The following is a 144,179-nucleotide window of genomic DNA, read 5'->3' on the forward strand; positions in this document are numbered from 1 at the left end:
ATCAGAATTGTGTTCTCAGTTCTAGACCCAAGCACAAATCTTTATTTTATTTTACAGATTTGTAGAGCGCATGGCTGCCCGTGAGCGTCCCAGCGCTAATAACAAGAACCTAGTGGGGGTGAGCCTCATGGGAAAAGCCATGTTTTGAGTGCTCTGCGAAATGAGAGAAGGTTGGGTTGGGCTCTGAGGTTTGTGGGAAGCGAGTTCCATAGTTTGGCCGCGTTGTATGAAAACAGTCGGCCGCCGGAGCGGGCTTTCCTTATCCTCGGTACAGAGACTAGGTTGCAGTTAGAGGATCGGAGCGTTCTTGAGGTGGTGTGTGGTGAGATAAGGTTTTGGAGTATAGGGGGGGCCTTGCTGTGCAGAATTTTGTAGGTCGTGCAGAGAGCCTTGAATTGTATTCTCTCCTGAATGGGGAGCCAGTGTAGGGCCTTCAAGGAGGGTTTGGCTGAGCAACGACGATGGGTTCCTGTCAGAATGCAGGCTGCAGCATTTTGGGCTGTTTGAAGTTTTGCCAGAACTTTTTTGGGGGCCCCCAGGTACAGGGCGTTGCCATAGTCCAGGCGGGATAGTACAAGGCCGTGGATAAGAAGTTTGCGGGACTGTTCCGGAAGCAGGGGTAAGATTTTTCTTGCTGATCTAAGGAGGCCGTGACATGTTCCAGCCGTTTTCCGCGCCTGGGCTGAGAAGTTGAGCTCTTCGTCTAACCAAATGCCAAGGCTCTTAATTTCTGGTTTAGGAACAGGGGGAGGACCCATGGCTGAAGGCCATATGGATATGGAGTGATATAGAGATTTGTTGCCCAAAATCATTATCTCCGTTTTATCGTTGTTTAGCTTGAGGTGGGAACTGTTCATCCATTTCTTTATTTTGATGAGACAGGTTTGGAGGTTGGGAAGGGAGTGGTCTTGCTGGCTTAAGGAGACCACCAGTTGAGTGTGTTCGGCATAGGTCAGTAGTTTAATTCCGAAGGAGGCGACGACTTTCTCGAGGGAGGACATATAAACATTAAAAAGGGTTGGGCTCAGAGATGAGCCCTGGGGGACCCGCAGCTGATGGCTGTGGGTCTGGACGTAAAGGTGCCCTGGGCCACCTGGAAGGATCTGTTTTTGAGGAAGGATTCTAACCAAGCCAAAGCCGTTCCTGCAATTCCAAGATGACTGAGTCTTTGGATCAGAATTGAGTGGTTGAGTGGCTGAATTTAGAAATAAGCAGACACAAGAAGTAGCAGATGTCTGTCTGTCCTACTTAGACTAGTTGGAGACCCTATGTGCTTTATACATGGCTGATGAAATACATTCCACTTTTGGCGGATGTCTGGCAGGCTATGGGAAAGATGTGATGAATCAACATACTTTGTAACAGAGGAACCCATAAATGTAAAGAGGCTCCATGAAGGTCAAAATAGCCTACTTTGGATAGAGTTGTTAGCTTGACATAAGCAAGAGAGTTCTGTGATAATGTAAGGAGTTTGGTGTAACTATACAACAAAAAGAGATAACGTTCATCATTTGTAGTTGAGAGAAAACCTAAATCATCCTTTTTCTGAAAAAACATCTAAATACTGATCAATGCACCATCTGAGCTCTCTCCACAGTGCTATTCCTATTTTAAACTTTAAATAAGGCCTACATTTGTTAAGATTTACATAAAGATTTCTTAAACCTGGCAGGTTTTAAATTACTGTCCTCTATTGTAAAGTGAAGGGTTCAATCCCAATACATCAAGTCTTTCCTTGGGTCCTGTATAGGTGCTCCACTCCCCTGCTTTTGTTGGTCAAGATGAACTGACAGGAGATCTGGTGTTAGAAATGAGTGTTGTGACCCATAAACCTAATTTAGATAGCAGTTTAGCTCCTAGAGGTACGCAACTTGCAACATTTACCCTCTATTGTGCAATGAATGGTGGCTTCAAATAGTGGTGAACAAAGCAAAACCAAAGGGGATGATGGGCGGAGTGTTGAACATTGCAAGCACTCACCCCCAGTCAACTGATCTGGGTTTAATCCATCATCATTCTTTAGCTCACTCTGCCACCCCAGTTTAGACATGGCCAAATGCAAATCAGTCTGACCCTGTGCCTCATGGGAACAGTCCAGCCGGAACTGCCAAGCCATGTCTTCCCTGGAACGGAAACAAGCATCCTGGGACCGGTTTCGGGTCCATAACCCTCATCAGCCAGCTATCATGAATCCAGTGCCACAGGGACTGGAGTTGGAATAGTAAATTAAATAATTCACTATCCAGCGCCTAAAAGCATTATGCATTGTAATGGACTGCGTGGTAAAAACCGCGTTGTAAAGGCATGCGATGTATAAGCATGCGTTGTAGTGACACCAATCCCCTAGAGGTACCAACTTGCAACATTTATCCTCTAATGTGCAATGAATGGTGGCCTCAAATAGTGGTGTCAATGCTGGCAATCCAGGATTGCCATCAGGTCTCAAGGTCTCCCCGGGTTGCAATGACAGAATTTAACTGAGGTGGTTAGAGACAGCTGGGGATCTAGGAAGTAGGTAATTGTGGCTGAATGGGGTAATGGAAGAGAAGAGTTATATTGCGTTGATGGGTGTAGACAGTGAAGTCATGTTGGCAGAGATGGTGACTGCACGGCTGTGTACAGCGATTCATACAGCACATCTTCTGGGACCACTTTATTCCATGGGCCTTGGTCTCCCATACCATGGCAGACTCTGGTTGGGTCTGTCAGAGAACAACAGAGGGGTATGGCTCACACCATTTGACACCCACCCACCCATATCTCCCATTTACTACTTGTGGGAAAACCAGTTTGGCTTCAGTGAGCATCCCTGAAGCCCAACAGTGTGGTGCTGACCTGCAGGAAATGGCAGCTAAAAATAAACATAGGGAATCATTTTTCATGCCATGCTCTGGCTTGCTGAGCAAAGGGCAAAGCTACAGGAAGGAAGATCCACGCAATATTCTGATTTCATTTGAAGCATCTCTGCTACACGTACTAAATGTTTTCCTTGATGATGTCAATCAAAGTGCTAATTAATTGGAAAGCAGCGGTTAAGGCAGTTAAGGAGAAACATGTGGGTTATCTGGTCAACTGCAGAAAATGGAATGCGGTGGGAAAAAGCACCACATTTGCACTATCAAGTGGTTCAAATCAGAGAGAGACTGAGTCCACCATACAAGATCTCAAAGCTATTAAAATCTGTGCAATAACTAGTATTGTCCAATGGGACATGAATGATGAAGCACTTGATAATATGAGAAGCATTGCTTAGAATGCTGGAACTCTTGTCATCGTCTGCAGAAAAATCGTTAGCCGTAGGGATGACAAAGTTGTTGAACAAGCTATTGGAGTCCAGAAGGCGAGACATTTTGCGTTGGCAGGAAGGCATGGAGACTTCCCTCGATATGTCTTCAAGACCGTAAAAGTAGTGGCAGGACAGTGAGGGTTCACTTGCAGTCTGCTAAGGCATGTAAAAGAGTGATGCTAGATACTGTTCACAGGAAAACGGTGCTCTCTGAGGGGCACTGTATCCTCATCTTCCTTGACTTGTGTCCTTGCACCTTGTCAAGAAATAAGCAGTTATTGTTTCTCAAAAATATCGCAACACCAGGATAGCAGAAGTCTCTGTATGCTTCCAAACAAAAGAGAAAATGTCACAAAATAAACAAAAGTATATTTTTTCATGGGTGGAGGTATTTGGGCTGTTCTTGCAAGGCTAGTAGAGTGTGAAGTCTGATTGGGGAAGCAAACTCTACTGGTGTTCTATGCATCCATCGAAGTGCGATAAGAGCATTGAACAGGCTGGTGGTAATCAAGGTTCAGTCTTACTCAAGGGTAAGGGCGCTGGATTTGAACTTGTTGATAGGCTATGTTGCCAAGTTTTCTTTCACTTTGACTCCGCTGTCCCCTTTCTTCCTCCTTAAGACTCCTTGTGGCTCTCTGAATGTTTAGTTGTTCAGATTTCACAAATGATACATGCAATAAAATAATTCAGTAGCAGTTTTGAGTAACAAAATATATTGTTTCATGCCTAAATGGTCCAGGGTAAAAATGAGAGAAACAAAAATAATTGTAAGTAATGTTTTAAGAAAAAAAAACGATACTACCTTGATTATGAAGTTCACAGAATACACCCATGTTTGTTGAAGTACAGTACAAAATTCAGAACATCTCCTTCAAAGGATTTTTCTATATCTTGTTTGCAGAAACTGCTTCTTTGTGTAGGCTGATTGGCAAGAGTTAATGATTGCCTAAGTGTGGAGTTTGGGATAATGTAAAAAAGAACATATTTAAGAATTCAGTTCTCCAGAACCTAAAGTGGGATGGATGCAGCGCATAGGATTGACTAAATGGGGGCTCTTAATGAAGCAAAAGCAAGACAATTAAAAAATCACAAGGGGGAAGTTACTTCTGGAGGTCAAATTTTGATCTGTAACTGATTCTCCTTTGTAGGTGCTGGCAAGAAGCAACATTGAAAGACAAATCCTCACCTGTGTTGTGGCTGCGACTTGTGGAGAGGAGTGTTGGCAATTTCTGAGAATGGGTTCAGTGACATATTATCAACACCACTAATATCGTGCTACAATAGTATTGAGACAAAAATATTGACCCTAAAAAGATTGATATCCTATACTTATAATGTAAATTGCAAATATTTAAAAAAATATCGAAGTCACTAATTTATTTGGCAAAAATTTAGGGCCCGATTTGGATGTCAGGCGTAAAGCCTCCGACCTTCGTTTGGGTGCTTTCGGCCCAACAGCCTCTGATCGTTATATTATGAGTTGTATTATGATGATGGCTGTTGGAAGAAAATCGCAGGGGGATTCAGTTTTCTTCTGATAAGCTCACAGAGCCTATCGGAAGGCGGAGCTAGCCTCTGCTTCACCGTCGGTATAACAATGTCGGTTTCTGACAGCTATTCTATGTTGGCCTATCTGACATTGAAAGGCTGTCGGTAAGCAACATTCAGGTCCCCTAGCAGGGCCCCCAGCCCCCCAACCTGCCGCTATGGGTGCAGGGATGTTCACAAACATCCATTTCACAAGGAAGCTTAAGTCCCGGGCCTTTTCTTCTAGCCACACAAGCTTCCACTGTAAAATAGGGGTTCGCAACCGCTCTATGGGCGGTCCCATCGTAATTCTGAGGTAGGAACCTCCCACTTAAGGTCAGGCAGATCCAGACCGATGCAGGCCCAACATCGTAATGCGCGCCATTGTTATATATATGACGTGATCAAGGGAGCTTGACTCCCGAAACGCGTTGATGTAACTCTGAATAAAGAAGCCTGAAATAATAATACCCTTCTTCAAATGCCGGATGATTTCCTTTTTTACAAGTGTGGATATCCTATTGTTGAATATATATATATATACATATTAATCCAAAGATCACCTCAGTGGGGTATCCCTCGTCCAGTGGGGGTGGCGCGCTGCCGGTGAGGTATCCGGTACTCAATATAAAGTTCAAAGCGGCGTTCCAAGCGTGCACTCAGGTACAGCAATAATCCACACTAGAAATGCAGGTCTGTCAAAAAGGTAGGGTTTATTCACGCCATAAGCCCTACGTGACGCGTTTCGCACTCCATGAGTGCTTGTTCACACCTATATATATATATATGTATGTAAACACAATACTGATGATGTCAAGCGCCAAATTCTCATTCCTGTCAGGAAAGCAACACCAGGAAATGGACCACCACACAGCAGATGCAGTATTCAGTGCTTTATTCTTCCACCAAAGCAGACATGACGCGTTTCGACAGGGAAATCCCTGTCTTGATCACATGACATGCCCCAACCCATCAAGTGGCGGTTGCCAGTAGGTATATATAGTTAGGACCTAGTTTCCATAGGAAATCCGCAACATTCTATTGGGAATAACTTAGGCACTGGTTGATGAATCTTCGCGAATTTCTCAAAGAAGATGGCCTGCTCCGCTCCTTTCCTGACAATTTTGGATGGATTCGTCAAGTGGGGGCTGAGAAAAAAGGGGGGTCCCAAAAACGTGTTTTCCCCATGTTATTTTCCATCGGATTATTAGACACGGCTACAGCCCGAACGGCTGAACGGAATTACACCAAATTTGGCAGAGAGGTAGAGTTTAGGTTCGCAGATCGCCCTTTTGCTGAAATGGTGTAAATCCCTCCAGTAGTTCCTGAGAAAACCAAAAGGAAAAAAAATTATATATCTGTAAGCGTGCACCGTACACGCACGGGTCCGCTTACCATACGCGAGCTGCATGCTGATTGGCTGCCAATGTCTGTCAACACTCCAAAACAGAAATTGTTTGCAGCCATATTGGGCCTCGGTAGACTGAGGCACAGGAAAGCAGAAAAACAAACGTGTAGAACTCAAAAAGGGGGCAGGGCAGAAGCACCCTGACCCCCTAGTCCTGTTCAGGGGGTCCCACAAGGACCCCCCAGTCCCCCCCGAATTAATATTTTTTTTTAAATCGCAGTGTGCGTGCACTGTATGCTTGCCTAAGTGGACGTACGCGTACGGTGCGTGTACGTACGCGTACGGTGCGCGTACCCCGTGATTTTCCCCCCCCAAAAAATATTTTTTTGGGGCCTTGGGGGGTCCTTGTGGGACCCCCTGAGCAGGCCTAGGGGGTCAGGGTGCTCCTACCCTGCCACCTTTGCGTGTTTTCCACCTTTGTTTCACTGCTTTCTTGTGCCTTGGTAATACCGAGGCACAAGATGACTGCTAGCACTTCCTGGTTTGGAGTGTTGACAGACAGTGGCAGCCATTCAGCATGCCTTCCCGAGAAAGCAGCATGCTCATTGGCTGTCAACACTTCTAACCAGGAAGTGTTGGCATCCATCTTGTGCTAGGTAGACAGAGGCACAAGAAAGCAGAAAAACAAACGTGTAGAAAAAAAGGGGCAGGGTAGAAGCACCCTGACCCCCTAGGCCTCCTCAGGGGGTCCCACAAGGACCCCCAAGGCCAAAAATGTGTTTTTTTTTAAACCTGGTATGTTTTTTTTAAAATGACCCCCCAGGGGGACCAAATTGCGGGGGCATAGTGATAAAGAAGTGTGGGGGGTACACAATCCCCCCCACACTGCCCCGGGGACCGCCGCCCTCCGCGGCAAAGCAAAAAGGTGTAAAAAAGGGTGTGGCCTCATTACACCTCTCTGCAATGCAGCCCACTGGCTTATACTGGAGGTTCCATGTGGTCTAGTTGGCCCCCAGGGACCCCAGTTTGCAAGGGGAATTAGTTCCCACTCTGCAAACACGCGAGGTGGTTGCGTTGCAGAGAGGTGTAAAAAAGGGTGTGGCCTTACTACACCTCTCTGCAACGAAGACCCTGGCGCATACTGGAGGTTTCAGGTGGGCTAGTTGGAGATTTCACAGCATCACTTTTAGGACGCTGTTGTGTCTTTATTTTGCACCTGCCTCACAGTAGGTGTAAGACTGACGCAGGCCCTTTCAATTAGGGCTTGCCCCATGTGAAAGGATGCATTGCTGGAAAATATTTTTTTAAATGGCATCAATTGAGATAGAATATACAAAAAAGAGAGACATATTTACAAGCTGCATGCACAATCTTTGATATAGTTGTGTGTTTATAAGGTAGACTTCTTTATAAATAGTTTTTTATGCTTAGATTCAATGCTGGTTTAGAAATTGTGTAATGGTTTCATTGGAGTTGTAAATATGCTCATTTTTATGAAGCACATTGTGCAACCTGTAGCATGGGTAGAAGGAGTGAATGTCTAGAGAGGGATAGGAATAGCAGATAGAAAACCATATGAAATGGTGGGAAGATGCATAAACACACAGCTATGTCAAAGATTGTGCACGCAGCTTGTAAATATGCAGGCAGACAAAGCAATCTTTGACATAGCTGTGTATTTATAAGGTAGTAGACTCTCACAGTGATAAGATCTCTCACAGCATTTCATATTCTTGTCTGAGTGCATATTTACAAGCTGTGTGCCCAATCTTTGACACAGCTGTGTATTTATAAGGTAGACTCTCACAATGTTAACATCGCTGACATTACATAAGGTAAGGTCATGAGCTTGCCCAATGTGAAAGGATGCATTGCTGGAAATGATTTTTTTTACTTCAATTTTTTACACTGTTTTTCCCTGTGGTGCGCTTGAGAGCCTCATTTATGAGACCATGCATCACTTTTACGCCGCCGGTGCGTCACTTTTTATGACACAGCAGTGGTGTAAAAATTGTACCTTGTTGAGTTATATTTACAAAGTGACGCATCTAGGTAGATGCGTCACTTTGTAAACCCCTGCGCCACATTATATGTGCGTCAACTGTAATGTATACAAAAGGGGTGTATTGACGCAAGAAAGGGTTGTAGAGGTGATGCAGTGAAATCTATGAGATTTGTGATAAGTGAGGCAAGCGCTATAAGGAAACAGAGGTGTGGGAATATCAAAGAAGAGTAGTGAGGTTATGGAAAATAGTATAGAGAAAAAAAATATTAAATTATACACCAAACTTAGTTTTATATTTTCATTTAAATTTATATCTGTGAAAGATAAAACAAAATAAGTTACAATATGTATAATATATATTTTACAATACAAGAGACAAAATAGGAGATTAACAAGGATAAGTGAGGATGAGTGAAGGGCAGGGAGGTTGATGAAAAAGGGAAAATAAAGAGAGGATAAAAGCAAGTAAGCTTGAGACAAATAAAGTGAAGGAGTGAGAATATAGAGCTATGAAGAAAAAAGTGACACAAATGAACTGAGTAAGAGAGCAAAGAAAGGTAAGGAAGGGAGTGTGGGTTATTTTTAGGGAGTAAGCATGACGGAAGAGGAGTGAGAGAGTGAGAGGATCCAGAGACTGAAGCTAAGAGACAGGCTGTGAGGGAAAAGGAGTGAGGATGTGAGAGGATAGAGGAAGTGAGAAAAGAAGTGAGTAAAGTATAAAAAGGTGAATGAGAGAAGGAGAATTATTGAGGTAACAAAGAAAGGAAACAAAGGGAAGGGAAGGAAGTAGAGTGACTGACAGCTGGAAATTGGTGGCTGGGAGAGAGGTAATGAGCAGTGAAGGAATGGTTAATTAGAATAAGTGTGGAAAATGGAATAAGGGAAGGGAGGTGAGGGAGAGTCAAAAAAGGCCAGTGAGGTTGAGTTAAAAAGAGTGATAGAGGGTGGAAATCGGTAAGTGAGCATAAGAGAATGGAAAAATAATATATATTTAAATAATAGAGATACAAAATCATTTCAACAACATGTTAACTGGTTTATTTTTGCTGTTCTCAGAATATATTGAATTTCACTTAAAACAGTGACTTCAAAAGTACTCATCATATAACAGCGGGCAAAAAAAACACAATCAAAATGATTGTGTTTAGAAAAAAACATTGAATAATTACTTAAATAATGTAAATTTTTAAAAACCATATCTAAACTCACTTTAAATCCATCCACTTTTCCACGAGGCCAAATAGTATATGGAAAGTCCTTTTCTATGTAAATTAGTCCTCTGTTTTCGTAATGTCTCATTTACCCAACTTTCTGAAAGAAAAGCTCCAACATCTTTCAACGTTATGAAACAAGAGTTTTACTTCCATCTCTAGCTTACATTTAATAAATAATTCCTATAATACTCACAGCACACTTTATATAATAAACATATACTATCTCTATGAGAACTACATGCTTTTTATTACCTTCATCACTCTCATTCAGAAAGTAATTTTGAAGAGCAAACTAAGTTATATTAACTGCTGCAATCTTCATAGCCAATTACCTTCCCTAAAATTTCGGTTGTAAGAACACTAGGTAAGAATTTAGTAGGTCAGAAGGCAAACGCTGTTTGAAAGTCAATTGAGTATCATTACAGAGCTTCCAACCTTTTTCACATTTCAAATAAGCTGTGTAATGTCCTGATGTTGTTGAAGGACCATCATGGTAAATAATTCCTGCAGTTGTAAAGGTTCTTCCTGAAATTGATAATTGAGAAGCCACAACATTTTAAATTAATGTTGTCAATTTAGTCCCATCAGGTCTACATCGTTGGAACATTAAAATAACATACTGTCCATATCTTATTAAAAATAAAGTTGATAGCATTTCAGATTTACATTGACTACAAACCATGTTTTGATTTGTTGCTCTAACTAGATTATTAAAAGACACTGATTTGCAGTCTGGTAAAGTCAAATATATAACTCTTTCAGTGTGTACTGTAGTACTACTTGAAAAGGAGCAATTGTCACAGTCATGTTGCCATTTATAAGAAAGGCCAAAAAGATTTTCTACATCTACTCCTTCATCTTGTAAAACAACAAGCATATTCATTAGAGATTCCTGACAATCTTGCTGAATATTCTGTGAAAATGGATTTAGACCAGAACATATGTCTAAAACCTTTCGAATTTCAGAAACACTTTGTATTTTTGTTCTATCACTGCTACATTTCCCAAACACAGAATTTAATAAACAACAAAGTGTTTGATCACAATTTTCAGCAATATGTTCTTTTACAGTTTGGAGAAAGAAAACAACATTAACCACTACATTAGACTAGCAGTTGACACCAGAACTATTTTCAAACTGAAATCCAACAACATCTTTAACTGAATCCTTTTCCTTTCTGTTTACAATTACTGTTTCATCTACTTTTTTTCCTTTTGCTACAACTTCAGTACAATTTTTCTCATTTCTTCTTTTTCGGCCTACCACACGCTTTTCAAACCAAGAATATTGGGGTAAATTTGGAGCATACTCTCTTCTTAACCTATTATATTCTTTTACACAATTCAGATCTGCATTAATCTTTGTCTCATCAAAATCAATCAAGTACAATCCAGATAAAGTTCTGACTCGAGATAAAGCAACATATGCCAAGCCCTCCTTGAACACAGAATTTCCAATATTCACCAAAGCAGTATCAACACTTAAACCTTGAGATTTATGAATAGTTACTGCATATGCTAAAGAAACAGGAAACAGTTTTCTGCGCACATATAAATCTTTCACTAGCAAAAAGCGAGCAGAACAACAAATGATTTTTTGTACTTCTTCAATATCATCAAATTTAATTTTTATAATTTCAATTCTATCTCTATTTCGGTAATTCACAAAATCTACAACATGACCCATTGTTCCATTTACTAAACCTCTTTCCACATGTAAATTACGTCGTAGAATTATACAACAATTTAAAGATGCATACAGAGTCTTTTCCATACCAGCAGTTTTAGATATTGTCTTCTCTAAAGAATTAAATTTTGTTTTCAACTTTTCTGACAAAATAATAGTGGCTCCTTCATGTTCTATTTTATCAAAAGCTTCCAGTTTCACAATCTCTTGATTTTCCAACTTTAACATTTTGGTGTTGAAGATTGAACATTCTTGCAGAGTTGGCATCAAGCATATGACAGATTTGTTTTCAGGAATTTTCTTAAAAATATTCTCTGGGAGAATATTTTCCTTTGGAAACAAATTTGAAATTAATCATGCATGTAAAGCTTTTTTGCCATGCTCAGTTACTCTTCCAATTCTTACATCTTGTAGAATATTTTTATAATTTTCATCCTTTGCCTGTCGCATATTTTGAAGTATTTCTGCATATTTGAAATTTAGCCATATGTTAACATTTCCAATGCTTCCTAAGCACTTCCTGGTATCTTCATGCGTAAGCATTTTAAACACTGGCTGTTTTCTTTTCATTGGAGTTAGTTGCAGTAAATATCCAAAAACAATGAAGTGTTTGCCTACAAATAACACATCATAGTCTGTTTTAAGAGTTTCTTGCATTCTTAAATGCACAAAAGCAAGCATTACATTTGATACCATGCTTACTTCGTCAATGATAAGAAGTTTCATTTTCTTTAGTACTCTTGGAACTTCACAACAAGCTTCTCCAGATAGCTTGTGGTATTGTAATTTGTTATCATGCTCCACTGGCAGCATCAATAAGCGGTGTAAAGTAATTCCTTTAATGTTGTGTGCTGCCAACCCAGTTGGAGCAGTAACAACACAAGAGAGCGATGACTCCGTTTTTTTCTGCAAATATGTTGCAATCACTTTAATCAGGAAACTTTTCTCAGTTCCTGCTTCTTCACTGACATATAGTCGGAAAGGCACAAATGATGTACATGAGCACTCTTTTTCTCATGTAATAAACCATGCTCAATTTGTTGTGTGACTTGGTCATATATTTGTCCCTGTTCAACGTTTAGTTCTTTTTCCAAATCAACTCCATCCTCCCGAGCTTGCTCCATGGCTCTTTCAACTTCATCCATGGCAGTGGCAGCTTCATTTTATATAATTGGTCTTCCTAGTGGATCCTGACTCAATGAAGCAGAACTCTGACTGTCTTGAGAACTGTCTCTAGCAATCTCTGCTGCAATTGTAGCTTCTTGCTGTATTTCCTCGTTCAACATTTGCAGATAACTTGAAAAAACAGGACATTCTATGGTATCTTTGGTTGCATTGAACGAATCTTCATAAGTAAGAAAATCTCCAAGTAGTTCCTCTTCTCTACGCCAAGGTTTAAAGAGTTGTAAAAGTGCTAAGTAATAAAATTCTCTTTTGTCTGGAGAATCGCAACTCAATTTTCGATGATTAATCAAATGACCTTTTCTTTGTTTTACTAAACAGCCTTCACATTCAATTACAGCATATACACCTTTATTGATGTCTTCTGTGACGTTCCTTTTAAAAGTGTAGGTTTGCAGAACTTCATAGAGACAAGTGTTCTCAAGGTGAGTACTTCTATTTGGATAGTATGTATCCAACATGTTTGTCTTCAAAATATCTGTACTGTCTGGTTCTTTCTCCGCCAAATACTCAATTTCTTGAACAGATTTCAAAACATCGGTTTCGTGTTGCAGCAAGACCTAGACTCACCCAAATGATGGTTCTAGATTTGGCATATAGACTTGCTGATGACAACCGATCACAACATTCATACGCTCTAATTTCTTGATGCGACAACATCTTTAAACTGTAACTGTATAATTTCTTGCTTAGACTCTTTTTATGTGAAATTTCCTCCCACATTTCCTTTAGTTCGGTTTTTTTCTGATTTTGTGATGTAAGACATCACATATCGAGCCACTGCAATTGAGTTGTCAGCCACATATTGAATATCCATGTTAGCATTCCACATGGACAAAATTACTGGGTTATAGTCATTTATGTATTTGGATTCCTCATTTCTTCTTAGGTTGTATGTATTTTTGGGTGATTTCCTTGTCACAGTATGTCGCAGAGAAGACATAAAATTGTTGACTTTTCCTTTCAATGTTACTGGACGTGGAAATGCAAAACGACATTTCGTGTAGAACTTGTCCTTGGATTTGTGTTTTCGACGACAGTATTTCCCACAACGATGGGTTTGAAAGCGTAAAACTTGCTGTCTTAAATTGTTTTCGTCTGTACTTTTCGGAACAGTACATGTAGAATACTGCTCAATGAAACTCATCACTTTCTCATCTGAATCTGTTCCAAATTTTGGTGCATCTTAATCCATAGCAGCATATGTATATGAGGAGCACCTTTTGCTTGATACTCCTTTCTCCAAAAGAAATCCAACACCTCTCCAAGAGGAGTATTTTTTTTTTGTAATAAAAGACATCATAGCTTCAAACCTATGATTGAAATACCTGCATACATTAACTGGATCCAAAGAGCACAGTTCTCCAGGTGTCTTGTATTCAATATTTTCAATGTTTTTATTTGCCTCTCGTAGAAATTCAAGTAAGTCTTCCCAAGCATACTCAGCACAGCTAAGAGTGAGGAACCATGTAGGAGTTCCTAAGTTTCTTAGCATACATTTCAATTCCCCATGACGACGGTACCAATACTCGTTAGTACCACGCTGACATGCCATGAGATTAATTAGCTGAGATTCCAAAACACTGTCTTGCAGTTTGACTTTATCCATAAAATCCCTTGCTGAAACATTATGTAGATGTGCTCCACTTTTCAGTATATGGTTTACTGCATAGGAAAGTCCAGACAAGTCACTCTCAAACAGTAGATAGAACAAATATGGAATGCATTGACGAAACCTTGGCTCTTCTGCATATAATCTTGAAGTCTGGTATTCAGATGCAGGAATTTGAACAGGTCGGTCGTCATATCGTCCACCTTCACCTGTTGGAAATAACTGTGGAAAACAACGAGCTTCCAAACTTTCTTCCCATACACTAATAGGACTTCCTTCGGCTTTTTTCATCTGAAACAAGTCAATAGCATTCCCCATTACTTCTTTGGAATGCAATGGATGAACACTATAATGTTCATAAATTTCTTCACTTCTAGAGACATCGACTTTTTCTATTTGCCCAGCAGAGCCATCAGTGTCCTCTTCTACAGTTGTTTCTTCTTCTCCCAGATACACATTTCTATAGTACTGATTATTTCTTACCAAATGTAATGTTGCCTTCTTGACTTTCCTAACATCCACTAATTCTTACCAGATTTTCTTACTTTTTGTCGGAACACCATTAACTAGAATAACCAGAGGTTCCTCTTCTACTTTTTCAACACGAATCGTATCAATATTTGTCTTAAAATCTAGAGGCAAATAAACAACTCTTCCCTTTAATCCTCTCTGTAAATCTGAAGGAGGCAATTTCCCAGTCTTAGGCTCCAAGCGAACAATAGCCTGAAAAGGATGCACACATTGAATCAGAATAGACTCATAGGTATTTAAATCCATCAATTCAGAAGGAATGTCTACCAACTCCAGATTATTATGAACAGCTCTAGCAGGCATTTTATTTTCATTTAATTTATTATAGCAATATGTACAAATACGTTGATCAGAGCCCAAATCAAAACAATTTTCAACCAACAAATAAGTAGCAAAATCCTTCCACTCATTATTATTTATCTTTTCGCTTTTTACATATAAATCAATTATTCTAGTCTGATGCTTATTATGAGTTTGTCGACAACAAACACAAGAAAAATTAGGCCTTTCACTTGAATTGACTTTAAACTTTATAATTTCATTTTCAAAATGTTCTGTACTTAAAATCTCTCCATTCTCTTCTACATTACCTTCTATTAGTGTATCAATTTCTGTACTGACCTCTTTTTCACCAAAGTAACAAGACTCAATTTCATCACAAATGTTTTTGACATCTAATTCAGTTCCATGCAAAAGAGCACTGTTTAACTGTTTTAGTTTAAGTGCTGGACTTTTTGCATAGTACAACCTTCTTACTAATTTCCTCACTTTATTATGATGCACTGCTAACATCCTAAAATGATGAAAAACATACTGACATACTTTTCTTGAAAGACAAGCCAATGAATGCCCTTGCAAACCCGTTTTTTCTCTCAGTCTACAAGGATCTAAGTCTTGTAAGATTTTCATTTTTTGTTTCACACTTTTCTTAGTATATGTCCGTAAGAAATTGCAAAACAAATCAATTGATTCCTGTCGAACACTACAAATTTTACTACAATTCCATGCATAAACTGGAGCCTTAGGACATCTCCCTAAAACTTTTTTTTTTCTAACACCTCTTCTGTATTTCGAGACACAATCTCTTCTTTTTCAACCGGACAACCATCCTTCACCTCATATGCTCGACCACTGGTGTCAACTGCATGCACGAAAATCATTATCTTGAAAGTAACTTTCTTCATTAAAATATGGCTCAGAACTTGAACTATGCTTCCATTCTCCAGAAAAAACATCACAAAAATTAGTTCGATTAATTACTCTCCTCCACTTACATTTTGATTTGAACACATTGATTATCTTATCAAGTGTACGAATTCTATTCATTACTAAACTAAATAATTTATTTTTCACTTTAAATGCTTTATCCACAATCTTAACTATGTTTTTTTTCTTGTAAAAAGCAGTCTTTTTTTTATACATTTTGATATTTTTTAATAAAATTAAAACAATTCTGTTGTAAAACATTCGTCTACTAATGTCAGAAAATTGTTTACTTCTTGTATTTCTTTGCAAGATATTGTCTCCTTGAACACATCTAACATTTTTAGAAGGATATCCTGTCTTTTTTTAAATTACAGGTGTTTCATTTTTCTTAGGTAAACAACTTTCTTTTGCTTGACATTTCAATAAGTTCCTCAGAAAATGTTTTCTTTGCTTACCAGGAGCATTTTTCTTTTTCTCTGAAGATTTTATTTTGGTTGCTTCTTGATTTTCTTTTTCCTTAGACCTTAATTTCCTTTTTTTTTTTATTTCTTTTTATTGAAAGATTTTGAATATTTTCCACCCTCTGGAGCAGAGAGGGGGCGTGGAACAAGTAAACAATAATACATAACCATGAAATAATCATACAATACATCTCCGTATTCCATAAGCAAAAAACTTATCCTTCAAAGAAAAATAATACATCAATCCCTATTGAGATGAACTCAATATCCTAAAACTTATATGTTGATATCAGTTATATACATTATATATACACAGATATTATTATTACTTATATACAGGTTATATACAGATACAAATTATATACATTTCCTATACCCGTCATCCTTCTTCCTTCCATTTCGTTATTGCCACCCATATTTTCAAACCTAGTTTCCTCGAATTTTTCCCCCTTCTTGAGTAGATTGCTCTTTCTAAATTATATATACTCAACAACCTGGCTAGCCATTGCTGAAATGATGGTACCATTTGATCTAACCATGCAGATGCAATGCATAGTCTATACACTGCCATAGCGATAAAGATGCAATATTTCCCTGCTTCATCTTCATTACTTCCATCTACCCCTAGTAAAATAGTCACAGGTGTTAAATTAGCAGCTAGTTTTAATGCCCTTTGTAAGAACATTTCTATCTCCTTAAGTAATATGGCTAAGCTTGGACATGTTGCAAACATATGAATAGCATCTGCATTTACACTCATACACCTAGGGCAATGTATACCAGTTGTCGCCCCCCATTGTGCTAATTTAGCAGGGGTATAATAAAGCCAGTACATGGTCTTGTATTGCTGTGCCTGTAGTGATGCAGAGCAAAGAATATTTATCCCTAAGTCTAATGAAACTTTAAAACATTCTTGTTCTATACCCAACTTCGTTGACCAAATTTCCCCCCATTTAGCCATGTCATCAGATCTATGTTCATTTAACTCTGCATAGAACCTTTTAATAGTGCAATCTACTCCAGTCTCTATTATTTCTAGTATATTATTTTTTTCAAATCCTCTCGTCCCCCCTCTTTTATTTTGTAGGAAACTTCTTACTTGTAAGTATTTAAAGAAATGACTTCTTGGCAAATTAAATTTTTTCTGTATTATTACAAATTGTTTCACCCCTTGTGTCCCCCAATTTTGTTACTCCTTTTCGGTACCACTCTGTGTATATTGAATCAAAAAATATATCTCCCGGAAATGCCATATTCTCATATATCCTCGTATATCTGTTGAATTTTCCCAAACCAAACTTTTTCATAAAAGCCTTCCATATATTATAAGCTCCCATCATAGTCTTAAAGCGTGTTCTTTTAAAATATGCCGTATCAAAGTTTTTCAAAAAAATATTTTTGGTTTCTTCACCCATTAAAATACCATATATTGCTAATGACCCCAAATGATCCTCTCCTTCTACTTCAGCTCCACCTATTAATCCCATCATATACTGCAAAGCAGCGGCCCAATAATAAAGCTTGACATCTGGTAATGCCCATCCTCCTCTTTCACGTGGGAGTGCCAGGAATCTCGCCGCCCTTCTAGTTTTACCTTTGGACCATATAAATTTGTTGATCATGTTCTCAATCTTTTTAAACCAAACATTGTCAAACCAAAGGGGGATTGTTCAGAAAAGGTACAAAAATTTTGGCATAATTAACATTTTTACGATGTTAACTCTTCCAACCAGAGTAAGATGGAGGTTGTTCAGTCTATCTAGCTCACCCCCTACTTTCTGTATAATAGGATCAATATTTAGTTCTACTATCTTTTCTAGATCTGAGGTTATAATTATTCCCAGATAAGTTCCCGTCAGCACCACCCGAGAATCCTGACATACAGCCTTGTTATTTTTTATGATTTGTGTTTTTCCAGTGTTCAAGGAGTACCCAGACACTTTCCCAAATTCTTTTGCCTCTTGTTCCACATATCTTATAGCCTCTGTGGGTGAAGATGTTATAACCGCCACGTCATCAGCGTATGCTAAAATCTTACACTCCCCCCTGAGTGTGACAATTGGGGAGATGTGCCTATTTAGCTCCAGTTTTCGAATTAAGGGATCTAAATATATAGCAAACAACAACGGGGAGCATGGACAACCCTGCCTCGTGCCCCTATCAATTTTTACTTTGTCCGTTAACCCCGCGTTAATTCTAATTGCCGCACTCGGGTCCTTATATAATGTCTTTATCGCTGTCAAAAAGCCGCTACCAAATCCTAGTTTTTCAGCATCCAGTAATAATACCGCAAATGGATCCCCGTTAGCCTCTGTCATATCCATAAGGGTAATTAATTTCCTTACATGGTGTGTAGTCCCCCGACCTGGTATAAAACCATGCTGAGTGGTAGTGACTAATGGTGTTATTACACTGGCAAATCTGATTGCCAGTGCCTTTGAATAAATCTTTGTGTCTGTGTTCATAAGAGTGATGGGTCTATATGACCCCGGATCAGTTGGTATTTTTCCTTTTTTAAGAATGACCACAATTTCAGCCTCAGACCAGGTATTCGGTATTGAACATCCCTTCTGTGCCTGTTTAAAAGTATAAAGCATGTCTCCTGCTAACTCCTCCCAGAACACCTTATAAAACTCTAACGGAATTTTATCTGGGTCAGCCGCCTTTCCTGATGGTAAACTCTTCATAGCTGCTTTTACTTCCTCTAGTTCTAACAAGGTATCAATCCTCTGCTTCTCTATTTCACCCAGCTGCCCCCCCTCATAGTAATTCAGGTACTCCATTATGTCTTCAGGATTTATTATTTGACTTTCAGAGTAAAGCTTTGTGTAAAAATTTCTGAAGGCTTCCCTTATTTGTTGTACATTAGTTACCATCATCCCTGAGGTATCTTTTATTGCTTTTATCTCACCAAAAGATACCTTCTGTCTGGTTCTGGCTGCTAGCATTTTGCCAACTCTTTCATTCAGCTCGTAACAGTTCTCTCTATTCACTGTGTATTGTTTGGCTGCCCTTTCTGCTATATATTCTTCTGCTGCCATTCTTATTTTTGCAAGTTTCATATATGCAGGATCCATTGGATCTCCATTATCAGTTTGGTATGTCCTATTTGTTAATTCCTCCTCCGCCAACAGTAGCTCCCTCTTTACCCGATCGCTTCTTTCTTTTTCCTCTTTCCTTTTTCTAGCCCCAAAGCTGATAGTCTCGCCCCTTACTCCGGCCTTAAAACAATCCCACACTATCCCTACCGATGCTGTATGTCTATTTATATTCAAAAATTCAACTATCCATTTCTTCATATGTTGGATGTATGCATCCTCCACAAGCAAGGCCCTTTCAAATGTCCACTCCGAAACCTTCATTAACACTTTCATACCCTTCAAAGTGACAATAAGAGGATTATGGTCCGAAAAAAGCCTTGGTATTCTTTCAATCTCTGCCCCATTGATGCGTTGGCTACTAATTAAAAAATAATCTAATCTCACACTTAATCTATGAGGCGCTGAGTAATATGTGTGACCATCTTGTCCTGGGTTAAGAGTATCCCATACATCAAGTAATCCATTATTCCTAGCTAGATTAGAGATTGCTTTAAAAACTCTTTTCTTCCTCCCTTTGTATTTAACTGGGGGTCCTAGCCCCAACCCCAATCCTCCTGCTCCATTGATGTTAAAATCACCACCTATCAATATAAAGGGAGCCCAAGTTGCCAACTCAATGTCAATTTCTTCGAAAATCTCTGGATCATCCCTTGTAGATCCATAAATAGACCCCAGAGTGACCCATGTTTCTCCAACCATACACTCTACTAGAGCCCATCTGCCCCACACATCCTCCCATTTTTTTCTAGTACTTATATCTCTTTGTTTTGCCATCACAGCAACCCCCCTATTCCTAGTACCCTGCCTAGAGTGTGCTATAACCGTAAGGCCTAACTGTTCTAGGAGCCTAATTTTCAGACACCTGTATATGGGTTTCCTGCAATATTAAAAAATCCAGTCTTAAGTTTTTGATCAAGACTGCTGCCTTCTGCCTTTTTGCCCTGTCATTAAGACCACATACATTCCATGTCATAATACGAGTACTCATCCTGGGTTTTTAACAAATATAACAAATATAACCATAGATTTAGTCATTTCAAGAATAAAGAAAATAACACACTTTGTTGCCACGGCTTTATACATCACAAATATTTCTTCCATTTTATTAGTCTTCTTATTCCATGCTGTTTCCTGTGTACTATACTTCCAAATTGCTCTGTGTTCCTTGCCCCCCCTGTGCCCCCCACCCTTAACCCCCACCCTGACTAACCCACCCCCCCTACAGGCAAATAGGTCTGAAGGACCTATATGTGACAGCTGTGTCTGTTTGGGTCCCGTACCCCCCGCCCCCCCCCACCCCTATTGTCTCCTGCCCATTGGCAAAAAAAAAATGTGCACTTGTTGATACCTTTCTACAAGTTATGTACAATAAAATACTATACTTATTCTGCTTCTACTTCCAGAGGCCATACCCTAAATCCTGCTATCTTTTGCCAATAAATCTACCACCAGTTCACTATTGGCATGTGCTTGAGATTGTGTGTGACTCTGCAAATTCCGTTCTTTGAGCCATGCCAAGAATTCGGCCGCCCTGATTTCAGAGTGGAAAATTTTGAATTGACCGTCTCTTACCACCTTCAGCCTACTAGGAAACATTAGGTATGCCTCACAACCAATTCTCTGAAACGGAGCTATTAGTTCCCGCAGTCTCCACCTACGCTCTACCGTTGTGTGGCAGAAGTCTGGTCTAGCGAAAAACTCTACCTCCTGCTATCTGCATTTTGTCTGTGGCCTTGCTTTAGCCATTATCTCTTCTCTCAGCAAATAGTTGCCCACATATATTAAGATTGCTCTGGGTTTATTTGAGCCATCCCCCTTCCTCTGTATGAATGGGAATCTGTGAGCACGTTGGATCTCTGACTCCCAATCCCAGCCTTTTATGTCTGGGAGTGCCCCCTTAAGGAGTTCTATTATGTAGGCTCTAATGTCCTTTCCCTCTCTTCCTTCCGGAATACCTAGGAGTCTGACATTATTCCTCCTCTGCCTGTTCTCGAAATCTTCGAGCTTCCATAACACATCACTATTAGTCTTTTCTTGATCTTGTCTAAATTCCTTCCAACCTTTCATTTCGTCTTCCAGAGTCCCAGTTCTACCTTCAACTTCCGTAAGCCTCCCTGCCAATTCTGTGCATGCCTTGCTTACTTTCCGAAGGGAGCTTTGTATTTTTTTACTTTCCTGTCTGGCTCTCTCACTCTCTGCCCTTGCCTCAGTTTGAATTTGTTTAAGCATTGAGAAAATCATTTCAAGCCCCTTAGATGAGTCTTGGCTTTGAGGTTGTGACTGATTATGGGTCTGACTATGGGTCTGGATCTGGGTCTGATTTTCAGATTGCCCTTGCCTAGTCCCCTCCTCATTCATCCGTAGAGAGCCCATGGTTTCATCTAGGGCTCCAACACCCTCTTTATACATCTGAGATGTGGCTGCATAATCCCAGTCTAGCCTTTTTGCAACATTAATAGCAGCTGGGCTTATAGATCCTTTTGCTCTTCTCCTTTTTTTAGTCAGGACTTTTGATTTACGTTTTACAGCTATATCTTGGATAGAAAGCTCTCCCGAGCCTGATGTGGAGGTAGCCCCTGTTTCTAGCCCTGACAGTGTCTGATCACTCCCCAAGTCTGCAGTAGAGGAATCCTCCGACTCACCCCCCCCCGACCGCCCCCACCTCTTCTCCTTCCTCTTCGCCCTCGTTGACAGAGAAAAAACATTCATCACTAGGGGAACCAGTTATAGCTATCAATGCCTTGGGGTCACTGTTAATCATACCCTTCATGTTATTATCACCATTGCTGACGCCTTCCCCATTACCACCTCCTTTTTCAGTCCCCCCCACATCAGAGTGTCTGCTTATACTGCCCTCATGATTATTGTCCCCTGTTACGGACAGATTGCAAACAGACAAATTATGGACATTGAGGCTACCTTGCCCCTCCCTTATTGCCTCAGTTAGTGCCTCTGTTAAAATCAGGATATTGTCTGCATCCACATTAGGAGGTAAAATGTTCTCCTCGGCATGATATACAACACTACTATCTTCCTTACTGCCAGCGCCCTTGTCATTAACAGCGGCCATACCGCCCTCTTTTATACACCTCCGCTTTTCCTGCTCCGAAAAGTTCTCTTCCCTCTCCAGAGATGAGGTTCCTTGTGATGGTTCAATGTCTCTACATGCCTTCTTACTCAAAGTTTTTGCGTTGTCAGTCTCTATTAAAGAACAAGATACCGGCAGACTACTATCAACCGCTTTCGTAAAGGAGCCATGGTCAGGGTCAGGTTCAGGTTCATGTTCTAAATTCCCAATTTCTACAATCTCTACAATTTCTGGCTGATCTACTGCTACAGCGGTGCCAGGCGCCAAAGAGTTGGTAGCAGAAACAGCAAAAAAAGCCTCTGACACTAACGGCTGTCTCAAGTTCCCCTGTTCTACTAGTTTTCCCTTATTACCTTTATTCGTCATGGCTGCCTTAGTTTTGTCTTTTTTCTTAGGTTTCTCCCCCACGGAGCTGCCAGCCTCCTTACTTCTTACTATACTCCTTCCATGCTCGGCAGGCTGCGGGTCCTCGAACTCCTCCTGGGTCCGTGTCAGCTTCTTTGTGCGAAGGTTAGCTGCCGGTGCGTCGGACTCACTCCACGCAGCTTTCTCCTCCCTCAAAGCTTTTGAAATCTTTGGCGCCATTGCACGCCAAGTTACAGACAGCGCTGTCACCGCTGAGCTCTGCTGCCGATATCGCCGCTGTTGCCGTAACCGCTGATACTGCTGTCTCCAAGAATCCGCCTTCACCATCAGCTGACGAGCATTGTCCAATGCCCGCGTCAGCACTGTGTCCGCCGCCGGGAAGGTTAGTGCCTCCGTCAATGCCTGCATAAACATCCACATCGGCCGACTTTCTCCTCGTTTCTTCTTCTTTTTCTTGAAGAACCGCCGCTACTGTTACCACCGCACAATGTAGATGTATCCGTTCCGATGTCTCCAGATTCCGCCGTACGATTATACCATTCTTCTGGTCAGGAGCCGGGGAGCGACAGGGAGCACGTCCTCTCCCTACAGACTGTCAGCGGCCATCTTGCCTCGCTGCTCGACACCCTTAGACCTTAATTTCCGTTTATAATTTTTATCTGCTCTGGTTTTAGAAGGCATGTTTTTGTTTGTTTGTATAGATGATTATAATCTGTGGAAAACAAAAAAATAACATATTATACACCACTACAAACATATTACATAGCAATTACAATAAGTAAACAATATAAACACTAGTATACAACAAAAGGCTCATTTACATTACATGTGCTTTGCTTTGTGTCAAAAACGATTTACTAATTAATATTACATCTTGTTTATAAATAGGTGGCCTGTTTTTGGCCTGTAGATACAGAGAAATAATTAGTGCAGAGACACACATAGTGCTTGTACAGACAGAGATGGTAGATTACATGTAATATCGTACACATGTGCCTCAGATCACACCAAATCTATTGCATTTTCAATGCTAGTTTACCTTGCTTTCATGAAGAAAGCAGTGACATGTGTCACACATTTGCCATAAATTTAGAATGTTAGCACTCTAGTTGCTCATTATTTCAAGCTTCACTCACAGTGTAATCTTAGACAGATTAATTGGATTTTAGATATAATGTACCATGTCTTTCACTGCCAACAGTATGTGTGACACTGAGGGCGAGATCTATTGCATTTTCAATGCTTGTTTACTTTGATTCCATCAAGAAAGCATTCAGATGTGTCACACATTTGCCATAAATTCTGAATGTTTGACATTAATGCTGGTCCATAGATAGTGTAAATGTTTCATTGGCATATTTACAAACCGCTTGCACAATGTTAGTTATAATTTACTAATTAATGTTATATCTTCTTTACATATAGGTGGCATGTTTTTGATCGTAGATACAGAGAAATAATTTGTGCAGAGACACACATTCTGCTTCCACAGACAGAGATGGTAGATTACATGTAATATCATGGACATCTGCCTAAAATCACACCAAAACTATTGCATGTTCAATGCTTGTTTACTTAGGTTCCATTCAGATGTGTAACACATTTGTAAAAAAATCTGAATGTTTTACATTAATGCTGGTCCAGAAATAGTGTAAAGGTTTCATTGGCATACTTACAAACCGCTTCCACAATGTTAAATATAATTTACTAATTAAAGTTATGTCTTGTTTATAGACAGGTTGTCTGTTTTTCGCCTGAAAATAATTTGAAATAATATGAGCAGAGACATATATACTGCTTGCAGACAAAGAAATGGTAGATTACATGTAATATGGTACACATGTGCCTAAGATCTTACCAAATCTATTGTATTTTCAATGCTTGTTTACTTTGAATCCATCAAGAAGGCATTCAGATGTGTCACACATTTGCCATATATTCTGAATGTTAGCACTCTAGTTGCTCATTATATCAAGCATCACTCACAGTGTGATTTTAAACAGATTAATAAGATTTTAGTTATAATGTACCATGTCTATCCCTGCCGACAGTATATGTGACTCTGCCTAACATTACAATAATGGGTGAATCAACTTTCAGTCACAGTGTGATCTTAGGCACATAATCAGAATGTTAGATATAATGTACCATGTCTGTCTCTGCCAACAGTATGTGTGACTCTGCTTAAGATCACAGTGATGGGTGAATCAAGCTTCAGTCACAGTGTGATCTTAGGCACATGATCAGAATGTTAGATATAATGTACCATGTCTGTCTCTACTGTCCAAAAACAGGCCACCTATCTATAAGCATATATATATATACCAGACTTTTTACCCAAAAACATTTTCCATACAAAATCGTTTTTAATACAAAGCACAACCCATTTAAATGACCACTCCAAAGCAAAGCAGAAACCAAATTAATTTCCAAAATTCATTTCCAATATACACCATACAAAAACACAATATGCTTCTAGACTCTCACAATGTTAACATCTCTCACAGCATTGGTGGGGAGATACATAAACACACAACTATGTCAAAGATTGCACACACAGCTTGTAAATATGTCACTCTTTTTTTGTATATTCTATCTCAATTTATGCCATTAAAAAAAAATTCCAGCAATGCATCCTTTCACATGGAGCAAACCCTGACTGAAAGGGCCTACGTCAGTTTTACACCTGCTGTGAGGCAGGTGCAAAATTTTGACACAACAGCATCATAAAAGTGACGCAGTGAAATCTCATAGATTTCACTGCATCATTTGTACAACCCTTCTTTGCGTCAATGCACCCCCTTTGCATACATTACACCTGATGCACGTATAATGTGGCACAGGGCTTTACAAAGTGATGCATCTACCTAGATGCGTCACTTTGTAAATATAACTCAACTAGGTGCAATTTTTACACCACTGCTGTGTCACAAAAAGTGACACACCAACAGCATAAAAGTGACGCATGGCCTCATAAATGAGGCCCTCAAGCACACCACAGGAAAAACAGTGTAAAAGATTGTAGTAAAAATAATAATTTCCAGCAATGCATCCTTTCACATGGGGCAAGCTCATGACCTTACCTTATGTAATGTGAGAGATGTTAACATTGAGAGCGTCTACCTTATAAATACACAGCTGTGTCAAAGATTGTGCACCCAGCTTGTAAATATGGACTCAGACAAGAATATGAAATGCTGTGAGAGATCTTATCACTGTGAGAGTCTACCTTATAAACACACAGTTATGTCAAAGATTGCTTTGCCTGCTTGCATATTTACAAGCTGCGTGCACAATCTTTGACATAGCTGTGTGTTTATGCATCTCCCCACCATTTCATATGGTTTTGTATCTGCTATTCCTATCCCTCTCTAGACATTCACTCCTTCTACCCATGCTACAGGTTGCACAATGTGCTTCATAAAAATGAGCATATTTACAACTCCAATGAAACCATTACACAATTTCTAAACCGGCATTGAATCCAAGCATAAAAAACAATTTATAAAAAAGTCTACCTTATAAACACACAACTATATTAAAAATTGTGCACGCAGCTTGTAAATATGTCTCTCTTTTTTTGTATATTCTATCTCAATTTATGCCATTTTAAAAAATATTTTCCAGCAATGCATCCTTTCACATGGGGCAAGCCCTAACTGAAAGGGTCTGCATCAGTCTTACACCTACTGTGAGGCAGGTGCAAAATAAAGACACAACAGCGTCCTAAAAGTGACGCAGTGAAATCTCATAAATTTCACTGAGTCACCTCTACGACCCTTCTTTGCGTCAATACGCCCCCTTTGCATGCATTACACCTGACGCATATATAATGTGGCACAGGGATTTACAAAGTGACGCATCTACCTAGATGCATCACTTTGTAAATATAACTCAACAAGGTGCAATTTCTACACCACTGCTGTGTCACAAAAAGTGACGCACCAGCGGGATAAAAGTTACGAATGGTTTCATAAATAGGGCCCTCAAGTGCACCACAGGAAAAAACAGTGTAAAAAATTGTAGTAAAAAAAATAATTTCCAGCAATGCATCCTTTCATATGGGGCAAGCTCATGACCTTACCTTATATAATGTGAGAGATGTTAACATTGTGAGAGTCTACCTTATAAATACACAGCTGTGTCAAAGATTGTGCACACAGCTTGTAAATATGCACTCAGACAAGAATATGAAAATCTGTGAGAGATCTTATCACTGTGAGAGTCTACCTTATAAATACACAGCTATGTCAAAGATTGCTTTGTCTGCCTGCATATTTACAAGCTGCGTGCACAATCTTTGACATAGCTGTGTGTTTATGCATCTTCCCACCATTTCATATGGTTTTCTATCTGCTATTCCTATCCCTCTCTAGACATTCACTCCTTCTACCTATGCTGCAAGTTGCACAATGTGCCTCATAAAAATGAGCATATTTACAATTCCAATGAAACCATTACACAATTTCTAAACCAGCATTGAATCCAAGCATAAAACACAATTTATAAAAAAAAGTCTACCATATAAACACACAACTATATCAAAGATTGCGCACGCAGCTTGTAAATATGTCTCTCTTTTTTTGTACATTCTATCTCAATTTATGCCATTTCAAAATATTTTCCAGCAATGCATCATTTCACATGGGGCAAGCCCTAACTGAAAAGGCCTGCGTCAGTCTTACACCTACTGTGAGGCAGGTGCAAAATAAAGACACAACAGCATCCTAAAAGTGACGCAGTGAAATCTCATAGATTTCACTGCATCATTTGTACAACCCTTCTTTGCGTCAATACGCCCCCTTTGCATACATTACACCTGACGCACATATAATGTGGCACAGGGCTTTACAAAGTGACGCATCTACCTAGATGCGTCACTTTGTAAATATACCTCAACAAGGTGCAATTTTTACACCACTGCTGTGCCACAAAAAGTGACACACCAGCAGCGTTTAAGTGACGCATGGTCTCATAAATGAAGCCCTCAAGCACACCACAGGGAAAAACAGTGTAAAATATTGTAGTAAAAAAAATAATTTCCAGCAATGCATCCTTTCACATGGGGCAAGCTCATGACCTTACCTTATGTAATGTGAGAGATGTTAACATTGTGAGAGTCTACCTTCTATATACACAGCTGTGTCAAAGATTGTGCACACAGCTTGTAAATATGCACTCAGACAAGAATATGAAATGCTGTGAGAGATCTTATCACTGTGAGAGTCTACCTTATAAACACACAGCTATGTCTAAGATTGCTTTGTCTGCCTGCAAATTTACAAGCTGCGTGCACAATCTTTGACATAGCTGTGTGTTTATAAGGTAGACTCTCACAATTTTAACATCTCTCACAGCATTTCATATTCTTGTCTGGGTACATATTTTATTTTTCTGCATGCATTTTCTGCTTCCATCCATGTCTAAAATTGCGCAAAAGTCTTGTACATATATTACTCTTTATCTTATATTACATCTCTTTTGATACCATTACTGAAACACTTTATGCATCTTCCCAACATTTCATATGGTTTTCTATCTGCTATTCCTATCCCTCTCCAGACATTCACTCCTTCTACCCACACTACAGGTTGCACAATGTGCTTAAAAAAAATTAGCATATTTACAACTCCAATGAAACATTACACAATTTCTAAACCAGCATTGAATTCAATTATAAAAAACAATTTATAAAGAAGACTACCTAATAAACACACAGCTATATTAAAGATTGCGCACGCAGCTTGTAAATATGTCTCTCTATTTTTGTATATTCTATCTCAATTTATGCCATTTAAAAAAATATTTTCCAGCAATGCATCCTTTCACATGGGGCAAGCCCTAACTGGAAACATATAATTCCTTAATTCACAGAGACACATACTATGATACTTGTAAAAAATCTTTAAACTCTCTATCTTTTTTAAAAGAATCATTACTCACATTTAAAAATGGTTTAGAAGATGTCAAACAGTCAGTCACAGTCAACAGAAATTCTTATACAGAAACTCTGAACAATGCTTCCTTCACTGGGAGCCTGTCAATAATGGCACAGATTCTTTCTGATTTCAGAGCCATATTCTTGCACATAGCCAATAAAAATTGTTCCCCCACAAATTCAAAACCAAACTGCACATTTTAATAGGTTGAAGATTTCAAGACTTTGAAACTCACATATCATTCACCCATCCCCCCAGTGCTCATTCACCAAGTAACCACTGTAACTCCCTCTAAAACCAGCACAGAGTTCACAAGTTCATTTTACTATGTTGCAAAAAAATCCATCAAGCCTGCTAGACCTCTCAATCTATTAGCTAATAAAATGCAATGTTTCTTTAAATGACTTTTTCTCAACCATTGAAATGACTTCTTTAAAAAAATAAAAACAGCATTCACCCTATTTTTCAGTGGAGATTTTTAACAAAGCTCCAATCATTTCTACTTATTCATCTGCACTGATTCTCAAACACTTTTTTATCATAATCAAACTGCCATTTCATTTCCACAACTCGTCTGACTAGAAGCACACCTACCTTCACACACCTACCTTCAAAATGAAAAGAATCTGGTTTGTGGGTCATAGCTATGTCCACTGGGTTCAAAAATATGCAACTAGCAGAGGTATTCACAATCTTGATTTACCAAATGTGAACATTGTATGGATTGGACAAAGAGGATTGAGGAGTCACCAATTGATACCATTGATAAATCCTTTATGCATTTACCACACCCTGACCTTATAATTGTGCACTGTGGTGGAAATGACTTGGGCACTTTGACTGGGGTAGGTCTGGAAATGCTTTTAAAGGACATCTTTGGGCAATAGATGTCACTTTTTCCAAAAACTGCCTTGGTATTTTCTAATATATGCCAAAGGCAAAAATGGAACTGGTCCAACCAATTTTGTCCACAGATTGAAAAAGCAAGGAAACATGTAAATACATCTGTTCTGCTTACCTCAGAGTCTATGCTATGGGTTCCATTTATCACAACAACTTACGTTACAACATGCAAGACATCTATAGGAGAGATGGTGTGCATTTTACAGATGAGGGGAATAGAGTTTTCCTCTTGAATATAAGACTCTGCATTGGTACCTACTTGTAGGTACAAAAAACACCCAATGAACACAGCAGATCTTTTCAGAGCTGACTTACCTCTAAACACTCTACATTATTTTATTACTCTATTTTTTTACACTGTTTTTCCCCGTGGTGCGCACAGGGGGCGCCGGAGAGCTTACCCGGGAATGGACCCAGCGCTTACCCTGCGTTTTTGTTTTTTTTAAACTAACGTTTTTTTGCCCTTCAGGGTCCTTCTAGGTCCCCCTCAGAAAACCTAGGGGGTCAGGGGGTGTCTACTCTGCCCCCTTTTAATTATATCCCCCTTTCTTTTTCACCTCTTGTGTCTCGATTCTACCGAGACACAAGATGGCGGACTCTCCGAACTGTTTAGAATGTTGACAGACTACCCCGCCAGCCAATCAGCATTCCGCTTGCACACTCCCGTAGCGCGCGGGGTGCGCTCCCCGGTACGCGTACCCGTGAGCGCTCGGAGCGCGCCTATAGATATATATGTGTTTTTGAAGTTCATTTTCATAAAAACCACTGGAGTAATTTTCACCAAACATAGCAAAGGCACATCTGCGTACCAGTCCCTACAATTTTGCCAAGTTTGGCGTAATTCCGTTTAACGGTTCAAGCTGTAGACTTGTCAGACCATCCTATGGAAATTAACACGTTTTGGGACCCCCCTTTTTTCTCAGCCCCCACTTCATGAATCCTCCCCGAAACATTCAGGGAAGAAGCGGAGCGCAGCGAGACCATTTTAAGAAAAATTACAGGCAGATCCCTCAATTGGTGCCAAAGTTATTCCCAATAGAATGTTCGGAATTTCCTATGGTAGCCAATCCTAACTATAACTACCTACTGGCGACCGCCAGTAGGATATATATATATATATATATATAACAGACATCATTTAAACAACGTCAATCTTGGCAAATGTGTTCACGGTTGAATTATAGCATATATTTTAAAAGGACATCAGTGTAAATATATGAAATGGGGATTAATCCTGTTAGAAGCTATTCAACTCAGTTAATGTGTACAACTCTGCCTTTGGTTTAAATCAAGTAGTTGATTCAACATTGATTTTATAAATGCATTTAAGCAGTTATTATAATTCTTTGGCATGACTCCGGGAGATCATAAGCTACATGGTAGTCTTTCTTTTCTGTCCATTCATCACGTGACTTGTAGTCCACGCAAACAAGGGGGTGTGCACATTGAGGTAAAAAATGCATAAAAAGTAACAGTGACGTAATTCTTGCTGAATGTGATCAAGGGCTCCTGAAGCCCGAAACGCGTCGTTGCAGGCTGCGTGGGAAACGCGAATAAACGTACATCTTGCCTGAATTGCTGTGGTGGTCTGAGTTCCTTATTCACCGGGAAACGGAAGTGGTGGGAATTGTTTGGCGCATATATATATATATATATATATATGAGCAAGAGGTAGGCTTACCTCGAAACGCGTAGGGGCTGTTTGTTTTGCCAAATAAACCTAAGCACTGAATATTGAACTTGGGCCTTGACTCTGGTGTTTCATGATAAGGATAATACGCCAGGAACGCTATATATATATATATATATATATATATATATATATATATATATATATATTCAATGAAAAAACCATAGGTTATAGACCATATATAGTTAGGAATTCGCATTTACAAAACCTTATTTTACTCGCACAAAACCATTGAAATTCCATATATAGTTAGTTGCACTAACTATATATCGCGCACCCGCAATCCACTGCTGATGATGTCACATATTACATCATTCATGACATGGTCAGTGACATCACTGATGACATCACTGATGACATCTCAAATGACATCACTGATGACATCACTGATGACAACATCCAGTGACTGTATGTTTCTGTAAAGTTAAAATATGTCTTACATATTGAAGAATGAGTGGATGTATAAGTGTCTGGATGAAGGATTTAGTAGGTGCATGACTGACTGTATGAGTGAGTGATTAAATGTGTCTCACTGAGTGCATGGGTTAGTGACTAAACTGTCTTAATTTGTGCATCATTATGTCTGTTGTTCTGTAAACTGTTGCATGTGTTGATAAGTAGCTATATGAGTAACTATATGGGTTATTGATTGATTGCCCAAGTATTTGTATGGGAGACTGAGTGTGTGTGTGGGTGGCTGGGAGGTGTATGACTCTGTGCATAGATGTGTGAGCAGTTGATTCACTAGATGTATGGTTTCAAAAGTGCATGTGGAAACAGCTGTATGGGAGGTTGACTGTGTGCATGAGTGTATTGGTGAGTGAATGGATATCTCAGTGCTACATGTCAAAGTAAGTACATATGTAAAACACAGTACATGGGAGAGTTGACATATATAAATAACTGTGCATAAGAGCCAGTGAATGTGTGAGTGGCTGTATGGATCATTGTGAACTTGTATCAGGGATTGTATAAGAGAGTAAATATGTGTTAGTATATGTTTGAATAAGTAAAGTTTGTATAACTGTATAGTTGAGGAAATGGAGGTGTGATTGATTCTTTGCATGACTGACTAGGTGTGTGAGTAACTCCATGGATGAGTGACAGTCTGTGAGTGTCTGTTTACACTGATTGTATCTAAGGTTATATTAGAGTCTGAAGAGGTTCATCGTATTATCACATGAATGATATCATCAGTGATGTGATCAGTAATGTCAAATGAGATGTCATCAGTGATGTCATCAGTGATGTCATTTGAGATGTCATCAGTGATGTCATTTGAGATGTCATCAGTGATGTCATCAGTGATGTCATTTGAGATGTCATCAGTGATGTCATCAGTGATGTCACTGACCATGTCATGAATGATGTAATATGTGACATCATCAGCAGTGGATTGCGGGTGCGCGATATATAGTTAGTGCAACTAACTATATATGGAATTTCAATGGTTTTGTGCGAGTAAAATAAGGTTTTGTAAATGCGAATTCCTAACTATATATGGTCTATAACCTATGGTTTTTTCATTGAATTTCAATGGTTTTTTAAATGCAAATTTCTAACTATATATGGTCTATAACCTATGGTTTTTTCAGTGAATTTCATTGGTTTTTTAAAAGCTAACATCTGTAGCTGTAAAATGTATTATTCTTTAAATCCCAAAATATATATAGATATTTATTGATAATTTTTTTTAAATATTTTTTTCTTCGCTTCTAGTTCGCGAACCGGGAAGCTTTCCGTTAGCTCATCTTGATGCCGCGATCTAGTCCGCGAACCGGTCAACGTTACGTTAGCGGAACAGTGACGCGTCGCGGAAGCGCGACATATCACGTTATCGCGTAATGCGTCTAATGACGCGTCGCGTTAGCGCTCCCGGAAGTGCTCCGGACCGCGTACCGGAAGCGATCTGGGACGCGGCGCGCGCCGCGTAACGTAAGCGGAACAGGTCATGTGACTTGTTTATCAAACTTCTCATTGGTTCATTTCACTTTTGGTTTCCAAATGATGTATGACTAGGTCATGTGACCTAAAAATAACACTTTTCATTGGCTCAGAACTTTTGTTTTCCCCAAATCATGTAAACCCCTCCTTATTTCCTCACTCTGACTTTCATCTTGGTGAGAGAAAGACCATTTATCTGAAGATCCACAATGGCTTCCATTCTTGCTGCAGCTGGTGCACCCCCACCACCACCTCCACCTCCTCATAAGAAGACAGGACCACCTAGTCAAATTCTGACTAACAGAGAGGAGGAAGATGAGGAAGAAGAAGAAGAGGAGAGAGAGGAACAACAATTTCTTGATGAGTTGCCCCGGGTTTCTAAACGAAAATCCAGTTTTATCTGGCAGTTTTTCACCATCCCTCCTGGAACAAAGAAAGTGAATGCAAAATATGCCACCTGCCTCATCTGTGACTACAGATTGTCGAGAGGCACAGAAAAGAAGTACAGTATGGGGAACTATACAATGCATCGTCACATGAGCAGGTGGCATCCCAATAACTACAGCCGGGCTGAATTAAGGGATCTTGTAGACAATCCGACGGCAACTCCTGTGGCAAGATCTACATCCACATTGTCTTTGACGGGAAGAGAGGCACAAGAGACTGTGCCCAACATCCAACCTAACTTCCAGCACATAAAGTTATCTTGTGTTTACTGTGGTGAAATGCTATCATATGGCAACATGAGTGTCAACCTCATGAACATTGCATATGAAAATCATAAATGCCCTAATGCACCCAAAAAGTAATTTTCTTTTTTTTGCTCCAGTTGAGCCGTTTTGAAAGCCTGTTTTTTGTTGTCTCCCCTCCATAAAAAAAACAAAAAAAACATAAAACAGTTCTAAAAATACAAAAAAATCAAAAAATGTTCAAAAAATAAAAAAAAAATATAAAACAACAAAAACAAAAAAAAACAGTTCTTTTCAGAACTACCTCCCCTTTCAAACAAAATTGCTAGAATGTTTATCACTCTGGCAAGCTCTATTTCTTTTGGTTCGCTTCAAGTTCGCTGACCGGTTCGCGAACTTTAAGCGAACTAAAAAAATATTTTTTTAAAAAAAAGAAGAGTTAGTATAAGGGAAGTAATCAGAGAATAATGTAAAAAGAAAGACAGCTAGAGAGAGTAAATGAGAGATAGTGTCAATGACATCATCAGCAGTGCATTGCGGGTAAAAAGAGTGGAAAACATTTACCTTATAATTCTTGTTACCTTTTTTAAATATTTTTTCATACTTTCAATCTGTAAAACAAAGAACAAACATTTCAAAAAATATTAAAACATGTATTTAAAAATTAGAAAAGACAAGGGAAAAGGTTAAAAAACAAACAGTTTTTCAACAACTTTGACATTTACAGAAGTCTCTGCTTCTCTACATCACCTACACAATCCTAAACATATATATTCAAAAGAAACTGTATCTTGATGTTGCTGAACTGAGGCCTATTTTGGAACATGATGTTTTTCTTGCACTGCTAATGTCTCACAATAGTGATGCAATAGCAGCGCAAAAAAGATGTAAAGCCATAATAAAATTGTGTCTAACATTGTAAATGATTGTTTTAGGATGCAAATAAGATGTGTGCTTTCAAGAGCTTTCTTTGAGGTGAGGCCTCTTTTTTTTATAAAAAAAAAAACACTACCCAGAAGTACAGCACTCTAAGCATTAAAATTGATATTTACAGAACTCAGCTTACCCATATGTACCACACATTTCTAAATGTATATCATAAGGACAAAAAGCATAACATTAATTATACATGTTAAATGGTTTATTTTTGCTGTTCTCAGAATGTATCAAATTTCACTTAAATCAGTGACTTGAAGGTATTCATCATGTAACAGCAGGGAAAAAAAAACACAATCAAAATGACTGTGTTTAAAAAACCCATACAACCTAAGAAATCTGTTTTCAAAACTTCTTAAAATTAACTTACTTTCAATGACGTCAAACGATCTCCTATAAACAGCATCCACTCTGTTGTGCTTTAAATATTTTCAGCCCGCCACTTTTCTGAAAGAAAACCTCCATCGATACGTGAAATATGTTACATAGAAAAAAAACTTCTCTCATTATATCACATGTTTCCACTAGGCCAAATCATGTTGCCGTGATTCGCAAGTCTTGTAATTCTTCCAATCAAATCCCGACATTTTCTATTTTCGCAACTTTCAAAAATAAAATATTTGAGATTATTTTCACAATCCTGGACTACTAATATCTTACTCTTCTTTGTCACTCATGTTCTCCTTTTCCTATGACACTGATACTGCTTACTATGAAGCAGACTTACTTCCATCAGGTTTATATAGTTGGATTTTTAATCGAGACAGCATTGCAGACTTACATTCCCTCTACTTAAAATTTTGGTTTTAAAAACACCAGGTAAGAATTTTTAAGGTCAAACGGCAATTTTTTTTTGAAAGTTACAACAGAATCATTACAGAATGACCAGCCGTTTCCAGACTTTAAGTAAGCTGTATAATGTCCTGATGTTGTTGATGGACCATCGTGATAGATAATTGCTACAGTAACAAAAGTCCTCCCTGATATTGACAGCTGAGAAGCCACAAAATGTTTTATTAAAGTTGACAATTTTGATCCATCAGGCCTACATCGTTGCATCATTAAAATGACATACTGGCCATATCTACGTATAAATAATGTTGACATCATATCACATTTACATTGGCTACACTCCATGTTGTGATCCGCTGCATTTACTAGCTTATTAAAGGACACTGATTTACTGTCTGGCAAAGTTAAATATATAAATCTTTCTGAGTCTACACTAGTAGTACTTGATACCATACAGTTCTCGCAGTCATGCTGCCATTGATAAGAAAGCCCAAACAGGTGATCTACATCTACACCCTCATCTTGCAATATATCAAGCATATACATTAAAAACTCCTGACAATCTTGCTGATTATTTTCAGAGAAGTCTGTTTGACCTGAACATTCATCTAACAGATAACGAACTTCAGACACACTTTCTACTTTTGTACGATCAGTGCTACATTTCTCTAACACAGAATTCAACAAGCAGCATAAACTTTGTTCTGAATTGAACACAATCTGTTCTTTTAAACTCTCTAGTGAAAAGAGAACATTAACAACGACATTTGCATAGCAGTTGACACCAGAACTGTTTTCAAATTGAAAACCAACAATCTCTTCAACAGTATCCACTTTCTTTCTGCTAACAACTTTCGGTTCATTCACTTTTAGTCTTTTTGCAACAACCTCCCTACTATTACTGCTATTTCTACGTTTCCGGCCTACCACACGTTTCTCAAACAAAGGATATTGAGGCAAATGTGGCGCATACTCTCTTCTTAACCTATTGTATTCCTTAACACAATCTAGATCCGCACAAATGTTTGTGACATCACAGTCAATCAAGTACAATCCCGATAAAGTTCTAACTCGTGACAATGCCACATATGCCATACCCTCCTTGAACACTGAACTGCCAATATTCACCAATGCACAGTCTACACTTAAACCTTGCGATTTATGGATTGTCACCGCATATGCTAAGCAAACAGGAAACTGTTTACGGCGAACATATAAGTCTTTAACAAGCAAAAACCTAGCAGAACAACGACCAATTTGCTGTACTTCCTCAATGCCATCAAATTTAATTCTTAAAAATTCTATTCCATCTCTATTTCTGTATTTCTCAAAATCAACAACATTACCCATTGATCCATTTACCAGACCTCTTTCTACATGTAAATTCCGTCTCAAAATGATTCGGCAATTTAAACACACATTCAGAGTCTTTTCAAAACCCGCTGTCTTAGATATAGTCTTCTCTAATGAATCCAATTTTGATTTCAAATTATCTGACAAAATAATTGTTGATCCCATATGCTCTAATTTGTCGATAGCTTCCAGTTTCACAATGTCTTGCTTTTCTAAATTCAACATTTTGTTGTTGAAGATGGCACATTCTGCAAGAGTTGGCATGAGACATATCCCGGATTTCTTCTCAGTAATTTTCTGAAAAATATTCTCAGGCACAATCTCTTGTTTGGGATACAAATTTGACAGTAACCGTGCATTTAAAGCTTCTTTCCCATGCTCGGTCACTTTTCCAATTCTAATATCTTGTAGAATATTCTTGTAATCTTCATCCTTTGCCTGACGCATATTTTGATGCAGTTCTGCATAATTGAAGTTTAACCATATATTGACGTTGCCAATGCTCCCTAGGCACTTCCTGGTATCTTCATGCGTGAGTATTTTGAACACAGGTTGACCTTTTACTGGTGTCAGCTGTAGAAGATCTCCGAAAACAATAATGTGTTTCCCACCAAATAAGACATCATATTCAGTTTTAAGTACTTCTTGCATTCTCAAATGCACAAAGGCAAGCATGACATTGGAAACCATGCTTACTTCGTCAATGATAAGTAGTTTCATTTTCCTCAAGACTCTTGAAACTTCACAGCAAGCATCTCCAGATAACTTGTTGTATTGTAATTTGTTGTCATGCTCCACCGGCAGCATCAATAGACGATGCAAAGTAATACCTTTAATATTATGTGCTGCCAGTCCAGTAGGAGCGGTCACAACACAAGACAGCGATGACTCAGTCCTTTCCTGCAAATAACAAGAGATTGCTTTAATGAGGAAACTTTTTCCAGTTCCCGCTTCTCCACTCACGTACAGTCGGACAGGCTTCAACGACGTACACGAGCACTCTTTCTTCTCATGACTTAATCCGTGCTCAATTTCCTTGGTAACTTCATCATATATTTTCCTCTGCTCAACGTTGAGTTGTTTTTCCAAGTCTTGTAAGTTAACTGAATCCTCCTGAGCATGTGCCATGGCTCTTTCTACTTCATTCATAGCAGTGGCAGCTTCATTTTCGATAATAGGTCCTCCAAGTGGATCTTGACTCAATGAAACAGAACTCTGACTGTCCTGAGAACTGTCTCTGGCAATCTCGGCTGCAATCGTTGCTTCCTGCTCAATTTCCAAAGTTAGCATTTCTTGATATTTAGAAAAAGCAGGACATTCTATGGACTCCTTGGCTGCATTGAAAGAGTCTTCGTAACAGAGGAAATCTCCAAGCAGTTCCTCTTCTGCACGCCAAGGCTTGAAAAGTTGTAAAAGTGCTAAATAGAAAAACTCCTTTTTTTCTGGAGATTCGCCACTTAATTTTCGATGGTTTACTAATTGGCATTTTCTTTGCTTGACCAGGCATCCCTCACTTCCAATTACAGCATACACTCCTTTCTCAATATCTTCTTTGATGTTCCTCTTGAATATATAATTTTGGAGAACCTCATATAGACAAACATTCTCAAGGTGACTGCTTCGATTTGGATAATATGTATCCAACATGTTGGTCTTCAAAATGTCGGTACTGTTTGGTTCCTTTTCTGCCAAATACTCAATTTCCCGAACAGGTTTTAGAACTCGATTTCGCGTTGCAGCAAGACCAAGACTCGCCCAAACGAGACTCCTGGATTTGGCATAGAGACTTGCTGAAGACAATCGATCAGAACATTCGTAAGCTCTGATTTCTCGATGCGACAACATCTTTAGACTGAAACTGTACAACTTCTTGCTGAGGCTCTTTTCATGGGAAATGTCCTCCCACATATCCTTCAGTTCGGTCTTTTCTTTTTTGGTGATGTAAGATGTCACATACCGAGCCACAGCCATACAGTTGTCAGCCACAAACTGTATATCCATGTTGGCATTCCACATGGACAAAATCACTGGGTTGTAGTCATTGATGTACTTGGACTCTTCATTCCTTTTCAAATTGTATGTATTCTTGGGTGATTTCCTCGTCACATTATGTCGCAGCGAAGACATCAAACTGTTCACTCTTCCTTTAGAAATCACCGGTCGTGGAAAGTTGAAACGACATTTGGTGTAGAACTTGTCCTTGTTTCTGAATTTACGACGACAGTACTTTCCACAACGATGGCTTTGGAAACGTAGAACTTGTTCTCTTAGACTTTTCTTCTCCGTTGCGTTTGGAACAGCACACGTAGAATACTGTTCGATGAAATTCATCACTAAGTCATCCGGATCTGTTCCAAATTTAGGTGCATCCTTGATCCACAGCAACATATGTATATGAGGGGCACCTCTTGCTTGATACTCCTTTCTCCAGAAGAAATCCAACACCTCTCCAAGAGGTGGATTCTTTTTATTTGTGATGAAAGACATCATAGCTTCAAATCTATGATTGAAGTACCTGCATACATTCACAGGATCCAAAGAACACAGTTCTCCAGGTGTCTTGAATTCAATGTTTTCAATATTTCCATTTGCCTCTCGTAGAAATTCAAGTAAGTCATCCCAGCCATACTCAGCACAGCTCAGAGTGAGGAACCATGTCGGAGTTCCTAAGTTCCTCAGCATACATTTTAAATCACCATGACGACGGTACCAGTACTCATTAGTACCACGCTGACACGCCATGAGATTAATTAAGTGAGAATCCAAAATACTGTCTTGGACATTGACTTTATGCATAAAGTCACTTGCCGAGATGTTTCGCATCTGTATACCACTTTTTAAGATGTGGTTCACTGCATATGAAAGTCCAGACAGATCGCTTTCAAACAGGAGATGAAACAAATAGGGAATACATTGCCGAAACCTAGGATCTTCTGCATACAATCGTAAAGTCCGGTATTCAGACGCAGGAATTTCACGAGGTCGCTCATCATATCTTCCTCCTTGACCTGTGGGAAATAGCTGTGGGAAACACCGAGCTTCCAAACTTTCCTCCCAAACACTAATGGGACTCCCTTTGGCTTGTTTCATTTGAAACAACTCAATAGCATTCCCCATGACTTCCTTGGAATGCAAAGGATGAACACTATAATGTTCATATATTTCTTCACTTTTAGAGGCCTCTACTTTCTCAATTTGGCCAGCACACAAATCGCTATCCTCTTCATCACTTACTTCCTCTTCTGCAACATATACATTCTTATAGTACTTATTATTTTTCTTCAAATACACTGTTGCCTTTTTGACTTTCCTAACATCCACTAAATCTTGCCATATTTTCTTATTCTTTGTCGGAACCCCATTAACCAAGATAACCAGAGGTTCCTCTTCCACTTTTTCTATTCCAATTGTGTTAATGTTTTTGTTCAAATCTAGAGGCAAATAAACAACTCTTCCCTTTAATCCTCTCTGTAAATCTGCTGGAGGCAACTTCCCTGTCTTTGGCTCCATTCTTACAATAGCCTGAAAGGGATGGATACTTTGAATCAAAATAGATTCATAAGTATTTAAATCCTTCAATTCAGAAGGAATCTCAACCAATTCCAGATTATTATGAACTGCCCTAGCAGGCATCTGGTTTTGGTTTAATTTATTACAACAATAAGTACACACACGTTGATCCGATCCCAAATCAAAATAATTTTCTACCATCAAGTATGTGGCTAAATCCTTCCATTCACTATTATTTTCCCTTTCACTTTTTGCATATAAATCCACTACCTTAGTCTGATTCTTATAATAAGTGCGTCGACAACATACACAAGTGAAATTAGGCCTCTCACTTGATTTCATCTGAAACGTGGCAATTTCCTTCTGAAAATTATCTGTACTGGAAACCTGTACATTATCTTCCACATTACCCTCTACTTCAGGGTCAATTTGAACATTCTCATCTTTACTACCAAAGTAACAAAACTCAATTTCTTCACAAATATTCTTCACATCTATTTCAGAACCATGCAAAAGAGCAGCACATAACTGTTTAAGCATAATTGCTGGACTCTTAGCATAATACAACATTCTCACTAATTTTCTCACTTTATTATGATGCACTGCTAGCATCCTGAAATGATGAAAAACACTCTGGCATACTCTCCTGGGAAGACAAGCCAGTGAATGACCACGCAAACCTGTCATTTGTCTCACTCTGCAAGGATCTAAATCTTGCAACAACTTCATTTTCTGCTTCAAACTTTTCTTATTAAATGTCCGTATAAAATCACAAAGCAAATTGATGGAAACCTGTCGCACACTGCAAATAGAACTACACTTCCAAATGTACACAGGACCCTTAGGACGTCTTCCTAAAACCTCATCACTTAGCGCCTCTTCTGTCTCTGTTGTCACAAGTTGTTCTTTTTCAACTGGACAACCATCCTTCACTTCATAAGCTCGACCACTGATGTCAACTGCATGCACCAAATCATTATCCTGAAAATAAGTCTCCTCATTAAAAAATGCCTCAGAACTTGAACTATGCATCCATTCTCCAGAAAAAACTTCACAAAAGTTAGTACGATTTACTACTCTCTTCCATCTACTTTTTGTTTTGAAATCAGAAATTACCTTGCTTAGTTTCCTAATTCTATTGATTACCAAAATAAACAACTTTCGCTTGATTTCAAAAGCATGATCAATAATTTTCTCTACATTTTTCTTCTTCCTATAAAATGCCGCTTTCTGTTGGCCTTTCTTTTTAATATTTTTCAATAAATTAACTAATATCCTATTACGGAACATTCGTTGTCGAATGTCCCTAAACTGTTGTTTCCTTCTACTATCATGCACAGAGTTATCTCTTCCTCTACCAGTAACATTTGTGATGGGTCTCTCCTTTCCATTTAAATTACTTTTCTTTTTGTAAACAGACACATTTTTTTGAGCAAAATTTTTTTTACTACATATATTTCTTAAGAATGATTTAGTGCTCTTACCCGGACCTTTCTTGGTGTTTTGATAAGTATTTGGGGAAGAGGACTGCTGCAATAAAACATCATCCTGCTGTCTTTGACGTTTTCTAGCCTTTCGTATTCGACTTCTGGAAGGCATTTTCCAAACTATGAAAGAATCTGCAGTTGAATCTGTGAAAAAATATAATATAAAATGTTATTAACCACTATTACCAAACAGTAAATAAATAACAGTCATCTAAAACTTAATGCCGTACTAATTATTTAACATAGCAAATATTTTCCACCAGCACTGCATCACAAAAATGACACTCAATGGTACAAAACAGGCATACAACACTCATAAATCACTCCCTAATATTTTAAATCATTAATTCAGGATGACGATAAGATGTAGCCTATCTAAAGGTTTGTTTAGGCCCAGATCTTTTGACTGGGGTGAATGTGTGTCATTGATCCACATTCAGTCCATCACCTGTTTTGTTTATTTGAGGTGAGGCCAACACATGGTTGCAGATAAGATTTTCACTGAAAAAAAACCAAGGTAAAAAAACATGTGAAGGCCTACCAATGAAGTAAATCATTAAATGAAAACCAATACATTTCTGGAAATATGCACTACTAGTGCTTCATAAGATGTTTTGGGTCATATTTATAAGTTATTTGAGTATCTAGTATGCTATTTTACATTCTTCATGGTGCAAATTTATTGTAAATACGCTCCCACCTGCGGTTGGCAAATTTAGATTTTGATTATGGGAGTTAGATAGGCATGTTAATAATTTCCCAAAAATGGTATATAACCCCAAACAACCTTTGTAGCAAATGCTCTTAGCCATGTTATCCACCTCCCATTGGATAACATGGCTAAGAAGTGCTTGCAAATGTGATAAAAAAAGGCCTGCAATGCATGAATATCGCAGAAAAATCAGCGATATTCATGCATTTTCCAGCAAATGCTCTTAGCCATGTTATCCACTTCCTATTAAATAACATGGCTAAGAACTGCTCAGGGCACCATGAGGAACGCTTTCCATTTAAAAAGGGAAAAATAACATCAAAGACACTAAAATGCCTTCTAAATATGACCCCAAACAACCTATGAAGCTCTAACAGTACATATCCTGAAATTTAATTGATTTCAAAATTCGTTTTTAAACACAGCATATAAATCAATTGTATACCTGCATTCATGAAGAAATGACTAAAAATGTCCTTGAGACACATGATTGTGTTTTCTGGAATGCCCTAGCACCATTTTTGGGACACTATTAACATGGCTACGTAACTCCCATAATCAAAATCTAAATTTGCCAAGCACAAGTGGGAGCGTATTTACAAGACACTTGCCCCATGAGGAACACTTTCCATTTAAAAAGGGAAAAATAACATCGCAGAAAAGTCAGCGATATTCATGCATTTTCCAGCAAATGCTCTTAGCCATGTTATCCACTTCCTATTAAATAACATGGCTAAGAACTGCTCAGGGCCCCATGAGGAACGCTTTCCATTTAAAAAGGGAAAAATAACATCAAAGACACTAAAATGCCTTCTAAATATGAACCCAAACAACCTATGAAGCAATGTGAAAAAAAACGGCCACAATCCATGAATATAGCAGAAAAATCAGCGATATTCATGCATTTTCCAGCAAATGCTCTTAGCCATGTTATCCACTTCCTATGAAATAACATGGCTAAGAACTGCTCAGGGCCCCATGAGGAACGCTTTCCATTTAAAAAGGGAAAAATAACATCAAAGACACTAAAATGCCTTCTAAATATGACCCCAAACAACCTATGAAGCTCTAACAGTACATATCCTGAAATTTAATTCATTTCAAAATTCTTTTTTAAACACAGCATATAAATCAATTGTATATCTGCATTCATGAAGAAATAACTAAAAATGTCCTTGAGACACATGAAAGTGTTTTCTGGAATGCCCTAGCACCATTTTTGGGACACTATTAACATGGCTAGGTAACTCCCATAATCAAAATCTAAATTTGCCAAGCACAAGTGGGAGCGTATTTACAAGACACTTGCCCCATGAGGAACACTTTCCATTTAAAAAGGGAAAAATAACATCGCAGAAAAGTCAGCGATATTCATGCATTTTCCAGCAAATGCTCTTAGCCATGTTATCCACTTCCTATTAAATAACATGGCTAAGAACTGCTCAGGGCCCCATGAGGAACGCTTTCCATTTAAAAAGGGAAAAATAACATCAAAGACACTAAAATGCCTTCTAAATATGAACCCAAACAACCTATGAAGCAATGTGAAAAAAAACGGCCACAATCCATGAATATAGCAGAAAAATCAGCGATATTCATGCATTTTCCAGCAAATGCTCTTAGCCATGTTATCCACTTCCTATGAAATAACATGGCTAAGAACTGCTCAGGGCCCCATGAGGAACGCTTTCCATTTAAAAAGGGAAAAATAACATCAAAGACACTAAAATGCCTTCTAAATAGGACCCCAAACAACCTATGAAGCTCTAACAGTACATATCCTGAAATTTAATTCATTTCAAAATTCGTTTTTAAACACAGCATATAAATCAATTGTATATCTGCATTCATGAAGAAATAACTAAAAATGTCCTTGAGACACATGAAAGTGTTTTCTGGAATGCCCTAGCACCATTTTTGGGACACTATTAACATGGCTAGGTAACTCCCATAATCAAAATCTAAATTTGCCAAGCACAAGTGGGAGCGTATTTACAAGACACTTGCCCCATGAGGAACACTTTACATTTTAAAAGGCGAACATAACATCTTAGACACTCAAATACCTTATAAATATGGCCCAAAACAACCTATGAAGCTCTAGCAGTAAATATCCAGAAATGTAATTGATTTCTGAAATCGTTTTTAAAAGCAACATATCTGTTTCAGCTTACATAACAGACCATGAAATGGCCTCCATGTATTACAATATCTTGTGTTACAGCATGCCAGAATGTTACACCAAATATGCAATTATAATTTCTCTATGAAACTAATTCTATTAGTATATAACTAGAGACAAAACCACATTTTAAAAACACAGCTTTCTTCATCATTTTCTCCTTAAATCATACTATTCTCTATCTAAATTAAATAAATCTTTTCTCACCTTAGCAAATATTTTTTGAGTTTTGAAAACAGTCTCAGAAATACACCAAATTGTCTTCAGCAGAAGAAAAAGGATGCACTCCAAAGGCTGCAGCTATTGAAAGCACAGAAATACAGATATTCTTTTCACATATCTCTCATATTAGCCAATCATACCTCTTCCCTCACTTTTTTCAAATCAAAACCCTTCCCCCCTCTGCCCTGTCTGCCTTGTTTCCATAGCAACCACCTCCTGGAAGACCTCTGATGTTTGCAAATTCACACAACAATGTTTCAATTGAACTCTGAACTCTCAGTGCACCTGCGTATCCAGTGCAATCTTTCATTAATTGTTTCTTCCTTGACCATTCAAATTACATCTTTCAAAGAACACATCCATGCACCCTAACTTTCTGTTTTCAGAAATGGAAATGCACCAATCACTGCTAATGAATCATTAGCATTGTAAATCCACAGTTTTTTTTCTTTAGAAACTCCTACTGTTTCAACTGCCCTTTCATTACCACACTTCATCTGACTGCAGAACAACCTTCTTCCACCATGTTTAACGTCTGGATTGTTGGACATAGTTACATCCACTGGGCTCAAAGGTATGCTGAGAGCAGAAATTTACACAACCTCAATTTACAAGATGTGGAAATTAACTGGTTGGGCCAAAGAGGATTAAAATGTCACCAATTGATACCATTGGTGAAAACCTTTATGCATTTGCCAAAACCTGACCTGTTAATAGTGCACTGTGGAGGTAATGATTTGGGCACTTTGACAGGGGTAGGTCTGGAAATGCTTTTAAAGGACACCTTGGAGCAATTAATGGCACTTTTTCCTCAAACTGCCTTGGTATATTCCAATATATGCCAAAGACAGAAATGGAGGTGGTCCAACCAATTTTGTCCACAAATTGAGAAAGCGAGGAAGCATGTAAACAAATCTGTTTCAGCTTACATGAGAGACCATGGAATGGGCTCTCTTTACAACAATAACTTGCGTTACTACATGCAAGATATCTACAGAGGAGATGGAGTTCACTTCTCAGATGAGGGCAACAGAATTTTCATTCTGAATTTAAGACTGTGCATTGGTACCTACTTATAAGTACCTAAATGTACCATAAACCCAAAAGCTCTTCTCAGAGCTACCCTACATCTGATCACTCACAATTATTATTTTTCTCTAACTTTTTTCACTAATTTTCCACAAAATTCGCTCCCCGGAGCGCTACCCGGTTCGCTAACCGAAAGCTAACCTCGCGGAATTTTTTAAAAAAAAGTTTTTTTTTCCGCACATATAAGCCTCCTCAGCCACGCTTAGAAAACCTAGGGGGTCAAGATAAGTCTACCATGACCCCTTCTACCCATTCTAAACATTATTTGCCCTCCATCTTGTATCTTAATGCGAACGAAACACAAAATGGTGGACTCCCGTGACGCTTAAGGTTCGCTAACCGGGCAGCTTCCCGGAAAGCGGTCCTAAAAAAAGGCGGGAAAGTAATTTACAGAAAAACGACTAGAGACACTCTCACCAAATATAGATTAGCTCATACTACATAACATTCCCTTCCATTCTCACAAATTTCATTGAAATTCCATTTAGCCATTTAGCCTGTAGACCTCTCCAAGTACCGTGAGGTAAATTACTTCACAAAACACATCTGAATTGTTGGAATTGACAACCAATGAAAATGTTACTTTCATTTTCTACTTTTATTACCTGACATTTAATTGGTTATATACCTGTATATATATAAAGGGAGAGAAGGAAACACAGCCATTTTGACTACTACTTCTTGTTGTACCTCCAATTTCAATAGCTTCAAAAAACTTCAACTTCTTTGTGAAGGTAAGTTATAATTTAATATATTGTGCACTATGACTTAATATAGTAGACTTTTTCTGCTAGATATACACTATCCCTCTGTAGTAGTAATGTATTTAGATAGACTTCTCTGTTATAGTTATCAATGGAGTAAGGCTTGTCTTGGTTAAATCACATACACTTTTTTATAGTCCTATTTCCACTCTCATACTATACACTGCCAAAAGATAAATTCACTGATAAAAACTGCCTATCTAAAATTAATCCCAACAGTGCCCTATCTCTACTAATATATATTTTTTTAATCCAAATTTCAGGCAAAATGGAAGGCGAGCAGCAAGTTTCATTTGAGATGGACCTGGAAGAGAGCAGCCAGGAATTAATAGAACCAATTGACATGGAATTTATGGATGAAAGCTTGGATAATGAACTGCTGCAATGTGTCCAAGCAGTAGATCTCCTCCTTGCAAATGAGGACATTTTGCAACCTCACAGATTGCAAACAATATTTCAAGAAAATAATGACATTTCAGACACTGAAATGTTAGAAAGTTTAATAAATTATGAAAAAGAATCAAAATAAAAAAAACACTTTAAAAAAAAAGAAAACAAAAAAAAACAAGAAAAACAACAAACAATTAACATACAGTATTAGAAAAGTCTTTCATTCTTTTATCCATAAAGTTCGCTGCCCAGAAAGCTATCCGGTTCGCGAACTTGGCGCTTACCACGCAAAAAAAAATTTTTTTTTTTGGACCCTCCTAGGCCCTTTTAAAACCTCCACATAAAACCTAGGGGGTCAACGAGGATCTACTATGCCCCCTTATGGTAATTTCCCCCTTTGTTTTGGCCTCCTCTTGTCTCTCGATCCTACCGAGAGACAAGATGGCGGCCGCTCCGGACTGTTTAGAATGTTGACAGACACCGGAGGGCCAATCAGCTTCGCATCGCAAAGTTCCGATACGCGAAAGGTTCGCTAACCGGATCGCTGCCCGGAGCGCTGTTACAGATATATATCTTGATTTAAACGTTAATTTCTCAAAATCCACTGAAGCACATATATTGAGACCTAGCAAAGGCACATCGGGCTAACAGTCCCTACAATTTTGCCAAGTTTCGTGCAAATCCATTCAGCCGTTCGGGCTAAAAGTGAGTCCAACCGCCCTATGGAAATTAACATGGAAAAACGCGTTTTGGGACCCCCCTTTTTTCTCGGCCCCCCCTCCACAAAACCCCCCCAAATTTTCAAGGGCTGCTCAGAAACAAAATGTGCCATTTTCCTGAAAATTTCAGCCAATTCCGTCCACAAACGCCAAAGTTATTAGGCATAGAATTTTCAGAAATCCCATAGGGAAAAAATCCTAACTATATATACCTACTGGCGACCGCCAGTAGGTAATATATATATATATATATATATATATATATATATTACCTACTGGCGGACGCCAGTAGGTAGTTATAGTTAGGATTTTTTTCAATGTAAAATCTCAAAATTCTATTGTGAATAACTTTGGCATCGGTTGACGAATCTGCCTGAATGTGATCAAGGGCTTCTGAAGCCCGAAACGCGTCGTTGCAGGCTGCGTGGGAAACGTGAATAAACGTACATCTTGCCTGAATTGCTGTGGTTGTCTGAATTCCTTCTTCGCCGGGAAACTGAAGTGGTGGGAATTGTTTGGCGCATACATATATATATATATATATATATTGATGTGATCAAGGTCACCGTGTAGTGACCGAAACGCTTCATGCTGGCGATTGCGTGTGAATAAACCACTTTGAATTTACTCTTCGCGCTGTGGAGTGGTCTGTACCTGTGGGTTTCGTTGATGCGGATTGGATTTCTGTCCATGTGCTGATGCAGCGGAGCAGGATTGTGAATTGGATATATATATATATATTCACTGAAAAAACCATAGGTTATAGACCATATATAGTTAGGGATTAGCATTTACAAAACCTTATTTTACTCGCACAAAACCATTGAAATTCGCATATATAGTTAGTTGCACTAACTATATATCGCGCACCCGCAATCCACTGCTGATCATGTCACATATTACATCATTCATGACATGGTCAGTGACATCACTGATGACATCTCAAATAACATCACTGATGACATCACTGATGACATCTCAAATGACATCACTGATGACATAACTGATGACATCTCAAATGACATCACTAATGACATGTCATTTGACATTACTGATCACATCATTGATGACATCATTCATGTGATAATACGATGAACCTCTTCAGACTCTAATATAACCTTAGATACACTCAGTGTAAACAGACACTCACAGACTGTCACTCATCCATGGAGTTACTCACACACCTAGTCAGTCATGCAAAGAATCAATCACACCTCCATTTCCTCAACTATACAGTTATACACACCTTACTTATTCAAACATATACTAACACATATTTACTCTCTTATACAATCCCTGATACAAGTTCACAATGATCCATACAGCCACTCACACATTCACTGGCTCTTATGCACAGATTTTTATATATGTCAACTCTCACATGTACTGTGTTTTACATATGTACTTACTTTGACATGTAGCACTGAGATATCCATTCACTCACCAATACACTCATGCACACAGTCAACCGCCCATACAGCTGTTTCCACATGCACTTTTGAACCCATACATCTAGTGAATCAACTGCTCACACATCTATGCACAGAGTCATACACCTCCCAGCCACCCACACACACACTCAGTCTCCCATACAAATACTTGGGCAACCAATCAATAACCCATATAGTTACTCATATAGCTACTGATCAACACATGCAGCAGTTTACAGAACAACAGACATAATGATGCACAAATTAAGACAGTTTAGTCATTAACCCATGCATTCAGTGAGACACATTTAATCACTCACTCATACAGTCAGTCATGCACCTACTAAATCCTTCATCCAGACACTTATACATCCACTCATTCTTCAATATGTAAGACATATTTTAACTTTACAGAAACATACAGTCACTGGATGTTGTCATCAGTGATGTCATCAGTGATGTCATTTGAGATGTCATCAGTGATGTCATCAGTGATGTCACTGACCATGTCATGAATGATGTAATATGTGACATGATCAGCAGTGGATTGCGGGTGCGCGATTTATAGTTAGTGCAACTAACTATATATGCAAATTTCAATGGTTTTGTGCGAGTAAAATAAGGTTTTGTAAATGCTGATCCCTAACTATATATGGTCTATAACCTATGGTTTTTTCAGTGAATTTTCAAGGTTTTGTAAATGCTAATCCCTAACTATATATGGTCTATAACCTATGGTTTTTTCAGTGAATTTCAATGTTTTTTTAATAGCAAATATCAAAAGCTGTAAAATGTATTCTTATTCTAATTCAAAAATATATTTTATATTTTTGTAATATATATTTTTTTTAATTCATTTTTTTATTATTTTTTTGTTTCGCTGCCGGTCCGCAAAACCGGGCAGCTTCCCGTTAGCTTCATTTTGTTCCGCGATCCGGTCCGCGAACCGTTAAACGTTCCGTTAGCGCAACTACCGCGTTAGAAATCAACATTGTGACGCGTCGCGTAAGCGCGACGTAACACGTTACCTCGTAATGCGTCTTATGACGTGCCGCGTTAGCACACCTGGAAGCGATCCGGGGCGCGGCGCGGAGCGCGTAACGTAAGCATAACAGGTCATGTGACTTGTTTATAAAACTTTTCATTGGTTCTTTTTACTTTTGGTTTCCTAATGATGGAAGGCTTGGTCATATGACCTAAAAATAACACTTTTCATTGGTTTAGAACATTTTTTTTTCCCAAATGATGAAAGCCCCACCTTTTTTTTTCTCACTCTGACTTGTAAAGCAAAGGACCCAGATGCATTTACAGTTTATCACTAACAATGTTCCAGGCTAATGTATTTTCCCGGGAAATTTACAACTGTCCTGCAAGTAAAATATTCCTATTTTGAGAAAAAGGGCGTTTCTTCGTCCCATGAGGGAGCTGTTGAGCAAAAGAGGCTCAGCCTGCTGTCTTAGTCGCTGATAGGCCTGAATATCGGATTCTTATCGATCACTTTATGTTGCAGGAGTGGAAAACACAACAGCCCTTGACCATTTATCTTTACAGCATTCCTGCGTATTATACCTTTTAACCGTCATGTAATCGGGCTGCTTTATTTCACTTGCCTTTTACTGATTCAAAAACAGTGGCTATTATTCAAAACGTTACCAATCTAGGTACTACTACCATGTTTTGTATTAAAAACCTTTATTGTGAAAATGTCAGGATACAAATACGGGCCTATAACCACGTGGGCCGGCCACGAAGCAAACTGGAATCGTATATGATGAGGGGACATTTACACTGTAGAAGAACGTAACGGGCGGGCCATTAGGTTGCAAGAACTAAGGTGTCTAACAGTTGCGGAATCGGTGGACGTAAATTTTATAATTAAAGTATGACAGGGCCAGTTACAATAAAATTATCTAGATATACATTTGCGGGCAAGTGTGGTAAATAAATATTTACCGTCGGAATTTCTATGCAGTAAAGTACAATAAAATAACTCAATCGGAAATAAGAGGCAAAATCCGTGATATCTGAGTTTCAAAGGGGTTTTATTCCATAAAATGGAATGGTTCGAACCAGGGATATCATGTTCCTTTCACCATCAAGGATCAGGAAGGGATAGCACATATTTTATTGACAGACTACATCAATTATAGTAAATCCATATGATGGAGAAGGATACAGAAGGCGTAACAGCTGAGAGAAACGAGATAAGAACACATGTGCGTAACAGAAAGGCGTGCACGAGGGCGTACACAGAGGTGTGTGCTAGAAACGTCAAATGAAAGTGTCACAAGTGGGTGGTAACATAGCGGAATCTTGCAGTGTCAGCAGAAATCTGTAGCAAGGATGCGCGCGCAGCAGCATGACGTGCGACTGACGTGAGGCTGGAGGGTGCAGGGGACTTGACATTTAACACTAGAGGAAAGAGACAGAAGTCTGGCATGTCAGATCGACTCGTTCCTAAATCATATCTGATATCTTGTGTTTGGGGAACTACACTATCTGGAAGGAAAAGGTCTCTTGGGCAGAGGCTACTCTATACTGACCTTTAATGCGTGCATATGTGACTACGTGTCTACGTGTAATGCGAGGGGCCATGGGCCTACCATGGTAACAGGAGCAATGAATTTCTTGCATGGAGACAGAGAGGCCGGGCCCTTTGCTCTGCCGCCGGGAAATGTTTATCTATTCTGCTAGACTGGAATGTGTTTTCGAGGAGCTGAACTCGGCTATACTGATAACTTGAATGCAAAGTACTGTCTTTGGCAGGCAAGCAGGCCGAGCCGGGCACCGCTTGCCACACAGGAAGTAGAACAGAGGTCAGGGATGCATCCCACGTTGCAGCTTTCAGGTAGAGAACAGAAAGGGCTCGATGGCTGAAATCAGGGCCTAGCTCTGCAGGGCTAGGAAAACGTGGAAGTGCACCATGAAAAGACGTTGGCAAGGCATACTTAGGAACCGAATTATCGATCCATTCATGGTGGATCTGAAAGAGGACATGTTAACGTTTGACGCAAATGTATATGCGTTCTCATAGCAGGTCGAGGAGGGAAGTTACATGCACTTTAAGCTCGTACATGGAGACGGTGGGGTTCACGTTAGGGGACACAATTGACCATAAAAATTCATATTACCTCATTCCCTCCTTGTCCCCTACGGACCCTTCATGATATATCAATCTTCATTAATCCATCTATTTGTTCATATAACATCATTTGCTCTTCCTTTTTCAGACGTATTTCAGAACGTGGACTTGGATGAGGAATACATGATGTGGCGCCTAAGCCGCAAATCGCTGGCCCACATTGCATACATAGGCAACAACTGAATACTATGAGAAGGGCTATTCCGAGGAAGGATAGGACTTTCCAACCCCAGGCTGATAACACGCTCCAGAACCAACCGGACCAAGTCCAGGTTCCTGGATTCTGGTGTATCTGACTTGCAATCTTATGGAGAAGCGTTATGGCTTTATATACTGACGGTGCGTTTTCTGGAATGAAAACACAGCAACTCGATCCGATGACTCTACAGGCTCCGCCCCTATCGGCCAGGATGACGTCAAGAACAAGACGATTTTGAAGGACAACAAGTCTCATAGCAGACTGTTCCTCTGTTAAGTTGCCTAGGGCGGAAGTAGTTTCATTTACCACTGCTTCAAGGGTTCTGGTTAAGTGACGTATTGATTTACTATTGAAGACAGCTCCTAAATAGGGAAAGAAACCTTTATTGAAATCTGTATATCGTTCCCATGCCGTTTCAGTATAGTCGACAATCGGGAGTTCTCTCTTGGGTCTATTAGGTACTAGCCGGGAGTTCTTATAATAGTCGGATGGAGCTAGAAAAACAGGTGGCAGAAGGAATGCAATATAACATGTCCCATCCCAATCTAGTGGCAAACGTATATAGGCTGTATGGCCACAGACGAAATAGGAATGACGGGTAGCTTTGAATGCAGACTTGCCTTTATCACTGAAATCGATCACAGTAGTACATTTACTATGACCTAGGGGTACTGAACCATTCTTTCTGACACATAATTCGCCTTTAACTGGTAACACGGACATAGAGGGTAAGTCTGGACCTGTATCGGATTGCACATTCAGAATCATGAGGTTAAGTGTATAATTACCTAATCCATTTACTTCATTTTCTAGATCGGTCCCTGTCCTTTGTGGAAGACCCTCCTTGTCAGGATGACATACTTTATGCAGGACTGTGTTCAGATTTCCCCCTACCCAATTGCCTTTGTAGATTACTGAATTAGAGTCTAAGGAATTAATTAAACTAAACCAGGCACCACAGGAACCATTATGTGTGAACGGATACGGGAAGAGGGGCAAGACTCCCTTGTATTTCTGATAGGGAGGAAGTCGGCCACATATCCAACAATTGGTAGCATTACTGGACTGATGGGAATGGTGTAACATACTGATAAAAGTATTGTTGCGCAGCGCAAGCCTGTAGGATAACTCGTGCGGGGGTAGTTCACTGAAAGTATGCTCGACAGTGCTATTTGGAAAGAGATGTGCATGTATGGAGATAGGGAAAAACATATGTAACAGTAAACTTGCAGCAATAATCGTAAGACTCAGAAAAAACATAATCAATAATGTCACAATACAGTGACTACGAAGAGATTTGTAATATTTTCGTTTCTTGAGCGGTTTCTGTCTATCTCTCTCTCTATTGGGGTCTAACGGGTACATGTCAGAAACTGTCTAACCTATTCACCTAGGGGAGGACTTAAACAGTTAAACTGTCTGACTTGCTAGACCTCAACTTTAAACGATATTCCTGCGGAGGAGTTTTCTCTACCAGGGGAAGTTTAGAGTCACTGGAATCTGGGCAGTCCTTAGAGGGGGAGGAAGAGTCAGTCTCTGGCGGCGATCCGTAAAGTTTTTTAACATGACTCATGTGGACCCATCCCTTGCGGCCCTCCAGCTTCACTGCCGTCCTTGTGGTCAATAAGACGAGCTTCGGCTCCTGCCAGCGGGGCTCCAGCGGACTTCTCCTGTCGAAGTTCCTAACAAAAACGTGGTCCCCTGGTACGATCTGGTGTGGCTTCACCTCGGTGTTGTCGGGAAAGGCTGCAGCCACCTGTGAACGACAAGATTGTAGTGCAGACATCAAGGAGGCAAGGTAATCTGTCAGCATATTACAGTCAACATCTGTTACTTTACGAGGTAGAGGCGTCCCCCACATATTCGGTGGCCTGCCAAAGACCACCTCGTACGGGGATAGCCCTGTTCTAGAGTGTGCAACCATCCTCATATAAAACAATGCAACTGGCAGGGCGACTATCCAGTCTACCCCTTTCTCGGCACAAATCTTAGCAAGACGTGTTTTCAGTGTCTGATTGTGGCGTTCCACGAGACCTGCTGCCTCGGGATGTCGGACGCAGTGGAACTTCCACTGATATCCTAACAGGAGTGATACCTGATTCATTAGCTCGGACGAGAATGGCTGGCCGTTATCTGAATACACGACACGAGGCAAACCGTACCGTGGGAAGAATTCACGAACCAACTGTTTGGCAGTGGTCGGAGCAGTGTAATCTGGGACTGGATATGCTTCTGTCCAACGGGAAAGTGCACATACAACTACAAGGACGTATTTGAATCCTCGACAACGTTCCATCTGGATATAATCCATCTGGAGGACTTCAAAAGGGTGATCGGGAGGATTGAATCCGCCTTGCTCTACAGGAATGCTTTTACCTGGGTTGAACTGACAACAGATCATGCAAGTACGCACTTTCTGTTTTGCTGCTGCTCGTAAATGTTTATTGTACCAGAGATTCTGTAGACTATCTAACATGGCTTTTTCTCCTAAGTGTGCTGGACTGTGTGCCGTGTTGATCATAACTTGAACCATAGAGTCGGGGAGAAACCATGTGGCTTTTCCCTTCGTCATCCATCCCTGATCTGTCTGGATCCCTCCTAGTTCAGTCCATTTCTTTATCTCGTCTGGTGTAGCATGTGTCTGTATGTCAATTACATCTAGTGCGGGATCCTTAACTGTCATGCAATGTGTCGGTGTCGGAACTATTGTCTTTGTCATATCAGCTGCACGTGTATGAGTCAGAGCTGTGTCTTTCGCAGTTCGATCAGCCAGGTCGTTACCCTGGGAAATAGAATCTGTAACTTTAGTATGTGCCTTGCATTTCATGATAGCTATGGCTGATGGCAAATGTATTGCTTTCAATAATTCTTGAATAAGGGGACCATGCTGGATTTTGGCTCCGTGAGAGGTCAAGAAACCTCTTTCCTGCCAGAGTACACCGAAGTCGTGTACAACTCCAAATGCGTATCGTGAATCTGTGTATATGTTAACATTCTTGTTCTTGCCTACTATACAGGCTCGGGTCAGAGCAATGAGCTCTGCAGCTTGAGCAGACAGTGTATCAATACGGTGTGTTTCTTTGACTTCAGTTTCAGTGGTCACTGCATACGCGGCCAATAATTCTCCTGTGCTTGTTCTCATACATGAACCATCTACGTAAAGTGTCAGGTCTGGGTTAGTCAGTGCGACATCTGTCAAGTCTCGTCGGGGCTTTGTTACTGCATTAATGATCTCTATACAGTCATGTGGAGCTGAATCTGTAATGTTCGAAGGTAACAATGTGGCAGGATTGAGTATACTACAACGTCTGATTTCTATGTGTGGCTGGAACAATGTCAATTCATAACCTGTCAGTCGTGCTATAGTCAAGTGTTGAGTCTGTGTTCGGTTTAAAAGAACTTCCACAGAGTGTGGAACCTGTACTGTCAGGGAATGTCCTAACACTTTAGAATCACTTTGTCGGATTGCTACGGCTGTTGCTGCAACTGATTTTAAGCACGCAGGCAGGGCCTGGGCTACTGGGTCTAATGTACTCGAAAAATAAGCACACGGCTTATGTGAACCTGCTTGGTCTAGTGTGAGGACAGATAATGCTGTACCATCACGTTCTGTAACAAAAAGTGTAAAAGGTTTGCTGTAACATGGTGTTGCTAAAACTGGTGCTTGACATAATGCTTTCTTTAATTCATCAAAAGCCTGTGTGTGTTCCTGAGTCCAAGGGAGGACAGTCGAAGTCGCTGCCTCCTGTGTTGTCAACTGTATCAGTGGTTTGGCTAGAAATGCGTACTTGGAGAATCCATTGTCTGCAGTAAGAGGTGAGGCCAATGAAAGCCCGCACTTCCTTTTGTGTCTTGGGTTGCGGTAAGTGTGCAATTAACTCAATGCGGTCAGGTGTTAGCTGTCTCCCCCTTTTGGACAGCAAGTGCCCAAGGTACACCACTTGCTGACCACAGAATTGTAACTTTGAAGGGGACACCTTGTGTCCCTTGTCAGCCAAAAAATGTAAAACCGTCAGTGATGCATATTCACATTCAGGTTCGCTTCGGGCGGTGATCAATAGATCATCGACATACTGCAGTAGAGCTGTGTTAACTGGCATGTGAATACTGTCAAGTTGTCTTTTCAATGCTTGGCTATAGATGCTGGGGCTTTCTGTGAATCCTTGAGGTGCACGTGCAAATTTGAAGCTACGGCCATTTAAACAGAATCCGAAGAGATATTGGCTTTCCGGATCAATGGGGACACTGAAGAAGGCGTTCTTGAGGTCGATTACAGTGAAGAACGTCGCCTCTGAATCAATAGCTGTCAATAAGGATGAGATGTCTGGGACCACAGGATACTGTGGTACAATGCATTTATTTAATTCTCGCAAATCGATCACCAACCGATAAACTGGTGGTGCATTCGGGTCAGTACGTTTAAGAATCGGAATGATAGGGGAATTACATAGATTGGAGTCGGTTTCTACAACCACTCCCTGTGCAATCAGCTCTTCAATGATTTTCAGCAAAGCCACTACAGCATCGGGTGGTAGCTTGTATTGTCGGATTCGGGGCAGTACAACTCCTGGCTTGAGTGTGACTCGGTATGGTGTAATGTGCATACAGCCTACATCAGTTGGGCCTTTCGCCCACAAATGTTCTGGTACATTTTTCAATCTGACATCAAAATCTCGTAATACATAGTGACCTTTAAAGTCATGCAAAAACAGTCTAACTCCTTCCGGAGAACAACATATTACTGCTCCTAGAGCTTTCAGTGTCTTCATACCTAACAAGTTTTCTGGACATGACTTCGTGAGCAATAAGTCTGTAGTACGCGACAATGGACCAACTGCTAGGGGAACAGGTTTCGATACTTCGTTAACAATAGGCTGTCCTGAAAATCCAAGGGAAACATTCTGTGAGCCTGAGAGGGGTGCCCCTGGAACCTCGTTGTGACTTATTGTTGTTCGACTTGCCCCTGTGTCAATTAAAAACTTTCTATCTTTTCCTAATACTTGACTATGTACATATGGACCCTCTTGATCTACCGGAACTTCAATGAGAGGCAAGCCAACCTCCCTCTCTAGGCTGTTTCATGAGTATCGTTGATAATCGGGATAATCAGATTGTGCATACTGGTACATCTGCTGTGAGACTTGCTGTGTCGCGGCAACGGGCTGTGCGTGTGGTACCGCTACTGTCTGTCCTGTCTGTTGAGGAGCAGGCTGTGACTGTACGTTCTGTGGAATATGTTGCTGAACCTGGGGTTGGACCTGGTCCTGTCTAGACTGACGTGGTCTTTCTTTAGTTTTTCCTGTCGCTATATTGTGTTTCAGAACCGTACATTCATTCACATAGTGACCTGGCTGTTTACAATAGTTGCATGTCCCTTTAACGGGAGCTGCCGTATTATTTGACTGTGTCATACCCTTTTTCTGACCGTCAGCTGGAACTGACTGAGCAACTAACATTTTCATTTTCGTATCTTTCATACGTCTCTGTTCGTGGTCTTGTTCTTCCCTAATTCTGTTCTGGTGATACTGTAACATTTGTAACATTTGGGACGGCGTATTTGCTTGCCATGTACTTTCTACTTTCAAAACACGGTTCTTAACTTGAGGCAGGGAATTCTCGACTAATTTTGATACAAAAAGATGTGGGTATGACTCGCTACTTGTTTTCAGACCACTGTTAATAATAAAACATTTCTCGAATCGAGAGTAAAAATTACTAGTGTCTTCATCGTGTTTCTGTTTACAGGCTGAGATTGCATCCCAGTCTTCCTTCTTGGTCGCTAACAGTCTAGGCAAAACCTGTACTAATAAACCTGGTAATGCTTTAGCTTTATCCCCAAGGCCCAAACCTGCGGTACGTCCATTTTCTTCAACTTCTAATGCAGCCCAATCAATCTTTGCGTCACCCACCTCCCATTCTTTCTCCTTTAGTTTCTCGTAAATTCCAGCAGGCAACAGTACTTTTAACATTTTCATAATATCTGTATACGTGTAATCGCCCATGAGTAACATATCTTTAATTTCTCGGTGAAAACCTGCAGGGTCTTTATCATGACAAGGCACTATTTTCTTCATTTCCAATAATTCCATTTTAGTGATGGGTGTGTATACGAATACGCGTTCTAGTGTGTTATCGTCTTTTCTGACCGGGTGTACTTCCCGTAAGGGATTTTGTCTGTCAAAATAAAACATTTTTCTTACTGGGGGTGGTGTAGCTAACGTAAACTGGGGTTTCAGGAAAGCACTATACTTGTGTCTATGTTCTAGAATCTCTTTAATTAAGTCAGTACCTAGGCCTCTCCATCTATTAGAGAGCAGTTCTACTAGTATATCCGGCAAGGGACCTGGATCAGAATGTTGGCCTTTAAACAACGTCATGAGATGCTGAATCATGTATATACCAGCTAATTTTTGTTCATCAGGGGAAAGGTTCAAAAACGTCTGTGCTACTGCATCGTCCTTATAAATACTTGAATTATCAGCCCATTGTACTGCGGACCGGGCTAGTTCTCGTTCATCCATGGAATTGAGTACATGGTACCCCATTCGATTCTGCAGTATCTTATCGGTAGCCTGAAACATATGTTCAGGAGTACTCGGATTCGACATGGCAGCGTGAAAAAGTCTCTTGCTTTCTGGCGTATCGGACGTATTGTATTATTAAAGGGTCTACCATTTCCTACATATGCTATCATGTCTCTGGCTGGTAATTGCAAAGTTTCTGCCGTGGTCTCTGGTTGTTCGTCCTCCTCCGGGTATTCATTCTTGTCTGTATCTATTTCTCTTTCAGGCTTTCTTCTTTCATGTATTTGTACTACTGCTTTTCGGATTCTTTTGTACATGTTCTCTATACTACTCTGTTTATCATGCTTTCCGTCTGCTATATTCTGACCCCATTTGTTAAGTGCATTCATCTCTTCCTTATCTACACCAGGCCTATCTTGATCTCTTATCAAGCAGTTTATAAAAAAGCGTAATATCATACCTTGAGTGTCAACTTTCTGGTATGCCATGACCTCGCCAATACTTTCAGGACCTTCCCCCGTTTGGACAAAATGATATATTCTGTCTAGATGTTCAATCATTCCTGGTAGTAACATTAAATAGTTTGCAACTCGTCGTAGACGTACTGATGCTAACATCATTCTGTCGTCTTTACCGGGTACTGGATCATATCTACAGTCTGTGAGAGGCTCTTTAAGTATGTCGTAACTCGCTGTTTGAGGTGTACGTTGCTTTGCTAAATCCCTATGTCAGTCGGTGTGTTGGTGGTGGCTTTCGAAAACCTCCTGTCGCACCTCCTGAGGTGCCAGGCCCAAAAGGATTTAGTGGATTATTGCCGGGGAGAACGAGAGGGGAAGTGATAATAGGTGCGGGAAGTGCTGGGGGAACCGGCACAGGAGCGGGAGGAGGTGGAGTTTGTTGTTGCGGAAATGGGGGTAGATGATCATGAGGTGGAAGACGGTCAGCAGGTGCAGGTGGTACGGGTACATGGGCATGTGCAGTAGTATATGTAGGAGCTACATCGTCTAAATAGGAAGAAAGAAAGATGTCTGCTGCGGTCTTGTGACGTAATTTAGTCGGAACCAATGGAGCGGGCAGATCTTTTGGTATTTCAGGGGTGGCCTTAGGTAAACCCTCGGCCAAAAGAGGATACATACCATTCATAAGAGTATTTCGTTGTCTGTCCACTTGTTCTGCTTTAACTCGTATACCTTCCTCAACTAATTCATTTTCTCTGGCTTTATCTGAATCTCCTCTATGTTTCTCTACTTGTCTGAGTTCTTTCTCGGTGCGTCTATGCGATTCTTTGCGCCACAATTCTATGGCATCTTTCTGTGATTGTCTGGCTTTCTTTTTCCATAGCGCTTCTTCTACTCTCAAGATGCAATCTGCATCCCATGTCCCTGTAACGGGCCATCTATATCTCTTGTCTAGGTTCTTGGTATAATCGGCCCATAAATCTAGATATAATATGGCATCTAAGCCATGTTTATGGTACATAAAATTTCCGGGAGTGTCCCTAGGCGGGACAGGAATTGATTCCTCTAGTATCCCTTTCCTAGTTCCTATCTGTCTTAGTTTAGAAAACATTGGCATCTTGATACCTGATACTTGATACTTACTTGACCCTGAACACACTTTTGACACAGAATCACGGTAATGAATATCAAACAGTCACTCACACCACGACATTAATCACATAGAAACATTTCGAACACATATTAACTATACTTGAATACTTGAATTCTAAAACGAAAACATAAAATCGGACTCTTGAATACTTGATATACTGCTAAACAGTACAGATACACTGCTAAAACAGTGCAGACCGGGTCTGCGTACCCAAACCCGTCTTTACCGGATACATAGTAATGCACCCGTCTAGATGCGTCCCCAGCAACGGTACTCACCGGGTAGCACGGAACGGAAGGCCTCGGAAAACTCGTCTGGACTGGACCGGACTGAACTCGACTCGACTCGGGACTCGTGACGTCACTGGCACGTCGATACTGGTGGGCCTCGAAACACCTCGGATCTTGCGCTCTTGGCTGGGCTCTGGTCGGGATCCTCCGCACTCCTTACCGCCTCGTCTGGGTGTCGATCGCAGTCTCAGTCACCTCCGTTGGCCAGAGGGAGATACAGGAAATCCTGCGGGTATGCGTAATTGTCCGTCTTGACTGTGGCAGGGGGCTAGGCTTGCAACGCACCACCGGCGCGTAAGGTGGGGTAGGAGTCCCTGTTCGGGCGCCAAATTAATGTGGTAAATAAATATTTACTGTCGGAATTTCTATGCAGTAAAGTACAATAAAATAACTCAATCGGAAATAAGAGGCAAAATCCGTGATATCTGAGTTTCAAAGGGGTTTTATTCCATAAAATGGAATGGTTCGAACCAGGGATATCATGTTCCTTTCACCATCAAGGATCAGGAAGGGATAGCACATATTTTATTGACAGACTACATCATTTATAGTAAATCCATATGATGGAGAAGGATACAGAAGGCGTAACAGCTGAGAGAAACGAGATAAGAACACATGTGCGTAACAGAAAGGCGTGCACAAGGGCGTACACAGAGGTGTGTGCTAGAAACGTCACATGAAAGTGTCACAAGTGGGTGGTAACATAGCGGAATCTTGCAGTGTCAGCAGAAATCTGTAGCAAGGATGCGCGCGCAGCAGCATGACGTGCGACTGACGTGAGGCTGGAGGGTGCTTGACATTTAACACTAGAGGAAAGAGACAGAAGTCTGGCATGTCAGATCGACTCGTTCCTAAATCATATCTGATATCTTGTGTTTGGGGAACTACACTATCTGGAAGGAAAAGGTCTCTTGGGCAGAGGCTACTCTATACTGACCTTTAATGCGTGCATATGTGACTACGTGTCTACGTGTAATGCGAGGGGCCATGGGCCTACCATGGTAACAGGAGCAATGAATTTCTTGCATGGAGACAGAGAGGCCGGGCCCTTTGCTCTGCAGCCGGGAAATGTTTATCTATTCTGCTAGACTGGAATGTGTTTTCGAGGAGCTGAACTCGGCTATACTGATAACTTGAATGCAAAGTACTGTCTTTGGCAGGCAAGCAGGCCGAGCCGGGCACCGCTTGCCACACAGGAAGTAGAACAGAGGTCAGGGATGCATCCCACGTTGCAGCTTTCAGGTAGAGAACAGAAAGGGCTCGATGGTTGAAATCAGGGCCTAGCTCTGCAGGGCTAGGAAAACGTGGAAGTGCACCATGAAAAGACGTTGGCAAGGCATACTTAGGAACCGAATTATCGATCCATTCATGGTGGATCTGAAAGAGGACATGTTAACGTTTGACGCAAATGTATATGCGTTCTCATAGCAGGTCGAGGAGGGAAGTTACATGCACTCTAAGCTCGTACATGGAGACGGTGGGGTTCACGTTAGGGGACACAATTGACCATAAAAATTCATATTACCTCACAAGTACCATGGGTGACGTTAATTCGAACTTTCAATAGTACAGTAATCAATAACACATCAGAACTTAATATCAATAGGGATGTCCAAATGTTCAATCAGTACTCGTCCCCGCCCGCCATGTGCTTCAAAACTGCATACGTATCTCGTGATATCAAGGCTGGGCAACCAGTACACAACAAGGAGTTGCGAGTCCCATTTATATCGGCGCCATTTTGGGCGAGGCCGGGCAGGTCCAGGATATAGTCAAAATGTCTCCACCAACCAGCGGTCGGACCAGAACCCCTTTCGGCAGCCAAAAAAGGTTCCGTTAAATGACAACAGAAGAGATAGGCAACAAGAACCATTAGTCAAAAGAGGGGAGGGCAAGTTCTTCCCTACCGGGTCACGTTGGGGCTCCACCGGAACTGATCGAATTGGTAGTCTACAGTGTTTCTGGATGTTTCAGACTGAAGCTGGCGTCAGCATGAGAGCACCACCATCTCGTGGCTCCGTCGTGGCCATTCCGCAAGCAATCATGGCAGCCGCTCCCCACCGGAAACCTGCGGGAGTCGGGGGCCCCGGTGACTTTTGTAGAATCTTCAAGGCTGAGGGGACACTTTCGGGAATGGAATGGGGCCCATGCCCTAGCAGGCAAGCGTCCGAGTTCCAAGGTGTCCCAGGGCCATTTTAGTGGACCAGGCCCAAATCCGAAGAGCCGGCCGCCATTTTGAGAGTACTGTGGCAGCCGCATATCGCTGCACCGCAAGAGTGGGCGCAACTCAGCTGGATGGCGGGTGAGGCACTGTGCCGCAAGAGCGGGCGCAACTCAGCTGGATGGCGGGTGAGGCACTGTGCCGCAAGAGCGGGCGCAACGCAGCTGGATGGCGGGTGAGGCACTGTGCCGCAAGAGCGGACGCAACTCAGCTGGATGGCGGGTGAGGCACTGTGCCGCAAGAGCGGGCGCAACTCAGCAGGGCTAGGTGACAGCCTGGGACCGGCCTGGACAATCCGACACAGAGGAAGAGGAGTGTCAGAGGGTGCGGTAGTGAATAGGGTGAAAGGGAGGTGTCGGGCGGGCACGGGGTGTGATTCTCAGGGAAGAGCAGTGCAGATGGGGGGAGGTTTATGGCCCATGCATGAGAGAGAGAGCGGGGTGACCAGTGCGTGGGGGAGATGCTTGCGAGGGTGGGGAGCCGTGCTGAGGATCGGCGGCGTGCAGAGAGTGGGTCTGGTCAAGGCATCTAAAATGGCTGCCGTGCACGACAAAAGTGTGGCATTGGAAAAAAGGCAAGATGGCGCAGACAATGTTTATCAATACGGATTGATTTTCCACAGAGAGAACGGGGGTGGTCAGAGGGGGGGGTGTTCGTAGCGCCAGGGAGACGTGCTGGAGACCGGCGAGGGGCAGAGGGGCCATAGTGCTTTCAAAATGGCTGCTGCTTGCTAGAGCGTACGTGCCTGAGTGGGGACAAGGTGGCGCCGATTATGTTGACATCGCAAACCAGATTTTAACACTTAGACATGAAAGTGAAAACTGCACCATTGTTCCCCCCCCCCCGACTGACACCCTCCTTTGCCTCAGCTTGGATCATCATTTGCTAAAGTGTTCGAAGACCCCACCGTGAGTATAAGCACAACCGGGGCCTTACTGCACACCCTGAGAAAAACTACGCAGCAAGACAATCTCTACCTTCTCTCTTTTCCATGTTCCAACGCTTTGAAATGAACAATATATTTACTCGCAGTGACAAAATGGCGGTCAACACTTCCTGATTTCCTTCGAATCGAACGTTAACAGACGTCACGCAGCAAAAAAAAAATGTTGCTCACACGTAGCCGCTGGAAGACATGTATCAACATATATGAGCCTCCTCAGCCACCCTCAGAAAACCTAGGGGGTCAGGATACGTCTCCCGTGCCCCCTTATACCCATTTCCCACATTGTTTTTCCTCCATCTTGTGATTTAATTAAAACGAAACACAAAATGGCGAACTCCCGTTATGCTACTGGTGAGCGACCCGGTCCGCGAACCGGGAAGCGCTTCTACCGCGAAAAATCTAATTTTTTTTATTTGCCCCACGGGACCCTTTAATAACCCCAACATCATTCCTAGGGGGTCAAGAGGGGTCTACCTTGCCCCCTTTCATTAAATTCCCCCTTCGTTTTTCTCCTCCTCTTGTCTCTCGATCCTACAGAGAGACAAGATGGCGGCCGGTCCGGACTGTTTAGAATGTTGACAGACACCGGAGAGCCAATCAGCTTCGCTTCGCAAAGTTCCGTTACGCGTCAGGTACGCTAACCGGAGCGCTAACCGAAGAGCTGTCACAGATATATCTGCTTTTTAAAACGTTAATTTCTCAAAATCCTCTGGAGCACATACATTGAGACATAGCAAAGGCACGTCGGGCAAACCATATCTACAATTTTGCCAAGTTTCGTGTAAATCCATTCAGCCGTTCGAGCTAAAAGTGAGTCCAACCGCCCTATGGAAAACTCAATGTTAAAAACCCGTTTTGGGACCCCACTTTTTTCTCTGCCCCCCCTTGACGAAACCCCCCCTAATTTTCAGGGGCTGCTCAGAAACAGAATGTGGCATTTTCCTGAAAATTTCAGCCAATTCCGTCCACAAACGCCAAAGTTATTCGACATAGAATTTTCAAAAATCCCATAGGAAAAAAATCCTAACTATAACTACCTACTGGCGACCGCCAGTAGGTAATATATATATATATATATATATATATATATATATATATATATATATATATATATATATATATATTACCTACTGGCGGTCGCCAGTAGGTAGTTATAGTTAGGATTTTTTTCAATGCAAAATCTCAAAATTCTATTGTGAATAACTTTGGCGTCGGTTGACGAATCTGCCTGAAAAATTCCTCAAATTTGCCTCGCGGAGCTCCGGTCCTTCCCTGAAAGTTTAGGGGGGATTCGTCAAGCAGGGGCCGAGATAAAAGGGGGGCCCCAAAACGTGTTTTCCCATGTTAATTTCCATAGGGCGGTCGAACTCACTTTTAGCCCGAACGGCTGAATGGATTTGCACCAAACTTGGCAAAATTGTAGGGACTGGTAGCTTGATGTGCCTTTGCTATGTCTCAAGATATGTGCTCCAGTGGTTTTTACGAAAATTAACTTTGAAAAAATATATATTGGGCTATATTGGGCTATATATATGTTAGAGCCCAAATGTAGCCCAATGTAGCGCAATGTAGCCCAAAGATGGCCACCAGAGACAAAAAAACAAATGTAGCCCAAATTACAGGCAGATGTAGCCCAACTAAAGCCCAATGACAGAATGTCCCAGAGTGTTCTAAAGAACAACTAGAACGCTAACAGTCTTACTTATGACAAAAGTATGGCACAGCCTTTTTGAGGCCACTTGGGATGGAAAAAAACTCCCATACAATGTGCTGCTTTGGCCTATATGGGGTATTGTCTTCTGGCAGGAATGTCCTCCTCCCCTCCTCCTCCTGCTCCTCTTCTTCATCTCCACCAATGCCAGAAACTGGTCCCCGGAAGCTTGTTTCCTTTCCAGTATAAGAATTGGCTTGGTAGTTTGTTCTGCCCTGTTCCCATGATGCACTGGGCCAGGGACAGACTAATTGGCATGTAGCCAGGTTCTGAGCTGGGATGGTGCAGTGAGCTAAAAAACGGTGATGGATCAAGCCCTGATCTGTTGACTGGGTACAAGTGTTCTGCTTAATTCAGATACTCTGTCCATCACCACCCCCTTTTCTGAATCGTTTTGTCCACCATAAGCGTGGAACAGTATGCTCAGACATGAGTCCCTTGCTCACTGCACCATCAGGATTCAAGCAAGCCGGGCCGAAGACGGCTGTAATGCCAGAAACCGGTCCCCGGAAGCTTGTTTCCTTTCCAGTAAAAGAATTGGCTTGGTAGTTTGGTCTGCCCTGTTCCCATGATGCACTGGGCCAGGGACAGACTAATTTGCATGTAGCCAGGTTCTGAGCTGGGATGGTGCAGTGAGCTAAAAAACAGTGATGGATCAAGCCCTGATCTGTTGACTGGGTAGGAGTGTTCTGCTTAATTCAGATACTCTGTCCATCACCACCCCCTTTTCTGAATCGTTTTGTCCACCATAAGCGTGGAAGGGTATGCTCAGACATGAGTCCCTTGCTCACTGCACCATCAGGATTCAAGCAAGCCGGGCCGAAGACGGCTTTTAATGCCAGAAACCGGTCCCCGGAAGCTTGTTTCCTTTCCAGTATAAGAATTGGCTTGGTAGTTTGGTCTGCCCTGTTCCCATGATGCACTGGGCCAGGGACAGACTAATTTGCATGTAGCCAGGTTCTGAGCTTGGATGGTGCAGTGAGCTAAAAAACGGTGATGGATCAAGCCCTGATCTGTTGACTGGGTACGAGTGTTCTGCCTAATTCAGATACTCTGTCCATCACCACCCTCTTTGCTGAATCATTTTTTGTTTGTTTAAACTCAGTATGTTTATTTAAAAATTACCCCCCAGGGGGACCACATTGTGGGGGCATAGTGATAAAGAAGTGTCGGGGTGCCCAATCCCCCCACACTGCCCCAGGGACCGCTGCCCTCCGGGGCAAAGTAACGCAGCCCCTTGGCGCATACTGGTGGCTCCTGGTAGGCTAGTTGCCTCCCAGGGACCCCCAGTATGCAAGGGGAATTAGTTCTCCCTCTGCAAACACGCCCGGGGGCTGCGTTGCAGAGAGGTTTAAGAAGGGGCATAGCCTCATTACACCTCTCTGCAATGCAGCCCCCTGGCGCATACTGGAGGTTCCAGGTGGGTTTGTTGGCCCCCAGGGACCCCCAGTATGCAAGGGGAATTAGTTCTCCCTCTGCAAATGCGCCCGGGGGCTGCATTGCCGAGAGGTGTAAAAAAGGGTGTGGCCTCATTACACTTCTCTGCAATGCAGCCCCCTAGCGCATACTGGAGGTTCCAGGTGGGCTAGTTGGCCCCCAGGCCCCCCCCAGGGACAACCAATAGGCACTCATTCACGGAGGCGGAGCCTTGCAAAACTTATCAAGGCGTTCCCCATCATGACTGCCATTTCAGCTTTTTGCCCGTGAACAAGAACACTCCGTTGTTTGAAACGCGTAGGGCTTTATCTCTGAAGGAATCATCCTGCTGGGTGCTACGCTGCTTTTGTCCTGCATTAAAGGCTATTAACTTTCTGTTGTGGCTCCTCACATGGACGTTCTTTTGTGATGGATTAAATGCGGCCATGTTCGGCCGCGAGGAAGCCCGCTGCTTATCCTAGGCAGATCCAGTGCTTGCCATTTCTGAGCGCAATGGAGCAGAAAGGCCATTTTTGGGATCACGAACTAATGCAGGTTTGCACAAACGGAATTCACCTTCACCCACTGGGGTTTGTAATGTGGAACACTGGTTTGATTCTGGCGGTACCCACAGGGGGGGGGAGATGGTAAACTACAGGCTCCAGCATGCCCTTAGGCACTCATTCACGGAGGCGGAGCCTCGCAATACTTATCAAGGCGTTCCCCATCATGACTGCCATTTCAGCTTTTTGCCTGTGAACAAGAACACTCCGTTGTTCGAAACGCGTAGGACTTTATCTTTGAAGGAATCATCCTACTGGTTGCTACGCTGCTTTTGTTCTGCATTAAAGGCCGTTAACTTTCTGTTGTGGCTCCTCACATGGACGTTCTTTTGTGATGGATTAAATGCGTCCATGTCCGGCCGCAAGGAAGCCTGCTGCTTATCCTAGGCAGATCCAGCGCTTGCCATTTCTGAGCGCAGTGGAGCAGAAAGGCCGTTTTTGGGATCACGAACTACTGCAGCTTTGCACAAACGGAAGTCACCTTCACCCACTGGGGTTTGTTATGTGGAACACTGGTTTGATTCTGGCGGAACCCACAGGGGGAGAAGATGGTGAACTACAGGCTCCAGCATGCCCTTAGGCACTCATTCACGGAGGCAGAGCCTCGCAATACTTATCAAGGCGTTCCCCATCATGACTGCCATTTCAGCTTTTTGCCCGTGAACAAGAACACTCCGTTGTTCGAAACACGTAGGGCTTTATCTTTGAAGGAATCATCCTGCTGGTTGCTACGCTGCTTTTGTCCTGCATTAAAGACTGTTAACTTTCTGTTGTGGCTCCTCACATGGACGTTCTTTTGTGATGGATATATATATATATATATATATATATCAAACACACAAGTTGCCCCACTGAGAGAAGCTTCCACACTTCATTTTGTTTGTTTCCATATTTATTGTAGCTTGCAAACAGAGTTTCAAAAGTGCACGCAGCAGTCTGTGCCATACGCGTTTCAGGATGTGAGATCCCTTCGTCAGTGGCCGGTGATGGAAGCAAGCAGAAACGGAATTGGTAATGCCTCAAATAATTTGTAAAGTCCTGCCCATAGGGCGTGGTTCTTGCACGGCATTCTGGACTGTGTTGTCCTCTCAAGTGAGTCCGTTTCCTTTAATGCCCCCAATTATTTCACAAATGAAAGTCCAAGTGGCGCTGTGGGCAAACAATTAAAACTGTCTGTTTCTGCTTTGTTGCTGCAATAAACGAACCTGTTGCTCGGCAGCATTGTGTCTCCTCAGCTAACGCCCCTCTGGCGCTAGCATGGACCCGTTTTCACACAGTGAGCTTCTCTCAAAGCAGCTGGGCGCAGCTGCTAAATCATCAAACACACAAGTTGCCCCACTGAGAGAAGCTTCCACACTTCATTTTGTTCGTTTCCATATTTATTGTAGCTTGCAAACAGAGTTTCAAAAGTGCACGCAGCAGTCTGTGCCATACGCGTTTCAGGATGTGAGATCCCTTCGTCAGTGGCCGGTGATGGAAGCAAGCAGAAACGGAATTGGTAACGCCTCAAATAATTTGTAAAGACCTGCCCATAGGGCGTGGTTCTTGCACAGCATTCTGGACTGTGTAGTCCTCTCAAGTGAGTCCGTTTCCTTTAATGCCCCCAAATATTTCACAAATGAAAGTCCAAGTGGCGCTGTGGGCAAACAATTAAAACTGTCTGTTTCTGCTTTGTTGCTGCAATAAACGAACCTGTTGCTGGGCAGCATCGTGTCTCCTCAGCTAACGCCCCTCTGGCGCTAGCATGGACCTGTTTTCACACAGTGAGCTTCTCTCAAAGCAGCTGGGCGCAGCTGCTAAATCATCAAACACACAAGTTGCCCCACTGAGAGAAGCTTCCACACTTCATTTTGTTCGTTTCCATATTTATTGTAGCTTGCAAACAGAGTTTCAAAAGTGCACGCAGCAGTCTGTGCCATACGCGTTTCAGGATGTGAGATCCCTTCGTCAGAGGCCGGTGATGGAAGCAAGCAGAAACGGAATTGGTAACGCCTCAAATAATTTGTAAAGTCCTGCCCATAGGGCGTGGTTCTTGCACGGCATTCTGGACTGTGTAGTCCTCTCAAGTGAGTCCGTTTCCTTTAATGCCCCCAATTATTTCACAAATGAAAGTCCAAGTGGCGCTGTGGGCAAACAATTAAAACTGTCTGTTTCTGCTTTGTTGCTGCAATAAACGAACCTGTTGCTGGGCAGCATCGTGTCTCCTCAGCTAACGCCCCTCTGGCGCTAGCATGGACCCGTTTTCACACAGTGAGCTTCTCTCAAAGCAGCTGGGCGCAGCTGCTAAATCATCAAACACACAAGTTGCCCCACTGAGAGAAGCTTCCACACTTCATTTTGTTCGTTTCCATATTTATTGTAGCTTGCAAACAGAGTTTCAAAAGTGCACGCAGCAGTCTGTGCCATACGCGTTTCAGGATGTGAGATCCCTTCGTCAGTGGCCGGTGATGGAAGCAAGCAGAAACGGAATTGGTAACGCCTCAAATAATTTGTAAAGTCCTGCCCATAGGGCGGGGTTCTTGCACGGCATTCTGGACTGTGTAGTCCTCTCAAGTGAGTCCGTTTCCTTTAATGCCCCCAATTATTTCACAAATGAAAGTCCAAGTGGCGCTGTGGGCAAACAATTAAAACTGTCTGTTTCTGCTTTGTTGCTGCAATAAACGAACCTGTTGCTGGGCAGCATCGTGTCTCCTCAGCTAACGCCCCTCTGGCGCTAGCATGGACCCGTTTTCACACAGTGAGCTTCTCTCAAAGCAGCTGGGCGCAGCTGCTAAATCATCAAACACACAAGTTGCCCCACTGAGAGAAGCTTCCACACTTCATTTTGTTCGTTTCCATATTTATTGTAGCTTGCAAACAGAGTTTCAAAAGTGCACGCAGCAGTCTGTGCCATACGCATTTCAGGATGTGAGATCCCTTCGTCAGTGGCCGGTGATGGAAGCAAGCAGAAACGGAATTGGTAACGCCTCAAATAATTTGTAAAGTCCTGCCCATAGGGCATGGTTCTTGCACGGCATTCTGGACTGTGTAGTCCTCTCAAGTGAGTCCGTTTCCTTTAATGCCCCCAATTATTTCACAAATGAAAGTCCAAGTGGCGCTGTGGGCAAACAATTAAAACTGTCTGTTTCTGCTTTGTTGCTGCAATAAACGAACCTGTTGCTGGGCAGCATCGTGTCTCCTCAGCTAACGCCCCTCTGGCGCTAGCATGGACCCGTTTTCACACAGTGAGCTTCTCTCAAAGCAGCTGGGCGCAGCTGCTAAATCATCAAACACACAAGTTGCCCCACTGAGAGAAGCTTCCACACTTCATTTTGTTCGTTTCCATATTTATTGTAGCTTGCAAACAGAGTTTCAAAAGTGCACGCAGCAGTCTGTGCCATACGCATTTCAGGATGTGAGATCCCTTCGTCAGTGGCCGGTGATGGAAGCAAGCAGAAACGGAATTGGTAACGCCTCAAATAATTTGTAAAGTCCTGCCCATAGGGCGTGGTTCTTGCACGGCATTCTGGACTGTGTAGTCCTCTCAAGTGAGTCCGTTTCCTTTAATGCCCCCAATTATTTCACAAATGAAAGACCAAGTGGCGCTGTGGGCAAACAATTCAAACTGTCTGTTTCTGCTTTGTTGCTGCAATAAACGAACCTGTTGCTGGGCAGCATCGTGTCTCCTCAGCTAACGCCCCTCTGGCGCTAGCATGGACCCGTTTTCACACAGTGAGCTTCTCTCAAAGCAGCTGGGCGCAGCTGCTAAATCATCAAACACACAAGTTGCCCCACTGAGAGAAGCTTCCACACTTCATTTTGTTCGTTTCCATATTTATTGTAGCTTGCAAACAGAGTTTCAAAAGTGCACGCAGCAGTCTTGCCATACGCGTTTCAGGATGTGAGATCCCTTCGTCAGTGGCCGGTGATGGAAGCAAGCAGAAACGGAATTGGTAACGCCTCAAATAATTTGTAAAGTCCTGCCCATAGGGCGTTGTTCTTGCACGGCATTCTGGACTGTGTAGTCCTCTCAAGTGAGTCCGTTTCCTTTAATGCCCCCAATTATTTCACAAATGAAAGTCCAAGTGGCGCTGTGGGCAAACAATTAAAACTATCTGTTTCTGCTTTGTTGCTGCAATAAACGAACCTGTTGCTGGGCAGCATCGTGTCTCCTCAGCTAACGCCCCTCTGGCGCTAGCATGGACCCGTTTTCACACAGTGAGCTTCTCTCAAAGCAGCTGGGCGCAGCTGCTAAATCATCAAACACACAAGTTGCCCCACTGAGAGAAGCTTCCACACTTCATTTTGTTTGTTTCCATATTTATTGTAGCTTGCAAACAGAGTTTCAAAAGTGCACGCAGCAGTCTGTGCCATACGCGTTTCAGGATGTGAGATCCCTTCGTCAGTGGCCGGTGATGGAAGCAAGCAGAAACGGAATTGGTAACGCCTCAAATAATTTGTAAAGTCCTGCCCATAGGGCGTGGTTCTTGCACGGCATTCTGAACTGTGTAGTCCTCTCAAGTGAGTCCGTTTCCTTTAATGCCCCCAATTATTTCACAAATGAAAGTCCAAGTGGCGCTGTGGGCAAACAATTAAAACTGTCTGTTTCTGCTTTGTTGCTGCAATAAACGAACCTGTTGCTGGGCAGCATCGTGTCTCCTCAGCTAACGCCCCTCTGGAGCTAGCATGGACCCGTTTTCACACAGTGAGCTTCTCTCAAAGCAGCTGGGCGCAGCTGCTAAATCATCAAACACACAAGTTGCCCCACTGAGAGAAGCTTCCACACTTCATTTTGTTTGTTTCCATATTTATTGTAGCTTGCAAACAGAGTTTCAAAAGTGCACGCAGGAGTCTGTGCCATACGCGTTTCAGGATGTGAGATCCCTTCGTCTGTGGCCGGTGATGGAAGCAAGCAGAAACGGAATTGGTAACGCCTCAAATAATTTGTAAAGTCCTGCCCATAGGGCGTGGTTCTTGCACGGCATTCTGGACTGTGTAGTCCTCTCAAGTGAGTCCGTTTCCTTTAATGCCCCCAATTATTTCACAAATGAAAGTCCAAGTGGCGCTGTGGGCAAACAATTAAAACTGTCTGTTTCTGCTTTGTTGCTGCAATAAACAAACCTGTTGCTGGGCAGCATCGTGTCTCCTCAGCTAACGCCCCTCTGGCACTAGCATGGACCCGTTTTCACACAGTGAGCTTCTCTCAAAGCAGCTGGGCGCAGCTGCTAAATCATCAAACACACAAGTTGCCCCACTGAGAGAAGCTTCCACACTTCATTTTGTTTGTTTCCATATTTATTGTAGCTTGCAAACAGAGTTTCAAAAGTGCACGCAGCAGTCTGTGCCATACGCGTTTCAGGATGTGAGATCCCTTCGTCAGTGGCCGGTGATGGAAGCAAGCAGAAACGGAATTGGTAACGCCTCAAATAATTTGTAAAGTCCTGCCCATAGGGCGTGGTTCTTGCACGGCATTCTGGACTGTGTAGTCCTCTCAAGTGAGTCCGTTTCCTTTAATGCCCCCAATTATTTCACAAATGAAAGTCCAAGTGGCGCTGTGGGCAAACAATTAAAACTGTCTGTTTCTGCTTTGTTGCTGCAATAAACAAACCTGTTGCTGGGCAGCATCGTGTCTCCTCTGCTAACGCCCCTCTGGCGCTAGCATGGACCCGTTTTCACACAGTGAGCTTCTCTCAAAGCAGCTGGGCGCAGCTGCTAAATCATCAAACACACAAGTTGCCCCACTGAGAGAAGCTTCCACACTTCATTTTGTTCGTTTCCATATTTATTGTAGCTTGCAAACAGAGTTCCAAAGTGCACGCAGCAGTCTGTGCCATACGCGTTTCAGGATGTGAGATCCCTTCGTCAGTGGCCGGTGATGGAAGCAAGCAGAAACGGAATTGGTAACGCCTCAAATAATTTGTAAAGTCCTGCCCATAGGGCGTGGTTCTTGCACGGCATTCTGGACTGTGTAGTCCTCTCAAGTGAGTCCGTTTCCTTTAATGCCCCCAATTATTTCACAAATGAAAGTCCAAGTGGCGCTGTGGGCAAACAATTAAAACTGTCTGTTTCTGCTTTGTTGCTGCAATAAACGAACCTGTTGCTGGGCAGCATCGTGTCTCCTCAGCTAACGCCCCTCTGGCGCTAGCATGGACCCGTTTTCACACAGTGAGCTTCTCTCAAAGCAGCTGGGCGCAGCTGCTAAATCATCAAACACACAAGTTGCCCCACTGAGAGAAGCTTCCACACTTCATTTTGTTCGTTTCCATATTTATTGTAGCTTGCAAACAGAGTTTCAAAAGTGCACGCAGCAGTCTGTGCCATACGCATTTCAGGATGTGAGATCCCTTCGTCAGTGGCCGGTGATGGAAGCAAGCAGAAACGGAATTGGTAACGCCTCAAATAATTTGTAAAGTCCTGCCCATAGGGCGTGGTTCTTGCACGGCATTCTGGACTGTGTAGTCCTCTCAAGTGAGTCCGTTTCCTTTAATGCCCCCAATTATTTCACAAATGAAAGTCCAAGTGGCGCTGTGGGCAAACAATTAAAACTGTCTGTTTCTGCTTTGTTGCTGCAATAAACGAACCTGTTGCTGGGCAGCATCGTGTCTCCTCAGCTAACGCCCCTCTGGCGCTAGCATGGACCCGTTTTCACACAGTGAGCTTCTCTCAAAGCAGCTGGGCGCAGCTGCTAAATCATCAAACACACAAGTTGCCCCACTGAGAGAAGCTTCCACACTTCATTTTGTTCGTTTCCATATTTATTGTAGCTTGCAAACAGAGTTTCAAAAGTGCACGCAGCAGTCTTGCCATACGCGTTTCAGGATGTGAGATCCCTTCGTCAGTGGCCGGTGATGGAAGCAAGCAGAAACGGAATTGGTAACGCCTCAAATAATTTGTTAAGTCCTGCCCATAGGGCGTTGTTCTTGCACGGCATTCTGGACTGTGTAGTCCTCTCAAGTGAGTCCGTTTCCTTTAATGCCCCCAATTATTTCACAAATGAAAGTCCAAGTGGCGCTGTGGGCAAACAATTAAAACTATCTGTTTCTGCTTTGTTGCTGCAATAAACGAACCTGTTGCTGGGCAGCATCGTGTCTCCTCAGCTAACGCCCCTCTGGCGCTAGCATGGACCCGTTTTCACACAGTGAGCTTCTCTCAAAGCAGCTGGGCGCAGCTGCTAAATCATCAAACACACAAGTTGCCCCACTGAGAGAAGCTTCCACACTTCATTTTGTTTGTTTCCATATTTATTGTAGCTTGCAAACAGAGTTTCAAAAGTGCACGCAGCAGTCTGTGCCATACGCGTTTCAGGATGTGAGATCCCTTCGTCAGTGGCCGGTGATGGAAGCAAGCAGAAACGGAATTGGTAACGCCTCAAATAATTTGTAAAGTCCTGCCCATAGGGCGTGGTTCTTGCACGGCATTCTGAACTGTGTAGTCCTCTCAAGTGAGTCCGTTTCCTTTAATGCCCCCAATTATTTCACAAATGAAAGTCCAAGTGGCGCTGTGGGCAAACAATTAAAACTGTCTGTTTCTGATTTGTTGCTGCAATAAACGAACCTGTTGCTGGGCAGCATCGTGTCTCCTCAGCTAACGCCCCTCTGGAGCTAGCATGGACCCGTTTTCACACAGTGAGCTTCTCTCAAAGCAGCTGGGCGCAGCTGCTAAATCATCAAACACACAAGTTGCCCCACTGAGAGAAGCTTCCACACTTCATTTTGTTTGTTTCCATATTTATTGTAGCTTGCAAACAGAGTTTCAAAAGTGCACGCAGGAGTCTGTGCCATACGCGTTTCAGGATGTGAGATCCCTTCGTCAGTGGCCGGTGATGGAAGCAAGCAGAAACGGAATTGGTAACGCCTCAAATAATTTGTAAAGTCCTGCCCATAGGGCGTGGGTCTTGCACGGCATTCTGGACTGTGTAGTCCTCTCAAGTGAGTCCGTTTCCTTTAATGCCCCCAATTATTTCACAAATGAAAGTCCAAGTGGCGCTGTGGGCAAACAATTCAAACTGTCTGTTTCTGCTTTGTTGCTGCAATAAACGAACCTGTTGCTGGGCAGCATCGTGTCTCCTCAGCTAACGCCCCTCTGGCGCTAGCATGGACCCGTTTTCACACAGTGAGCTTCTCTCAAAGCAGCTGGGCGCAGCTGCTAAATCATCAAACACACAAGTTGCCCCACTGAGAGAAGCTTCCACACTTCATTTTGTTCGTTTCCATATTTATTGTAGCTTGCAAACAGAGTTTCAAAAGTGCACGCAGCAGTCTGTGCCATACGCGTTTCAGGATGTGAGATCCCTTCGTCAGTGGACGGTGATGGAAGCAAGCAGAAACGGAATTGGTAACGCCTCAAATAATTTGTAAAGTCCTGCCCATAGGGCGTGGTTCTTGCACGGCATTCTGGACTGTGTAGTCCTCTCAAGTGAGTCCGTTTCCTTTAATGCCCCCAATTATTTCACAAATGAAAGTCCAAGTGGCGCTGTGGGCAAACAATTAAAACTGTCTGTTTCTGCTTTGTTGCTGCAATAAACGAACCTGTTGCTGGGCAGCATCATGTCTCCTCAGCTAACGCCCCTCTGGCGCTAGCATGGACCCGTTTTCACTCAGTGAGCTTCTCTCAAAGCAGCTGGGCGCAGCTGTTAAATCATCAAACACACAAGTTGCCCCACTGAGAGAAGCTTCCACACTTCATTTTGTTTGTTTCCATATTTATTGTAGCTTGCAAACAGAGTTTCAAAAGTGCACGCAGCAGTCTGTGCCATACGCGTTTCAGGATGTGAGATCCCTTCGTCAGTGGCCGGTGATGGAAGCAAGCAGAAACGGAATTGGTACCGCCTCAAATAATTTGTAAAGTCCTGCCCATTCAAAAATTATTTGAGGCGTTACCAATTCCGTTTCCGCTTGCTTCCATCACCGGCCACTGACGAAGGGATCTCACATCCTGAAACGCGTATGGCACAGACTGCTGCGTGCACTTTTGAAACTCTGTTTGCAAGCTACAATAAATATGGAAACAAACAAAATGAAGTGTGGAAGCTTCTCTCAGTGGGGCAACTTGTGTGTTTGATGATTTAGCAGCTGCGCCCAGCTGCTTTGAGAGAAGCTCACTGTGTGAAAACGGGTCCATGCTAGCGCCAGAGGGGCGTTAGCTGAGGAGACACGATGCTGCCCAGCAACAGGTTCGTTTATTGCAGCAACAAAGCAGAAACAGATAGTTTTAATTGTTTGCCCACAGCGCCACTTGGACTTTCATTTGTGAAATAATTGGGGGCATTAAAGGAAACGGACTCACTTGAGAGGACTACACAGTCCAGAATGCCGTGCAAGAACAACGCCCTATGGGCAGGACTTTACAAATTATTTGAGGCGTTACCAATTCCGTTTCTGCTTGCTTCCATCACCGGCCACTGACGAAGGGATCTCACATCCTGAAACGCGTATGGCAAGACTGCTGCGTGCACTTTTGAAACTCTGTTTGCAAGCTACAATAAATATGGAAACAAACAAAATGAAGTGTGGAAGCTTCTCTCAGTGGGGCAACTTGTGTGTTTGATGATTTAGCAGCTGCGCCCAGCTGCTTTGAGAGAAGCTCACTGTGTGAAAACGGGTCCATGCTAGCGCCAGAGGGGCGTTAGCTGAGGAGACACGATGCTGCCCAGCAACGGGTTCGTTTATTGCAGCAACAAAGCAGAAACAGACAGTTTTATTTGTTTGCCCACAGCGCCACTTGGACTTTCATTTGTGAAATAATTGGGGGCATTAAAGGAAACTGACTCACTTGAGAGGACTACACAGTCCAGAATGCCGTGCAAGAACCATGCCCTATGGGCAGGACTTTACAAATTATTTGAGGCGTTACCAATTCCGTTTCTGCTTGCTTCCATCACCGGCCACTGACGAAGGGATCTCACATCCTGAAACGCGTATGGCACAGACTGCTGCGTGCACTTTTGAAACTCTGTTTGCAAGCTACAATAAATATGGAAACGAACAAAATGAAGTGTGGAAGCTTCTCTCAGTGGGGCAACTTGTGTGTTTGATGATTTAGCAGCTGCGCCCAGCTGCTTTGAGAGAAGCTCACTGTGTGAAAACGGGTCCATGCTAGCGCCAGAGGGGCGTTAGCTGAGGAGACACGATGCTGCCCAGCAACAGGTTCGTTTATTGCAGCAACAAAGCAGAAACAGACAGTTTTAATTGTTTGCCCACAGCGCCACTTGGACTTTCATTTGTGAAATAATTGGGGGCATTAAAGGAAACGGACTCACTTGAGAGGACTACACAGTCCAGAATGAGGTGCAAGAACAACGCCCTATGGGCAGGACTTTACAAATTATTTGAGGCGTTACCAATTCCGTTTCTGCTTGCTTCCATCACCGGCCACTGACGAAGGGATCTCACATCCTGAAACGCGTATGGCACAGACTGCTGCGTGCACTTTTGAAACTCTGTTTGCAAGCTACAATAAATATGGAAACGAACAAAATGAAGTGTGGAAGCTTCTCTCAGTGGGGCAACTTGTGTGTTTGATGATTTAGCAGCCGCGCCCAGCTGCTTTGAGAGAAGCTCACTGTGTGAAAACGGGTCCATGCTAGCGCCAGAGGGGCGTTAGCTGAGGAGACACGATGCTGCCCAGCAACAGGTTTGTTTATTGCAGCAACAAAGCAGAAACAGACAGTTTTAATTGTTTGCCCACAGCGCCACTTGGACTTTCATTTGTGAAATAATTGGGGGCATTAAAGGAAACGGACTCACTTGAGAGGACTACACAGTCCAGAATGAGGTGCAAGAACAACGCCCTATGGGCAGGACTTTACAAATTATTTGAGGCGTTACCAATTCCGTTTCTGCTTGCTTCCATCACCGGCCACTGACGAAGGGATCTCACATCCTGAAACGCGTATGGCACAGACTGCTGCGTGCACTTTTGAAACTCTGTTTGCAAGCTACAATAAATATGGAAACGAACAAAATGAAGTGTGGAAGCTTCTCTCAGTGGGGCAACTTGGGTGTTTGATGATTTAGCAGCTGCACACAGCTGCTTTGAGAGAAGCTCACTGTGTGAAAACGGGTCCATGCTAGCGCCAGAGGGGCGTTAGCTGAGGAGACACGATGCTGCCCAGCAACAGGTTCGTTTATTGCAGCAACAAAGCAGAAACAGACAGTTTTAATTGTTTGCCCACAGCGCCACTTGGACTTTCATTTGTGAAATAATTGGGGGCATTAAAGGAAACGGACTCACTTGAGAGGACTACATAGTCCAGAATGCCGTGCAAGAACCACGCCCTATGGGCAGGACTTTACAAATTATTTGAGGCGTTACCAATTCTGTTTCTGCTTGCTTCCATCACCGGCCACTGACGAAGGGATCTCACATCCTGAAACGCGTATGGCACAGACTGCTGCGTGCACTTTTGAAACTCTGTTTGCAAGCTACAATAAATATGGAAACAAACAAAATGAAGTGTGGAAGCTTCTCTCAGTGGGGCACCTTGTGTGTTTGATGATTTAGCAGCTGCGCCCAGCTGCATGGAGAGAAGCTCACTGTGTGAAAACGGGTCCATGCTAGCGCCAGAGGGGCGTTAGCTGAGGAGACACGATGCTGCCCAGCAACAGGTTCGTTTATTGCAGCAACAAAGCAGAAACAGACAGTTTTAATTTTTTTGCCCACAGCGCCACTTGGACTTTCATTTGTGAAATAATTGGGGGCATTAAAGGAAACTGACTCACTTGAGAGGACTACACAGTCCAGAATGCCGTGCAAGAACCACGCCCTATGGGCAGGACTTTACAAATTATTTGAGGCATTACCAATTCCGTTTCTGCTTGCTTCCATCACCGGCCACTGACGAAGGGATCTCACATCCTGAAACGCGTATGGCACAGACTGCTGCGTGCACTTTTGAAACTCTGTTTGCAAGCTACAATAAATATGGAAACGAACAAAATGAAGTGTGGAAGCTTCTCTCGGTGGGGCAACTTGTGTGTTTGATGATTTAGCAGCCGCGCCCAGCTGCTTTGAGAGAAGCTCACTGTGTGAAAACGGGTCCATGCTAGCGCCAGAGGGGCGTTAGCTGAGGAGACACGATGCTGCCCAGCAACAGGTTCGTTTATTGCAGCAACAAAGCAGAAACAGACAGTTTTAATTGTTTGCCCACAGCGCCACTTGGACTTTCATTTGTGAAATAATTGGGGGCATTAAAGGAAACGGACTCACTTGAGAGGACTACACAGTCCAGAATGAGGTGCAAGAACAACGCCCTATGGGCAGGACTTTACAAATTATTTGAGGCGTTACCAATTCCGTTTCTGCTTGCTTCCATCACCGGCCACTGACGAAGGGATCTCACATCCTGAAACGCGTATGGCACAGACTGCTGCGTGCACTTTTGAAACTCTGTTTGCAAGCTACAATAAATATGGAAACGAACAAAATGAAGTGTGGAAGCTTCTCTCAGTGGGGCAACTTGGGTGTTTGATGATTTAGCAGCTGCACCCAGCTGCTTTGAGAGAAGCTCACTGTGTGAAAACGGGTCCATGCTAGCGCCAGAGGGGCGTTAGCTGAGGAGACACGATGCTGCCCAGCAGCAGGTTCGTTTATTGCAGCAACAAAGCAGAAACAGACAGTTTTAATTGTTTGCCCACAGCGCCACTTGGACTTTCATTTGTGAAATAATTGGGGGCATTAAAGGAAACGGACTCACTTGAGAGGACTACACAGTCCAGAATGCCGTGCAAGAACCACGCCCTATGGGCAGGACTTTACAAATTATTTGAGGCGTTACCAATTCCGTTTCTGCTTGCTTCCATCACCGGCCACTGACGAAGGGATCTCACATCCTGAAACGCGTATGGCACAGACTGCTGCGTGCACTTTTGAAACTCTGTTTGCAAGCTACAATAAATATGGAAACAAACAAAATGAAGTGTGGAAGCTTCTCTCAGTGGGGCACCTTGTGTGTTTGATGATTTAGCAGCTGCGCCCAGCTGCATGGAGAGAAGCTCACTGTGTGAAAACGGGTCCATGCTAGCGCCAGAGGGGCGTTAGCTGAGGAGACACGATGCTGCCCAGCAACAGGTTCGTTTATTGCAGCAACAAAGCAGAAACAGACAGTTTTAATTTTTTTGCCCACAGCGCCACTTGGACTTTCATTTGTGAAATAATTGGGGGCATTAAAGGAAACTGACTCACTTGAGAGGACTACACAGTCCAGAATGCCGTGCAAGAACCACGCCCTATGGGCAGGACTTTACAAATTATTTGAGGCATTACCAATTCCGTTTCTGCTTGCTTCCATCACCGGCCACTGACGAAGGGATCTCACATCCTGAAACGCGTATGGCACAGACTGCTGCGTGCACTTTTGAAACTCTGTTTGCAAGCTACAATAAATATGGAAACGAACAAAATGAAGTGTGGAAGCTTCTCTCAGTGGGGCAACTTGTGTGTTTGATGATTTAGCAGCTGCGCCCAGCTGCTTTGAGAGAAGCTCACTGTGTGAAAACGGGTCCATGCTAGCGCCAGAGGGGCGTTAGCTGAGGAGACACGATGCTGCCCAGCAACAGGTTCGTTTATTGCAGCAACAAAGCAGAAACAGATAGTTTTAATTGTTTGCCCACAGCGCCACTTGGACTTTCATTTGTGAAATAATTGGGGGCATTAAAGGAAACAGACTCACTTGAGAGGACTACACAGTCCAGAATGCCGTGCAAGAACAACGCCCTATGGGCAGGACTTTACAAATTATTTGAGGCGTTACCAATTCCGTTTCTGCTTGCTTCCATCACCGGCCACTGACGAAGGGATCTCACATCCTGAAACGCGTATGGCAAGACTGCTGCGTGCACTTTTGAAACTCTGTTTGCAAGCTACAATAAATATGGAAACGAACAAAATGAAGTGTGGAAGCTTCTCTCAGTGGGGCAACTTGTGTGTTTGATGATTTAGCAGCTGCGCCCAGCTGCTTTGAGAGAAGCTCACTGTGTGAAAACGGGTCCATGCTAGCGCCAGAGGGGCGTTAGCTGAGGAGACACGATGCTGCCCAGCAACAGGTTCGTTTATTGCAGCAACAAAGCAGAAACAGACAGTTTTAATTGTTTGCCCACAGCGCCACTTGGACTTTCATTTGTGAAATAATTGGGGGCATTAAAGGAAACGGACTCACTTGAGAGGACTACACAGTCCAGAATGCCGTGCAAGAACCACGCCCTATGGGCAGGACTTTACAAATTATTTGAGGCGTTACCAATTCCGTTTCTGCTTGCTTCCATCACCGGCCAGTGACGAAGGGATCTCACATCCTGAAATGCGTATGGCACAGACTGCTGCGTGCACTTTTGAAACTCTGTTTGCAAGCTACAATAAATATGGAAACGAACAAAATGAAGTGTGGAAGCTTCTCTCAGTGGGGCAACTTGTGTGTTTGATGATTTAGCAGCTGCGCCCAGCTGCTTTGAGAGAAGCTCACTGTGTGAAAACGGGTCCATGCTAGCGCCAGAGGGGCGTTAGCTGAGGAGACACGATGCTGCCCAGCAACAGGTTCGTTTATTGCAGCAACAAAGCAGAAACAGACAGTTTTAATTGTTTGCCCACAGCGCCACTTGGACTTTCATTTGTGAAATAATTGGGGGCATTAAAGGAAACGGACTCACTTGAGAGGACTACACAGTCCAGAATGCCGTGCAAGAACCACGCCCTATGGGCAGGACTTTACAAATTATTTGAGGCGTTACCAATTCCGTTTCTGCTTGCTTCCATCACCGGCCACTGACGAAGGGATCTCACATCCTGAAACGCGTATGGCACAGACTGCTGCGTGCACTTTTGAAACTCTGTTTGCAAGCTACAATAAATATGGAAACAAACAAAATGAAGTGTGGAAGCTTCTCTCAGTGGGGCAACTTGTGTGTTTGATGATTTAGCAGCTGCGCCCAGCTGCTTTGAGAGAAGCTCACTGTGTGAAAACGGGTCCATGCTAGCGCCAGAGGGGCGTTAGCTGAGGAGACACGATGCTGCCCAGCAACAGGTTCGTTTATTGCAGCAACAAAGCAGAAACAGATAGTTTTAATTGTTTGCCCACAGCGCCACTTGGACTTTCATTTGTGAAATAATTGGGGGCATTAAAGGAAACGGACTCACTTGAGAGGACTACACAGTCCAGAATGCCGTGCAAGAACAACGCCCTATGGGCAGGACTTTACAAATTATTTGAGGCGTTACCAATTCCGTTTCTGCTTGCTTCCATCACCGGCCACTGACCAAGGGATCTCACATCCTGAAACGCGTATGGCAAGACTGCTGCGTGCACTTTTGAAACTCTGTTTGCAAGCTACAATAAATATGGAAACGAACAAAATGAAGTGTGGAAGCTTCTCTCAGTGGGGCAACTTGTCTGTTTGATGATTTAGCAGCTGCGCCCAGCTGCTTTGAGAGAAGCTCACTGTGTGAAAACGGGTCCATGCTAGCGCCAGAGGGGCGTTAGCTGAGGAGACACGATGCTGCCCAGCAACGGGTTCGTTTATTGCAGCAACAAAGCAGAAACAGACAGTTTTATTTGTTTGCCCACAGCGCCACTTGGACTTTCATTTGTGAAATAATTGGGGGCATTAAAGGAAACGGACTCACTTGAGAGGACTACACAGTCCAGAATGCCGTGCAAGAACCACGCCCTATGGGCAGGACTTTACAAATTATTTGAGGCGTTACCAATTCCGTTTCTGCTTGCTTCCATCACCGGCCACTGACGAAGGGATCTCACATCCTGAAACGCGTATGGCACAGACTGCTGCGTGCACTTTTGAAACTCTGTTTGCAAGCTACAATAAATATGGAAACGAACAAAATGAAGTGTGGAAGCTTCTCTCAGTGGGGCAACTTGTGTGTTTGATGATTTAGCAGCTGCGCCCAGCTGCTTTGAGAGAAGCTCACTGTGTGAAAACGGGTCCATGCTAGCGCCAGAGGGGCGTTAGCTGAGGAGACACGATGCTGCCCAGCAACAGGTTCGTTTATTGCAGCAACAAAGCAGAAACAGACAGTTTTAATTGTTTGCCCACAGCGCCACTTGGACTTTCATTTGTGAAATAATTGGGGGCATTAAAGGAAACGGACTCACTTGAGAGGACTACACAGTCCAGAATGAGGTGCAAGAACTACGCCCTATGGGCAGGACTTTACAAATTATTTGAGGCGTTACCAATTCCGTTTCTGCTTGCTTCCATCACCGGCCACTGACGAAGGGATCTCACATCCTGAAACGCGTATGGCACAGACTGCTGCGTGCACTTTTGAAACTCTGTTTGCAAGCTACAATAAATATGGAAACGAACAAAATGAAGTGTGGAAGCTTCTCTAAGTGGGGCAACTTGGGTGTTTGATGATTTAGCAGCTGCACCCAGCTGCTTTGAGAGAAGCTCACTGTGTGAAAACGGGTCCATGCTAGCGCCAGAGGGGCGTTAGCTGAGGAGACACGATGCTGCCCAGCAACAGGTTCGTTTATTGCAGCAACAAAGCAGAAACAGACAGTTTTAATTGTTTGCCCACAGCGCCACTTGGACTTTCATTTGTGAAATAATTGGGGGCATTAAAGGAAACGGACTCACTTGAGAGGACTACACAGTCCAGAATGCCGTGCAAGAACCACGCCCTGTGGGCAGGACTTTACAAATTATTTGAGGCGTTACCAATTCCGTTTCTGCTTGCTTCCATCACCGGCCACTGACGAAGGGATCTCACATCCTGAAACGCGTATGGCACAGACTGCTGCGTGCACTTTTGAAACTCTGTTTGCAAGCTACAATAAATATGGAAACGAACAAAATGAAGTGTGGAAGCTTCTCTCAGTGGGGCAACTTGTGTGTTTGATGATTTAGCAGCTGCGCCCAGCTGCATGGAGAGAAGCTCACTGTGTGAAAACAGGTCCATGCTAGCGCCAGAGGGGCGTTAGCTGAGGAGACACGATGCTGCCCAGCAACAGGTTCGTTTATTGCAGCAACAAAGCAGAAACAGACAGTTTTAATTTTTTTGCCCTCAGCGCCACTTGGACTTTCATTTGTGAAATAATTGGGGGCATTAAAGGAAACTGACTCACTTGAGAGGACTACACAGTCCAGAATGCCGTGCAAGAACCACGCCCTATGGGGAGGACTTTACAAATTATTTGAGGCATTACCAATTCCGTTTCTGCTTGCTTCCATCACCGGCCACTGACGAAGGGATCTCACATCCTGAAACGCGTATGGCACAGACTGCTGCGTGCACTTTTGAAACTCTGTTTGCAAGCTACAATAAATATGGAAACGAACAAAATGAAGTGTGGAAGCTTCTCTCAGTGGGGCAACTTGTGTGTTTGATGATTTAGCAGCTGCGCCCAGCTGCTTTGAGAGAAGCTCACTGTGTGAAAACGGGTCCATGCTAGCGCCAGAGGGGCGTTAGCTGAGGAGACACGATGCTGCCCAGCAACAGGTTCGTTTATTGCAGCAACAAAGCAGAAACAGATAGTTTTAATTGTTTGCCCACAGCGCCACTTGGACTTTCATTTGTGAAATAATTGGGGGCATTAAAGGAAACGGACTCACTTGAGAGGACTACACAGTCCAGAATGCCGTGCAAGAACAACGCCCTATGGGCAGGACTTTACAAATTATTTGAGGCGTTACCAATTCCGTTTCTGCTTGCTTCCATCACCGGCCACTGACGAAGGGATCTCACATCCTGAAACGCGTATGGCAAGACTGCTGCGTGCACTTTTGAAACTCTGTTTGCAAGCTACAATAAATATGGAAAGGAACAAAATGAAGTGTGGAAGCTTCTCTCAGTGGGGCAACTTGTGTGTTTGATGATTTAGCAGCTGCGCCCAGCTGCTTTGAGAGAAGCTCACTGTGTGAAAACGGGTCCATGCTAGCGCCAGAGGGGCGTTAGCTGAGGAGACACGATGCTGCCCAGCAACAGGTTCGTTTATTGCAGCAACAAAGCAGAAACAGACAGTTTTAATTGTTTGCCCACAGCGCCACTTGGACTTTCATTTGTGAAATAATTGGGGGCATTAAAGGAAACGGACTCACTTGAGAGGACTACACAGTCCAGAATGCCGTGCAAGAACCACGCCCTATGGGCAGGACTTTACAAATTATTTGAGGCGTTACCAATTCCGTTTCTGCTTGCTTCCATCACCGGCCACTGACGAAGGGATCTCACATCCTGAAATGCGTATGGCACAGACTGCTGCGTGCACTTTTGAAACTCTGTTTGCAAGCTACAATAAATATGGAAACGAACAAAATGAAGTGTGGAAGCTTCTCTCAGTGGGGCAACTTGTGTGTTTGATGATTTAGCAGCTGCGCCCAGCTGCTTTGAGAGAAGCTCACTGTGTGAAAACGGGTCCATGCTAGCGCCAGAGGGGCGTTAGCTGAGGAGACACGATGCTGCCCAGCAACAGGTTCGTTTATTGCAGCAACAAAGCAGAAACAGACAGTTTTAATTGTTTGCCCACAGCGCCACTTGGACTTTCATTTGTGAAATAATTGGGGGCATTAAAGGAAACGGACTCACTTGAGAGGACTACACAGTCCAGAATGCCGTGCAAGAACCACGCCCTATGGGCAGGACTTTACAAATTATTTGAGGCGTTACCAATTCCGTTTCTGCTTGCTTCCATCACCGGCCACTGACGAAGGGATCTAACATCCTGAAACGCGTATGGCACAGACTGCTGCGTGCACTTTTGAAACTCTGTTTGCAAGCTACAATAAATATGGAAACGAACAAAATGAAGTGTGGAAGCTTCTCTCAGTGGGGCAACTTGTGTGTTTGATGATTTAGCAGCTGCGCCCAGCTGCTTTGAGAGAAGCTCACTGTGTGAAAACGGGTCCATGCTAGCGCCAGAGGGGCGTTAGCAGAGGAGACACGATGCTGCCCAGCAACAGGTTCGTTTATTGCAGCAACAAAGCAGAAACAGACAGTTTTAATTGTTTGCCCACAGCGCCACTTGGACTTTCATTTGTGAAATAATTGGGGGCATTAAAGGAAACGGACTCACTTGAGAGGACTACACAGTCCAGAATGCCGTGCAAGAACCACGCCCTATGGGCAGGACTTTACAAATTATTTGAGGCGTTACCAATTCCGTTTCTGCTTGCTTCCATCACCGGCCACTGATGAAGGGATCTCACATCCTGAAACGCGTATGGCACAGACTGCTGCGTGCACTTTTGAAACTCTGTTTGCAAGCTACAATAAATATGGAAACAAACAAAATGAAGTGTGGAAGCTTCTCTCAGTGGGGCAACTTGTGTGTTTGATATATATATATATATATATATATATATATATATATATATATATATATATATATATATATATATATATATATATATATATATATATATATATATATATATATATATATAATATTCCACACAAAGTTTGCCCTGAGGTGAGAGCGAGCCTGCAGCAGGGTGGCATAACCATGAATTACTGAAGAAGCGAACCCAGTCCAGAGTCACATTTCATCTCCTGACGTGTTTCAAAACCCAGCGGTTTCTTCTTCAGAGGAGCAACACTGTGAGGGAAAGTACGGTTTCCAGCTTTTAAAGCACTTGCGTGCTGTTGATTACTCTCAGGTGAGATGGTGCATTGCATGCTGGTGCTTGTCGTTTTTACCCAAGTGGGCTTCTCTTCAAAGTGCGAAATTAAAAAGTCATAAAACCCTTTGGGCCTCCGGTTCCGGGCAGGCTATTATTTTCATTTCTCTACCTCGCGGTGCCTTTCGCCAACATGAAATGTTTCAGTCGTGTGGCCCCGCAACAACAGTCACGGTGGCAAGCCCCTTGCAGCCTGACACGCCGCAATTACATTCCACACAAAGTTTTCCCTGAGGTGAGAGCGAGCCTGCAGCAGGGTGGCATAACCATGAATTACTGAAGTAGCGATCCCAGTCCAGAGTCACATTTCATCTCCTAACGCGTGTCAAAACCCAGCATGCAATACACCATCTCACCTGAGAGTAATCAACAGCACACAAGTGCTTTAAAAGCTGGAGGCCGTACTTTCCTTCACAGTGTTGCTCCTCTGAAGAAGAAACCGCTGGGTTTTGAAACGCGTCAGGGCAAAATATATATATATATATATATATATATATATATATATATATATATATATATATATATATATATATATATATATATATATATATATATATATATATATTGCCCTATATATATATATATTCACTGCAAAAAACATAGGTTTTGGGAACGTTATAGTTAGTTGAACCTTTCACATATTACATCATTCATGACATGGTCAGTGACATCACTGTTATAGTTAGTTCTGCCAACTATAACTCGCGCCCGTGCAATGCACTGCTTGTGACGTCACATATTACATCACTCATGACATGGTCCGTGACATCACTGATGAAATGTTATGTTATGTTATATGACTGCTTATAAAGCTCTCGAATGCCGAGGCGTCTTGGCGCTGGGGTGTGTGAAGAAGGCAGGGCATGAGGAAGGACTAGTCACTAACCGGCATTAAACAACTGAGATTTTAAAGTTTTCCTGAACGATAAAAGGTTTGGCTGCAGTCTCAGGGCAACTGGTAGTTTGTTCCATAGTTGGGCCGCCCAACAGGAAAATAGGCGGCCCCCCCATCTGGCTCGCCTGTACCTAGGTACACAAATCAGGCCGTAATTAGCCGAGAGTAAGTCACGCGAAGGCATATAAAGCCTGAGCCTGTTCTGACTGTCATCTGCACCTCCCCCGTACCGTGCTTTATGCACCAAACAGAGGGGCCGATTAGGATGGAGGATTTTCCGCCTCCTCCGGGCCGGCGGAAGCCACCTCCGGCCCGGAGGAGGCGGAAAATCCTCTGCGGACTCACCAAAGACCCACCGCCGCATTACGATGGCTGGTGGGTCTTGGTTTCTGTCCGCTGCTTTTCCGCCGCGGTCGGATTACAACCGCGGCGGAAAAGCTCTCATTTGGCTGGCAGTGTCTATCAGACACCGCCAGCCAAATTAGGAAGCATTGGTAAACATGCTTTTCCGCGGCGGTTTTTCCGCCGTGGAAAAGCATGTGTACTTTTGTTTTTGGGGGCCCGTTGCGGGCCCCCAGGGTGTTGGCGGGTGGGGGGTGCACATGGGGGGTACCTATGGTACCCCCCAGCATTTACATGCACAATGCGGCAGGCACCGCGCGGTGCCTGCCGCTTTGTGCATGTAAATGTAAAACATGCACTTTTAACATTGCGGCGGGTGCTGCTTGAAGCAGCACCCGCCGCAATGTTAAATATCCAGGATGTGACCGCCAGGGTGGCGGTCACATCCTAATCGCACATGAGGGAACGCCGCAGCCCCTGCGGACGTTCCCTCATACTCTGGGGTCGCGGACGGACTCAAGTCCGTCCGCGATCCTAATCGACCCCAGAGTGCTTTGAACTCAATTCTCTGATGGACAGGGAGCCAATGTAGAGCTCTCCTGCCCTGAGTGGTGGGATGGCGGTTCGGAAGCTTTAGAATCAATCAAACTGCAGCATTCTGCAGTGATTGAAGTTTACTAATACGGTACTTATCGATGCCCAGGAACATCGCGCTGCAATAGTTCACTCTGGACATAAAAAGTGAGCCATAACTGTTTTTTGAAGTGACAAGGGGATGAAAGGGAAGATTTTCCTCAGGGTCTTAAGTAAGAAAATGCAGTCAGATGTTAGACTGTTCACCTGAGATGACATATTGAGTTTGTCATCGAAGATGAATTCCAAATTCCTCACTTTCTTTACGGATAAGGGAAACTTCTGTTTTGTCCGTATTGATTTTTAAGAAGCTCCGACTCATCCACTCCATGACGTCCCTCAAACAAGCCTAAAATGCTTTCGCTGTTAACTCTGGCTTATCTGAGATGGACACCACCATCTGAGAGTCGTCAGCATATGATACAAGTGTAAAGCCGTGCTTCCTTATTAGCCTGGCCAATGGCCTCACGTACACGTTAAACAGTGTTGGCGACAGAGCTGAGCCCTGTGGCACACCGTTGGGTAGATTAATACAGTCAGATTGTAGACCGTCCCAGTTCAGACTTTGTTTCCTGTTGTATAAAAAAGAGGAACGGAGAGCAAGGGCCACCCCATTTATTCCAATCTCCTGTAGTCACCGCACCAACACCGCATGATTCACGGTGTCGAATGCGGCCGACAAATCAAGCAGCACAAGAATGGCCCTCCCTCCCCACATCACCGATGACATCTCAAATGACATCACTGATTACATCATCCAGTGACTGTGTGTTTCTGTAAAGTTTAAATATGTTTAATATATATATAGGGAAACACATATTGAAGAATGAGTGGATGTATAAGTGTCTGAATGGATGATTTAGTAGGTGCATGACTGACTCTATAAGTGAGTGATTGAACGTATCTTACCGAATGCATGGGTTAGTGACTAAACTGTGTGAATGTCTGTATCCGTCTGTCTGTTGGTGTGTGACCGGCTACATGGATTTGTGAATAGCTACATGAGTGTCTATATGTGTTATTGATTGGTTGTCTGAGTATCTGTATGGGTGCCTGAGTGTTTATGTTGGTGGGGTGTGTGTGACTCTGTGTATAGATGTGTGAGTGGATGATTCACTGGGTGCATGGTTTCAAGAGTGCATCTGTGATGGACAGTATGGGTGGGTGACTGTGTATGGCCGTGTTAGTGAGTAAATCTATATCTCGGTGGTTCATGTGTGAGTAACTACGTATGTGAAAGGCAGTATATATGTGTGTTGGAGTATATAAATGGCTATAAGTGAAAGTGTGTAATTCTGAGAGTGGCGGTAGGGATGGGTGTGTTCTTTTATCAGTGATTGTATAAGAGTGTAAGAATGCGCTAGTATTTGTATGAGTAGTTGAGCTAGAGTGTGTATAACTGTATTGGTGTGTAAATGGCAGTGTGATTAATTATTTGTATGACTGACTAGACGTGTGAGTACCTCTATGGATAAGTGGTGGTGTGTGAGTGTTTATATAGGTGTATAAGTGCATATGATAGTCCTGTACTGAGTGACCATAAGTATGAGTGACTGTACAGGTGAGTGAATGGCTGTGTGTGTAAACCTAAGAATCAGTGAGTGTGTATATAGTTATTGCTGTTGGAGTGTCTATGGTTTTGAGAATGGCAGTCTGTAATTTAGAGTGACTGTATCAAAGGTTATATTAGGGTGTGAGAAGATGCATCAATTTATCACATGGATGATGTCATCAGTGATGTCATTTGAGATGTCATCATTGATGTCATCAGTGATGTCACTGACCATGTCATGAGTGATGTAATATGTGATGTCATCAGCAGTGCATTGCATGGGCGTGAGCTATAGTTAGCAGAGCTAACTATAACGGATGAATTTCTATGGTTTTGTATGAGTAAAATGTCCAGCTAACTATAAAACCCCTGAAACCAATGTTTTTTTCAGTGAATTTCTAAGGTTTTTTAAATGCAAATTTCTAACTATAGCGTGCCTGAAACCTATGTTTTTTTCTGTGAATTTCAAAGGTTTTTTAAATGCTCATTTCTAACTATCACATGCCTGAAACCTATGTTTTTTTCAGTGAATTTCAAAGGTTTTTCGAATGTTAGTTTCTAACGATGCCTACAGAGGTAGGACATGTGAAGAAAGAAGAAAACACACACAGAAAGAAGCAAAAGAAATGCAGAAAGAAGCAACAGAAGTCCACAAAGATGAAGAAAAGTGCAGGAAGAAAAAAGACATGTGCAGAAAGAACCAACAGAGGAGCAGAAAGAGGCTTTGTTATAAAATCATCCTGTGCCCACAACTTTTTCACACGGGGAATGATGGTAACTCCCTCTGACTAACCAGGCCTAGAGCTAGTAGTAGGCTAAAAAACACTTAGAATACAGTAAAAACACCTACATACACCAGGCAACACTATGCGTTTTGGTACCCCTGTGATTAGCATGACCTCCTCTGTAAGGCCCCAGTACATAATAGGGCAGGGGGATTAAAACAGCCTCTTAAAACGCGCAACAGGGTGCGTTTGCACAGTGGTGAAGGGGGTGGGGGCGGAGGTGACATGTGTGCAAATGCGACCTGTGGCCGTTTTAAGTTGGATGATTAAGTCCCTTTGAATCCTGAGGGTCCCTGGGGTCCAACTAGCCCACCAGGTATCTCCAGTAAGTGCCACAGAGATGCGTTGCAGAGAGGTGTAAAAAGGGGCATGGCCTGGACCACCTCTATGCAACGCAGGCTTCTGGCACTTACTGGAGGTACCTGGTGGGCTAGTTGGCCACTAGGGACCCTCAGGATTGAAGGGGAATTAATTCCCCAACTTGAAACGCACCACATGGCTTGTTTGCCCACCCCCCTTCCTTCACCACTGTGAAAACGCGCCCGTGGCGCATTTTAAGTTGGGGGATTAAGTCCCCTTGAATCTTCAGGGTCCTTGGGGTCCAACTAGCCCCCAAGGTACCTCCAGTAAGCTCCTCAGAGCTGCATTGCAGAGAGGTGGTCTGAAGCCACGCCCCGTTTTTTTTCCTGCCTTACCATTTAAGTGGCGAGCAATCTACTGTGCTACTGCTTAGCATGTTCTGAAGAATTTCTACATTTGCATAAACTGCCTGCAGAAATATCTGTGACAAACCTTTGAAAAAGGACTGAGGCACTTTCATAGGTCTGAATGGAGGGCTCAATTATGTGAAATAATTGAGAGGGCTCTAGTGAAATACTTTTCCTCAGTCAAGAGGCACGGAAACAAACTATGCTAAAAGCGAAACCATGAAAGTGCAAACAGACATCTGTGCAAAGGAGGATACAAAACGAGGTACTGCATAAATTCTTCATCATGTAGGGGGTCATGGTGGGGTAGTGTTTTGGGTTTAGGGTATTGAAGTGGTATTTGTGTAGTGTAGGGGGTCGTGCTGGGGGTAGTGTTTTAGTGTTTAGGGTAGCACAGTGGTGTTTGGGTACTGTAGGGGGTCGTGCTGGGGTAGTGTTTTAGGGTTTAGGGTAGCGCAGTGGTATTTTGTTAGTGTAGGGGGTCATGCTGAGGGTAGTGTTTTATGGTTTAGGGAGGTGCAGTGGTGTTTGTGTAGTGTACTGGGTAGTGTTTTAGGGTTTAGGGTAGTGCAGTGGTGTTTGGGTAGTGTAGGGGATCGTGCTGGGGTAGATTTAAGCTTTAGGGTGGTGCAATGGTTTTGTGTAGTGTAGGAGATTGTGCTGGGGGTAGAGTTTTAGAATTTAGGGTAGTGCAGTGGTGTTTGGGTAGTGTAGGGGATTGTGCTGTGGGTAGGGTTTTAGGGTTTAGGGTAGTGCAGTGGTGTTTGTGTAGTGTAGGGGGTAGTGTTTTAGGGTTTAGGGTAGTGCAGTGGTGTTTGGGTAGTGTAGCGGTCATGCTGGGGTAGTTTTGTAGGGTTTAGGGTAGTGTATTGGTGTTTGTGTAGTGTAGGGGGTTGTGTTGAGGCTAGATTTAGGGTTTAGGCTAGTGCAGTGGTGTTTTTGTAGAGTAAGGGGTCGTGTTGGGGATAGATTTAGGGTTTAGGGTGGTGCAGTGGTGTTTGGGTAGTGTAGGGAGTTGTGCTGGGGGTAGATATAGGGTTTAGGGTAGTGCAGTGGTATTTGGGTAGTGTAGGGGATTGTGCTGGGGTAGATTTAGGGGTTAGGGTAGTGCAGTGGTGTTTGGTTAGTGTTTGTAGGTTTGTGCTAGGGTAGTGTGTTAGGGTTAAGGTTAGTACAGTGGTGTTTGTGTAGTTTAGGGGGTCATTCTGGGGTAGTGGTTTAGGGTTAAGGGAGGTGCAGTGGTGTTTGTGTAGTGTAGGGGGTTGTGTTTTAAGGTTTAAGGTAGTGCAGTGGTGTTAGGGTAGTGTAGGGGGTCATGCTGGGGTAGATTTAGGGTATAGGGTAGTGCAGTGGTGTTTGGGTAGGGTAGGGGGTCGTGCTGGGGTAGAGTTTAGGGTTAGGAAAGTGCAGTGGTGTTTGGGTAGTGTAGGGGTCGTGCTGGGGTAGAGTTTTAGGGATTAGGGTAGCGCAGTAGTGTTTGGGTAGTGTAGGGGGTCGTGCTGTGGGTAGTGTTTTAGGGTTTAGGTGTCAGGGCTCACGGGAGGTTTCCTCCTCACAACCCTGTTATTACTCTTACTTCTGCTCCCTTTCCACAACATGCCAATCCCAGGGTTGGGCATGCTTGGAGTTGGCAAGTGTGCTGGCGACGCTGGACATCTAAGATGGCCACCAGCACACCCGTCATTTAGCAGTCTAGTTGGTGGCCTTCTGTCCCAGGAGCTCAGGTGAAGCGCGCACCAATGTTCTATGGCACACTTCACCGAGATTTCCCGGGTTAAGACCCACCTTAAGTTTCGTCGCGGGTAGCTAGTGAGGAGGCGTCTTGGGAGGCGTCGGTTCATAGGTGTCGGGAAACTGTTACAGGAAGACTGAAGGTTAGCGTTCTCTTACTCGCATGTCGCTTGAATAAGAGGACTATGAGCAGGTCATAGGGAATAGAGTTTCTTCAATGTGAGAGTCTTAGGCCAGGAGCTGTGCATGACAAGAGGAGTAATGCTGTAGTGGAAGTTAGTTGCGCATGTCCTAAAAGTCGAGGGAGTGCGCAGGCATTTAGTTGTGGACAATTCTTCACTCTCGCGTATTAAAAAGACGCAAAGGATTTCTCAAGGTCTGAGTGGCTTGATGAGCTAAGGTTTTTAGAAGTTGTCATTCATAAATATTTCAGTGAACAGAACCCGGCTGGGTGAATTCAATAGATGCTTCGGTAAATTGGAAAATTTAGAACGACGTGTGAGAAGTATCCACAGCTCATTACAGTCGATTTCTTTATAGTGCCTACTTCGTAGTGTTTAGGAGCAGAAACGTGTGGTGAAACTGAACCATTGTGACAAAACCATGTTTTAGGTTCGCTACCAAGAACCTTAAGGTCACGTTATAAGGTTGTCTCAGTGGAGGTACATTTATACAGACATTAAGAAAGAGGGAAACACCAAAACAATATTCAAGTAAGTGTGAGAACGAAAACCACAGTTGTAAAGTAGAGATAAAGATGCATGATACTTACCTTGTTTAATCTTTTTAGAAAGTGTTAACAGAATTAAGTCTTCATCTAGAAAAGGAAGAGAAAGACACTTCAATAAACACTTAAGGTCAAAAAACATTCCTAAGAAGAGAGGCATGCCCCCTCAAGGTTCCTGGTAAGAATTCAGACAACTGTTTAAAAGTGTATAGATAAATAGAGTTAAATAGAAAAAGCAAGTGTATCAAACTGTGTTTTTGGGTAGTGTAGGAGGTTGTGCCGGTGGTAATGACTCAGGGTTTAGGGTAGCACAATGGTGTTTGGGTAGTGTAGGGGGTTGTGCCGGGGGTAGTGTTTTAGGGTTTAGGGTAGCGCAGTGTTGTTTGGGTAGTGTAGGGGGTTGTGCCGGGGGTATAGTGTTTTAGTGTTTAGGAAAGCGCAGTAGAGTTTAGGTAGTGTAGGGGGTCATGCTGGGGGTAGTGTTTTAGGGATTAGGGTAGTGCAGTGGTGTTTAGGTAGTGTAGGGGGTCGTGCTGGGGGTAAATTTAAGGTTTATGGTAGTGCAATGGTGTTTGTGTAGTATAGGGGGTAGTGTTTTAGGGTTTAGGGTAGTGCAGTCGTATTTGGTTAGTGTAGGGGGTCATTGTGGGGGTAGTGTTTTAAGGTTTAGGGTAGCACAGTGGCATTTGGTTAGTGTAGGGGGTCATTGTGGGGGTAGTGTTTTAGGGTTTAGGGTAGTGCACTGTTGTTTGTGTAGTGTAAGGGTAGTGCTTTATGCTTTAGGGTAGTGCAGTGGTGTTTGGGTAGTGTAGGGGGTCGTGCTGGGGTAGATTTATGGTTTAGGGCGGTGCAATGGTGTTTGTGTAGTGTAGGGGGTCGTGCTGGGGGTAGTGTTTTAGGGTTAAGGTAGTGCAGTGGTGTTCGTGTAGTGTAGGGGGTTCTGTTTAAGGTTTAGGATAGTGCAGTGGTAGGGTAGTGTAGGGGGTCATGCTGGGGTAGATTTAGGGTAAAGGGTAGTGCTGTGGTGTTTGATACTATATGGGGTCTTGTTGGGGTAGTGTTTTAGGGTTTAGGGTAGTGCAGAGGTGCGTATGTAGTGTAGGGGGTTGAGCTGGGGTAGTGTTTAGGGTTTAGTAAAGCACAGTGGTGTTTGGGTAGTGTAGGGGGCCGTGCTGGGGGTACTGTTTTAGGGTTTAGGGTAGCGCAGTGGTGTTTTTGATAGTGTAGTGCGTCGTGCTGGGGGTAGTGTTGTTGGGTTAGTGTAGCACAGTGGTGTTTGGGTAGTGTAAGGGTTCATGCAGGCGTAGGCTATCAGTGTTTGGGGTAGCACAGTGGTGTTTGGGTAGATTTTTAGGGATTAGGGTAGTGCAGTGGTAAATAAAATTACCCGGACATTTTTCTATACATTAATACCAATAAGGATAGCTCATAAAATGAGAGGCAGAGTCCGTGGTGTCCGAGTTCAAAAGGGCTTTATTTCAATGGCTCGAGCCAGGGGGAGAATCGGGTTCCATCACCACTAAGGTTCAGGAAGGGATATCACATCTTTTATTAACATCACACATTATATATAGTAAAACCACATAATTGCAATGAATACAGTAGGCGGAACACTCCAGGCGGAGCAAGTGAAAAGAGAGAGATAAGAACACATGGGCGTAAAAGAAGGCGTGTAAGGAGGCGTACACGTAGGTGTGCACTTGATGAGTCATAGGAGTGTTATAGATGGGTGGATGCATAGAAGAGGTCTGCAGGGTCAGCAGAAACCTTTACCCTACATGTGCGCGCAACTGATCATGACGTGAAATTGACGTGTAACTGGGGAGAGCTGGGGGGGTGACTTTAGCACTAGTAGAGGAGTCTGAAGTCTGGGATGTCAGAACGACCTGCACCTTTGGCATATCTGATATCTTGTGTTTGGAGGAAGTATTGTCTGAAGTAAAGGTCTCTCGAGCAGAAGTCGTTCAACACTAAATGCTAGTGGGTGCATATATTTCTTCGTGCATTACGTGGGGCCATGGGCCTTCTATGGCTACGGGTTCAGTAAATCACTTGCATGGAGACAGGAAGGCTAGGCCCTATGCTCTGCAGGCGGAAAATGTTTACCTATTTCACTAGACTGGGATGTGTTTTTGCGGAGGCTGAGCAGATAACTGTAGGCAAAATACCGTCTTGGCAGGCAGGCCAGGCCGGGCACCTCTCAGCTGGGCAGGGAGTAAGGGAGAGGTCAGGGGTGCATACCTAAACTGCAGTTCTACAGAGACAGAAGAGGCTCGGAGCCTGAATTCAGGGCCTGGCTCGGCTGGGCCACAAAAACGTGTGCTTCTCGATATTCAAACGTGTACCATGTAAACGCATTGGCAACGTAGGCCTCAGTGCAGAATTAACATTTCGTTCATGGAAAACCCAACAGCTGTCATGCTAACATTAGACGGAAATGCAGGGGCATTATTATGACAGGCACAGGAAGGGAATTATATAATAACATGGTCACACATGGAGCATGGGTACGTGGATAGGGTGCGAGGGGGGGACACACTGACCACGTAAAATTTCTGTTTCCTCATTCCCTCCTTGGCCCCTACTGCGCCCTTTAGGATACATCTATTTTCATGAGACCATCTATTTGTTCATATAGCATCATTTGCTCGTCTTTTTTGATTCGGGCACGGGAACGTGAACGTGGACGGGGAATACAAGCAGTGGCACACAAGCCGCAAATCGCTGGGCCACATTGCAGACAGAGACAGCAACTGAATACTATGAGCAGTATTATTCCTAGGAAGGACAACACTTTCCATCCCCAGGCTGATATCACACTCCAGAGCCAACCGGACCAAGTCCAGGTGCAAGGATTCTGGTGTATCAGGTGGGCTATCTTATGGAGCCTTGTTATTGCTGCATATACTGACGGTGGGTTATTTGGCTCTAGTTGCGCCTCTGGTCCGACCCATATCATAATGAGCCTCTAAGCTTTATCCATCTAGCTGAATAGTGAAAATATTATTTTCCAGTATTGATTGACATTAATTTTAATATCAAGCTGTAATCAAGAGAACAAAAAGTTCCTTGATAAATTTGCAATTGTATTTTGTTTTCCATTGAATCTTATTGACAGCAACGTGACTCTCTATTATGTTTTTGAAAAGGAGTGTTATTCTAATTTAATGTTTATCGCACAGAGCCACTAAAAAAAAATCAATGCCTTCTATCTTACCACTTTCAGTTGTGCTGCAAAAAGGTGCAGAAATGGTTGGCACTGCATTATATCACACCACTTTGTAGACCATGTTGAAACAGGATGCACTGCTTGCCACACTGTACAGTGGTAATGCTTTCATCTGGAAGGAAAGTATGCTCCCCTGGAGCTGCCAAATGAAATATCCAGTGTTCAAATAATGGTCATATATGGCTGCGTAAAGAATAATTCAACACACATTTGTAGCTAAAAAGGTCATATGTTCGAATACATAAGCTTAGTAGGCATGCATGACCCTTTTTTAAAATGGACACATTAAGGGCCAGATTTGCTAAGGGCTTGCGTATCGTGTCACGTTCTGCACAAAAACTATCCTGATTGTAATGCACGCACCATTGCACCAGGGCGCAAGGGTGCTTGCATTGGTGCTAGGCAGCACACAGTATGCCAAGGCAGAGAGGCAGCAGATATGTGCCATACTGTTTTAAAATCGGCCATTTCATGAATGATGTGTTAGTAAATCTGTACCTCAATTAGTTGTTAAATCTGCAATTAAAAGATACCCTTAATTTCACTTCTTTCAGTAAGAATTAATACTTTTTCTCATCACCAAACGTGGCTAAATATAAGAAAGATCTCAAAGGGCCTTATTACGAGTCTGGCGGTCCATGGACTGTCTGGACTCGTGAGGGGGCATCGCTGCACCAGCTGTCCGACTGCTGTATTACCATTTGACTGCCGCAACCGCCAGGTAACTCCTGCTGCTCAGTTCACTGGTGATAGTGCAGCAGTCTGAGGCTCAAAATATGCAGGTAGTGCTGCAGCCGCACCCCCATGCATATTTTGAGTTTCCCCAACACCAGCCTTACATGTTGGTCAGCACTACCATGTAAAAGATGGCAGAGTGGGAAAAAGAGGGCCCTATGGGGCCCCTCTTGCCCCATGCAGGTTGGGCCATACAGGGGGCACGTTGTGCCCCCTGTGTGCAAGCCCCCTAGTTCCAGCACTGCATGGACTTTGCAATTCATGCCGTGATGGAACCGGCTGTGGCAGTCTCATGGTGGGGCAGAATTAAAGGCTCATTGAGCTTTTTTATTGCACTGCCGCGGGACCGCCAAACCGCCCGCCTACCTGACAATGATTTGTATCAAAATCTGGCAGGCAGGCAGCATTCAGGGTAGGCCAAACGTGTAATAAGGTCCTAAGAAAATTAGTTAGTTCGTTTTTGGAATTTGTATTGCGTGACAGCTATCCAAAAGGGGTTTCCCGGCGCAGACAGAATAGTCGAGGCAGCAGGAAACCAGAGAATTGTATTTATCAAACAACCAGGTTTTAAGTGATTTACGGAAGGTGATGTAATTTGTCTCATTTTGGAGCGTGACAGAGAGTGAATTCCAGAGTGCGGTCCCTAACTGTGCAAAGGATTTTCCCCCCATCCGGGCCAGTTTGAATTTGGGGACGACAAATTTTCCTTGCGTGGCTGATCGTAGATTACGCGATGGGATATATGGTTTAGCCAGAGCAAGATTTAATTTTATGCATATAGGTGAGTGTCTTAAATTTTACTCGGCTCTCAATTTTCAGCCAGTGAAGTTTACGTCAGTGCGTTGAAAAGGATGAGGTCTCTACATAGTAGCCTGACTGCAGCATTGTGTGCCACCTGTAATCTATGGATTACAGATTTGTTTTCCCCCCACATAAAGCACATTACCGTAGTCCCGCCTTGATGTAATCAAGGCATTGACTACGGTTTTTATGGTCGCTTCTGGAAGCATCCAGTAGATTTTTTTCAGCCATTTGATGATGGTAAAACACGTGGCTGGAACTTTAACTGACTGGGAATGCATACTGAAGGTCTCATCAATTAGCACACCTAAGTTGCTTACTTGCGAAGAGGGAGATGGAAGAACACCCATTTTGCACTGCCAATGTTGCTGGCTCCAGAGATTTTTCTGTTTTCCTAGTACCAGTATCTCTGTTTTCACTCCATTCAATAAAAAAAAATTAGATTGCATCCAAGCTGCTATGTTATTTAGGCCTGTTTTGAGTACAGCGGTGGTAGCAGTGTTATGAGCAGATAACAAGAACATGATTTGTGAATTCTCTGCATAAGAGTAAATAGACAGTCCAGATTTCTCCACCAACTCAGCAAGTGGTCTTACGTAGAGATTGAATAACAGCCGGCTGAGAATGGACCCTTGTGGCACACCATGGGCAAAAGAGTGGATTTTCGAACAGGCATTCTGAGAGAAAACTTGAAAGGTTCTGTTAGAGAGGAAGGCTCTTATCCAGTTCAAAGCCGCTCCACCTATACCCTGTGAACTCAGTGTATTGATGAGTACAGTATGGGATATAGCATCGAACGCAACGCTCAAATCTAACAAAATGAGCGCCACTGTTTCCCCATTGTTGTGATGGTGGCGAATGCCTTCCGTAACTCCTAGGAGGATGGTCTCGGTTGAAAAGCCCGCTCTAAAACCTGATTGCGAGGAATGATGTAGGTGGTGTGTTGTGACATAGTGAGTCAAATGTGTGTGAATATGTTCTTAAAAATTTTAGACAGTATCAGGAGTAGTGATATGGGACGATAGTTATTGGATAACCCTGGGTCTGCGTTAGCCTTTTTCAGCAGGGGGTGTATCATTGCGTGTTTCCATGTCGATGGGATAACAGATTCATCAATTGAAGCATTGAGAAGATGTGTTATCACAGATAGCACTGAGTTGTTTAACTGTTTAAAAATAGTGGCCGGTAGAGGATCTTTCGGCGATCCTGATTTAATGTTGTTTAGAAGTAGGGCTACATAATCTATTGTGAGATGGAGCAAGTTTTTAGGGGACAGTCTGACTCATTTCGATTTTCTGCTTGCTTAGCGGAGGAGTTCGACATGTTAGAAAAGAGTGGTGAAGAATGGATTAAGGTATCCTGTACTTCTTGTTTCAAAACAATCTCTTGATAGATTTTATCTACTTTTTGGATAAAAATGGAAGCTAGTTTCGCACATTTAGACTGAGTCAGTGCAGGGGACTTCATTGAAGTTTCCGATCCCGCTAATTCTTTTACTGTATTAAAAAGAGTTTTAGTGCAGTTTGTCGCATTGGAAATAGTCTTATTAACAAAATTAACTTGGGCCTGTTTACAACATTTGTGGTATTTATTCAAAGCAATTTTGTAGACCTGTTTGGATGCTTGGGATAGTCCCTTCTCCATCTCCTTTCCAAGATCTTGCAATAAGTTGTTATTATTTTTAATGACTCATCGTACCATGGCGCTGGTGGATGGTGGTTGTTACTTTTTTGATTTGTCATTGGGAGGCAAATGTCAACGGCCTCTGTAAGCCAACTTTGTACGTAGGCCGCAAGGTGATCGACACTATGCTCTAAGGATGGCTTTTGTGCCTCAAAACAATTATTAAGGCTGTTTATGTCTAATGTCTTCCAATTTCTCTTTGATTCCCCTGCCATTCGTGAACTGATCGAAGTGTCCTTGTCTAATGGTAGAGTAAGGATGAAATTGATCTGGTAATGGTCAGACCAACTAGTTGGAAAGGCTGGAGTGCAGGAAATCGTAGTGAGATTTGAAACAATAGGATCCCAAAAATGTCCAGCGACATGCGTCGGACCAGAATTTAGTAAATCTAAAATAAGGGAAGCCATATCAGAAATAAAACTAACGCTACTTTTACATGTTATATCGCCCAGCAAGGTAAAATCAGCTGTTTTCATAGTGTAAGGAGCAATACATTCCGCGAGAGTTGAAACCCAAGTTGCAGGGGAGTCTGGGGGCCGGTAAACAAGTAGGCCCATGAATGTGAAATTTGGGGAAAGAGTCAGCCTAAATAGAGCAGCTTCACATGCAGGGATGGGTAAATGCTCAAAATTACAGTTGAAAGTCTTCTTAAAAATAATAGCTATCCCTCCTCCTATTTTTACATCACGATCCTACTATGGCGTAGTTGGAGGGTAATGCTGCTGCAATATCTGGGGATGAGCTCTCATGGAGCCAAGTCTCTGTGAGAAAGACTGCATCGGGTTGATCATTAAAAAGTAAGTCGAAATATCCGACTTATGTTTGGGAAGCGAGCAACAGGTAATAGCAGTCAAGGTGTAAGATTTATTGTGAAAGTTTTGGGGGTTTCATGTCATGCGGTGCACTCGTGACCGAAGAAAGATGAGTCTATACATGACAGAAACACAAAGAAAAGATTTCCTTTATTTTTATTTGTGAAATGTGTAAATCTAGGACAATTTGATTTTTCTAATGATATCAAGGTGTATTCCTATAGGCAATTTTAAATGTTTTTCTGAGAAAGGACTTTTTTTTTTTGCTCTAGAGTTTTTTTTCTTTCCACTAGAGAGATGTTAAATGTATAAAGCAACACAAACATAGCGTAACACAAAAGTAGAAGGTGGATTGGAAAATACAGGGAAGTTCTTGAAACATCCTAAACACTAGACTGTATTGTTGCCACCATTCTACAGCCAGCCAATGTACAGGGGTTATGGAAAAAAGTGTCTTGTGCTTCTTATAAAGATAAAGCTGTTTTGCCTGCCATAGACATGACCGCAGCTACCAACACAACACATCCAATGGTGGATGAGATTTACTGAAGGGCAGTGATCAGTGATGGAGTGGAAGAGAGTGTGTGGAGCTTCGATGGGATGGAAGAGTGCAGAGGGCATGAGTCACCTCTCAGTATAGGTGTCCAGCTTTGGTTGCCTCTGACCTCTGTGCCACATGTACTAGATACAAGGCATTCCTGTTCTCCCCTAAGTTGGCGGACAAACAGCAGCCCTGCGCCAATGCAAACACACTTGCACCAGGGTGCAAGGGTGTCTGCATTACGGGGATGATTCTTGTTGTGCAGGAAACAATCCTTAATGGCACTTTGTTCCCTCTATGTGTGCTGCAGAATGCAGCAAACAGAAAGCAAAAAAACGAAGTGAAATATTAGAATTTCTCCTAGTTGCACCATTCCTATATCTCCCCTGGGAAGGTTAAGGATTCTGATGCATTCCAGGGTTTATAACACTTTGTTAATCTGAGAATGTGTGAAATTCCATAGATGTTGTGTGGGAACACCCACAGCAACACCCATGTAATGCCGCTTTCACGCAGAGTAATGCATGGAAGGGCCCATATTTGTAAGGCCATGAAAAGTCACACAGGGTGACATTACTTGGCCTTGTAAATATGGGCTGGCACACTGCACCACCTGTACGTCAAAAAAATTGAAACAGTGGTGTTGCTAGGGGCTTATAAATAAGCCCCTCAGTTGCTTTCCTGGAGGAATTCTGGAAAGAATGTGGCCAAATTGTACCCTTTATACCTCAATTCTGAGTGACTTTGGCCATCCATCAATTCTTCCTTCATCCTTTCGTCCATTTCTCCTTCTATCCTTCCTTAGCTTTTTCCATCTGCGTTAGAAATGTGGATCTCTAGTTATCAGAGGTAGGTATCTTTGTTCAAACAGGACACTTGCTTCTAGTCAGGGTAAGGGGGATACACACTTTAGATAACCCCTGCTCCTCCCCTTGGCAGCTTGCAACAGACAGACAGCTTATCTCAAAGGCAATGTGTAAAGTATGTGTACCAACACTCACAGATTCCTTTCCTCTGGAGCCAATCTTCCCCACAATGTTCCCTTCTCAGAGCCACTGACCTCTGGATGTTCTGGCTGGGGATCCTCCCCCTAAGATTCCTCCTTAGACCCATCTGAGAGTGTTGCTTCCCAGCGTGGTACTTCATAGCTCGACAGGGCTGCCTCAAAATCCTGCCTTTAGGATCTCCTCTTCACAGGTAGCTCCCTCTCCTTGCACAAGACTTTTAGTTCGCTCATCGTGTAGATGTACAGGTGCCAAAAGTTGATTTCCATTTTACCAAGGCCTCCCAGGCACAACAACTAACTAACCAGAGTTTCAACCACCAAATTCCTAAGGAAAACAGGGAAGAAATTGTATGTGGTTGGGTTATGGTGTGCACTAGTCCTGTGATGTACACCAATCACTGTGGGTTATGTACAAATACAGGTTCAGATCCTCACCGCTGCCCACCAGTGTTAGACATGGGGGTCTCTAATTCGCAGAGGTAGGTCCATATGCCCAAATAGGGGTCCTTGTTTCCAGTCAGGGTAAGGGGGATACTCACTTTAGATAACCCTTGCTCACGCCCTTGGTAGCCTGACACAAGCAGACAGGCTTATCCCAAAGGCGTTGTATAAAGTACCAACACTCACAGTAACACAGTGAAAACACACCAAATAGAAACCACACCAGTTTAGAAAAATAAAGCATCTTTATCTAACCTCAACAAGACCAAAAAGACAAAAATCCAACATACACAGTTAAAAATGTGATTGTCAAAATGTTTCAAGAACGCGTGCCATTGAAAACTATAGTTGCGTGACTTTTACACAAAGTACCTGTAGTTGCGTAAAAATTCACAGGGCCTAACAGCCGCGGAGTGAAGAAGCGTTGACAACAAAGAGATGCATCAGTTCCTGAGACCTTGGGGTCACAATGCAACAATTCTGCTGCACGCAGGAGAAGGGATGCATCGAATCCAGTCTGTAGCGGGAAGTGATGCATCGATTCTTTGAGACGATTCCGGTCCACGGCTGGTGCGTGGGGAAGACTTGCTGCACAGGTGAGATGCGTGGAAATGCAGGCTGCATCGGCGTTCGATGCGGCAGCGTCTAGTGGCAGGACATTGGTTTTCTTCAGCCTCGATGTGTCGATTCTTGCAGCAGCGACAGGCGCTGCATCAGTTTTCGCAACGGCACAGCGCTACATGGAAATTCTTCTTGCGCTAGGGAGATAAGTCGGAAAAACGGCCGCCAGAAGACTGATGCGTCGATTTTTGCTGTTCTTCAAGTTTCTTCTTTCTTCCAGCTCCCAAACAACATCAACAACCACCAGGGGTCCAAACCTGGCACAGGCACTCTAGGCAACTCAAAACTCACAGCAGCAAAGTTCAGGGGAACTGGGGGGTGTAGTCTTTGTGTTCCTGAGACTTCAGAACAGGAGGCCAGCTAACATAGACCCTTGGAGATCTCCTTCGAGCAGGACATACAGCACACAGCAAAGTCCTTCTCCTTTCCTTGGCAGAAACAGTAACTACAGGCCCACCCCGCACAGCACACAGCAAAGGGGCAGTACTTCCCCTTGGCCAAGGATCCTCTTGAACTCCAGGGATGATCTAAAGTTCAGGTATCTGGACCCCAATATTTATACAGCAAAATAGTATGTTCTCTGGTGACAGAGAAGCCCTGTGCTCAGTCAAACGCAGTTCTATCCTCTCTGGTGTAGCATCTTGGCAGGAGGTGGAGACAGCATTGTGAAAGGCAAGGGTTACAGTAAGGGAGAGTTTTAAGGATAAGGTTATGGGGTTATGGTTACGGTTATAGAGATACATTAGGGATAGGGATAAAGTTCAAACAAGATAGGTTTAGGGTTAAACCTTAGGCTTGGATTAGGTTAGGGTTATAGGTTACGGGTAGGGTTTGAATGTGATGATTGTGAAAGCTAGGTTTAGGATTAAGCTTCATGTAAGGAATATTATTAGGGCTAGGAATACAAATGGTGTAAGCTATGCCCTTAGATTTGATTACTCTTGACAGGGTTAGTGTTAAACAATATTCAATCCACACATACATTAATTCAAAGCAAAAATGAATGGATGTGTCAATAATATTGGCAGGCGTACTCTATGGGCCCGATTCACAGAATGAACTTAAGACTCAATCCTAAACTTACTACTGTGTTGGTATTCACAGTGGCTTTCGGATGTTTATGCTCTTCTCTTCGTAGGAGGGAGGTTCTCTGTACCCTCTAATCGAGTACCTGCTGTCCATTTGTGGTGTTGCAGCTTCCTCTTCGTGGACCCTTCGTGGACCCTTCAACTCCTCGCCGGACCCGCACCGCGGGTCCCGCATCGCTGTTTCGAGAACTTCGGGGGAGTTTGTGCAGTATCCAAGGGGGCTGGTAAGACTTGCAGGGCTGCGAGCAGTGTGGTCAGGGACTCCATATCCCAGGAGTCCCTGATAGCCCGGCAGCAAACACCTGGGCCGCTCTCCCTGCAAGCCCCGCCCCTTCACCTACGGACCTAAAAGCCCTCGCTTCCACCGCCTCTTTGGGACCCTCTAATCGAGTACCTGCTGTCCGTTTGTGGTGTTGCAGCTTCCTCTTCGTGGACCCTTCAACTCCTCGCCGGACCCGCTCCGCGGGTCCCGCATCGCTGTTTGGCCTCAGAAGAACTTCGAGGGAGTTTGTGCAGTATCCAAGGGCGCTGGTAAGACTTGCAGGGCTGCGAGCAGTGTGGTCAGGGACTCCATATCCCAGGAGTCCCTGATAGCCCGGCAGCAAACACCTGGGCCGCTCTCCCTGCAAGCCCCGCCCCTTCACCTACGGACCTAAAAGCCCTCGCTTCCACCGCCTCTTTGGGACCCTCTAATCGAGTACCTGCTGTCCGTTTGTGGTGTTGCAGCTTCCTCTTCGTGGACCCTTCAACTCCTCGCCGGACCCGCTCCGCGGGTCCCGCATCGCTGTTTGGCCGCAGAAGAACTTCGGGGGAGTTTGTGCAGTATCCAAGGGCGCTGGTAAGACTTGCAGGGCTGCGAGCAGTGTGGTCAGGGACTCCATATCCCAGGAGTCCCTGATAGCCCGGCAGCAAACACCTGGGCCGCTCTCCCTGCAAGCCCCGCCCCTTCACCAATTACACTTTTTATATACAAACGCTTGCTCCACCGCTGCGCGGGAGCTGGCCGGGAGAAGCCCGGGACAAGGGCGGGACCGTCTGTGGCCGTCAGGGGCCGAAGGAGGCCGGTCTGGGCCATTCCCCTGATATTTGTCTACCGGCGCACTTCATAGTAAGTGATATCTAACTATTGTACTTTGTTGGCGCATATCAGTGCAATGTCTGCCTCCACAAGTAGTGTCAGTCCGCCAACTCCACCGTTTGAGACTGGCCCATTGGCAATTGGTCCACTGGATAAATTTTTTTTCAATCGTTCATCTCTATCCATTGACAAAGAGATATCACTGGCTGAGAAGCGCGCTGAGCGCAGACTATCGATTGAACTACTTTAAAACATTACGGACAAGCACTCTACTCAAACATATCCCACCTTGGTAACACCATTATCCTCGGTAAATCTCCCAGTCGTAAACGAGCAATTTGAGGTACCCATAAATGTTGTGGATAAATATAATGCTACTGAACTGATCTTATCCAGTGGGAGTGATATTAACCCTACGCTGCTTCTTGGTTCAGGTGCCCAGGCTGTCTTGGTTCAACCCAAGCACGGATCTAAAAGGAAAAGAACTACTGTACCGAGAAAATGTAAATTTGTTGTGAAACCCCCACAAAAGCATAGGAAGTTAAATAAAACTATGTGTACTAGAGAGGTTGCCATTGAAGCAAGTTGTAGCACAGAAAGTGTATTGAATGGGAATGTTGTTTTATTGGATAGCCCTGTCCCTGCTAAGAATATTGCTTCTGAGCCAGGCCCCCCAACTGAGGATAAGCTTTCATTGCTTACAAACCTCATCCCTGAGCTAGAAAAGCTGCTCAGATCAATTCTTTCCCCGATAGAGGACAGAATTGCTAAGCTCTCTGATCGCCTAGACCACTTTGAGCAGGCAACGTTAGACAACTTCTTTTCCACAAAATCATTGATTAAAAAAAACGCTAGGATGGACGTAAGTGCCAAGCACCAGGGCAATACCAACCATACAACCCAAGACAAGGGAAAAAGGCCACAAACTAATCCCCTATTACCATCTAAGTCAGGTAGTGCATCTGTAAACAGAACTTCCAATCCTACTGAATTGGTACATCTAGGCTCTGCTCCAAATCCCTCTAATACTGTGAATCCAGTCCAGTCTGTGGTGCTCCAACCAACAATAATACCAGTTCCTCCTTCTGTAGTTGGGTCAGGGGTTAATGTATGTTCCACAGTGGGTAAAGCTAATGCACCTACCCAACCAACCAACAACCAGATGGTGTCAAACAAACCTGTAGTAGGGCTAGGGGTTAATGCATGTTCCTTAACGGGTAAAGCTACAGCACCTACTAACAACCAGTTGCTATTAAACAAACCTGTACCCCGCCCTGTTTCTACAGTTCGCAAACCGATCCCACCACCCTTGATAAAGCCACCACATAGGAAACCCCCAGTGAACCTTACTCCAGACTCTTTCCCCTACGTAGCCGTTCTCATAAATGTTCCACCTCTATCTGTAGGACAGAGAGAAACCTTCCAGATGCTTAAAAATAAGATCATGCACTGGTTAAGGGAGAATCGTCCTCTCCCTGGAGACGTCGATGGGCTAATCTTAGGGGTTAGGAGAATAGATTGGATAGGGTACACAACTAAAAGTCTGGGAGGGGATTGTATTGTGGTTAACTTTCAAGATCCAAGGGTGGCTGGATGGATAACTAGACAGGGATGGGGTACAAACAAGGGAGGTATTGGAATTGTCGATCTCACCTTTTTCTACCCCCGCCCAACCAGTGTATTGACTAGCCTGCTTAATGAACCCATAAATCATCCCACCCTACCTTTGCCAATTATTCCTACATCAGCTCCCCCTCCACTATTCCAAAACTATACTACATGTATGAATTATAACCCTCCTGTCGGGTGGCAGGATCAGAGTTGGGGTTGTTGACAAACTGTGCACGATTCATGCAGTAGTATCGGAGGGTGTACCAACGAATCTATAGGGAGCTGTGATGATTATGATGATATTGCGGGTACAAACACAACTGTTGAGAAAACTGGAAATGGGAGTTTCACTGTGGCGGGAGGTGATGGGATAGCAAATATAAATGCTAGTGCTGGGGAATTATCCATACCAACAGCAAACGCCATCGGTTGTGTGAAGGTTGCCAATACTGCTGAAAACCCAATGGCTCCCCAACCATGTTCCAAAACTAGCAATTCCGGTGGGATCGAGCTCAGCTCTGGTATGTTTTTATCCTGGAATGTTGCTGGGTTGGGTAGTAAGCTAGTCTCCCAATCTTGGGTAGAATTCATCAAAGGGTTCGATGTATGTTGTTTCCAAGAAACTTGGGCTTGTGAACCCGTCTTTCTCTGTGGCTATTTAAACTTTTTTATACCAGCCACCAAAGGTGGAAGAGGTCGACCAATGGGAGGTCTTACTGTCTGGATAAGGCAGAACTTGCGCATCTCTATTAAAATGCTGGATTTGGGAATCAGCGACCTGCAACTGCTAAGAATCTCATCAGAAAAGGGGGTTTTAATGGACTTGTATAATGTTTATGCAAGAGGGAGTAACTCAGCTAACTCTTCCACTCTAGAGGCGCTGTCTGCTGCCTTAGAAACCAAGTCGCAAGATAGCAGGGTAATAGTAGCTGGGGATCTTAATAGGATCTTTGAACCCCTTGACTGTACAAATGACCCCCTAGGGAAGGAGGAGGATAATCTTTGGGGAGTACCACCTTTAACTCTAAATCCCATCACAAGGTGGACAAAGGATATCCTGTTATTAAATGCTATTTGTATGGAGCACGGTTTAAGAGCCCTGAATGGGAGAACCCCAGGGGACAAAGAGGGTAGTTGTACTTTTGATAACGGCAACAGTAGGAGCAGAATCGATTACGTAATATGTAGTCTCCAGCTGTGGCAGGGGGTTATTGATATGGCAATTAATCCTAGAATTGAAAGTGATCACAACCCCCTTTGTGTGACCCATAGGTGGTGGAATGTTGGACCTGAAAACTTGCATTTAAGGAATGACCAGATCCCAGTTATGACTAATGATGGACGTAGGCTAAAATGGCCAATAACGAAACAATGACCTACATTAACCTTGTGGTGGATAATGCAATTTCTGCCATGGAGGTGGTAAATCCCACAACTCCAGGGGTTAGGGACATCACTGACATCCATAATAAGCTATTTTCCCTCCTAAAACCATGTTTTCTGACCAAGACCAATAAAGGGAGGAAAAATTTGGATGTTGGTAGATGGTATAATTGCCAGTGTAGATCCGCACGATTGCAATTGGGCCAAGCCATTAGAAATAGGGACAATGTTGCAATTAGAGTGGCAAGGAAAGCGTATAAATTAGCCATTTCTCGGGCAAAGAGGAAATGGGACGAAGATCATTGGGCTGAGTTAAAAGGGGCTTCTAGTAGCAAGGATTCCAGGCTCTTTTGGAAAATTATCAAGTGGGGTAGAGGAGGTAGCCCCGCAAGACCCGATAACAAGTAGCCGAAGAAGCCTGGGTTGAGTACTTCAGACCACAATATGCTGAAGTTATGCAACCCGGGGTAGGGGAGGGCATACTGCCAGTCTTTTCAACTGACAATTTGTTCACCCACAAAGAAGTTGAGAATGCTATTAGTTCGGTAAAATGCGGGAGAGCACCAGGGTTAGATGGGATTCCCCCGGATATTTTCAAACATGACATGAAGAGGTGGGTGAAATATATTTTTTTGTTAGGAAATGCCCTAGCCAAGGGGGGGGGGGGGGTGGTTCCCGAGTTATGGAAAGGAGCAATTATTATTCCCATTTATAAAAAGGGAGATCGTTCACTCCCCGCCAACTACAGGCCCATAAGTTTGATAGCAACCGTGCAAAAAGTAATGGGGAGAATGGTTACAAATCAACTTATGGACTGGGTGGATGACAATAATACTCTCTCGCCATTCCAGGCAGGATTCAGGCGAGCGACCAGCACTATTGACCAGGTCTTCCGCTTTACTATACTGCGGTGGAAGACGGTCTTACTTGGTAGGGGCTGCCTGTATGTCGCATTTGTCGACCTACGGGCGGCGTTTGACTTGGTCCCCAGGTTCAAGTTATGGCTGGTTCTGCAAAAACTGGGGATTCCTCCTGAACTTCTCACCCTGATCATGCGTCTGCATGAATCTAACTTTGCAAGAGTACAGTGGGGTGGGAATGGCGAGTCAACTCCGGACTTCCCGGTGGAAAGGGGGGTCCGACAAGGCTGTGCCATGGCACCCTTACTATTCTCATTATTTATTAATGGGATTGTTGAGCGAATGTTGGAAGCAAGCGTAGATGCTCCATCGTTAGCGGACGTCAGGGTCCCGATCCTGATGTTCGCTGACGACACCCTGATCATGTCAAAAACCCCTGTGGGGTTACAACGTGCATTAAATATATTTGATGCTTTCTGCAAAGAGCATGGCCTAGAAGTAAATGTGGGGAAGACGAAACTAATGGCCTTTTCCCCACGTCGTAAAACTTATCCTAAGGTATCCCTGAATAATAGCAAGCTAGAGACTGTCAAAGAGTTTGTATATTTAGGGGTACAAATAGCAGAGGGCTCTGGTTGGTCACATCACTTGGAAAAAACGGCCCTAAAACATCAACAACTATCAGGAGCATTGCGGGGGGAACATCGAAAATCTAAGACGAAACCGATCAAACCTGCTCTTATGGTTTATGACGCCAAGGTCTTAGGCGCGACCTTATACGGTGCAGAGTTATGGGCTTGGGACAATCTCTCGACTTTACAGACATCTGAGAACAAGTTTCTCAGAGGGATTACAGGCCTCCCACAGAGCACCCCCCTATTGCCACTGTTTCTGGAGTTGGGTAGACGTCCCATTAGTGATAGAGCGCGATTGCGCCCTGTCCTCTACTGGAGACGTCTATGGACAACCCCTGAGATTAGGCAATATGCTGAGGGTTTCCTTTCGATAATCAAGGAAGATAACTTCCATAAGATAAAGTGGCTAAAAAACTTAAGGTCCATGTTATTTAATCTTGGGTTCTCCAACCTTTGGACCAATCCACTTGGGGAGGTCTTCCCTAGTAAGGAAGCCCTCAAATTACAATACTGGGACTGGGTGGGCAGTAATTTGTTGAGAGGTGTTAGGTCTGACTCTATGGCGGGTCGCTTCCTGGAGACTAAAATCTATCCTATTTTAGAAAATTATTGGGATACTATTACGGTCCCAATGGATAGGAAGCTAGTCTTTCAGGTTAGATCTGGTTCTATTCCCCTAAAAAAACTAACCGCAGGGTGGCAGAGGTCGACCAACACGTTATGCCCAGTATGCGAAACAGCTGAGGAAAGCCTAGGCCACTTTCTATTTGCCTGCAAAGCCTATTCTTCACCTAGGAGGGTATGGCTTACACCTGTATGTAAGAACCTCGGGACACGAGATAGTGCTGTGGCACTGAGAATTTTGTGCACTTCAACTCAGGAGTCGATAGTTATTGGGGTAGCTAAATATCTGGGGTGGGCCTGGGCAATCAGGCGGCGATTTCTGGGAGGGTCCAGTTAATCATGTTTTTAGATTGTTTTATAAAATCCAAATTTATTGTGACATATATGTAAATCTTTTTATATAGGTATTGTATGAGCTTGCACAAATGTTTACATGAATTTGTATTTGTCAATTGATATGTTTTCATTTTGTTATGTTCAATTTTATGCTGTGCTTTTATGAGAATTTATCTCGAATAAAGCTTGTACAAACGCTTGGTATTCACAGATTGCACTTACTACTTTTGGTATTCACAGAATGAACTTACTAGTTTTGGCATTCACAGAATGCACTTACTACTTTTGGTATTCACAGAATGAACTTACTCATTTCGGTATTCACAGAAGTTAGGACTACTAACTTTAGGACGCCTAAATGCCTTCTGTGAATACCAAAAGTCTGAAAATTAGGATTTTTCTCAATTTAGTAGTAGTAAAGTTAGGACTACTAACTTTAGGATGCCTAAATGCCTTCTGTGAATACCAAAAGTCTTAAAATTAGGATTTTTCTCAATTTAGTAGTAGTAAAGTTAGGACTACTAACTTTAGGACGCCTAAATGCCTTGTGTGAATACCAAAAGTCTTAAAATTAGGATGTTTCTCAATTTAGTAGTAGTAAAGTTAGGAGTCCTAACTTTACTACTACTAAATTGAGAAAAATCCTAATTTTAAGACTTTCGGTATTCACAGAGGCATTTAGGAGTCCTAAAGTTAGTAGTCCTAACTTTACTACTACTAAATTGAGAAAAATCGTAATTTTAGGACTTTCGGTATTCACAGAAGGCATTTAGGAGTCCTAAAGTTAGGAGTCCTAACTTCTGTGAATACCGAAATGAGTAAGTTCATTCTGTGAATACCAAAAGTAGTAAGTGCAATCTGTGAATACCAAAACAGTAGTAAGTTTAGGATTGAGTCTTACGTTCATTCTGTGAATCGGGCCCGATGTAACCATATTTATTTTTAATTAGCTATACTCCACATACACTCCACATATAACACACTATCCATATTGGGTCAGATTGACAGTACAAGCACATTGTCACACAATGATCACTAACATAATTTCACCATTAACAAGATGTCCATTGAAGCTGTATTTCTTGAAACGAGAGGTTTGAAAAGTAAATCCATTTATAAGCAACTGTGATGGTTAATCTGCCAAAGTATCAGTCTCCTTTTGTCTAAACAGTACTCAAGACCATTTTCAGTTCAATGAGTCGAAGTTAAAATACATTGTAAACCCCTTACGTATATTAATACCTACATAAGGAATGCAACAGAAAAGTGGATAATTAGTCAGATAAAATCATGAAGCACGCTACCACTAAAAATATGACGTGAATAGTCCTGCAAACACTATGTAGGTATGCACTAACAAAGAAAGTGAGATAATGCTTCCTAAGGAACTCAACTAGATCTACAAATAAAAACCGCACATATGTAAACATGCAGTGCAGAAGACAGAAAACAACTAACGAAGTCTATAATTTAGATTTCTCCCTCCTAAAATCCATTCACTCTCATGTAAGATAATGAGGGAACATGTTTCTCCAGATTAATGCCTTTAAATTGTCCTTTTAGGAGATCCCAAATGTTGACACACAACTCAAGACCATCTAAACCTGAATGTACTGTTAAACGATATGTGCTGAAATGTCTAGTAAAAGCGAAGAATCACAGTTACACTATGCAAATGAGAGGGAGCCCCTCACCCCCAATCTTTCATGCTCACTTCTTTAGTTCCCACTGTGAGATGTGCTGATGCCTGATCTGTGCTGTAAGTTTGCAGTTGGCCTGTGAGAGGCATTTATTAATTGGACAATAGGCGGTATGACTTCCAGGTGCACATTAATGGTATATGTAGTACCAAAAAGGTGGGAGATCTCTGAAAGGGGCGTGGCCAGATAAGTAGAATTAGAAATTCTTTTCCAGAGGCATGGCCTGTGCAATTATGAGTGTGGCCCAAAACATGTAAATTAGAATCTTATGCTTGGCACAGGTTGCAAAATGGCAGTTGGGTGCGTGCCTGCTTCATCCAGCAGTTTCTTGCAAAGGGTGTGTTACTTGGTTTTACAGTTTACATAGTGGTGGGTAACTTCAGTAGTAGCTAATTTTGTACATCTTGTGTCCAGCAAATGGGTGTAAGAATTTACAAAATGCATGTGCTCCTAATCCACCATAGCTGTATTGATTTATTGAACATGTTATAAATGTTTGTATCAAGGAGTAACTCTTTGTGTAGGTGACAGTTGACTTGTCTTCGTTATACTCCACACAACATTTTGGTTCTACAGTAAACGTTTCCAACAGGAGAAAGATATTATGCAGTAGATATTAACCTTTTTTAAGGAGACTTGAGTTATTAGAAAGAATCGTATCAGCTTGATAATTTATACTACACATGTATGAGTGTGTGTCCTTCGTACTCAACTATGTACACATGCTTGTTTTGCTTCTGAAGGAAGGGCTTTCTGTAAAGTTTTAACCCCGGTATGAATGGTACAGGTAGTATGATCTATAAAATCTCCAGCTCTTGGTTATTTATTTAGCAAATAGTGACCATTGTTCCTAATAGATTCTACTGAAATTTTGTTGGGTGTATTTCTTATGAGAATTTCATTGTTTGCAAACAGTGTAGTAGAAATGTAATTCTATTCATTGAGTAAACACTTTACAATTCTAAGTGCTCTACTAATATCAACTTTAGTTCTTAATGTATATTAGGCTGTCTGTAGTAGGGCATTAGAATTGTAATTGTCACTGACTGTTTTGGCTTTCTATAAACAATTGTATACAGATTAAATACTGTACTCCATAAGAGTTTCTCATATATCGATGGTTGATTGTTAATGTGATCTATCCTATGTGTAAAGCCATAGCAATTTACACAGCAATTTGTCGGAATACGAAGCTTTGATTATGTCATCCATCATGTCATCAATGATACCAATTGAGATATCATCAGTGATGTCATAAATGATTTCAGAGAACATGTCATGAATGATGTCATATGTGAGGACATATGCAGTGCATGGATGGGGTGCAAGTTATAGTTAATGGCACTAACTATAACTGCTGAATTTTTTCCTTCACAACGTTAACATTGTCACTAAGATATTCACCTTACTATAACATTACTTTAACCTTTGTTTTTTCAGTGAATTTCTTAGTTTTTTTTTAAAAAACAGATTTTTTTGTTAACAATTCTTTAACCTTAAGTTTTTTTAATTAACTTCTAGTTTTTCTTTTAAATAAAATCATTTTTCTTAAAGTGTATGTATGGTAGAATAACTGAATAATATATCCTGTGTGTGTACATTATTTTGAAATGAAATTACTTTCGTATTGTAATTTAACGGGAAAGGGTGTAACTGCAAAATGTTTCTAAAAAATGATATTTGACTATAAAAAGCAGTGTAAAACAACAATATTTGTGTTGAGATTGTCTATCTAATCAGTTCTTCTGACTCTCATATTGAGACATTATCTGAGCAAGTTCATTAGTATTGTAATAACAAACTTTTCATGACCTTTGCATGCATATGTTTTTACATTAAAGTCATAATATAATTTTGAAAGAAAGCAATCAGTTATTTTAATACGATATAGTGTTAAGTTCCATTATATGGATCAATTCTATAAGAGTGATTACTCAGTAGAGTTCTATATTTTGTTTTAATGTACTGTTTAGAGTTCTATTTCAGGGGCCTTATTTATGAAGGCCTTGCGCCGCCTTTGCGTCACTTTTAACATGGGAAAAAGTGACGCACCGGAGGCGCAAGGCCTTCATATATAAGGCCCCAGATGTTTAGTTATTATATAGTTTTGAAAAAGATATTGACTCTTGTGAGATGCTTGTGGAATAAAACGCACAATACACTGTGTGGCCTCCGAGGGGGATATACTGCCTGGTTTTCTCTTGCGACCCACTCGCAAGATTGTACATTTGGCATTAAATTAAGAAGAGTGTTTTCTATAATTTCGACCAAAGTTACAGATTACAAAGGTCACAAAAGGTCTGGGAGAGTTACCACACCCTTAGGAAGGATTGTGATTGGTTCATATAGACATCTTATTTTATAAGAAGAAGATTCCACCCCTTTTGCTTTATTTGACTATTAAATCTGGTGGGAGTAGACATATTTGGTTTGCTTTACTATCTTGTTTCCCTTTCAGCAGAAAGATGTCTTCAACTGATTAAGATGAACAACCAGGGGCTTCTGCACCACCTCAGCCACCACAGCTAACCAAGGAATCCTTGGTGTGGCAATTCTTAAAAATGAGGGCAGGGTCCAAGAAGGTGTCTGCAAAATACATGACATGTAAACATTGCAGCCAAGAGTTCAATGGGGGAGTAGAAATATATAATATAGTATCAGTACCACAGAGATGTGGAGACCCCTGAGGTCTATGCATCCACAAAGACTTGCATGGTCGAAGTTGGCTTGTGCTATGTAGGTAGACAACCCTGGTGTGGTGTCAACATCTTTTGCACCAGGTGATACTGTGTCTCCACAGGTTCTGACTACACAGATGGACAATGAACCTGCTTTTTTAAATTCAGCACAATTTTGCTGCTCATGCAAGCAGATACTTTTTTCATCTGAGACAAGCAGGTCTTTCCAGGACAAGCCTGCCCACGAGATCAAGAGCCCCCTTAGGCAATAGTTTTTTTTGTTTTGAAGGAGATGCTCCTCATGTTGTTTAACACTTTAATTTTTATGTTTTTGTACTACCCTTTAAAAAGAATGATATATCAAAATGTATTAAAAATGTTTGAAAACACAAAATTGTTTTTTTGAGTTGTTCAAAACTGTTAACAAGAACTGTTCTTTTAGAACTACTCTATAGTTTCATGATCTATGTTGTTTGTACTATGTTTCCTTTTTTTCTATTCTCTGAAGCTCTCATGAGACTATCACGAGAACTAGGCAGACAATCCCACACATGGAGTCCAAGGGGGCAGTGTTTCCTGGTTTGCTCTAGCTAGCCGCTCCTGAGATCATACTTTTTGTAATGGACTTTGCATTTACACTGAATATATCCTGATGTAGTATGTATAATTTATATTCACCAGAATAGTAACAGTGTGTTTAAAAAAAAGAAAATGTAATCCATTGTATAATTGTGGGGGAAAAATAAATCGCATAGATGTGTAGAAAAAAACTAAGTGAGGGCGCAAAATCCGTTCCGGTCACGGATTTTGCGGATTTTCTGAAATTTCGCGTTCCGCGAATCTTGCGAAATTGCCGAAAATGAAAAAATTCGCTCACGGGCAGATTTTTATTTTTTTGCAGCATCTTCATGGATAATGCAGGCATGATTCATTCTGGCACGATGCTCCTGTCACAAAAATTAAACCTCAACAGGAAGCACTTACAGATATAAATAAAGCAGGTCACGCATTTCAATCAGCCCAAACAACTAGTGAGCGTGGTCGAGGCTAGGCAGGTGTGCTTCCTCTCCATATCTACCGCCTACAATTAGATGTAATCCTTGATGGAGGACTTTGCATCCACAAGTTTCTCGAGCGCCTTCCCGTGTACTTACTGTGACCAGGAGGCTGCTTCCTTCTTATCTGCTGCTCTGATTGGTCTCTGTAAGCATGGGCGAATTTAGCAAATCTGGCGTTCGCGAATTTGCGTATTTGCAAACTCGCAATCCGCAAAATCCACGAATTCTCGCGAATTTGTGGATTTTTTTGTTTTTTTTGTGTTCGCAAGGGTTTCTGCCAGTTCGTGAGGGTTTTGTACCAGTTCGCAATTGCGAACTTACTTGTCGGCATGCAACGGTCGCGACTATGTTGTTTCTACGTCTGGTTCATCATCACAGGTTCACAGCACCCTCTGTCTCAAGACTGCCACCATCTGTTTCACCCATGCCACCCTCTGGTACATCAATGCCACCCTCTGGTTCATCATCACTGTAGATTATGGGGGGGGGGAAGCAAGCACACCTGCCCTGCTTCAACTGACATGAATTAATTTGGGGTTGGTTTATTAATGTGTCACTGTTTTAAAATTCCAGTCTGGCACCTGCTTCCTTATCAGTAATTTGCTTTCTGTTGCAGTGCATTTTTTTTCCAGGACCTTTGTGGCCTACTTGTAGCTATTCTATGAGCCTGCTGTGAGGGTCAGAGCAGGGTCATACAATTGTTGCAACTAGCAACTGAGCTCTGGAGGAGCCCCAGTCAGGAAGCACTACAGGGAATGGTTACTAATGATGAGTTTGAACTTTTGCACCTGCTGAGTGCTTTCACTTTTGCAAAACTCATTTTTCTGCAATTTTGCGGGAATTCGGAAGCCGCGAATTCGTGCGAATATGCGATTTGTTTTTTTGCGGCGTGTTAGTTCGCAAGGTTTTGTGCGTTTTAGCGAGCCGCTTGTAGTGCAACGGCACGAAGTTACCCTCGCGGTCGTTCATGGGCGTGGCCATCTTGTTTGCATGACGTATTTCCGTTTCCGGGCTCGATGTGTAATCTCGCAAAGTGTGCGGCTCGCTAGTACAATTTCGCGTGTGTTCGCGAGCAAAATCTCGCGCGAACTTACCCACGCGGTCGTGAACGGGCGCGGCCATCTTGTTTCTCATTCATTGCTATGGTTCTGGGCATGCTTCTTCTATCCTCTCTGAATCTCTGCCATCCTTTGCTTGTTTGAAGTTTTTTTTAATCTATTTTACTTATTATCTATCCCTCTATTTTTCTAGCTCTATATTTTTTTGTTTTCTGCTACTTTTGGTTAATTTTAAACTACTTTTTTAAACTCTTTTCTTTTCTTCTCTTCCCTATTCTATTTTCTTTATTATTTAGCTTCCTTTCTGCCCAGACCATGGTAAAGGTAGCCGGGAAGCAGCCCGAGAAGGGGAAGGGTCCCGCACCCTGTGCCCGGCTCCCGTGCGGGCGTTTGAGGGGGAAGATAGTCGCACCCCGGGAGATCTTCAGCCCGGAGGAGGTGGCCGCACTAATTTTTTATGTTCAGTGCCGCCTCCCCAGGACCATCATGGCAGGCGGCAAGATCGGTAGCGGGTACGGGATCCGGGAGCGCCGGAAGCGGTGGGAGAAGGTGTGCCGGGCCATGTACCACCACTCTCGGGTCCGGCGCACCTACAACCAAGCCACCCACCGCTGGACGGATGTCCTGGACCGTGAACGCGATCTGGTCGACCTGCTTGGCCTTGAGATCCCCGGGCTTGGTGAGTAGTAGTAGCTATTTCTTTACTACTCTGTTTTCTCCTGCTCTGTGTGTTATTATATTGCGCATTTTTGTTTGTTACCAAGAACAATAATGCTGCTGATTACATTGTAGGTAAATTATATTTCAAAATCTTCTGTGCATTTCAGGTGCACTGCTCTCCTTCTCAGTAGTGTTGCTACTATGCTTATTTGTTTTCGATTTTGTGTTCATTTCATTGGCCTGTGAAATGATGTATGAGTGTAGTTTAAAGAACTGCGTAATGCTAGACACTAAGGTTCAGATTTTTAATTACCGGCGCATCCCTGCAAAGTAGCAGGGATGCACCATTAATTGTGCGCCACGCCACCACCACCCATGGTGCGCCATACTTACAATGCGGCGCACCATGGGCCCAAAACATCACCAAAGCGTTACGCATCTGTGCCGTAAAGGCGGCGCATTGCTGGAGTTGCGTCGCAACGATGGTGCAGCTCCATCAATGCTCTGGGGTGCCCTATCTCCCCAATGCTGCGTCAAGCCGTACGTCTGCTTCAAGCAGGCGCAGGGTTTGAGTCACACATCATTGTCCTTAAAGTGACTGATTGAAATCTTGTAGATTTTCCTCAGCCACTTTTAGGATGCGTTCCTGCGCAGGAACGCCCTCCCTTGCGCCGGAACGCCCCCTGATGGCGCAGGGCTTTACAACGTGATGCATCTCCCATATGCGTCACGTTGTTAATGTACGCCGCACCATTGCGCCTCTTTTGTTCTGCCGCTGTGTCACAAAAGTCACGCAACAATGGAGCAGAAGAGCCACAAGGGGCTTCTAAATCAGCCCCTACAGACTCAATTCCAGTCCTTCCTTTGTACACATGGCGATAAGAAGAAATAGTGGTGGTGGATTGATAGTTTGAGTATTTTTTTTAATGACTGGTTAATGTAGTAGGAAACTTTAGTGTTGTCGCTGATCTGCAATCACGATGGACTTTGTCTGTCACTTCGTGTGCTGCAGACAGCTGCCTGCCAATCCTAGGCAAACCTTTTTAGTACTTTATTTAGTGAGTTGCATAAGAACTTTCCAAGTCGACGGTCCGCAAATCAAGCAATACTAATAATGTAGAAGACCACATGAGATCGGTCAATATATCCTGTGGAATAGTTGTCTATTTGCTATTTCGCCAACATTTTTTGTTATTGTTCTTTTGAAATGTTTGATTTGGTTGACAAATATCATCCATGTTTTCTGGTCTTTCTTTCTTTCATGTTGTACATCAGCTCCCCCCAGGGGCAAGAGGACACAGGAGGAGGAGGAGGGTGCTGTTGAACATGATGCAGGCCAGGATCGGGCAGGCGAGGGCTCCTTTGCTGGCCCCAGTAAGTTTTAATTTTAATATAGAGTACCTATTTTTTCCTAGCGTTCCTCATTCGATTTTTTCTAAATCGTCTTTGATCTTCTTGTAGACTGGATCTAAATTCTTATCCTGCCTCGACTATGACTCCCTGTGGTATTACTAGATTATTCTTATTAGTCTGTCTGTGTAGCTAACTAAGATTGCACATTTGGCAATTCCATTGGACTCCCATTCTAGTCAGCAATAGCTCTATGCACTGAGTGCAGTCCTCTGGGATTGTCCATAATGTCTTTTCAAGTCTTGTAAATGTTTATGCTTTGACAATTGCCAACAATAAAAAGGTGAATGACCACCAAGAAAGAATAAGATACTACTTTACTTTTGGTTTGGATAGTAGGACAATCCATTCTACTACTGTTGCAGGGACAAATCTGCACAAACAGAACTATGGACACTAAATAATGCATTGCTTAGCTTATCAATTATAATAGGTGCTGTTAGACTTTCCACATACCTCAGTGATAACAGACTTTGTAGTTGAACCCCCAATCTCCTTACTGACTAAATAGTGTGGCAGAGTCATTTAGCTCCCAAAGTCACCGATGATTGATCCCCAATGATGATTAGATTATCCAACGCAGGACAAGAGTACGGAGTCAGAGTCAAGAAGTGTCAGAGGCACGGACTCATGCTTGCAAAAATTCCAAAACCTTTAGCTCATCCACTCTAGTCTGGAGGACCAAAAACCACAGAGTCTATTTAAGTTTAAAAGCTTTATTAAAAGTAAACACATTTATTAAAATCAAGTTTGTCATAAAACTAAACTTTTAACTGAAAATGGAAAAGTGCTTAGTGCTGACGATTAATTGGACACATTTCTTGCGGTCGAGCCGAGCTCTCACCTGGTTTGAACTTGATCCTGGTTGTGTTCTTAGAAGTCAAGCTTCTGTCTGTTAGGAGAAAAAGTGGTGCGTGTTAAAAATAAAAAACAAGCATTCATCAGTTGTGCCAAAAAGTGCAGCAAGACAACAGCCTTCCCTGGAAAAAAGGGACATTTTTACTTTAGAGTAGACAGTCACAAATTATTACATTGTATTCTGTTTTTTTCACATTTCTTTATTCCTCCTAGACCAAATATTATATAGTAGTGAGTGGTGTATTCTAGCATTCTTAAATGTACTTTGTAGGTGGAACATCTGGTGGCGGGGCCAGCGCGGAGGTGGTAGTATTGGACCAGGGGAACAACTCTGGGGAGGAGGAGGTGCAAGTGCCGGACGTGCCTGTGAGGGTTAACACGGTGGTGGCGGGCAGAGGTAAGCTATATATTCCTTACTTATTGAGATTGAAGACTGCAGAGTGTGCTTTCTGCACGGGTGTATTATAAATCAACCAGGTAGTAGCCTCCTCTAAATGTACTTCGACTTAGCTGTGAAGTTTTTGGCGAGAAGAATCCCAATCAGATCTGAGATGAACTTGATGGATGGGATGAACGAAAAGCGAAAGAAGGGTGTGAGTAAGTGTGGAAGGACGAGAAATTTAATGATGACTGGCAAAGAAGAATGATATGTGTTTGTTTGGTCCCCGAGGTGGCTGGGAAGGAAAGAATATGGTATGGTGCATGGCTGGGTGAATGATGAAGCAAGGATGGGTGGAAGGAGAACCGCCTGGGTGGGTGAAACAGAAACTTTATATGTGCATATACTTTGAATGGATGGATGCCTGGATCATGGTACTATCTGACTCTTAGAAAGCATATGTGTATCTAGAGAGAGTAGACGGTCACTGGATGAACTAAGTGTTAGTTTGAAGAGCATGTAACACCGCACCCGCACGTCCGTTCTAGTGTAGGAAAGGCAAGGAAAAGAAGTTGTAATTTTGTCCAAATACTACCATGAATAGTAGCAGTAGTTTGTATTGCAACTGCAAGCACAGCATATATCCGGTTATTACGGTGGACACTCCCTACCTCTCCTAATAACTTTAGTTTAGTAGTAGTACGTCAATTATGTGTGGGTGTATCACTGTTCACTCAATAATAAGCAAAGCACCTAAAGTCATCCCATATGTCATCAAATACATCCCATGTGAAGTGATAGATAATCAGATTATTTAGCTTCTTCATTTTCCTTTTCTAGTACTCATTTGCACTGTAGGGTGAAAGCTAAATTAATTAAGCAGTAGCCCTTTTAACAGAGTATTCTCAGTGACACCCGTAATAAAAAAGTAAGAGCTTCACCACCTGCATGTACTGGACCGGTACAGTAACGCAAGTCTGTCTCACTCCTCATGGTGTGCGTCTGTTTTTCTCGGGTGCAAGTTCACTGCGCTGGCATTATGCCGGCTTGCATAGGATAACGTACCAATTTTCCTAAACAAGAGAGAAGAAGAAGAAGAAGACTGGTGAACTGTCATAGTCGACTGTAATGGAAGTCCATAGTGCTCGTAGAATTTGTTCCTTAAACTCCCACTAATGTTAGAGCAAGGATGAGGAAGGTTAGATAGATACTGTCCTTAATAGTTATGTACTGTGCTTTCAATTTGCTACTTGTACTGTGACACAACTTTCTGCTCAATCATTTTGTGTTAATCTTAAGGAGCATTGGTTACAGACTATGTCTTTCTTTCTTCATATAGTTGCTCCTTCCAAATCAAACAGACCATCAAGGAGGGAGCTGGCTCGAATGGGCCGGCAACGGAGGCTGGATGCAACTGTCGCTGAATATTGGCGGCTGGTGGCCCTAGCGGAGGAGGACATGCAGTCTACCGGTACAACAACAACATCCACTGGGACAGCTGCATCCTCCTCCGTGCCCCCACGGGCTGCCAGCCAGCGCAGTGCTCCAGCGGTACAGAGCCGGGCTACCAAAGCCAACCGCCACCACCGAGCAGCAAAGACAGCAGCTGCCCCCCACAGGAGATGCAAGGCACGCCAGTGCCGCTTATGCCTCAGAATGTCCTACCTGGAGCAGGAGGTCCTAACCTATAAGAACTTGGTGGAGGGCCTCTGCTTCGACCATGCCACCCTCCGCAAGGAGTATGATGCCCTGGCCGCTAAAGTCAACAGCACCCTGCCGTAGTGTCCCCACCCCTTTTTTAGAGACTTTTGGGGGGGGGAATTGGGAGTTGGGTTGTTTCTGGGACTTTTGAAGGACAATCTTTGGGGTTAGGGTGGGTCTTGCGGGAGATTATTTTGTTAGGGCTACAAAAATATACTTTTTGGGCCCGATTCACAGAATGAACTTAAGACTAAATCCTAAACTTACTACAATTTGGTATTCACAGAATGCACTTACTACTTTCGGGATTCACAGAGTGAACTTACTACTTTTGGGATTCACAGAATGAACTTACTACTTTCGGTATTCACAGAATAGACTTAAGACTACTAACTTTACGTCCGAACTCGGGCCGTAAATTACGGCCCGGGGGCGGAATTTCCGGCTTGGGGCGGAGCTGGCGGCCCGGAGGCGGAGCTTCCGGGCTGGAGGCGGAGCTTCCGGGCCGGAGGCGGAGCTTGCAGCCCAGAGGTGGGCATTTCAGCCATGCCTAAATTCCCACTTCTGGGCCGCAAGCTCCGCCTCCGACCCGGAAGCTCCGCCTCTAGCCCGGAAGCTCCGCCTCCGGGCCGCAAGCTCCGCCCCCAAGCCGGAAATTACGCCCCCGGGTCGTAATTTACGGCCCGAGTTCGGACGTAAAGTTAGTAGTCTTAAGTCTATTCTGTGAATACCGAAAGTAGTAAGTTCATTCTGTGAATCCCGAAAGTAGTAAGTTCACTCTGTGAATCCCGAAAGTAGTAAGTGCATTCTGTGAATACCAAATTGTAGTAAGTTTAGGATTTAGTCTTAAGTTCATTCTGTGAATCGGGCCCAATGTAACTTTATCTGAGCATACCTGTGTTTACTGCTTTTGAGTCTGGTGGGTGGGGGTTTAACAGTAAGTTTGTTTTCCTGAAGAGTCCTAGGACTTTAGTAGTACTACCGTCAATCTCTCGTCTCTCCTAATACTCCATTATACTACCTCCAACCAAACGCTTATATTACCTGTAATTTGTGTTTGAAAGTAGGGCTAGGCCCAGGGCTGGCTCCACGGGAAATGGCGATTAAGGTTGGCAATCCTGGGTGGATGAAATGTCCTCCTCATTGCGGTGGTACTAGTGGTGTGACACAGTGGCAGTTGCATGCCTATGGAAAAAAAGAAAATGAAACCTGGTTTGTCCTTACTGTAGCATTACAACGGTATGATAGAGAATATAGCAGGTGACAGTACACTAGAACAGTGCCACAATGTAGCCTAACAAATGGAAAAGTATTGAAAGTATAACTTGTACTTGTGTTGGATTTCTTTGACATTGGCTACTACTACAAGAAATAGTACTGAAGCTGAGTAAGTCTAGAATATATCCTCGGATTCCTTCACCAGCCTGTTGCTATGACCTTATCCTCCCCAGCAAGTGTGTGGAATTATTGATGTCATTTAATCACACATCAAGCAAAACCACACAGCCCGGGGGAAGAGGGTTAGGGTTTGGAAAATGGATGGGAATGGGGGTTTCTTTTTGGGTAGGTTTTGTTGAGAGAAGAAAAAAAAAGCACAGCATGGACAAACAATAATTGAAGATAAAGAAATCTTTGGGTACAAAGCTAACCATAAATCTTTTAAGTGACATAAAGGAAGTGCATGCACTACTGCATGCATTGTTACTGAAAAGTAAGTAGTACTAGAATGCGACAGTACAGGGCTGCAGCGTTTTCACTTGCCTATCTCTGCACTCAGAGAAACACTTCTTACATTAAATTAGGTTTAAAAAATAGCCGAAGTAAAACCTATAGAATGGCTGTAGGGATCAATGTAGAAGCAGAGAGAGATCCAAGAAATGCAGTCACACTCATAGAAGAAAACAATGGATACTGTATCTGTATGTTGTTGTAGTTGTCCTGTTGAATTTGGTAAGTAAGTTGCATGCAGCAAACAATTCCTCTCATTAGCGGCACTCCTCCATTCCAGCTGACGCTTCGTCCATCAATGTTGGTGACCAGAAGACACCCTGTCCACTGCCTGCCTGGCGGATACTGAATTGCGGCTCGCTGATGTGAAGCCTGACTCCATCCTTTTTTCCCCATTACACAGACTGAAACCCGGCCTGTAATTATTGAACGAAAAACAGGAAGTGATATTACAACACCACTGATAAATAAATATAAGGTATGTACGCTGTGTAGTGCAAAAAGTCACACTTTGATTTTCCTAATAGACAGTACAATATTTTTGAAAGTGCATACTCTGTCTGAGTCACCTTTTGAAGGATAAATAATAATTAATTTAGCGGATCTTTCCCCTCAAGCTAGGTGTACTGTAAACTGTGTTTTAGAACAAAATTAGACCTTCCCAGCAGTGCTCCCACCCAGACCCTTACTAAAGGCAGTCGCAAAAATGTAGAAGACCCCCAATCAGCTCTCAAAAAACGAGGCCTAGCAGAAAACTGGTGACAAAACGTACTTTGAAAGTAAAAGTAGGCCCAAATACCCCCTTACCCACCGTGGATTGTATTCAAACCACTTGCAAGCAAGCAAAAGTATCCATAGCCAGCATCGCTCCAAGACTCAAAAACCCCCCCACCCAAACACATGCAATAGAAATACTGCTAACCATAACGAGCCCTAAGTTAAGAATAGTGGCAAAGGCTTTCTTTAACTATGCCAAATCCCCCCTTTCCCACCATGGATTTTCTTCAAATGACTTGCAACCAAAATAACACATTCTCACGAGTGCTCTAAGACCCCAGAACTCAGTTGCAAAAATCTAGAACACCCCAAAACACATGCAATCCTGCTGCTAGGACTAACCCTAACGAACCCTAAGTTACAAAAAGTGCCAAAAGGCTTTTCCTTATGGATTTTGTCCAAACCACTTCTATCCGGTATTAGACCTTCCCAGGAATGCCCCAAGACCTGTCAACCCACCCGCAAAAAAGCACAACACCCCCAAACAGCCAAAAAGGAAAATCTCATACTTACAATATTTCTCGGCCTTCGGCCCAAACGCGCTGTGCAGCTAGGTCATAACTCCCGTTTTCCACCACGGATTTCCTGAAAAGCAAATGCTATCAAGATTAGACTGTCCCAGCAGTGCTCCCAGACCCCAAAACTCACCCACAAACACCCGGAACACCCCAAAGAGCACCTCAAAGGCAAGCAAGTCAGCAAAAACGCAAAAACATTTCCGCCTCCGATTTGGTCCAAACAACTTTTATCCGGTATTAGAGCTTCCCAGCAATGGCCCCAGAGCCGTCAACCCAGGAGAAAACTAGTAGAAGATCCCCAAACAGCCAAAAAGCAAAAGTACAAAAATGGGGACTTAGTCATTTTCTTGCCAATTTCCAAAATCACTCCGCGTGCGCTCTGCAGCTAAGCCCTAACTCCCCTCTGCCACCATGGATTTGCTTCAAACCTCTTGCAAACTAAAGTATCCATAGCCAGCAGTGCTCCCAGACCCCGAAACCCACCCACAAACACCAGGAAGCCCCCCAAACAGGCCCCTGAAAACGCTACATTGAGCAAAATGTCAGAAATAGCAAAAAAAAATTCTGCATGGATTTTGTCAAAACCACTTCCATCCAGTATTAGACCTTCCCAGGAATGCCCCAAGACCGGCCAACCCACCCGCAAAAAAGCACAACACCCCCAAACAGCCAAAAAGGAAAATCTCTTACTTACAATATTTCTCGGCCTTCGGTCCAAATGCGCTGTGCAGCTAGGTCATAACTCCCGTTTTCCACAACGGATTTCCTTAAAAGCAAATGCAATCAAGATTAGACTGTTCCAGCAGTGCTCCCAGACCCCAAAACTCACCCACAAACACCCGGAACCCCCCAAAGAGCACCTCAAAGGCAAGCAAGTCAGCAAAAACGCAAACAAAATTCCGCCTCCGATTTGGTCCAAACCACTTTTATCCGGTATTAGAGCTTCCCAGCAATGGCCCCAGAGCCGTCAACTCACCCGCAAAGAAGTAGAACACCCCCACAAGTGCTGAGTCTTTCTTCATTGGGCGTAATCCAGCCCTCTGCTTTGAGGGAAATAGGAGTCTGGAGGAGGAGGATAGAGGAGCATGTTCTTCTGAACTTGTGAACCTGAGGAATGCAGACTGCGGCACCTTCAAATCAATAAGCAAACAAGTGAAGACAGTTCTGCTGATGGGCTTGTTTTTGTGATTAGGTGATTAAAGTTTGAATTATATTAACTGTGCACAACAAAGAAAGACAGACACACAGGAATAAAAGTGAATAAGGACGAAAAAAAAAGTTATTGATTCATTGTCTCATTTTCAGGGCTCGGTGTCAGTGAATAAGAATAAGGCTTCGTCATCATACTCTGCGAATTCAGGCAGAGTGAGCTAAGTGTCACCTAACAGAGAAGAAATTCCCTCATCTACGTTGCTGTCCACCTCGTCTTCATCCGGCGTGCTTTCTCGTACTTTGTAATCTGATGGTATGCGGTGCTGATTCATCTTGATCATTGTTAACCTCTCCACATTTTTGGACGAGAGGCGGCTCCGTTTGGGAGTGGGCAAGACAAGTAGTTTAAAGCCAGGTTGGAGAGCTGTGGCCACAATTCTTTTTTCCCATGCCAATACGCCAATGGGTCAGCATTAACATAGACCTCTGTTGAGTCATTCAGATAGTCCTGCATCATCAACTCAAGGTCCTCCAAGGTTCCTCCACTTTGCTTAGTTTTTGCTGTGACCTTTTGAGAACCAAACTCAAGTCAAGTTAGCCAATCCTCTTCAGCATCCAATGTTACTGTTGTGTCTGGTGCAGATGATCCGGTTGCCGGTGCCTTTAACGGCTGAGAGGTCACTTGTGCCACAGCCACTGGTGCAGAAGTGGATTGTTTTGACTGGGAATGGCCTGCTGATGCTGCTGTACTGCCTTTTCCTTCAATGAGCTGCCATTCTCTTTCAAACCTCTTGGCTGACAAGGCTAGCCAACGTTTGTACTTTGTAACATCTTCATCAGCAAAAGGAAAGAATGCTCGGCCTGCCAGCGCCTTTTTGTAGCGTGGATCCAGAATAGTAGCACAAATGTAATGCTGTTCTGAGTGGATCATTTTAAGACGTTCAATACCTTGTAGGCGCTCTAATAATTTCTCCGCCAAAACAAAAGGGTCTTGGTTTTTTTCATCTTTTTGAAACACAGAAGACACCGCCTTCAGTTGCTGCTCCAGCATGCACAACAATGAGATAGCTTTTCCCAAATTACAGTCCTCCTTGCTGACTGCACGCGTGAAGATCTCAAAAGGACGAAGCTTGAAGAAGATGTAGACACCAGCCTTGATCTCTTCCTTGCTAGGGGTGTGGAAGACAATGAATGATCATCAGGAGGAGTGGCTTCCTCAAATGATACCTCGCCTTGATTGTCGATTTCCTGATGTGCCCCTACTTCAGGAGGAACAACTATTGTGGGCACTAGTGACTCTCCATGCACCTCTGCTTGTGCATCTCCTTGCGCTGCCTCTCCTTACACTTGTAGTTGTACTTGGGCTTGTACTTGCACATGTGGTTGTTGTCGCGGCTGTGGTTGTTTAACACTCGTCAGATGAGTTACAACAACCTGTGTTGATTGAGGGACATTGCTGCAACTTTCTTGCGATGAGCCAACATCACTGGTCGATGGTGATTGAACAAGTACACTGGCAAACTCTGCAGCACTCAAGGGCTTGGACTTAAGTTGGCGAACTTGGCCTGGTGGTGGTGGTGGCACTGAGCCCAATGGAGCGGGGGTGCTGCTCCCAGCTTGGTCCCCAGCAGATCCCGCTGCTGCTGCAGGCGTACTTTTTTTTTTACTCCCAAAAAATGTGGCAGGCGGCACACCAGTCTCCTTGGTAACTTGCTTCTTCTGCTCCTTACTGGCAACTTTCTTGCTAGAGGAGCTACGGGGAACTTCTTTTGGGGCCATCTTCTTCAGAGCAGGTCAGAACAGCAGGCCGCAGTTGCACGAGTTGCAGAGTTGTCTGTGGCCAGACGTGACGTCGCGTGACGTTATGCTGCACACACACACCGCTGCAGGACTTCTTCTGGGCACTGGTGGTTCTCTTGAGTCTTGTGCATCTAAAAGCAATGGAAGACAGAGGAACATTAGTTCAGTTATACACCCCAAAAAAACGAAAATCACAGAAAAATCAGCACAATCCCAAGCCATCCAGGCCCTCCATGATGTTTAAATTCAAGACACCCCACAGAAAGACTAGGCCCATGCATCACTCACTACCCCTGGGCATAAAGGTTGAAAGCTAGGCAAAATGGTTGCAGACCTAATAACACTGCCTGCATTCAAATGGCCCCCTGCCTCCCAGCACATGCCAGGGCCTGCCTGTAGCAGCACTTAAAATGGCCCCCACCCATATGGCCTGTCCCCATGAACACCCCAAAAAATCGAAAAACACAGAAAAATCAGCACAATCCCATGCCATCCATGCCCTCCATGATGTATAAATTCAGGACACCCCACAGAAAGACTAGGCCCATGCACCACTCACTACCCCTGGTGAAAAGGCCACAACAATAGCCCAAAAAAACGAAAATCACAGAAAAATCAGCACAATCCCAAGCCATCCAGGCCCTCCATGATGTTTAAATTCAAGACACCCCACAGAAAGACTAGGCCCATGCATCACTCACTACCCCTGGGCATAAAGGTTGAAAGCTGGGCAAAATGGTTGCAGACCTAAGAACACTGCCTGCATTCAAAATGGCCCCCTGCCTCCCAGCACATGGTCAGGGCCTGCCTGTAGCAGCACTCAAAATGGCCCCCACCCACATGGCCTGTCCCCATGAACAACCCAAAAAATCGAAAAACACAGAAAAATCAGCACAATCCCATGCCATCCATGCCCTCCATGATGTTTAAATTCAAGACACCCCACAGAAAGACTAGGCCCATGCACCACTCACTACCCCTGGTGAAAAGGCCACAACAACAGCCCAAAAGACGAAAATCACAGAAAAATCAGCACAATCCCAGCCATCCAGGCCCTCCATGATGTTTAAATTCAAGACACACCACAAAAAGACTCAGTCCACCCACCACTGAGTACCCCTGGGCAAAAGGCCCCAAAACAGCCCAAAAATCGAAAATTCCAAAATTGTAGTTGCAGCAACTGTAATGCCCCAAACAAACTTGCTTGTGAAATTTCTAATCCAAAAGTGATCCAAAGAAAGTCAAAAAGGCCTCAAATCCAAATATCCAGCAGCATCCACAAAAAGTAATCCTTCCAGGTGAAGAATCGGAATAAAAATGACCAGCACATGAAGAAAGCGCTGGGAGGAGCCTGCTGGACAGGAACAGGAAGTTGGAGACTGTGGGGCACTTCCTTCTCCCCCCCCAAAAAAATGTACTCCTTGCAAATGTCAACCTGAGAAGGTATTCTGATAAAAATCATCATTTCCAGAAGGTTTATGCTGCTTGCTGGTGGATTACTTGTGCAGAATTGCAAATGTTGTATTTTCGCGAGTGCGAGATTGTTGCTGCCCGCCGCATCTTCAAGTTCGCAATTGCGAACTCCCGCGATACGTGATCACGGCGTACTCGCGTTGACAAACTCTCGCTGTGCAAGGTGGCAAGCCGCGATGACGTACTCGCGCTCGCCAAACTCCCGCGGGATCCCGCACCAAGATCCAAAATGGCGCAGCACTCGCAAAATATCGAGAAAAACAACTCGGCAAACGCTGAATGACGGTAAGGGAACGCCGCAAGCCGCAAAATTGTATCACCAAGAAAAAAAAATCAGCTGCGTGCGAATTTGCGGATTTTCGGTAAATTCGCGAGCGTTCGCGGATTGCGAATTTACCAAAAATCCGCAAAATCCGCGAGCGGAACGGATTTTCCTCCCATGCTTAGGTCTCTGACCCTTAGAAGAGGCATGTGAACTCGCATGGAAGCCCCACTCGTTTGGCCCCGCCACACAGGCTCAAATTCAGTCATGCATTACAATCAGCCCAAACAACTAGTGAGCGCGGTCGAGGCTAGGCAGGTGTGCTTCCTCCCCATATCTACTGCCTACAAAATTGATGTAATCCTTGATGGAGGACTTTGCATCCACAAGTTTATCGAGCGCAATCCCCGTGTACTTACTGTGACCAGGAGGATGCTTCCTTCTCATCTGCTGCTCTGATCAGTCTCTGACCCTTAGAAGAGCCATGTGAACTCGCATGGAAGCCCCACCTGTTTGGCCCCGCAACACACGCTCAAATTCAGTCATGCATTACAATCAGCCCAAACAACTAGTGAGCGTGGTTGAGGCTAGGCAGGTGTGCTTCCTCTCCATATCTACCGCCTACAATTAGATGTAATACTTGATGGAGGACTTTGCATCCATGAGTTTCTCGAGTGCAATCCCTGTGTACTTACTGTGACGAGGATGCTGCTTCCTTCTTATCTGCTGCTCTGATCGTTCTCTGACCCTTAGTAGAGGCATGTGAACTCGCATGGAAGCCCCACCCATTTGGCCCCGCCACATAGGCTCAAATTGAGTCACGCATTACAATCAGCCCAAACAACTAGTTAGCGCGGTCGAGGCTAGGCAGGTGTGATTCCTCCCCATATCTACCGCCTACAATTAGATGTAATCCTTGATGGAGGACATTGCATCCATGAGTTTCTCGAGCGCAATTCCCGTGTACTTACTGTGACCAGGAGGCTGCTTTCTTCTCATCTGCTGCTCTGATCGGTCTCTGACCCTTTATAAAAAAGAGGCATGTGAACTGGCATAGAAGCCCCGCCCATTTGGCCCCTCACCACACACACTAGGGTACACGTGTCACATTATTGCAAATGTCAAAAAAATCTGTGATTTCGCAGGAAAATCCGCGAACTCGCAGATTTTTTTGCCATTTCACCCAAATTTGCGGACTGCGGATCCGCAAAATTAGCCAATACTTTAAAAAAACACTTGTTTTATCTGCATGTGATTAGCTTAGTTCCATACCACACATTGATACTCATTTGTGTGTGACCTCCAGTCCAGGCAGCACTCTCCCCGCAGCTCTGCCAGCTGACTACATCCCCGCAGTCCGTTAGAGCAGAGTTTGAGCCTCGCGCCCTACTCTGCTTCAGGTCTTTTGTGTTCTTAACTGAAATTCTGTGTCATTTTGGGTAATTTGCATTCTGTGGCTTACTGTTATATTTACTGTTCTCTAGCGCCTTAGTGCTTCCGGCTTCCACTGTGTCCTGCACTCTCCTCACGACCCACCGCCTGACCCAGCCCCACTCCCACCTCCACCTCTGCTCCCGCCTCCCTCTCCTACATAATGACAACCAATGCGTGGTCGCGCAGTGGACGCGCGCTGTGAGTGTGCTGAACATGTGTACTGGTATAAGGTGTACTGACCTGAAGAACTTCCTGCCCATCTCTCTCCTCCCCTTCGCAGCCAAAGTAACCAAAAGACTCGTGAAGGCCCAGCTGACCACCTTCATCAAAGAAAAATCCATCCTAGACGCTTCCCAGTCTGGCTTCCGCAGCAACCACAGCACTGAGTCCACCCTCCTTGTCGCCACCAATGACATCCGCATGCTGCTAGACCAGGGAAAACCAAAGCCCTCATCCTCCTAGACCTCTCAGCGGCCTCTGATGCCCTCTCATATCGCACGCTACCCGCCAGACTCCACAACGCAGAAATACAGGGTTCTGCCCTTAACTGGATCCAGTCCTTCCTCTCCGGCAGAACCCAGAGGATCAGACTTCCTCCTTCCTCTCCGGCCCCACTTAGGGATCTTCACTAAGCCCGATGCTCTTCAACATCTACATGGCCCCCATCGCCGCCATCGTCAGACAGCAAAGGCTCAGCATCGTATCCTAAGCCAAAGACACTCAACTCATCCTCTCCCTCACCAAGACACCAGACTCAGCTTCCAGGAAGGAATGAGAAACATAGCTGCCTGGATGAAGGACAGCTGGCTAAAGCTCAACTCTGAGAAGACTGAGGTCCTCATCCTCGGATGCTGCACCTCCACCTGGGAAAACACCTGGTGGCTCTCCACCCTAGGTAGCCCACCCACCCCAACAGACCACGCCGCACAGCTTTGCATTATCCTTGACTCCTGCCTCTCCATGAATCGCCATATCAACACGTCATGTCCACCAGCTTCAACTGCCTCTGCACCCTCCGCAAGACCTTCAAATGGATCTCTCCCGACTGCAGAAAGACCGTCACCTACGCACTCATAACCAGCAGACTAGACTATGGCAACACCCTCTACGCCGGAATCAACAAAACTCTCCTACACAAACTCCAAACCAACCAGAATGCCGCAGCCAAGCTCATTCTAGGGACACCACACCACGAACATATGCCCAAACACCTTTGAAGCCTTCACTGGCTCCACGTTGAGAAGAGGATCACCTTCAATCTCCTCACCCACGCCTACAAATCCCTCAACTAGATCAGACCCAAATACCTCAACGACCAAGTTTGTTTCCACAGACCCAGGAGGAACCTCTGCTCCGCTGACCTTGCTCTGGCAAAGGTCCCCTGCATCTGCAGAAATTGATCCGGCGGAAGTCCTTCTCCTACATCACAGACAAATCCTGGAACAAGCTCCCGGTCGACATCAGACGCTCCCCTACCCTCCTCGCATTCAGGAAGGACCTCAATACCTGTCTCTTTGACTGACCCAGAGTTGGTCCCCCCAACCCCCTAGCACCTTGAGACCCTCACGGGTGAGAAGCGCACTCTATAAGCCATTGATTGATTTGTTTAACTTAAGTTAATTTATTAATGTTAGAAAAAGTAGGTTGGGGAAGGTACACACCTCACATGTAAGATATTACTATTCTAAAGTAAGTATAACAAGTACTGACTCTCCACTGATACCTCTCATTAGGAAAAAAATACATATATCCTATGGTGCTGTAACGTATTTCACTGTCCAGTCACAGCTCTCCCCAGGATGACAGACATATACAGTAGTGTATAGGAAAAAAATTCTCCCCTCCACTAACACCTATCAGCTCCCCCCAGGGGCAAGAGGACACAGGAGGAGGAGGAGGGTGCTGTTGAACATGATGCAGGCCAGGATCGGGCAGGCGAGGGCTCCTTTGCTGGCCCCAGTAAGTTTTAATTTTAATATAGAGTACCTATTTTTTCCTAGCGTTCCTCATTCGATTTTTTCTAAATCGTCTTTGATCTTCTTGTAGACTGGATCTAAATTCTTATCCTGCCTCGACTATGACTCCCTGTGGTATTACTAGATTATTCTTATTAGTCTGTCTGTGTAGCTAACTAAGATTGCACATTTGGCAATTCCATTGGACTCCCATTCTAGTCAGCAATAGCTCTATGCACTGAGTGCAGTCCTCTGGGATTGTCCATAATGTCTTTTCAAGTCTTGTAAATGTTTATGCTTTGACAATTGCCAACAATAAAAAGGTGAATGACCACCAAGAAAGAATAAGATACTACTTTACTTTTGGTTTGGATAGTAGGACAATCCATTCTACTACTGTTGCAGGGACAAATCTGCACAAACAGAACTATGGACACTAAATAATGCATTGCTTAGCTTATCAATTATAATAGGTGCTGTTAGACTTTCCACATACCTCAGTGATAACAGACTTTGTAGTTGAACCCCCAATCTCCTTACTGACTAAATAGTGTGGCAGAGTCATTTAGCTCCCAAAGTCACCGATGATTGATCCCCAATGATGATTAGATTATCCAACGCAGGACAAGAGTACGGAGTCAGAGTCAAGAAGTGTCAGAGGCACGGACTCATGCTTGCAAAAATTCCAAAACCTTTAGCTCATCCACTCTAGTCTGGAGGACCAAAAACCACAGAGTCTATTTAAGTTTAAAAGCTTTATTAAAAGTAAACACATTTATTAAAATCAAGTTTGTCATAAAACTAAACTTTTAACTGAAAATGGAAAAGTGCTTAGTGCTGACGATTAATTGGACACATTTCTTGCGGTCGAGCCGAGCTCTCACCTGGTTTGAACTTGATCCTGGTTGTGTTCTTAGAAGTCAAGCTTCTGTCTGTTAGGAGAAAAAGTGGTGCGTGTTAAAAATAAAAAACAAGCATTCATCAGTTGTGCCAAAAAGTGCAGCAAGACAACAGCCTTCCCTGGAAAAAAGGGACATTTTTACTTTAGAGTAGACAGTCACAAATTATTACATTGTATTCTGTTTTTTTCACATTTCTTTATTCCTCCTAGACCAAATATTATATAGTAGTGAGTGGTGTATTCTAGCATTCTTAAATGTACTTTGTAGGTGGAACATCTGGTGGCGGGGCCAGCGCGGAGGTGGTAGTATTGGACCAGGGGAACAACTCTGGGGAGGAGGAGGTGCAAGTGCCGGACGTGCCTGTGAGGGTTAACACGGTGGTGGCGGGCAGAGGTAAGCTATATATTCCTTACTTATTGAGATTGAAGACTGCAGAGTGTGCTTTCTGCACGGGTGTATTATAAATCAACCAGGTAGTAGCCTCCTCTAAATGTACTTCGACTTAGCTGTGAAGTTTTTGGCGAGAAGAATCCCAATCAGATCTGAGATGAACTTGATGGATGGGATGAACGAAAAGCGAAAGAAGGGTGTGAGTAAGTGTGGAAGGACGAGAAATTTAATGATGACTGGCAAAGAAGAATGATATGTGTTTGTTTGGTCCCCGAGGTGGCTGGGAAGGAAAGAATATGGTATGGTGCATGGCTGGGTGAATGATGAAGCAAGGATGGGTGGAAGGAGAACCGCCTGGGTGGGTGAAACAGAAACTTTATATGTGCATATACTTTGAATGGATGGATGCCTGGATCATGGTACTATCTGACTCTTAGAAAGCATATGTGTATCTAGAGAGAGTAGACGGTCACTGGATGAACTAAGTGTTAGTTTGAAGAGCATGTAACACCGCACCCGCACGTCCGTTCTAGTGTAGGAAAGGCAAGGAAAAGAAGTTGTAATTTTGTCCAAATACTACCATGAATAGTAGCAGTAGTTTGTATTGCAACTGCAAGCACAGCATATATCCGGTTATTACGGTGGACACTCCCTACCTCTCCTAATAACTTTAGTTTAGTAGTAGTACGTCAATTATGTGTGGGTGTATCACTGTTCACTCAATAATAAGCAAAGCACCTAAAGTCATCCCATATGTCATCAAATACATCCCATGTGAAGTGATAGATAATCAGATTATTTAGCTTCTTCATTTTCCTTTTCTAGTACTCATTTGCACTGTAGGGTGAAAGCTAAATTAATTAAGCAGTAGCCCTTTTAACAGAGTATTCTCAGTGACACCCGTAATAAAAAAGTAAGAGCTTCACCACCTGCATGTACTGGACCGGTACAGTAACGCAAGTCTGTCTCACTCCTCATGGTGTGCGTCTGTTTTTCTCGGGTGCAAGTTCACTGCGCTGGCATTATGCCGGCTTGCATAGGATAACGTACCAATTTTCCTAAACAAGAGAGAAGAAGAAGAAGAAGACTGGTGAACTGTCATAGTCGACTGTAATGGAAGTCCATAGTGCTCGTAGAATTTGTTCCTTAAACTCCCACTAATGTTAGAGCAAGGATGAGGAAGGTTAGATAGATACTGTCCTTAATAGTTATGTACTGTGCTTTCAATTTGCTACTTGTACTGTGACACAACTTTCTGCTCAATCATTTTGTGTTAATCTTAAGGAGCATTGGTTACAGACTATGTCTTTCTTTCTTCATATAGTTGCTCCTTCCAAATCAAACAGACCATCAAGGAGGGAGCTGGCTCGAATGGGCCGGCAACGGAGGCTGGATGCAACTGTCGCTGAATATTGGCGGCTGGTGGCCCTAGCGGAGGAGGACATGCAGTCTACCGGTACAACAACAACATCCACTGGGACAGCTGCATCCTCCTCCGTGCCCCCACGGGCTGCCAGCCAGCGCAGTGCTCCAGCGGTACAGAGCCGGGCTACCAAAGCCAACCGCCACCACCGAGCAGCAAAGACAGCAGCTGCCCCCCACAGGAGATGCAAGGCACGCCAGTGCCGCTTATGCCTCAGAATGTCCTACCTGGAGCAGGAGGTCCTAACCTATAAGAACTTGGTGGAGGGCCTCTGCTTCGACCATGCCACCCTCCGCAAGGAGTATGATGCCCTGGCCGCTAAAGTCAACAGCACCCTGCCGTAGTGTCCCCACCCCTTTTTTAGAGACTTTTGGGGGGGGGAATTGGGAGTTGGGTTGTTTCTGGGACTTTTGAAGGACAATCTTTGGGGTTAGGGTGGGTCTTGCGGGAGATTATTTTGTTAGGGCTACAAAAATATACTTTTTGGGCCCGATTCACAGAATGAACTTAAGACTAAATCCTAAACTTACTACAATTTGGTATTCACAGAATGCACTTACTACTTTCGGGATTCACAGAGTGAACTTACTACTTTTGGGATTCACAGAATGAACTTACTACTTTCGGTATTCACAGAATAGACTTAAGACTACTAACTTTACGTCCGAACTCGGGCCGTAAATTACGGCCCGGGGGCGGAATTTCCGGCTTGGGGCGGAGCTGGCGGCCCGGAGGCGGAGCTTCCGGGCTGGAGGCGGAGCTTCCGGGCCGGAGGCGGAGCTTGCAGCCCAGAGGTGGGCATTTCAGCCATGCCTAAATTCCCACTTCTGGGCCGCAAGCTCCGCCTCCGACCCGGAAGCTCCGCCTCTAGCCCGGAAGCTCCGCCTCCGGGCCGCAAGCTCCGCCCCCAAGCCGGAAATTACGCCCCCGGGTCGTAATTTACGGCCCGAGTTCGGACGTAAAGTTAGTAGTCTTAAGTCTATTCTGTGAATACCGAAAGTAGTAAGTTCATTCTGTGAATCCCGAAAGTAGTAAGTTCACTCTGTGAATCCCGAAAGTAGTAAGTGCATTCTGTGAATACCAAATTGTAGTAAGTTTAGGATTTAGTCTTAAGTTCATTCTGTGAATCGGGCCCAATGTAACTTTATCTGAGCATACCTGTGTTTACTGCTTTTGAGTCTGGTGGGTGGGGGTTTAACAGTAAGTTTGTTTTCCTGAAGAGTCCTAGGACTTTAGTAGTACTACCGTCAATCTCTCGTCTCTCCTAATACTCCATTATACTACCTCCAACCAAACGCTTATATTACCTGTAATTTGTGTTTGAAAGTAGGGCTAGGCCCAGGGCTGGCTCCACGGGAAATGGCGATTAAGGTTGGCAATCCTGGGTGGATGAAATGTCCTCCTCATTGCGGTGGTACTAGTGGTGTGACACAGTGGCAGTTGCATGCCTATGGAAAAAAAGAAAATGAAACCTGGTTTGTCCTTACTGTAGCATTACAACGGTATGATAGAGAATATAGCAGGTGACAGTACACTAGAACAGTGCCACAATGTAGCCTAACAAATGGAAAAGTATTGAAAGTATAACTTGTACTTGTGTTGGATTTCTTTGACATTGGCTACTACTACAAGAAATAGTACTGAAGCTGAGTAAGTCTAGAATATATCCTCGGATTCCTTCACCAGCCTGTTGCTATGACCTTATCCTCCCCAGCAAGTGTGTGGAATTATTGATGTCATTTAATCACACATCAAGCAAAACCACACAGCCCGGGGGAAGAGGGTTAGGGTTTGGAAAATGGATGGGAATGGGGGTTTCTTTTTGGGTAGGTTTTGTTGAGAGAAGAAAAAAAAAGCACAGCATGGACAAACAATAATTGAAGATAAAGAAATCTTTGGGTACAAAGCTAACCATAAATCTTTTAAGTGACATAAAGGAAGTGCATGCACTACTGCATGCATTGTTACTGAAAAGTAAGTAGTACTAGAATGCGACAGTACAGGGCTGCAGCGTTTTCACTTGCCTATCTCTGCACTCAGAGAAACACTTCTTACATTAAATTAGGTTTAAAAAATAGCCGAAGTAAAACCTATAGAATGGCTGTAGGGATCAATGTAGAAGCAGAGAGAGATCCAAGAAATGCAGTCACACTCATAGAAGAAAACAATGGATACTGTATCTGTATGTTGTTGTAGTTGTCCTGTTGAATTTGGTAAGTAAGTTGCATGCAGCAAACAATTCCTCTCATTAGCGGCACTCCTCCATTCCAGCTGACGCTTCGTCCATCAATGTTGGTGACCAGAAGACACCCTGTCCACTGCCTGCCTGGCGGATACTGAATTGCGGCTCGCTGATGTGAAGCCTGACTCCATCCTTTTTTCCCCATTACACAGACTGAAACCCGGCCTGTAATTATTGAACGAAAAACAGGAAGTGATATTACAACACCACTGATAAATAAATATAAGGTATGTACGCTGTGTAGTGCAAAAAGTCACACTTTGATTTTCCTAATAGACAGTACAATATTTTTGAAAGTGCATACTCTGTCTGAGTCACCTTTTGAAGGATAAATAATAATTAATTTAGCGGATCTTTCCCCTCAAGCTAGGTGTACTGTAAACTGTGTTTTAGAACAAAATTAGACCTTCCCAGCAGTGCTCCCACCCAGACCCTTACTAAAGGCAGTCGCAAAAATGTAGAAGACCCCCAATCAGCTCTCAAAAAACGAGGCCTAGCAGAAAACTGGTGACAAAACGTACTTTGAAAGTAAAAGTAGGCCCAAATACCCCCTTACCCACCGTGGATTGTATTCAAACCACTTGCAAGCAAGCAAAAGTATCCATAGCCAGCATCGCTCCAAGACTCAAAAACCCCCCCACCCAAACACATGCAATAGAAATACTGCTAACCATAACGAGCCCTAAGTTAAGAATAGTGGCAAAGGCTTTCTTTAACTATGCCAAATCCCCCCTTTCCCACCATGGATTTTCTTCAAATGACTTGCAACCAAAATAACACATTCTCACGAGTGCTCTAAGACCCCAGAACTCAGTTGCAAAAATCTAGAACACCCCAAAACACATGCAATCCTGCTGCTAGGACTAACCCTAACGAACCCTAAGTTACAAAAAGTGCCAAAAGGCTTTTCCTTATGGATTTTGTCCAAACCACTTCTATCCGGTATTAGACCTTCCCAGGAATGCCCCAAGACCTGTCAACCCACCCGCAAAAAAGCACAACACCCCCAAACAGCCAAAAAGGAAAATCTCATACTTACAATATTTCTCGGCCTTCGGCCCAAACGCGCTGTGCAGCTAGGTCATAACTCCCGTTTTCCACCACGGATTTCCTGAAAAGCAAATGCTATCAAGATTAGACTGTCCCAGCAGTGCTCCCAGACCCCAAAACTCACCCACAAACACCCGGAACACCCCAAAGAGCACCTCAAAGGCAAGCAAGTCAGCAAAAACGCAAAAACATTTCCGCCTCCGATTTGGTCCAAACAACTTTTATCCGGTATTAGAGCTTCCCAGCAATGGCCCCAGAGCCGTCAACCCAGGAGAAAACTAGTAGAAGATCCCCAAACAGCCAAAAAGCAAAAGTACAAAAATGGGGACTTAGTCATTTTCTTGCCAATTTCCAAAATCACTCCGCGTGCGCTCTGCAGCTAAGCCCTAACTCCCCTCTGCCACCATGGATTTGCTTCAAACCTCTTGCAAACTAAAGTATCCATAGCCAGCAGTGCTCCCAGACCCCGAAACCCACCCACAAACACCAGGAAGCCCCCCAAACAGGCCCCTGAAAACGCTACATTGAGCAAAATGTCAGAAATAGCAAAAAAAAATTCTGCATGGATTTTGTCAAAACCACTTCCATCCAGTATTAGACCTTCCCAGGAATGCCCCAAGACCGGCCAACCCACCCGCAAAAAAGCACAACACCCCCAAACAGCCAAAAAGGAAAATCTCTTACTTACAATATTTCTCGGCCTTCGGTCCAAATGCGCTGTGCAGCTAGGTCATAACTCCCGTTTTCCACAACGGATTTCCTTAAAAGCAAATGCAATCAAGATTAGACTGTTCCAGCAGTGCTCCCAGACCCCAAAACTCACCCACAAACACCCGGAACCCCCCAAAGAGCACCTCAAAGGCAAGCAAGTCAGCAAAAACGCAAACAAAATTCCGCCTCCGATTTGGTCCAAACCACTTTTATCCGGTATTAGAGCTTCCCAGCAATGGCCCCAGAGCCGTCAACTCACCCGCAAAGAAGTAGAACACCCCCACAAGTGCTGAGTCTTTCTTCATTGGGCGTAATCCAGCCCTCTGCTTTGAGGGAAATAGGAGTCTGGAGGAGGAGGATAGAGGAGCATGTTCTTCTGAACTTGTGAACCTGAGGAATGCAGACTGCGGCACCTTCAAATCAATAAGCAAACAAGTGAAGACAGTTCTGCTGATGGGCTTGTTTTTGTGATTAGGTGATTAAAGTTTGAATTATATTAACTGTGCACAACAAAGAAAGACAGACACACAGGAATAAAAGTGAATAAGGACGAAAAAAAAAGTTATTGATTCATTGTCTCATTTTCAGGGCTCGGTGTCAGTGAATAAGAATAAGGCTTCGTCATCATACTCTGCGAATTCAGGCAGAGTGAGCTAAGTGTCACCTAACAGAGAAGAAATTCCCTCATCTACGTTGCTGTCCACCTCGTCTTCATCCGGCGTGCTTTCTCGTACTTTGTAATCTGATGGTATGCGGTGCTGATTCATCTTGATCATTGTTAACCTCTCCACATTTTTGGACGAGAGGCGGCTCCGTTTGGGAGTGGGCAAGACAAGTAGTTTAAAGCCAGGTTGGAGAGCTGTGGCCACAATTCTTTTTTCCCATGCCAATACGCCAATGGGTCAGCATTAACATAGACCTCTGTTGAGTCATTCAGATAGTCCTGCATCATCAACTCAAGGTCCTCCAAGGTTCCTCCACTTTGCTTAGTTTTTGCTGTGACCTTTTGAGAACCAAACTCAAGTCAAGTTAGCCAATCCTCTTCAGCATCCAATGTTACTGTTGTGTCTGGTGCAGATGATCCGGTTGCCGGTGCCTTTAACGGCTGAGAGGTCACTTGTGCCACAGCCACTGGTGCAGAAGTGGATTGTTTTGACTGGGAATGGCCTGCTGATGCTGCTGTACTGCCTTTTCCTTCAATGAGCTGCCATTCTCTTTCAAACCTCTTGGCTGACAAGGCTAGCCAACGTTTGTACTTTGTAACATCTTCATCAGCAAAAGGAAAGAATGCTCGGCCTGCCAGCGCCTTTTTGTAGCGTGGATCCAGAATAGTAGCACAAATGTAATGCTGTTCTGAGTGGATCATTTTAAGACGTTCAATACCTTGTAGGCGCTCTAATAATTTCTCCGCCAAAACAAAAGGGTCTTGGTTTTTTTCATCTTTTTGAAACACAGAAGACACCGCCTTCAGTTGCTGCTCCAGCATGCACAACAATGAGATAGCTTTTCCCAAATTACAGTCCTCCTTGCTGACTGCACGCGTGAAGATCTCAAAAGGACGAAGCTTGAAGAAGATGTAGACACCAGCCTTGATCTCTTCCTTGCTAGGGGTGTGGAAGACAATGAATGATCATCAGGAGGAGTGGCTTCCTCAAATGATACCTCGCCTTGATTGTCGATTTCCTGATGTGCCCCTACTTCAGGAGGAACAACTATTGTGGGCACTAGTGACTCTCCATGCACCTCTGCTTGTGCATCTCCTTGCGCTGCCTCTCCTTACACTTGTAGTTGTACTTGGGCTTGTACTTGCACATGTGGTTGTTGTCGCGGCTGTGGTTGTTTAACACTCGTCAGATGAGTTACAACAACCTGTGTTGATTGAGGGACATTGCTGCAACTTTCTTGCGATGAGCCAACATCACTGGTCGATGGTGATTGAACAAGTACACTGGCAAACTCTGCAGCACTCAAGGGCTTGGACTTAAGTTGGCGAACTTGGCCTGGTGGTGGTGGTGGCACTGAGCCCAATGGAGCGGGGGTGCTGCTCCCAGCTTGGTCCCCAGCAGATCCCGCTGCTGCTGCAGGCGTACTTTTTTTTTTACTCCCAAAAAATGTGGCAGGCGGCACACCAGTCTCCTTGGTAACTTGCTTCTTCTGCTCCTTACTGGCAACTTTCTTGCTAGAGGAGCTACGGGGAACTTCTTTTGGGGCCATCTTCTTCAGAGCAGGTCAGAACAGCAGGCCGCAGTTGCACGAGTTGCAGAGTTGTCTGTGGCCAGACGTGACGTCGCGTGACGTTATGCTGCACACACACACCGCTGCAGGACTTCTTCTGGGCACTGGTGGTTCTCTTGAGTCTTGTGCATCTAAAAGCAATGGAAGACAGAGGAACATTAGTTCAGTTATACA

The sequence above is a fragment of the Lissotriton vulgaris genome, chromosome 3_1 (assembly GCF_964263255.1).
Source record: "Lissotriton vulgaris chromosome 3_1, aLisVul1.2, whole genome shotgun sequence".
In the NCBI taxonomy this organism is placed as follows: Eukaryota; Metazoa; Chordata; class Amphibia; order Caudata; family Salamandridae; genus Lissotriton; species Lissotriton vulgaris.